Source organism: Podarcis erhardii (genome assembly GCF_964252035.2).
Source record: "Podarcis erhardii genome assembly, chromosome: 2".
NCBI lineage: Eukaryota > Metazoa > Chordata > Lepidosauria > Squamata > Lacertidae > Podarcis > Podarcis erhardii.
The window spans coordinates 19385452-19529630 of record NC_138498.1 but is presented as its reverse complement, the minus strand read 5'-3'; the positions used below and the strand labels follow the sequence as shown (position 1 = coordinate 19529630).

The window sequence follows — 144179 nt, the reverse complement described above, 5'->3', positions numbered from 1 at the left end:
GACCAGACCCTCGTTGCTCCTTGAATAGAAATGCACACACCATCTTCAGTTTAGCTGAAGGCATAGGAAAATTAATACGTGGACTCATTTGAGGATAGTCCCTGAACCAAGTGGTGCCCTAGGTGAGGAGCATTTTCAGCATCACCTTCTGAATGCCTTATTTTTACTCCATTTGTACCCTCTGTTATGACTTTGATGAACCATGTGTAGGCAGGACTTACGCTTGTCATATTGGATAAAACATTTGCATGGTAGAACCCATATCTCCTTATTTACCCATGCCATCTAGGGTTGCCATATTTTGAAGAGCAAAAAAAGAGGACACATTTGCCAACTTCTCCTTTTAACTGTGACGACTCTCATTTTAAGCACCCCTACAATATGTAGGAGGGACACGGGTGGCGCTGTGGGTTAAACCACAGAGCCTAGGACTTGCTGATCAGAAGGTCTGCGGTTCAAATCCCCGCGATGGGGTGAGCTCCTGTTGCTCAGTTCCTGCTTCTGCCAACCTAGCAGTTCGAAAGCACGTCAAAGTGCAAGTAAATAAATAGGTACCGCTCCGGCGGGAAGGTAAACGGTGTTTCCGTGTGCTGCTCTGGTTCGCCAGAAGCGGCTTAGTCATGCTGGCCACATGACCTGGAACCTGTACGCTGGCTCCTTCGGCCAGTAAAGCAAAATGAGCACCACAACCCCAGAGTCGGTCATGACTGGACCTAATGGTCAGGGGTTCCTTTACCTTTACAATATGGAAGCTATAGAAGCTGTGATATATATATAGTATTATGATACAAACAGGTACCTCGAAATCCAATAAGAGGGCATGAAAGAGAAACTTGGCTGATTCATGTCCCCTCCCCAACCCACACAGAAGAAATTCTTCTTTTTCTCTCCCCCCTCACCCCAATCATGTTGACAACGGAGAAGGAGAAGGAGCTTGGCAGGAAGGGAGAAACAAAACCCAGACATTTTGGCAAATTTAAAAAATTCACCTGGGTAGAAATTATACCGCTGAAAAAGAGGACATGTCCAGACAAAGAAGGCATATGGCAACTCTACATATGCACAGTTTGTACTCTGTTTCTGCAGCTGAGACTTAGGAAACCTGATTTTCCTACCCTTGGCCTCCTGCTTCAGAGCAATGGGTTTTTAAGGAGATGATGTCTATATGCTGTTGCAAAAGAATCAGAGAAGCAACACTTTCACAGGAGACCTTCACTGACCTTTCTTCTTTGGCAGCTTTGCCATGGGAACTGGAATTTTGCCACTTGAACATCCGAGGGACGGTGAAGAGCAGGGGAAATATCAAGACCAAATTAGGCTTGACTCTGGCATCTCTCTCAGTTGACTCGGCAAAAGCATGTCTCTGGAGACTCTGCCTACTTGCTTGAAGTGGCTTGTGTGCTCTTCCTCTCAGACAGCAGTGACTGGGGTGGCTGTGTGCCCTGTTTTATAGAAGGCAGTTCTCTATTTGAAGGCTGTCCAAGGACAATTCTCTTTTTGAAGATGTCCTCTGTTCAGACCCAATCTGGTTTATTTTATTTTTTTAAAAGAACACCCTAAAGAAGGGATAACAGGCTCTTGAAATTTCCCATCAAATATTTTTTCCCCAAGATGATCTTTATTAGTTTTACAAATTTCATACTATACATACATATTGTATTACATTTTACATTTATACTTGCTCCCAGGAGCTGACTTCCCTCCTTCCTTCTTCTGACTTTTTTATATTGCCTCTAAATTTTTCACATTGTCTTTCTCTATTTTATATATTGTTGTTCTGCTTCCGCATTTGTCCATAAAATGTCTGTTAACGACTAAATCCTTCTATATATACAATACTTATTGTCTATCTATATGTCATTTGCAACTACGATTGGTACATTAATGCCTTTATACATTTTATTTCTTATTGTTGTTATTTTTCCAGAAAACTTATTTGTAATGCACATTATGAGGTTTGTTTCAGTTCTACTGGTTTCTCTATTTCACACCTTCTTTTCTATGTACAACATAAATTTCTCCCATTCTTTCTGGAATGTTTCATCACCCTGTTGTCGGATTTCCCCCATTAATTTAGCTATTTCTGAGTATTCCATTACCTTCTGTTGCCAATCTTCCACTGTTGGCATTTGCTGCTGTTTCCAAACCTGAGCTAGCAATAGCCTCGCCGCTGTTGTTTGCATATAGGAACAATTTCTGATCATTCTTAGCGATATCTTCTCTTACCGTTCCCAACACGAATGCCTCCAGTTTTTTCAAGAACGTATACCTAAAGATCTTCTTTAGTACACTGTATATGTTTTCTCAATACATTTTCACCTTGTCGCATAACCACAACATGTGAAAGAAATTACCTTTCCCATCAAATATTAACACCTAGATAAAAAGCAGACTGAACACCTGATCACAGTCTTCCCTGGTATAGTGAGAAATATATTTTGATTTAAATTATACTAATTGTTTCTGCACTTACATCTATACAAATAAATGAGCATACACATCTTCCACCCCCATCTGTTTCATTTTCTTTCTTACTGCTTCATTCCCTCTCTCTCTCTCTCTCGTAATATTTAAGAGTCCACCCTAATAGGTGGCTCCAGTCCCTGAGTCTAAAGAGAGCTGTATCTCTCTTGCTCTGTACCAATCATATATATGAGCCGCAAGACACAGCCCCTCCTCTTCACCTGATTCCTTCCTTCCGGTTGGCTTCATATGTGAGTCAGGGATGCACCAGGAGGCACGACTTTCAGTCAAGAGGTGCTGAATAAATTTAAGGCAATCCAGGCAAGACAGACAAGAAGTGGTGGCAGATGCAGTAGACCAGCTGATTGGGGGCATGCCTGGGATTTCACTCCTTCCAGATTTGGAATTTCTCCCAAACCCAGGTTGGATTCCAAATAGCATCTGTGGGCATAGCCCACGGTGCCTTTTACCAGCTATGGCTGGCATGCCACCAAAATCTACTACTGGAAAAATACTTGGCCAGTATCACCCATGTCATGCTTGCTTTTACTCGCATTGACTAGCCAGCATTCCTGGTTCTCGTAAGTTGCATTTGTATTCTTGTCCTGCAAGCTCAGAACTCTTGCCCCAAGCTCCGAACTCTGTGAACCCCTAGGAGCCCTGACCTCCAGCCACTTAAAATGGCACTTCATCAACTGTAAGCAAATATAAGCAACAAGAATCAAATGTGGAAGTTGGAAGTAAATGTATGCAAAGGTGTACGATTTACATAATATAGTATAATATACGGTCCACTTCTCAGTAATTGTATGATGCCCCTCTTCATATCAATAATGTTATGAACGGAGTTACAGTGGTACCTCGGGTTACATACACTTCAGGTTACATACGCTTCAGGTTACAGACTCCGCTAACCCAGAAATAGTACCTCGGGTTAAGAACTTTGCTTCAGGATGAGAACAGAAATCGGGCTCCGGTGGTGTGACAGCAGCAGGAGGCCCCATTAGCTAAAGTGGTCTCCAGGTTAAGAACAGTTTCAGGTTAAGAACGGACCCCTGGAACGAATTAAGTACTTAACCCGAGGTACCACTGTACTCTGATAAGTGAGCTTGGATTTCAGAATTGCAAAACTTTGGGTGTTTATTTTTTCCCTTCTAGGGCATGCTGAAATGTAGAGCTCGTTATCCTATTTGATCTGTCATATATTAAAGGTACTGAAAATCCTTTCTCCCAGAGTTTGGGATAATACAGAGGTTTTGGACAATCTTTAATTGCAGATGGCAGTGAGGTGGCCATAAGTACAGGTTGTTTTATAAACTTTGTAACTTTGCTCCTTAGCAGAAAGAACATGTTCTCAAGACTCCCCCGTCTAAAGTTCCATTCATGTGCAACAAAAGACTCGACAATTAAATACAATTTGGCTTTCATTACAGGCTTTCTGTTCCTCCCTTTGTGCCAGAAATTCACTTGCCTTCCTTACTGTAAAAGCAGTGGAGCGTAAGTTCCATTTGTTTGCTATTCTTGCGAGTTTCCCTGTGCAAAATCGCCTTTATTTATTTTTACTTTAAAAGGTTCTGTGAGAAAACCACTCCTCTTACTATAAAGTGCTGCCCACTGAAACTTAACCCTTTGAAGAATACAAGATGGCAGCTATCATGCCAATTAGCAAGAAATCCACTCCCGACCTAAGGAGGGGGGGAGGTTGCGGGCTCACTCCCCCAGTTTAGCAAGGAAGCACTCTGCTGCGGGGATGGTGTGCATCTCTCCGATGCTGGTAACGATATTTGGCTGGCTGACATTTTTCAGGGGATCAGGGATTGGTTACAGGTCTGAGGGGAGGAACGCCATCACCTCCCCCAAATCTTGAAGGGTAGTTCGTTAAAGGACTCCGGGGGGCGTTGCCTCGTCCGAAACCTACGGAGGCTAGAGCCTAAAGCGCGCTCCCGAGCGGTAACCCCTTGGGGATCACCTAGGGATGTGCATCTCGGGGGCTCCCCCTGTTGATGCTTAACCCTTCCCGGTTAGACCGGATAGTCTGTTAGGGCCAATGCCTAAAGCCAATACCACTCTTACCTGTAATCAATAAAGTTGTGGCCATTTTTCGCCCATTAACCTAAATTCTGGTGTCCGGTGTCTTTATTTACTCCATCTGTGGGAGGGGGAGGGAATCGGCACGCAAAAAGCTAATGCGATTCTAGGCTGCATCAACAGTAGTGTAGTGTCCAAATCAAGGGAAGTCATAGTGCCACTCTATTCTGGCTTGGTCAGACGACACTTGGAATACTGTGTCCAATTCTGGGCACCACAATTTAAGAAGGATGTTGACAAGCTGGAACGTCTGCAGAGGAGGGCAACCCAGATGATCAAGGGTCTGGAAACCAAGCCTTTTAAGGAACAGTTGAAGGATCTGGGTATGTTCAGCCTGGAGGATATGATAGCAATCTTCAAATATCTTAACGGCTGTCACATGGAAGAGGGAACAAGCTTGTTTTCTGCAGCTCCAGAGAGTAGGACTCAAACCAACGGCTTCAAGTTACAGGAAAGGAGATTCTGACTAAACATCAGGGGAAACTTCCTGAGAGTAAGAGCTGTTCAACAGTGGAATGGACTCTCTTAGGAGGTTGTGGACTCTCCTTCCTTGGAGGTTTTTAAGCAGAGGTTGTCTGGCCATCTGTCATGGATGCTTTAGCTGAGATTCCTGCATAGTCCATTGGTTGGACTAGATGACCCTTGGGTCCCTTCCAACTCTACAGTTCTATGATTCTTGGCAGAGGGGCATTGAAGCTTTTGAGTAGCACAAAGCCCTTCATTAGACAAAGTGGGAGAATACTAATTCCTGGTTCCCTAACAGTTCATGTAATGCATGGATCAATGGTTAAAGGCTGTTGTTAATGGCCCAAAGGAATGGATCAGCTACAAATTTTTGGCTCAGTTTGTTTTGTATCTGAAATACCAAAGGTTTAGTAACCATCAGGTCACAGCTGAGTAAAGCACTGCAGCCAAATTGTCAGTTATGATGTATGAAAAAGTGAGATGAAGAGTCACCAAGACTGCAAATTTCTCTCTCTCTCTCATATTCCAGCTTCTTCCCTGAAACCTCTTGTCTTAGCTCTCATAAGAGGCTCTCAGCCCTGCCTTTCTGCCTCTTAGAAATATGGGTTCCTGGAACAAGTGTAGCCAGACTGCCCGGAATCACTCTGCTTTCCACTGTTATGACTCAAGTCACTGACCACAAGCCAACCAGGAATTCAGTGTGCTTAAGTCCTGTGCACCTGACTGTGGACAGCCAATATACAGTACATACACTCAGCTACTACTGTGCTTTAACACCAAGTTAGTTAATTCCTTGCCATCTTTCAACTTCCATTTCTAGTGAGGTTTACGAACTGGTATCATGTGATTTGAAGCCAACATCAATTTCAGTTTCTTCTTCCTTTTCCTAATCTGTTTTTGGGCATCATCCTGCTTCATTCACTTTGCTGGCAACAGCCTATGAAAGATCATCCTTGAGGAGCAAGAGACTTCAAGACTTGCTTCCTTGTACTTAGGTTTGCAGCAACCCATTTCCTCCCCTTTTTGAACATTTGTTACACATTTCTAGAATTCTAATTGTGTTCTAAAGTAAAAATGACAAACCACTTTCTGAGGTTATATTATGCCATCGCAAAGGTTTTTTTGTTTTTTTGGGTTGGGCAGTAGAGTTTCAAGAGCACTTTGACTTGAGGAAATGTGCAAAATCACTGACAATGGCTCTTTTCTTTTTTAAAGCAGAGGTAAGCTGGAGATTTAAGAGGATCAGTGAAATATACTCAGAGTCACAAAGTGATTTCATGCTCTTTATTCAGCTCATAGTGGTGAGGAGGAATGAATGAAAGTCCCCTCAAAGTATCTGCTTTATATACATTATTTACACAATGGGCTGCACATGATTGCCTAATTCTGGAATTCTACTGTAAGCCAATCAGATTGTGGATTCACTTACATCTGGAGCATGATTGGGTGGTTCCTGCCAACCAATCATACTGCTGCATTGTTCTAGGACCAATCAGACTGCTGCATTCTGAATCCTATTGTTCTAGGACCAATCAAACTGCTGCAGTTTGGATCCTATTCAACTCAGTACATAACAATCAGCATCCTTAAATAGCTCTGTCTTGGTGGCAAAGAGCAGCATGTGCTTTGCCTCCTCAGGATCAAATACACCTGAGGAAATTTCTTTCTGCTTTCAGAGCAGATGTGCTGGGGCCAAATTTGCCAACAGCATCATTTTGTGCTTCTAGGAAACTACCTAGATCACATCAGAATACAGTGGTACCTCAGGTTAAGTACTTAATTCGTTCCGGAGGTCCGTTCTTAACCTGAAACTGTTCTTAACCTGAAGCACCACTTTAGTTAATGGGGCCCCCTGCTGCCACCACGCCGCCGGAGCACGATTTCTGTTCTCATCCTGAAGCAAAGTTCTTAACCTGAAGCACTGTTTCTGGGTTAGCGGAGTCTGTAACCTGAAGCGTATGTAACCTGAAGCGTATGTAACCAGAGGTAGCACTGTAGAAGAAATGTTACATGTATACCAGCTTTGTACATAACTGGACTCAATACCTGGAAACCCATAAGCTTGGCCGCACAGGAGTTTCCTATGCCCCCTAGTACAATGAAAGAGTGCAGCCAGGAGGCAGTTTGGTCTAACTAACTTGAGTAGTGACTTGAGTCTAATAATAGTGTTTGACAAGAGGCTCAAGTAACTAGATGCCATGTGCAGGATCTGACCTGTGTTGCACCCTGGATCTGCAAGGGGCAATGGGATCATAAATCAGTGGCATTGACTCTGAAGGATTCAAACATGTTTAGAGAAAAAATAAGTTGCAGTAAGTTCGACGGACGTTACTTCCTTTTGTGTGTATACAAATATTTCTATAAAGCTTTTCCATGCCAAGTGTCTACAAATTATGGTGGTAAAGTAGTTAAAGGGACTGTTTACTCTGAATAATTTCTCCTGGAATCATAGCAGCACTAGAAATTGACCTAAAAGGATTGGCTGGTTAATTCAAATCTGCATGTGAAATGCAACGCATATTTCACATCTCCTTTGGTCAATGTATCCCCCTTTGGATTTTCAGCTGCAGTTCTTGCACATATATACAACCCCTTTTTGCAAATGCACAGCCCCACTTAGAAGCAAATGTGTGCTCTACCACTACAGTCCAAAAAGACAATTACAGTGGTACCTCGGGTTAAGTACTTAATTCGTTCCGGAGGTCCGTTCTTATCCTGAAACTGTTCTTAACCTGAAGCACCACTTTAGCTAATGGGGCCTCCTGCTGCCGCCACGCTGCCGCCGTGCGATTCCTGTTCTCATCCTGAAGCAAAGCTCTTAACCCAAAGTACTATTTCTAGGTTAGTGGAGTCTGTAACCTGAAGTGTATGTAACCTGAAGCGTATGTAACCCGAGGTACCACTGTAGTGTGGGATCTCTCCTCCCCCCCCCAACCTTGAATCCTTCCTACAAAAGCCAAGCAAAAATAATCTCTTAGGAAGAAATTGCCCTGGTAAACAAGATAACCAAATGGACAGCTGTGGAAAGCTGACGAGCAAGTGAGCTATGTCTAACAACGCTTTGTAACAGGCTCCTAAAATGGAAACAAAGTCAGATACATTATTGATGGGGGTTTGCATAAGGAAACAGATACAGTGACAAACACCAGGACCTTCTCAGCCATTCCTGATAAAGGGGCCCATCAGTTTAGAAGAGGGGGAAATATCATCGGAACAGAGCTTTTACATCTTAGAAGCCGAACAGCTTACGTTTGAGTCATTCTGAACATTCTTTTTTTTTAAGAAAGAAAGAAAGAAAGAAAGAAAGGAAGGAAGGAAGGAAGGAAATAAGTTGCATATCACAGAAGACATGACAGTGATGTTCTAAATGCACTTGCAGAGTCTCTCTTGTTTTTAAAGCCAGAGTGCTCTGACTGCTTACACCACAGGATTCCCAGTGCTTTGTAGACAGGCAGAGGATGTACACAGCTGCAATTCTAAGAACTGTTATGCTTTCCCCAGTTTCTTGAGCAGTGAGAGGTTCATAAAATCTTAGAATTGTAGGTCTCCAACTACTTTTGGACTACAGTTCCCTTCACCTCTGACCAATGGTCTTGCTAGCTAGGAATGATGGGAGTTGTAGTCCAAAAACAGCTGGAGACCCAACTTTGGGAAACACAGTTCTAGTCCAGTGCAGGAATATGGGATACTGCTGTAGGATTAAGTCCTGTTTAGATTATTATTATTATTTAATGACTTTATATGCTGCCCTAAACTAGGAGGTCTCTCAGGGCAGTTCACAGAATAAATTCTGAATATAAAACCACAAAATACATTATCAATTTTATAATATTTTATTTGTAAATACAGAAATTGGGGAACAAGGAAAGCAGCATACAAATAACTAGATAATTATTATAATTTATGAAGAGTTACAATACAATACATAATTCCCTAGCATTATCTACGGCCTGTTCTATACAAACAGGCAAGTGAAGGGGGTCATGTATGATGTAGTTGAATGGACCATTTCACCCTACAGGTAAGAGAATCACATTTATAAATGTCCCATACATTTATAACCCTCTGCAAGTAGAAAACCGTCACAGCAAGAAATGGTTTCTCCTGAAGAGGCGAATTCTGCATCATCATGAAGTTTTATTGACCCATGCACTGTATTAACTTATTCATTGCCTCAGTTATCCTTCATGTGTAGAACACAGAATCATAGAATCACAGAACTGTAGAGTTGGAAGGAGAGTTCACAACCTCCAGAGGGAGACCGTTCTACTGACGAACAGCTCTTACTGTGAGACGGTTTTTCCTGATGTTTACTCGGACTCTCTCTTCTTGGAGCTTGGAGCCACTGGTTCAAGTCCTACCTTCCAGAGCATGAGAAAACAAGGTCCTAAACATCTGAAGGAGAACAGGCTGGGGGTGGCTGACTTAAAAATTGCTTGGGGTTCCAACAGGTTAAGGCTTTCAGTCATCCCAGTGAGAATTCTCAACACTACGGTTTGCCACACAAGCCCCAAACACGTGTTTAAACTAGATCTATGTGCAGTAGCAGAAAATACTTTTTACATACGCGATGACAGCCACACAGATGCTATTAGCCCAGAGATGGAAAGAGGAGTCCACCATCACCCAAGGGAGACCATTCCACTATCAAACAGCTCTTACTGTCAGAAAGTTCTTCCTGATGTTTGGTCAGACTCTCCTTTCTTGTAACTTGAAGCCATTGGTTTGAGTCCTATCCTCCAGACCAGTACTACATAATAACACTGTAATAATGAAGCAGACAGAGTGGCTTACCTAATGTCATCTAGTATGTTTACAGCAGAGATTCAAAGACAAACTTCCTGGTTCCTAAGCGCTATAATGCATATATCAGTGTAGTGTGTACATGAAATCGGTGCTAGGACCAGTATTTTGTCAGTATGTACTTGGTAAAAATGTTGTTGCCTTCATCTGGCTTACAAAGGGTCAGGATGCTGGACATTTTTAAGAATATTGAGGAAGCTGAGTTTTTTGGTTTGATTAAGCATCTCAGGTGGCAATAGCAGTATCATTGCGCACAGAGCAGCTTGTGTTGATGTTGCTCAAGAGATAGGAGAGTACTTTAGGCAAGAGGCAGCCAGCAAGGGGTGAAGGACAATAATCTGGTGGCCCTGGAAGACTTGGTGTCCTGTCTCAGTGATATTGCCCAAACTGAGGAAAGGTAGTGGATCTTGGGAATCTTTATATCAGCTGGTGGAGTCTGGTTGTTCTTCAAGGGTTACCTGGTTTCCTAGGCCAGGATGATTGTGGGCTGTTATCTGAATGCCCCAACTGGAATTGCCTGCACTTACTACTCTAATCTGATCAGCCACCTGGTCACACCAGGAGCCACTGTCTCATTTGCAGGGCATGGTTAGAGATGGATTAGACCCATGTCAGAATCCCCTCTCAGCCATGAAGTTCACAGAGTGACCTTGGACCAACCACTACCACATGGGAGGTGGGGGTCAGAAATCCAAGTATACCATCCTGAGCCCTTGGAGGAAGTGGGGGTGGATATGAAATTTTTATTATTTATATCTCACTTTTCTCTTAAAAAACTGATGAAGTGGATTACAACTAAAATAAAAGGTAGACAGTTAAAAACAGCAGTCAGATTAAAAGCATATAACAGCAGAATCACAAACGTAAATTGAACACTAAAAGCACACTGAATTATTTATTATTATTATTATTATTATTATTATTATTATTATTATTATTAGCAGAAGCAGAAGCACTATCCTTATGGCCTTTTCATATTTCTTTTCACCCAAGGCTTTTAAATAACTTCCCCTCCCAGTTCTTAAATCTGTGTTTTAACTTTGGGGTTGCAATGAGTTTTGTTTTCTTATATTTATGTTGCTTTTGAGTTTATAGGTTTATGTTTTATTTTGAATTTAAATGATTTTATATCAAAGCTGCCTAGAAAACTTTATTATGAAGCAACATACAAATACTACTAATAAAGTAAAGTACATCATAATGAATTCTTCATTATGAGCCCAGCTTGGCAACTGAAATGACAGGAGTACATTCTAAAGAATCAAATGCTGGATTAATCATTTGTCACGCCCTTTCATAATGCTTTAAGCTGTTCGTTTGCCTCCCTTCATTTCTAAAAGATCTGAACTAACACGGATCCATTCTGTCATCACCTTTATTGGGTTAAAACAACAACAACACTCTGAACTTTTTTTAAAAGTGCAAAACCATACTAGAGTTTGAGATTTCCTGGGGACACACAAAGAGCAGCAGAACAATGCGGTGCTATGCCAGCAGCTGCATCAAACCTGCAAGAACTGCTTTTCTTCTTCTTCTTCAGAGGAAAAGGAAAACTGGGAGAGAGAATGGCAAGAGGAGATAAGACACAGGACCAGGAGGAGCCAAGGTGGGGTGGCCCACCTTACAATTTTTGTTGGCAGCAGTGATTGCAGCCCACTGAGGACATGAGAGAACCATGGTGGGCAAGGATTCCTTCTTGTATGGCCAGCTGACTCCATCACTGTCCTCAGCCAGTTGCAGGAGTCAATGAGATTTCCCACCAAAATCTAAATTTGAATTGGCCAATCAGGGTCTTTTTGAGAGGCGGGGCTCTGGGGTTGGACCAGGTGATGATAGTCTTTGCTCAGGTCTGGCTCCACAGCAAAGAGCGAAGTCAGCACGATTTAGTCATTTAGGCAGCACCAGATTTGGTTGTACCTGGGTAGAGTCAGTGGTTTCCTGCTCCTCTTTTCCTGCCCAAGAGAGATAATAATATTACTGTCCTTTGAAGTCTTCCACGACACAGAACTCAGGTTGCATTTGCACGTATCTTTAGGCAAGTGTATAACTCATGAAAGCACACTAAAGTCTTTCGAAAAGGAACTAGAAAAGTAAGCCAATGTGATTTAAGACAACTGCAGACATGAGCCAAAAGAATCAAGCATATGAAACATAAAGGAGCAAGAGAGACACATAAACCTTTAGGAAATGACTCACCTTGTCCTGATTTGTCATTGAACAGTGACTTTAATGTTAATACATTTTACAATCAACTGGCAAAATGTTCAACCAATGCTGGGAATGTGTTTGGAAATGTGGCCATAAAGAAGGGCTGCTAAGGGGTGAGCAAGTATCAACCAAACTCCATCTTTCCATTCCTTTGTTGCTGTTTCTTCCATCACTTCAGATTCTCACATCTGCCATTTCCTCATCTGCACTCGTTCCTCAACTATCTCCTCGCCCTCTTCCCTTTCAATTCTGTTCTGCTGCAGAGCATTCTTACGGTCCGATGAATGTAACGTCCAGCAACGTTTTTAAATCTTGGAGGACATGCTCCAGCTTCTCTGGATCTTAGGCCATTTACCCATTAGCAGCTTCAACCACAGTGAAGCCATCTCCCCCTGCTGTGCTTCAAGTTGCATTCGCATGATGTTGTGCACACCAAAGTTGGGGGGTGGGGTGTCTTCATCCAAAGCAGCTCCCACCACTCAACTCCTGTTCATGAAGCTTCCATAAGCACAGGGACAGTGGCTGCCTTAAATGTACACGTCTTGGCTTAACTGTGAGGGCAATGTGGATGGAAACTGGTTTGAGGGAAAATGTATTAAACAGCGAGGGACGCGGGTGGCGCTGTGGGTTAAACCACAGAGCCCAGGGCTTGCCGATCAGAAGGTCAGCAGTTCGAATCCCCACGACGGGGTGAGCTCCCGTTGCTCTGTCCCTGCTCCTGCCCACCTAGCAGTTCGAAAGCACCTCAAAGTGCAAGTAGATAAATAGGTACCGCTCCGGCGGGAAGCTAAACGGCATTTCCGTGCGCTGCTCTGGTTCGCCAGAAGCGGCTTAGTCATGCTGGCCACATGACCTGGAAGCTCCCTCAGCCAGTAAAGCGAGATGAGCGCTGCAACCCCAGAGTCAGCCACGACTGGACCTAATGGTCAGGGGTCCCTTTACCTTTACCTATATTAAACAGCAGTGTTTCTCAAGAAACTACAGGATCGATGTGGATTGTGTGCATGGCTGGGGAAACTCAGCCAGATGGGCAGGGTTGTTATTATTATTCAAATGGCAGCAGTGGGAGTGCACTGGAGCCAGAGTAAATGGACATGTGTACACAGCCCTAGGTGGTACCCATGGTGGTGGTTGTTCACATGTGTATGTTCAAATGTATTGTTGACTCTTTGCTTCTACTCCTGCTAAGCCTGGCAATCATTGCCCCTTGCCTTAGCACAAAGTGAATTGGTTGCTAGGCATGCAAATGGGATAGTGAGGATTAGAACACTAGTTTCTGATTTCACAAAGGCACTGACATACATTCCAGCTGTCTATAATTTACTGTGTCCAGATGCCACTCAATAGGGAATGGTTCTGTTCCTAATTAATCACTGTGCTTAAGGTGTCCTCATTTTACCTTTGGGGCAGATCTAGCGAGCGGGAGCTGCCTTTTCTTCTTTTAAAAAAAGGTATACATACAAATGCACTATTTTGTTATTTATTACATTTATAACCTCCCATGAGTTTAAGGTGATGTACTTGGTTCTCCTCGCCCACTATAGAATTCCCAGTATTGAGGCTTCTGCTTCAACTTGCAAGAGGTTAAATCTCTAGAAAATCTCAAGTTTCTAGATGAAGTTGGATATGGATGCCTCTCTAGATAGTAAGTTCCATGTAATTGAGTTGTGGGGGGTGGGGGTGGAGGTTGAAAATAAAACAGGATAAAATAAAAAGTTTGTGGTCAGTTTATTAACAGAACATAACCTGGCGAAACAAACAAACAGCCTTCAACAAGATGGAACAGGGTGGGTGTGAGAAGACTGGTGCCAGGCAGAGATCTTTGATGTGAGACAGGCTTCACCAACCTGGTGCCCTCCAGTTGTTTTGGATTGCTGATTGGGGCTGATGGAAGTTGCAGTCTAGATCATCTAGAAGGCACCAGGTTGGTGTAAGGCTGGTGTAAAACAACCATGTCCCTTTTTTCAGCTGTGAAATGATGGATGGTAGGCACTAATGTCTTCCAAGAGAAAGCTATGCTATCCCCATGTTCCCAGTACTGATGGGGAATGAGGGGGCTCTCTCCAAAGTATAAGACTGTTTTCCCCATCACTCTCAGCTTTCAGATTGTACCTCTCCCACCTGAACTGGCAAAGCAGGAAAGGAGGAATTGGTCATTATATAAGATTTGGCCCTATGATTAAAATTTGAGATACTGTGCATTGCACAAGACTACACAGTGAGCTTCAAGCCTGAGCAGGGATATAACAACAACAGCAACAACAACAACAATTTATTACTTACACCTCGCCCATCTGTCTGGGGTTCCCCAGCAACTCTGGGTGGCTTCCAACAAGAGATTAAAAATACATTAATACATCAGTCATTAAAAACTTCCCTAAACAGGGCTGCCTCTGCCTGGTTCCCTGTAACTTTGCTTCTCGCAGTGAGGGAACTGCCAGAAGGCCCTCGGCGCTGGACCTCAGTGTCCAGGCAGAATGATGGGGGTGGAGACGCTTCTTCGGGTATATTGGCCTGAGACCATTTAGGGCTTTAATGGTAAACACCAGCACTTTGAATTGTGCTCGGAAATGTACTGGGAGCCAATGTAGGTCTTTCAAGACCGTTCTTATGTGGTCTCAGCGGCCGCTCCCAGTCACCAGTCTAGCCGCCGCATTCTGGATTAGTTGTAGTTTCCAGGTCACCTTCAAAGGTAGCCCCATGTAGAGCACATTGCAGTAGTCCAAGCGGGATATAACTAGAGCATGCACCACTCTGGCGAGAGTCTGTGGGCAGGTAAGGTCTCAGCCTGCGTACCAGATGGAGCTGGTAGACAGCTGCCCTGGACACAGAATTGACCTGCACCTCCATGGACAGCTGTGAGTCCAAAATGACTCCCAGGCTGCACACCTACTCCTTTGAGTTGAGTTCCCAGATTCCTGGTCTCAGTTGAGCTAATGAAGGATGGCATACTGTCTCACCAAGGCCTCTGCCGCAGCCTGGTGGAATAGCTCCTAACAAAACGCAGTTTCAGAAGAGGTGGAGCCAAAATGGCAGATGGTCCCAGCTGAGTAGGTGAATTATTATATTTAGCTAAATAGATCAAATGAGTCCAGAATACCACCCTGCATGACATTCTGGACCTGAACCCCCAAGGAAAAACTGGCCAGGTGCCAGCACAGCATCTCAACTGGCTGGTACTGCAATAGTTGCCTCAGAAACAGGGATGGTAGAGGGTGTGAGCAGCTGAATAGCTGTTGACAAGAACCTTTGCTCCATTGCCAAGGCAACAAAACCAATGAAGACCCAGGGATCTTGCTGGTGTGGTTTAGGGGGTTGACAGGATGCAAGATTTGCAGCACTGCAAACAGACATTGAAAGTTGGGTTGTTGGAAGTTCGGCTTCCCACAGCTCCTTTGACTAGATGGGAGAGGATACATGGGGAACAGGAGCTGACCAGATTGCTTAAAACAAATCACTCCAAAGATTAATGAAAAGACAAGTATTTCAATTAGTTTTGGGTCAGGCCCCAGGATAGATTACTCAATGTCAGTGCCAAACCTTGGGAATTAATCATGAAATGTAAAGCATGTCCCGAAATTGTGACAAGCATTTAAGCAATAAATAAACCTGACACATTTTAAAGCTTGATCGTTGAAGACAAGCCAAATCTCTGATCCATCTTGTCTTTCCCAGAAACAAATTGGTAATATTACATTAGTCAATGAATTCTGCAATGTCATTGAAATTCAAGGCTGACAACAAGCAATACAACAGAAGGTGCCTGAAAAATTGCTTCCATAGCAAGTGGGCATCTGTGCCAAGCTGTTGTCCTCCCTTCAGTACATCTGTTAGTCTGGAAAAATCACCAGGAGTTGAGTTTATCAGAACTTGTGCAAGCCAATCATAAACCTCTGTAAATCTACTTTAATGCAACAACAGCAAAGAGTCATGTGGCACCTTAAAAGTTAACAGATTTAATGCAATGACCTTTCCTTACAAGTTGGCAGAGAGGGAAAGATTTCTTAAGATGCACAGCATAAACTATGCAATGGAAACTTTCTCCGATAATTTTGTTCTGCACAGAGTCTGGATGAAGTGTTAAATCATTCTTGATTACTTTGCAGTAGGAAAGGAAAAGCAGGATTTGTATGCATTGGCTTTCTACGGTCTTAGCTCTGTAAATTGCTGCCAGGGGTACCAACTCAAGCAGGGGTACCAACTCAAATAAAATATGGGGGGCAGGTAAGCCCCACCCTGCTTAATCGATCACATGATGTGGTGCATGCACACCATTTGAATGGCAATGCTCATCAGCTTTGGGGGGCCTGGCCCCCTCAAATATTTTATTGGGGCCCCCAAAGACCCCTTTGCCCCTAGGAGTTGGCTCCTATGTGTAAAAACATCTAAGGCTGTATAATAATAATAATAATAATAATAATAATAATAATAATAATAATAATAATTTATTATTTGTACCCCGCCCATCTGGGCGGCTTCCACAAAGACAAAAAATACACTACAGTGGTGCCCCGCAAGACGAATGCCTCGCAAGATGAAAAACTCACTAGACGAAAGAGTTTTCCGTTTTTTGAGTCGTTCCGCAAGACAAATTTCCCTATGGGCTTGCTTCGCAAGACGAAATGTCTTGCGAGTTCTTGCGAGTTTGTTTCCTTTTTCTTAAAGCTGCTAAACCGCTAAGCCGTTAATAGCCGCTAAGCCGCTAATAGCTGCTAAGCCGCTAAGCTGCTAATAGCCGTGCTTCGCAAGACGAAAAAACCGCAAGACGAAGAGACTCGCGGAACGGATTAATTTCGTCTTGCAAGGCACCACTGTAATATGTCATAGATTAAAAACTTCAGTGAACAGGGCTGCCTTAGGATGTCTTCTGAATGTCAGGTAGTTGTTTATCTCTTTGACATCTGATGGGAGGGCTTTCCACAGGGCGGCCGCCACTATTGAGAAGGCCCTCTGCCTGGTTCCCTGTAGCTTTGCTTCTCGCAATATGTGTACATACCATACATTTAAAGCACATTTAGAGTACATCTCTCCCCAAATCCTGGGAACTGTAGCTTGTTAAGGGTGCTGGGAATTGTAGCTCTGTGAGAGGCAAATGACAGTTTCCAAGATTCTTGGGGGCGGAGTGCTTTAATGTATGGCTTGTACATAGCCTAATACTTAAAGCAATTCCACTGGCTTCACCTGAAAGAAACAACACATTTGTGTGCTTCATTTTGGCAGGTATTTGGGCTTCGCACCATTTGGTTGGGGGGAAAGGCCAACCTTTGCTCTCTAGGTCATTCTCCATCATACTTTGTAAACAAAAGCTCTGTTCTGAAATTCTGCAAGACTACTACTTGCCAAAACAGTCGCATGAGTAAGACTTGCTAATCTCTTACTCCATACCCATGTGGTGGGCGGACTAGTTTTTAAGTATGCCAATCCCAACTTTTTTTTTTCATTCTCACTCTTCAAGAAGACTGAACAAACTAAATCAACATACACCAGGAGGGAGCCAGGATTCCTGCCTGATTACTCTTCTGTTACTTAGGAGGACTTTGGTGTTAAAAAATGTCCAACAGCTCATGGGGCAAAAAAGGGAAATCTTTGACCAACAAGGATTCATTTGAGACTACTAAAAATCCAGAAAAGTGAGTATTCTCTGGGGAACAAGTCAGAACTAGCAGGTAACATCTGCCTCTGAACTTAGAAGCAGCAGTTCCATGCTGCACTCACTCAAACTAGCACTCAACATCTGCTACATCAAAAGTTGACTGATCTTGCTTCCATTCTCCACCCCTATCCCAATGTTTGCTCCAAGACTTGTACGTTTCTCATGCATAATCTTATGTCTGACTGATTTCAGTTGAGCCGTGTTTCGGTTGAGCCATGGAATGTGTGTGGTCATTATGACAGCACCACTGGGGCTTCTGCATGAATTTACAGATCTATATTGTTACCAAATGTTTCTGTGCAGGGACTTACTCACTGCTAGTACTAACCTTTAGACTTACCATGTAGTGTTAGCTCGCAGCCCTGGAAGCTTTCGAGTATGTCCTTTTTCGTCTTGGTTGAGGTTCCTGTCATTTGGCTTGAGCGATCTGTGGTATGAAGGATTTGATTTGGTTATAAAATGAAGATCGAAAATGCAGCTGTTAGAAGAACTGCAAGCACCTCATTTCTGACCTGTCACTCTGCTAGGTTTCTGTCTCTCAAAATGAACAATATGCACATATAATTCAAAGTGACTGTGATACACATGAGGGTAGGGGGCTGCTGCAGAGGAAACCTTTGTATATCAGAGATTAAAATGACAACACTGGAGTCTTCTAAGAAAATAATCTGTGCTTGTTAAATTCACCCTGGTGAGTTGCTGCTGGAACAGATATTGGCAATGATGAGAAGTTGCATTTTGTAATTTGAGTCTCTACCAGGAATGATGCAAGTTTAGTTTTTAATGGCAGCTCCCTAAATTTACTAAATAGCCTTCAGAAGGCACCACCTATGATTATATATACACTATGTTACCATGCTATTCAGGAGGAAAATGGCAATCCAAAGGGTATATAGATCTGTTATTCAGATTGTGCTTTTTGATTTTTGGTGTAATCCAAATATTTAAATACCTAGAAAAGAAATAGTAAAGCCAGGAAGAGATAGCATGGGTTATATTCAACAGACAATTCAAACTGGCATTTCTTGCATTTAAAGCTTCCCATTTACAGCATCTACTATAACCTCCCCTTAGAAGGAAAAGCCTGGAACATAATAGCAGCAGCCGGAGATTAGAAGAGATTGCCATAAACACATTCATTTATATATTGTAATTTTTGAAGATATTTTGTTGTAAACCACTGATATAAATATAGGTTAGATATAATGAACAGCCCACTGATTTCTATGATACTACTTTGAGTATGACTTCATTGTTTGTTTGTTATGGGTTGACTCCAGAGTTTGACCCTTTATGTCCCTGAAGCAGAAAAGTAGTGAGGATGACATGCTAGTCCTTGACCCATACCAGTGACGAGGCTGTTCTGTGCTTTATTTGGCAGCAGGCCCACTGGATGGTAGGAAGAACCCAGGTTACAGCCAAAAGTGGCATATCTATACCCTGTCCCCCAAAGATCTGGTCCAACTTTCTGCACAATGTGACATCAATGTGACATCATGCTGTAAGTTTCCTTGGCCCTGCTAGTGGGAGCCAGTGAAATGGAATAGGGCAGGCTTCCTCAACCTCGGCCCTCCAGATGTTTTTGGCCTACAACTCCCATGATCCCTAGCTAGCAGGACCAGTGGTCAGGGATGATGGGAATTGTAGTCTCAAAACATCTGGAGGGCCAAGTTTGAGGAAGCCTGGAATAGGGTCTGGGTGAACCCCACAATTTAATGGGATCTCATTACACAGGGAATTTCTTTTCTTTTTTCGTTAGGTGAACAAGAACTAGGCGCAGGTATAGCTATCCCCCTGGTGTCTAATTCTACCCCGAGAAAGGGATCTGAAGCCAATCCTGCCTCACTTACACGTGGCCATGATTTGTGTTTCCCAAACACATTTGTCTCATTTGTACTATATTTTTAGATGCGCACTTAAAGCTTAGGCGTGTACCTAAAAATGTAATGTTTGAATCAGTGTTAGTTTCCACTGCTTCGGTGACTGGCACAGCATTACTCCTTCGCAAGTCTCACATCCATAGGATCAAGCTGTCACTCCGAGTCAAAATAATGGGACAATGTGAAAAGAAGCTTTGGGAATGTGGCGCAAGCTGGCTTGAATGTATCTAAGTGTTTTTTAAACTGCAGACTTAAAGGATGTTATTCTGATCTATACTTTTCGGGTGCTTGGCAACAATGCGGGTTGACAACAATCATTCATGATACTTTCCTCATCAATCATTTCCCTCTTTGCTATCATTTTGCTATTGCTAGCCTTTTTCAAAGCAATTCCTTTTTGTTCTTGCATTCTTCTTCCCCATAACACCTCTTTGATAACAAAACTTCCCCCCAGCTTTGTTACTTCTTTATGTCCAGCTGCAGTTGATGTGCTTTGAATACGGCCTTTGTTTTTAAGCCTCAGTTACACACAAAGGGCCAAGCGGGGGGGGGGGGGTGCTGTCTTTCCGCTGTCATTCGAAGGAAATTCAGTTTGCTTGCCAGCCTGGTAATTCTTTTTCTTTAAAAGGACACTTCTGCTTGGTTTCAACTGCAAGGCTATGTACTTCGTAGGACAAAGTGAACTGTATTTAGCTGTGCCTCACATGGAAAAGAAATTATGAGCTTTAAGAGGAAAAGAGAAATAAATGTGTTTCGAAACAATAGTAGTGACGCATAAAACATCATTAGAAGTTGCTACTTTGGCTAACAATCACAGAGCAGCTCCCTCACAACTGAATGTTTAAATGACTCAGCTAAGAGGGCAGTGTTTGATTCCATGAGTCTTTCAGACATAATGGAAACCGTGAAGGATGCCAGTTATATGATAAAAGTAAAGGTAAAGGGACCCCTGACAATTAAGTCCAGTCACGAAAGACTCTGGGGTTGTGGTGCTCATCTCGCTTTACAAGCCAAGGGAGCGGGCATTTATCCACTTCCGCAGACAATTTTTCCAGGTCATGTGGCCAGCATGACTAAGCCACTTCTGGCGAAAGCAGAGCACCACACTGAAACGCCATTTACCTTCCCGCCAGAGTGGTACCTATTTATCTACTTGCATTGCGTGCTTCTGAACTGCTAGGTTGGCAGGAGCTGGGACCGAACAACAGGAGCTCACCCGGATGTGGGGATTCGAACCACTGACCTTCTGATCGGCAAGCCCAAGAGGCTCAGTGTTTAGACCACAGCACCACCCACGTCCCAGTTATATGATAAAGATCCATGCAGCTGGGTTCCCATGCTGTTAGTTCTTTCAAACATTCTTCTGTTTGCAAATCAGTGACTCTCATGCAACTGGAAGAACATCTATTAGTATCTGGCTGGTGGTAGAGACCACAGCTTCTGCAGCACCTGACCTGCCAGTTGACCAGCATCCTAAACTCCTACCTCTTTCTCCTTCACCGCCTGCAATTCTAGGCTGTGATTCTGTGACCTCTTCTTCAGCAGAGGCTCGAAAGAATTTCTACGGTCAGTTTACCAACACACCTATTTCACAATTCGGGGCAGCTCAGCCATTGCAAATTGTTACAAATAGGCAGAGAAAGGTGTTCAGCAATGCATAATGCCGTGTTTCCCATGTTAGCAACAGCTGTGGGTGTCTAAGCGTGAATCCTGACCGAAAAGAGGTAAGCCCAGGCCAGCGACTCATGCAGAGACGCAATACTGAAGTCAGTTTATGGTCCTGCTTCATCTCCAACTCAAACAACCCAATAGCATGCCAAAACCACTGGCTCCCAGCAGAGCTTGAAGGTCCAGAACAGTGACTCATGAAGAGAAGCATAGGGCAGCCTCTTCTGTGGGGAAGCGCAAGTGTCTTGCATCACACTGTTCTCTTTTTCTTCAAGCACCCAATGTGAGAATTACAAGCGGAGCATCTCTCTTGAGGGAGATGTGCTGAACGGGGCGAGAAGAGGATTGGCACAGAAAGGCCCTCGAGAAACACCTCTTTTGGACTCAATAGTTCTTTCTTTTGGGGGCTCTTTAGAGGTGCTTCTTTGTGTTTGGGTCAACAAGACTTGAGGCGGCCTTCAAGAACCATCCCCATTTTCAACCATGGAAGCTCAGAAGAGAAAAAGCTCCTTCCAAGAAGACCCACTTTTCCAGGGCCAGTCCCTGATTTAGAGAAGCAGTCCCGGTTTCTGATTTTGATCCTGGAATGTCCTGCTTTTCCTTAGGACGTCCCTATTTTCGTTGGAGAAATGTTGGAGGGGATAGCAGTTATCTGGCCCCCGAACCAAGGAGATAATTAACTATACAGCCTTTAGAAGACACAGGAAAGCAGGCCTATACAGTGGTGCCTCGCAAGACGAAAATAATTCGTTCCGCGAGTCTCTTTGTCTTGCGGTTTTTTCGTCTTGCAAAGCACCCCTATTAGCGTCTTAGCGGATTAGCACTATTAGCGTCTTAGCGGATTAGCACTATTAGCGGCTTAGCGGCTATTAGCAGCTTAGCGGCTTAGAAAAAGGGGGGGAGGAAAAAAACTCGCAAGACGTTTTCGTCTTGCAAAGCAAGCCCATAGGGAAATTCGTCTTGCGAAGCGCCTTGAAAAACGGAAAACCCTTTCGTCTAGCGGGTTTTTCATCTTGCGAGGCATTCGTCTTGCGGGGCACCACTGTATAGGGAAATTGTTTAATGTTTATTATGTTGGAAGCCGCTCAGAGTGGCTGGGGCAACCCAGTCAGAGGGGCAGGTTAAGAAGAAGAAGAAGAAGAAGAAGAAGAAGAAGAAGAAGAAGAAGAAGAAGAAGAAGGAGGGTGCCAAACTGGGTCTTTGACTCAGGTGAAACAAAGCCTGTTTTCCATTATTATTATTATTATTATTATTGAATAAGATGTCCCTGTTTTCATGAGAAGGGAACGCAACAAGCCCCCTAGGGGGGTTCCTACACGTCCCAAATTTTCTGGACACGTCCAGGATTTAACTGGTGTCTGGGGAAACTTTTGGAAAATAGGCAACAATGTCTGGGATGTTGAGGTCCCTGTGGAGATGGCAATATTGAGTCAGTGGCTCGTGTCCTTCTGGCTTGCACTCTATTTATAAAGATTTGAGGAGTGAGGTTTTTACCCCTTTATTATTGTCCACGCTGGGGGTGCCCAACCATTGCTACTGTGTCCTTTCTTTTAGCAGATCAAGATGATTAGGTGACAGCAAAAACTGCAAGGTTTTTTAATGGGGGGCGAGGAGAATAAGATCTATATTTGATTATGGTTGTACACCCCCAAAATGTATTTTCTATTGTTATGTTTTAAACATCTATCTTCAGTACATTTTTATTTTATCCCTATGGCTAGTGGCTGATGCAAATAAAGATTCTTCTGATTATACCCTGGTACTGGTTTGAATTAACTAAATACTGCTTTTTGTTTGATAGTTTGTTTTGCTAATTTTTCGGTTTTATCATCATTTTTCTTTTTCTTCCCTTTTTTATTTCTTTTATATATTATTTTATATTTTTTATTTCTTTTATTATATTATTTTATATAATACACATTTATTCTAGATGCTTGACAACTGTAATAACTACGTAAGATTAGTTTGTGGGTTTTTTGTTTTCTTTGGGGGATGCAATGTTTGTTTAATAAAAGTTTTTTTAAAAAAAGATTCTGCTGATTCTGATGTTGAGGTCGATTGCCTAAAAAGAAGAAGCTTTTTAAGGAAACTTTAGAGTTTCCTTAAAAGAGAGAGTTACAGATAGGTAGCCGTGTTGGTCTGTGTCTTAAAAGAGCCGTGTCTTAAAAGAGAGAGAAAGAGCTCAACAAGTTTGGAGTCCTGAGTTTTATTTCTAGAAACATTTTATTTTATTTTATTTTTATTTCTAGAAAAATGGATGAAAATAAACTCAGGCAGCCAGAGGACTCCTCCTTCCCTTTCTGAGGAGGATTCCCCTTTGAGAGGAGAGGCAGCCGCTGCCCTGACTCATCCTCGCCCCCGCTTCTAAACCGCGTTCAAATCGAACCGCCCTCCTTTTTACCTCACCGCCCGCCGCCTCCCTTTTCCCGCCCACCGCGCGCGCGCTCCCCCGCCAACCGCCCATTGTTCTCCCGCCGCTTTCCCTCCCTCTCCCTCTCCCCCTCCCACCCCCTTCTTCCTTCCCAACCAATCGGCGTCTCCGGCGGTCGGGCGTAGGCGGGGCTTCCCGATACGGCCTCGGCACCCGACCCGAACTGACAACCGGCGCGCGCGCGGAGGGGGCGGGTCCGAGGCGAGGGCCGGAGCGCGCGGCGCGAGAGCCGACGGCGCCGCTTTAAAAAGCAGGAGCCCCGCCGCCGGCCGGCTGCCTCTCTCGACTTGGCGCGCGACCCCAAGGCAACGGCAGCGGCAGCAGCAGCAGCCCCGGGCCTGGCTTCGCCTCGCCTCGCCTCCTCCAGCTACCTCCGCTCGGGGCTGGCAAGCCAATGAGGGCCCGGACTCCGGCCCTCGCCGCCTCAGGAGCCGCCGGGAGCCCCCCGTGCCGACCCCCAGCTCGCCTGGCTCGACGTGAGGCGGCTGCGCTGGACCCCCATGCGGCGCCTCCAGGAGAAATTCAGGAGGTGAGGCGCGCGCGGGCGCCTGGGCGTATGTGTGCGAGCGGCAGATTTCATTTCTGGGGATATATTCAGGGTTTCTCTCCCGGGATGATATTTTTCTCCGCTTAGGGTCGAGGCGGATTCTTCTAGTGCATTTCCCTCCGAAGCCTTTGATCTCGCCCGGGGAAACTCCGCCCACTCTTGGGGATCCCCTCCCCCCCCCGCTGCGATCGTCTCCTCCCGATTGCATGGGCATCCAGATCTCTTAGTGCAGATAAGATAACCCCCCCACACACACACACTTCTAACATGGGGTGTTAAACCCACCTTCCTTGTCCCTAGTCGCAGCCTTTCTCAACCTGTGGGTCCCCAGATGTTGTTGAACTACAACTCCCATCGCCCCTAGCTAGCAAGGCCAGAGCTCAGGGATGATGGGAGTTGTAGTCCAACAACATCTGGGGACCCCACATCTGGGGACCCACAGGTTAAGAACCACTGTGTGCTAGGCATGACCAAACTTGGCCCTCCAGATGTTTCGGGACGACAACTCCCATGCCTAGCTAACAGGACCAGTGGTCAAGGATGATGGGAATTGTAGTCCCAAAACATCTGGAGGGCCAAGTTTGGCCATGCCTGCAAGTCTAGTCTATTGAACCCTCTTCTGCACCCACCCACCCACCCCACAGTTTCTCACCTTTTCCGTGCATGCATGTGGAGAGACTGCCCTGGTGCTTTTGCAGAACCCCAAAATGCCGTCGCCTAGCTTAGTTTATCCCTTACAAGGGTGCAAACTTGAATAAAATATTGGGGCTGGGGAGGGAGGGGCAGGTAAGCATCACATAATTGCATGATACACCATTTGAATGGCAATGCTCAATGGCAATAGCAACTTTTTGGGGGGCGGCCCCCCTCAAATATTTTATGGGGGGCAAAGGGACCTTGGCATCTAGAAGTTGGCTCCTATGTCCCTTAGCCTGTTGTGATACTATCACAGATCTTAATTCCACACAGGGTAGACCTTGCCTAAACAAAGCAAAGTGTGGTTGTGCTGGTCATGGAGAGATTGCAACAACAGAATTGAGTGGTGGTAAATATTATGAATGAGTTAAAACCGAGGAAGTGCTGTGAATGAAGTAATGTGTGTATGTGGCACCAGAGGAGGTGCTGGAAGTAGTTTCCTTTGGTTGATGTGAAGTAAAAGGGTATAGCATGCAATCCTTTGTTTCCTATTTCTTTGACTCGTTTGCTTGGACACCCATGAGGGCCTTGGCTTATTCTCAAGAAATCAGTAGGAAGTTCTGTAGTTGATACGGATTTGATATTTCTTGTCTTGGAAAGTGCTTTGGTCTCCATCTATATAACATTCTCCTAACAGTGTTTGTGCAAAAGAGCAGCTGAGTGGGGCTATCTGAGTACAAACTGGTTTAGGATTATGTGTGCTATGTGAAAATCAGTAGTGAGAGAGAGCAGTGGAATTGGATAATTCAAATACAACTTCTCCAAGATGGTGTGGAAAGGGTTGCATGTTTTGCAGGAACTGTAGAGCTGTTCTTTGGAAAATGAGCTGCTTTTCAGCTCATGAGAGATCTTATTGTAGTTTATAATGTAGTGAATTTTCTGCTTCATTTTGTGTCTCCTTCATGTTCCTGTTGTACCTTCATTGATGGGGTACAGATCCTTTTAACTCTCCCAGGGCTCTTCCCCATATTGCACTGTTCAGAAAGTCACACTTAAAATCACATTCTTAAAGTGGGGATGCTCTGACAAAATTCTTTTATTTTCTAGAGGGGGAAAAACATCACACATATTTACTTGCAAAAGCCAGTGGAATTTGATTGTGCATTCCTGCACTGTAGTAACATGCATTGTTCTTGTATGAGCAAAGCAGGAAGGTTGTTTTCATGCATCTGACCAGAAAGAAGTCACCTCCAAGATTAATCCCTTGAAGCAACAACACATTTACCCCAGAAATAGCACTTGACTTGACCTGTTGGGTCATATTCAACTACTGCCATTCTTCCTGAGAATGTTAGCAATGACCTTAGGGAGGCAAGTGTTCCTGGCCCAAGGCTGGGTATGAAAGGCATCTGAAATTCAACCCCCTGCACTAATTTCATGCTCTTGCTTCTCTCCAATTCTTCCTATGATTCTGTATTTTCCTGTTCATCTGTGGTTTTCATGACACCCCCTACCGCTTTACCATAAGGGTAAAGCAAACAGAGTTAAGATAAACTTTTTGAGAATAAGAGCTGGGGTTCTGGGATTTTCAGAGAATGTGGGTATCCAGTACTGCACATTGCTGTTGTTTACTGGACTCTTAAAACTTTATATGCAAGTGGAAGTCTTTGTTTGCACAATTTTCTCTCTTCGAAAGGTGGGTAGGCATCGGATGGCTGAGAGAAGAGGTGAGTACAGTATATTACTCTGCTTTTAGAAAGGAAATAGATCACAGTGAAAGATGAGGCTTTTCCATCTTCTGGAAGTGGGTGAAAGTTCATATATCCGGTGTTTGTCATACTCATGTTGGTTGAACTAAGCTTCTCCTTCACGTGTTAGAGAGGATTTTCAGCATTTTTCTCCTCTTTTGAATGATTGACTCTGCAGTGAGACAGGATTCATCTGTTTGTTTTGGCTATGTTACAGTCTAGAACTGGGAAAGAGGGGCAGCAAAGAATGTAAAAACAATTTGGAAATCATTAAAAAGGGGCAGAAATAGATTCTTGCTCAAACTAGGTCATTTCTGTCCAGCAATGTGTTGGTTCATAAATGGAATTAAGATGTCAGTAGGAATGTTTGTATTGCATAAAGAGGCTAATATCTGGAATTTAGATGTTTATGATATTTATCTTTTCCATTTGTACAGTATTGCTACTTCAGTGCTTGCAAAATACATCTATTTATTTTTTAAAAGGAAAGGAATAATAGAAGTATGGGGGAAGGAGGGAGGTGTAGTTTAATGATTGAGCCAGTTTTGTACAAGGTTCATCCCCGTATTGATGAACTTGCCTCCATCTGTTTTACACATGAGGCATACTGAAGCAATGGCTGCCTTTTTCCTCTTGGTTTCCCAGCTTTTCATTCTTACTTTGAACAGACCTTTCCTCTTTACTTGTATGACCCTGGAACTGTTGACTATGGTCAAGTAGGTATATTGTTAAAATTTGGGCTCTGGTAAAGAGGTATAGCAGTGTTATATTTTATCTATTTCATTTCACTTTGATACAGCCTCTGAGTTGTAGCCAACTAAATTCTACTCAAAAGTAGATTCATTGAAATAAATGGAGTTAAGTTAGTTATTCCCATTGAATTCAACGGGTCTACTCTCATGTATGGTTAACATTGAATTTGACTCTTTGTCAGAATGTTTTTGGCTAAAGCCAGAATCACCTTTCAGGTACAGGCAACAACCATTTTGCATGGGGGTTATTTTCCTGACCCCCACACATGTTGGTGGAGCATGCATAAGTCTGCTTTGCCACCGCCTCGCCCCTTTTCCAGACACTTCTGGGTTGCAGTGATGTGTGTGGTTGCACACATACTGGACAAGCATAAAATGGTCATTGCCTGTATATACGTTCCAGCACCCAAATTTTTGGGGCCAATATAAATTTTCTTTGTACCAGCCTTGGAGAAAACTAAGTGGTTCTTAAGTGTCGTTGGCTGTGGTACTTGCTAGAAGCTTTTACCAACACAACTAGCACACTCTAGCCATAATGTCTCAAAAAGCTCATAACACAACTTGGGCACCAAGTTATAACAATATGAGCTTTCCAATCTCTTTCAGTTATCCATACAGCTGGACACAAGGGCAACTGAGATTCGTACTTTGAATTGCAGGCAGAACAGCTATCAGAAATTAAATAATCTAACCTCTGAACATTGACCTAAAAAAATTAAAAATACTATATTTTTATCTAGTAATTGTTGCCCCTTTTATAGATAGGCAGGCACTAATCCATATGTGTTTATAGGTTTAAAGACATGTTTGAATCTGTAAGGAGAGAGATGCAAAGCTGTGCCTTCTAGCAGAGGGATGTTGCCAGGCTGCAATATTGAGTTATTCAGTCCGCAAGACGTCTTTGAGCAGCTGTACCTTTGTGGATTGTCAGGCAGCAAAAATCTTGGTGGTGGTGTGGCAATGGATAAAACACTGCAATTCTTCCAATGTTTTGACCCTCACAAAGAATATTAATCACAATGGAGGGAAATGGAAGATATTTACCTTAGAGTGGGGAATATTTTTCTACCTGAGGGCCACATTCGCCAGTGCTGGGTGTGGCCAGATGCACAAGTGAACAAAGTAGTGAATGCAAATTAACCATTGCACAGTCGGCTCGTTTTCTACACACACTTGCATAGCCTGTTGTATCCCCCATCCAAGCAATGAAGAGGCGTTGCCTGAGTTAGGCAAGAGCACTCAAGGAGAGGATGAACCATAGGGTGTGTGTCTGGGGCAGGGGTGTGGCCTGGGTGTGGTGTGGTCTTGAGAGGCACTTCAAAGTCGGGAGAAAGGCTGATCACTTGTCACACTTGCCATGGTAAGAGTGGCATTGATAGAACTGTAGAAGCCTGAGCATGTGTAATTTAATAACTGTATCTGGAGCCGTATTTGCAGAATGAAAACCCCTAAATCGGGATTTTCTCCAGATTGACAGTTGCCCAGATTTATCACTAAAGAGAAGGTTTTCCAGGGCAAAAACCTCTTAGACCTGTGCACGGGACAAGTGCAAGTCTGAATGAGCCCTCTATACCCTCAGATGAGGCTTTTGGCAGCTGGGTGTAGCCTGGAGAATAAATTCCTGATATATAAGATCCTGTGTATTTAGGCCATCAGATTCTTTTTTCCCCCTCATCAGCTTTCCAAATTAAGAAATAGCAGGCTAAGTGTATAGCACAGTTGATATTGCCCTCACAACCTGAGGCTGTTACAAAAAGCAATTTAGCAAAACCATATCTTCCCCTTGCTTCCAAGGCTATTTAAAAATTGACTCCTTTCTTTTTAGCATGCACACTGAGCAATGTGTTATATAAACTCCTGTATGTGACTTTACTGACGCAGCATAAAAGAACTTGTATGAATACCCATTTCCCCATCTCTTTTGTGTGTTACTTCTAGATTTTATTTTATTTTATTTTGTGTCTCTCTTAGATGGTGAGCCTGTGGGCAGAGACTGTCCTTCAAAAAATAAAGTGTGTATAGCTCTGCAAAACAAACTATTGTTATGAGTGGAAACAGGATATTGTCTGTCTCCACAAAGTTCAAAGAGTTTCTTTAAACAAATTATTTGTTAAGGCTGCAGTTCTAAACACATTAGCTAGGGAGCAGGCCCTACTGAATGCAGTAGGACTTAAAGCACAGTCCTATACATGTTTTTTGGAGATAAGGAGATAGGATGATAGGTTTTTAATAATTGTTGGTGTTTGCAGCCATATGAGTTTTGTTGCCAAACTGCTGGATTGATTCTGTGGTCCTCTGCTGATATAACTGCAGATTTCAGATGGACTAAAACAGTCTGGTGTGTATTATCTACATTGTGACAATATAATTTTTGAAAGCAAACAATTTTAGTGCAAGCAGCTATCCATTTACTACTTTAAAATCATCACTTCAGTAATGCGGTTTCTAGCAAGAAATTTACCAAGTGGCACTGGCACTATAGTTGTTTATAGAGATTAGCACAAAAATTTATGCATGTTTTGGGAGTAGATAAAAATATATAGACTTTGGCTCACTAGTATTTGCAACTAGTATGTATTATGAAGCTTGTAATTATTTGGTCACCCAGTAAGGTAGGAAAATAGTATTTTCATATGGTACAGGTGGGGCACTGAGAAACAGAAACAAGATAACCTAGAAACAATAGAGAGATCTGCATAAAATTTTATATTCAGATGCTAAGTTATTCCTGTTCATAGCAAATGGTATTTGCATAGCCACAGTAGGACAGGCAGCAGTACTGAAGACTATAGTTAGAAACATTCATACTATTTCAGTCTACAAACCTTCTAGATGCGCCTCAGTGTATTTATTTGAGATGAATCCCATTGGGTTAAGCTAGATGTACTTCCCAGTAGTCCAAGCAAAGTTAGGCTTTGGGGTTTAACTAGTCTGTTTGCTTATTTGCAATGGAATAACTCCATGGAATTTTGCAGGAGTGGAATGGAATGGGTTGCATACATCCGAAACACAGTTGGATATTTCAGTTTCAAATCTCAACCCTTGTACGAGTTTTGAAGGACACCATATTGAATGTTCAATGTGGCATCTCCCTTGAAGATTGAGACATCAGGGTGGAAGCTGGTGTGCATATCAGGACAGCTCTCTACATTTTGTGTACAAACCATAGTTTTATCCTATGTCTATTTTTGAAAGGGACCATGAATAACACAAAATAGATTATAAGATCATAACGTAATATATGCACTGGTGAGTGAGATATTAAAATTAAAGTTGGTGTGTATGTTCAGGCGATAGTTATAAATTACATGTTAATGTATGAACTTGCCCCCTACCCCCATTTTGAAAAAAGGGTCTAGGAGCAAGTGAGATCTCTTAAACACTGCACTTCACTACTGTTGCTGTGGTGTAATCTTGCCAGACTACTCCAGTTTGTAGTATTATTATTATTATTATTATTATTATTATTATTATTATTAAATTTATATCCTGCCCATCTGGTTGGGTTTTCCCAGCCATTCTGGGCGGCTTACAACATATATAAAAATGCAACAAAATCTCTAGCAGTAAAAAACCAAGTAGCCTATAAAAGCAACAAACAAACCAATAAATCAATAGAAACCAATAATAATAATAACAGTAACAACAACAATAATAAACAGTTTACAGTTATGCCCGAATTAAAATATCTGCCAACCCCAACTAATCATTTAACCAACCCAACAAAAACAAAACAGAGTTGTTCCAGCAATGCCCCTTCGGCCTCCCAGGAGCCCTTTAGCTATTCAGGGTAAGTCTGGACCCTACCCCCTAGGCCAGGTGGAAATGGGCCTTGCAACGGGAAGCAGTCTTTCTTCCAGCCCTCATGGTGGCAGCAGAGGTCATAAAACCAGACTGAGCAAAAGCAGTGTTTCAGCATTTGTTTGATAAATACTTCAGAGTTGTGCAATTTTTTAAAAAAGGAAAGTTACTGGTATGAGAGCTTCAATGTATCCTGATAATCGTGGTGTTGTAAGTGCCACACATAATTTCTTAATTTTATCATTTGGGGTGTTACTTGTTAAAGTATCCTTATTGGGTTCATAAAAACAGAATGGCCTGCTTAGTAGTTTCAAAAGTGTCTGTAAGCTTCCAGCATTTGCTGAAAGTCGGTTGACAATTGGACAATTGGTGTGTTTGGCCCAGTTGTATGCTGATAATAAACGTTATTGGTAACTGTAAAAGCTTGTGTTGGTGGTGTGATACCAAGACAACAGATGAAACCAGTTTCTCATATGCTTGTGACAAGAACACCTCTGTATGTGTCTCTCTCCTCCCCATTTGTGGAAACAAAGACAAAGTATCTGCAACTGCATTTAGTCATTGTTCTCTTTCATCCCTTCCATTTTTGTAAACCCAAATAAGTCCATGGTGGTATGTGAATAAATAAAAGGCTTGTGGCAGTCCATTGAAGTCCTAGGGCTTACAAAAACTTTAAAAAAAAATAAAAAATGCCTGTGGTTGGAGGATGTGATGTGTATGTTGAGATTTTTATTTTATTCATAATTCACGTAGGCAGCTAATTGAGAAGTAGGTCCCTTGACGATAAAATCTGACTTGCTTTTCTTGTCACGAGTAAAGAAAATACTGCTGCCTTTTGTACTGTAGGAAAAAGTGTGGAACACAGTGCTTCCAAATGATGCATTACATTTCTTCACCTCCCAATTAACCTTGGTCTAGGTCACAAACTGCTATTGCTGAGCGTTCTGAGCTTGTTCCTCTACATCCTTTTAAGTTAACGGTTTGCATCAGCGGTATGCTTTGCTTGTCTCAACAGATTCATGAACCACCCAGCTCCAGCAAATAGCCGTTACAAACCTACCTGCTATGAGCATGCTGCTAACTGTTACACTCATGCGGTAAGTAAACTGATCTATTGGCAGCACAATCAAAAGTAATTCTAATTCCCATCTGTGTAAGATTTTGTTTTATTCATAGTTTGAATACAGGCTGGTACTGCTGAATTGTCGTTAATACAGTTGCGACTGCTGCAATAAGTAAATGTTCTGGTACAACAGCCGAGTCCACACATTCCATTGATTACTCATTCATTCATTCATTCATTCACTCATACATAACACATACAATCTTTTCCCATTCTGCTCCATGTTTAGGAATCAACAGTTCGCAAAGCCTCATGAGGATCTACTTTCCCTAAACTAATAATTGCTTAAAGATTTTTCTCCCACTTTGGAGGATCTAGAGAGATTTATTTCAAAAACGTTTTGACACTCTTTTTTAAAAATAAGACAGCAGCAGTGTTTTAAACTGAAGCATATGTTCCATCTCAAAGTGGCTTCTAAGGCTGCCTAAAGTATTGTCCCACAAACAAAATATTTACTAGTCTTGCAGCCCATTACTGTTAGTAATCCGTGGCCTAAAAAAGAAAAAGCACAAATTCTTATAAAGCTTTCCTATCCAGAACCTAAAATGGAATTATTTATTTCTCTCCAGGCTTTCTGCTGAACAAAACTCTGATTAATCTTTCAAACTAGGCTGCCTTAACTGTTGCGCACAACATATTATACCAGAGATTTTTGCTTATGTTTTGCTTTTTAAAAATTCTAGTTCGTTCTGCTTTCGGGATAAAGGTACTGATAAATTATTGCCAGAAAGAACTTTGTCTTTTGATTGTTGTTTCTACTTTGTCTGAGTTTTATGTTTTGTTTTTTGTTTTATTTAGTAGCATTGATTCATTCTTTGCCAGCTCATGGTGAAATGTGTGGTTTATTCATAATACAGCCTTGGTGGTGTTTGTCAGTAGTTTCCAGTGGGCCACAGACATCAGTAAAATGCAGCTTAGTTTATGAACAACTTGGATTAAGAATGCTGCAAACCCGGAAGTAGGTGTTTTGGTTTGTGAACAGTGCCTTGGAAGCAGAACATGTTCCACTTCCTGTTGAGTGTAAATTGAGTCCCCCACTGCTATGGGAAAGCATGCCTTGGTTTAAGAACGGACTTCTGGAACGGATTAAGTTCGTAAACCAAGGTACCACTGTACATTTGTATGTTTAAATGTCAGGTTTCATAGAAGCACTACAGCGGAAGTCAGTCCATGTGGTATCATAATGTGCTCCCAGTGTTCACTCTCACAGGAAGTGGGGCTGCTCTGAACCAGCTGATTCTTTTAAACGAGTATCAAGCAGATAATATTTCAGTAGCATAATGCATAGCAGCTTTTCTTAAAATTTAAAGGCTTGGGACATTAAGAGATGAATTACTTTTACCTTGCTGTTGAATGGATTGCTTTCCTGCTATAAAGCTGATAGTTTACAACATCTGCAATGTTTGTATATTGGCATTAAGAAAGCATCTGAAATCACCTCCTGGCATCACAGTGCGCAGAAAGTTTTATCTTGGGTGTGTGCCATGGATCACTAGATACTGCAGCTCTTCCTCAGTTTTAGAGTATTTAATAAACTGTTACATTGGTGATTCAAAAAGCAAAATGATTCATTGGGCTGGAAAACCATCAAGCAGGTACATAGTGGGCAAGATGTTGAAATATTTTGGAAGTCTCACTTTGTAGTTTGAAATCAATGAAACAGTTGCAACAAATCATAACGATAGCAATAGTAATACCAATACTTTAGACTTTCAAGTAGTCACACTTCACCAACAATATCTAGTTGTGATCCTCACAACAACCTTTTAAGGTAAGCCAATATTATTGTGCTTAATGCAGGGTGTGAGGGGCTGGATGAGACTAAGAAAGAGAGGCTAGGCGGTCTCAACTAGTGAGTTCACAGTAGAGGAGAAATTCAGACGAGGACTTCCTGATTTGTAGCTCAGACTTTTAACACCGCATCCATCATTACTTTCCAAGCTCCCTCTTAAACTGAAAACTTGGTGGTATTTCTAAGGGTCATGCCTTGGTTCATAATTTTCCTTAAAAGAAATTCCTATCTGTAATTTTTAAAAAGTAGGAACAATTTACCGTTTTTTTCGCTTTATAAGATGCATCAGACCATAAGACACACCTAGTTTTTGGAGGAGGAAAACAAGAGGAAAAAAATTCTGAATCCCAGAAGCCAGAAAAGCAAGAGGGATTGCTGTGCAGTGAAAGCAACGATCCCTCTTGCTGTTGTGGCTTCTGGGATAGCTGTGCAGCCTGCATTCGCTCCATAAGACGCACACACATTTCCCCTTTCTTTTTAGGAGGGAAAAAGTGTGTCTTCTAGAGCGAAAAATACAGTAAGTACCTAAGAGTGAGTAGGTTTGTCTGGAGAACTTGTAAAAATTCCAGCCTTCAGTAATAAGGCTAGAAAATACTCTTCGATTATTGAAAAGGCTTCCAATTAAAATGAAGCACAAAGGGGTAGCAGAAGAGGAACCCTGATCTCATAATAAAAATATCTTCTGTAAAATCTGCAACTTGAAAGGCCTTCCTTATCCCAGTCATGCAGTTTCTCCATTTCCACTTCCTATTTTAGTAGCTTTCATTATTTTGAAATTCGAATTGCTGCAGCTGCTGTTGACCTTGGAAGTAGCATTGAGGTTGACTTGTATAACAAGTTGTTGTTTGAGTGTTTTAAAGGGCGGGGAGTAAATCAGGACGTTATTTATACATCAGTGTGTCTGCATTTGTGTTAGTCCTTCTCTAAGCACTTTGCAGTTTTTGCTTGCACAGTTAACTTTAACAAAGTGTTACTTCCAGCATATTTTAATCCTAGATACAATATACCTTCTGACATTTTGGCACAGCGTTGGGATGGGATGGGATGGGTGGGTGACACAGCAGTTCTGTGACCTTCAGCCTAAGCAAATTCTTAAAAGTCTTACTGATGTCTCTGATGTAGAGATGTCTCTCTCTTCCATGATAAAGACAGAAATAACAATGTCTTCTCAATTGTAACAAACCTGGGTACAGTGGTGCCTCGCAAGACGAAATTAATCCGTTCCGCGAGTCTCTTCGTCTTGCGTTTTTTTCGTCTTGCGAAGCACGGCTATTAGCGGATTAGCGCTATTAGTGGTTTAGTGGCTATTAGCGGCTTAGAAAAAGGGGGGGGAGGGAAAAAACTCGCAAGAACTCGTAAGACGTTTCGTCTTCCGAAGCAAGCCCATAGGGAAATTCGTCTTGCGAAGCACCTCAAAAGACGGAAAACTCTTTCGTCTAGCGAGTTTTTCGTCTTGTGAGGCATTTGTCTTGCGGGGCACCACTGTATAATGGACAACTTATAAAAACCACTGGTTCTTTTTACTCCTCTTTGAAGCAAAAGGTCGATAGTAGGTGACTGGGGCCTAGGCATAGCAAGTAGAATGTTAAATGAGGTTTGGTAGACTAGCAAATAAACATGTTCTGTTGTTTCCCTAGTTTCTCATTGTTCCAGCCATTGTGGGTAGTGCCCTGCTCCATAAGCTCTCTGATGATCGATGGGAAAAGATAACAGCATGGATGTATGGGATTGGTCTCTGTGCGCTGTTCATCGTTTCCACGGTGTTTCATATAATTTCCTGGAAAAAGAGTCATTTAAGGTATAAATCAAGTATCCATTTGGGGTTCATTCGTGCTGCCGTGCACACAACTTGCTGCTTGTAAATTAGGTTGTGATTTATCCGTGCTGCAGCCATTATTGCTGTTCTGCTCATGCAACAGACATCTGCTTGAGCAGCAGAACTTCCTCTCCCATCCCTTGCAGCCCTGCGTGCACCCTCAAAAACCACTCCAGAGAGTTGGAGCAGAGGTGAAGGCCACGCAGGGAGAAGAAAGGGAAGTCCTGTTACAGGAATAGAATGCCGCCTCTGTGCCATTGGACGCAAACATCCTTGCCCAAAGGAGGTTGGGATGATTTGCCGTAGTCACTCTGGGCAATAAGAGTTTTCCTGCTTGAGGATTCTACTGAATTTTGCGCATTATTGGTCTTAAAAATGTTACGTGTATAAAGTTTCAGAGTAGATTAGTGAAAGACAGAAGAAGGAAAAGATTTGTCGTTGTGCTGCTACTTTTACAGTATAGCCACAGACCACAAAACATTTATTTAAGGCATCTGTATCCAATCTGCTGCACAGGTACAGGAGAGGAAGGAAGAGATGCCCTACCTGTGCTGCTTCAGCACAGGTAATGCAGCAGCAGGTAGTGCATCCCTTCCTTCCTCTCCCACACACTGTTTCTGTACTTCTTCACAAGGTGTAGATGAACGCAAACTGTATTTGCACAGGATTCCCTGACTTTCTAAGTGTCTGTCTGTCTATCTGACATCTATCTACAGTGGTACCTCGCAAGACGAAATTAATTCGTTCTGCGAGTTTTTTCGTCTTGCGAGTTTTTCATCTTGCGAAGCACGGACTTTGGAAAAGCTTCAAAAAATCACCAAAGTCTTCAAAAACCTTAAAAAAGGCTACCACACCGCGTGCTATGAGTTTCTCCTCGAAGTCAAGTCGCAACTGCACCCCCTGAATGCACGGTTTTAAGAAAAAGGAAACAAACTTGCAAAACGTTTTCGTCTTGCAAAGCAAGCCCATAGGGAAATTCGTCTTGTGAAGCAACTCAAAAAACGAAAAACTCTTTCGTCTTGCGAGTTTTTCGTCTTACGAGGCATTCATCTTGCGATGTACCACTGTACATACATATCTATCATGTGATATGTTGGGATTGTGATTGGCTTCTTTAGCCTTAGGTGAACAGCAAAATACCTTCAGTAAAACTAAGATTTAGGGCTACCTGTTCCTGAGGAAAGGAACTCTATGGCATGCCTACCATCCTGCTTTTAGGTTTTTTAGAATAATGTTTCATATTGGGTAATGTTTCTAGTAACATGCCGATTTTTTTAAAGTGATCTGTTCCCTTGTTTGCCTTTCCATTTAGGACAATGGAGCACTGCTTTCATATGTGTGACAGAGTGATGATTTATATCTTCATTGCAGCATCATATGCACCATGGTAAGGGTTAAAAATGTGTACTTACTGATAGGATGAAATGGTGATGGCATATTATCAGTGACAGCTTCCACTTAATGGATTGGTTGACTAATTGCTCATGGCCTAATCTGCTGAGAGTTAGAAGCAGGGCAGTGAAATCCTTTTTCCATTTAATAAATAAGGGCTTTGCATTTTTGACAAAGCTGTTCTGATCCATCAAGGACAACATGCATACATAAGGAGGCTTCTCCTTAGTCATCAACTGCATTCTTGGTAACTGCATGGAAAACAGTGTGTTGCAGATGTACAGGGGCCAGGATGTTTCATATATGACTATAGTAACTGATATTGCTTTTCAGTTCTGCTCTCCCAAAACATCAGTGATCTTAATAGGATTTATAGCATGTAGGGAGTTACTCACTTGTATTGCTTACAGTAGGGGGCCCCGGCCTTTTGGGGCCTGGGGCGCATTTGAAAATCAAAGTAATTGTTGTGGGCACCACAAATTACCCGTTTCACACAAGGAAAACTGGCAATACTCAGGACCTAACCCTGCCACCATACAAACAAAAAGCCTATGACACTCCACAGCAAATAAAACTAAAAACAAAAAGCAGGCAGCACCCCCCCCCAAAAAAATAGCAACCCAGAAACAACCCCCAAAGGGACCAAAACACCTAGAACCCGGGGTGCAGGGGAGGCACCAGTGGGATATCTGAGGGCATCATGGTTGCAATAAATTCCTTAAAGTTGTTGTAAATTGTTTTATTAGTAAATTTGTTAAAGTTGTTGTAAGCCACCTCAAGAGTAAAAAATAAAAAAAAATGCTGTCAAGCTGATGGTTAAAACGAAATATTTGCTGTAAAATGTAAAAACTTCATAGGTAACATCTTTGCACACATCAATATTTTAAATTTACTGAACTAAAAATACTTCATGGAAAAAAAATACTTCATGAATTGAATGGTGTAGAAATGAATATCTCTGTCTGAGTAGTTTTAATCCTTTTGTTATATCTGCATGTGGAATACAAATCGTCTTTGATTTGATCTGCCATCAGTTCTGCATTTCATTTGATCACCTTAATATTTTTTTAGGTTAAATCTTCGTGAGCTTGGACCTCTGGCCTCCCATATGCGATGGTTTATCTGGTTGATGGCTGCTGGTGGAGCCATTTATGTGTTTCTCTACCATGAGAAGTAAGGCAACATTGTGATTCGTATTTGAATTAGCGTTTCGTAGACTTGGAATCTGTGCAGATGTAAATATTAGTCCAGGTTTTTGGAACTGGGACCAGTTCAAGTTAAGGCCAAGGTTGTGAGCTGGAAATCCAGCATTCCCATAAGTGGAGTTAGGACATGTTTAACTGAGTTTAACAATGATCAGGCATAATGTTGAAGCAGTATAGGAGGACTGGAGCCCTTATCCCCATTAGCCTGCTTCTGATTTCTGAACCATGGTTAAAATGTTGTCAACACAGAACTCTAATAGGTGTACTTAACTTACGATTTTGAAAATGGCAAAAATACATAAATGGAAGGGTATCGTGGCTTGTGAATGAACATTCTACATTTGGAGTGACACCTCTTCATTGTGTATTTATTTTATATGTGGTGTTTCCTTGTAAGAAAAAATGGAACAGATAGTCATCTTGCTTATTTTTATTTAATGAAAAACAAAACAATTTTAACATAAGTGTATTCTCTTATCTCTTTTGAGAAACACAGACTGAAAAGGCTGAATTAATAGCCAGGCAGTCTTATTACATGTTGGCACCAGGCACATCACCAGAGTGTAGAAAATTACTCACTTTCACTTGTGAGATTTCTTTTTGATAAATAATTCAATATGAGTGGGTGAAAAGAACCTGGATTTCTATCAAAGAAACAGAAACTCTGGGTGCAATCCATCTTCTATTCCACCGAGTGGAGACAGACTGTCTGCTTCTGATATTTGATATTTATCATTTTCTAGCAAGATTCATAGGTGTAAAAATTCTAGCCACATCAACAAGAGGAAGGCAGATTCTCTTAACGTATGTCCCTGCTCCTTTTCACGTCACTCAAATTCCCTCATCCCACCTCCCACCTTTTTTGCTTTCGGCTGCCCGAAAGATCTCTGTTTTCTCTGGAGGATATTTTCCAATGCAGGGACACACTGGGCCGTCATAGGATAAAGCCTTCCTTTTTGATATCTGCCGGACATTTGTTTTTCCAGATAATGGAATGCTGAACCAAAAAAAACTATTTCCATTCTGTGGAAGCCCAGTGCAGTAGAGGGTATAACAAAAAATGTGTCACTAAAATTGGCAATGTATTGCTGAGAGAGATCAATGTATGCAAGTGAAAACTGCTGTCTTTTTGAGGCGGGAATGCATGTTTCTTTTGCTTGATTGCAGGCTTACTTTACTTTATTTCTGTAGGTATAAAATTGTGGAGCTCTTCTTCTATCTAGCAATGGGCTTTTCTCCTGCTCTAGTTGTGACCTCCATGGTAAGTATGCTTGCTAAAGAATTTTAAAATCTAAATCTTGGGAGCTATTATTAATACTAATTATAGGTTTGCTTTTTTAAAAAAAGACTTCTGTATTCATTTAGATCTTTGCTGTGTTTCTGTTGCCTAACTTTTTCTTTTCCCCTCCAATTTTTAAAAACTCTAAAAACAACACTAGTAGCAGCATCCACTGTGGTGGAAGTGGAGCTGCCATCCCAACCCCAGTATCTCTGCAACTTACCTGGATGGGGCCAACTAGCAGCAGCGAGGTTGGGGTCGCATGGATACCCTGGCAGAACCAATCAGATGCGGGTGCATTCATGCAGCCCCAACCTTGCCCCAGACCCTCCTAGATAAGCTACAGCGACATTGGTGTAGGGAAGATAACACCATGGCTCCATCCCACCACTGCTGGCAAATGTATTCTCCAGTGAAGCACGCACCAACTTAAGGCATCCTGTTTAACGTAGCAGAATGATTATATATGGCACCATCCAAATGTCTATAGATTAACAGTGTTGGCCCATATATGCAGTACAGTGGTACCTCGGGTTAAGAACTTAATTCGTTCTGGAGGTCCGTTCTTAACCGGAAACTGTTCTTAACCTGAGGTACCACTTTAGCTAATGGGGCCACCACGCCACCGCTGCGCAATTTCTGTTCTCATCCTGGAGCAAAGTTCTTAACTCGAGGTACTATTTCTGGATTAGCGGAGTCTGTAACCTGAAGCGTCTGTAACCCGAGGTATCACTGTATTGTCAGTAAAGGCAATGGAATCTAGGATATACAGTCGTACCTTGGAAGTCGAATGGAATCCGTTCCGGAAGTCTCTTCGACTTCCAAAATGTCTGAAAACCAAATTGCGGCTTCTGATTGGCTGCAGTAAGCTCCGGCAGAAGCCGCAGAAGCCCCGTCAGACATTCGGGTTCCAAAAGACTGTTCGCAAACTGGAACAATCACTTCTGGGTTTGTGGTGTTCGGGAGCCAGAACGTACGAGTTCCAGGGCGTTTGACAACCAAGGTACGACTGTACTGCTAGAGCCTAGATAAACCAGCAAGGCCATTCTTGTGCTCTTAGCAGATTGAAACGGTTTCTTGTTTGATGGAGCAGCGTACAATGTTTTTTCATTGGCTTTTAAGCAGTATATTGATAAATTACTCTTAGTTTGTCAGATACGCAAAGCGGATGCAATTAATTTCACTTTTGCATATCCATTCAATTAAACTTCCATTACATTCACATACAGAATATTATTTGGACTAACGCAGCTACCCTTTTGGAAATGGTTTCAGTTTGGCTTGGCTTACAAGCCTTCGGGATAAGAAGGATGTGATTAAGAATAGATGTTGCTGGAACTGCAGCCAAGAGGGGAGCAAACTGGTGCAATATATATAAATTGCAGACATGAAAAAGAGTTGGAATATTCCATCACCACCCCCAGCGTGTGGCTTCACACCAAAGATGTTTGCATGTGAAGAGTTGGCACTTGGTCTCTTCAACCTGAGTGAATGGTCAACTAATTGGCAGATGAGATTTGATATAACTAAATATAAAAAGGTACACACTAGAGCAATATATCCCGAACTTAACATATGCACTGATACGATCTGAGTTGACTTGTCATTCTCCAGAAAAAGAATCTTAGTACAGTGGTAGATAGTTTAATGGTGAGAACAACTGAGTCTATGCTGACAGGGAAAAAGGCCAATTATGTGTCAAGTGGTATTCGTAAGAAAATGGAAAATGAAATTGCCAATGGTGCAATGCCTTTCTTTACAGTTATGATGTAGCCGCACTTTGAATGCTATCTACTGCTCTAGTTACCCTATATAAAAATGGATATCCAGGTTGGAAAAGATGCATAAAGGCAAGCAACACTGTCAAAATGTTGGTGCACCTTCTTTTAGAGAAAATGTTAAAGCAATAAATCTTATTATTTTGGCGTAGTGTGGGGGAAGGAAAAGAGAACAAAGACAGGGAACAACATAATAGTCTTTATAAGCCTCAATACAGTGGAGACTGGATAAAGTGGTGTTTCTATCTCCATTGCATTACGACTTTGAGTCACCCAGAAAATTTGCAATAGATTTAGGAGAGACAAACAAAATTACTTTACACAGTGCAGGATTCATTTGTGGAATTTTCTACTGCTAGGTGAGATGATGGTTCCTGGATTAGATGGGTTTTAAAAGTGGGTAAGACCAGTTCTTCTGGAATTTTTCTAAAGGCCATGATAGCTAAATGGAACCTGCATGTTCAGAGCCTGCATGCCAGCAAATACCAGTTTGCTGGTATATCAGGATAAGCTGTTGTGTTCAAGCCCTGCTTGTAGCCTTTCCAGAAGTCTTTTGCCGGCTGCCGTGGGAACAGGATGAAGGACTACATGGCAACTCCGCCTGAAGCTGCAGGAACAGCTCTGTGCTAACACTCCTTAATAGTTTGACAGCTAATGCTTGTCTGTGTATACAGTCTCACCAGGCATGATATTGCTGTACCACTCAGTAGGGGGAGTAGAATGTTATGACCAGCCTCATTCTCTCACAAAGAGTGCTTAAAAAATAAAATCTTTATTAATCCACAGAACAACACTGATGGACTTCAAGAACTTGCCTGGGGAGGCTTAATTTATTGTATGGGAGTGATCTTCTTCAAGAGCGATGGGATCATTCCATTTGCCCACGCCATCTGGCATCTGTTTGTCGCCACGGCTGCTGCAGTTCATTACTACGCTATCTGGAAGTACCTTTACAAAAGTCCTGCAGAAATCATCCGTCACTTATGATATTAAATACACAAGACACGCACACCTTCGAGCTGCACTATGCCTCCGACTCAGTATTACTTGGGTAAAAAAAGAAATTCTGGGGAAGTGGGGAAAATATTGCACAGGGCGGGGGGGGGGGCGTGTGGGTGGGAATGCACTGACTGATAGTTTTTCAAACACATTTACTGTGAACTAAAGTGACAAAAATGTGTCCTTGAATCGCTGTTCATATATCAAGTCCTGGGCACATAGTCCCCACAAGCATTTTTCCTTTGGAAGCCCCTAGTGGAATGAATGGGGAAAGCGCAAAATCACTGTACAATGCCCATTCTTTTCAGCTGGGGTTTCCACAGAAGCATTTCCCTTTCTTTTGCATCTGCTGTCCGTCCGCAGAAGCTGCACTTCATCACACAAAGTTTAGTGCACTTAAGCCAATTGGGTGTAAGCATGCCTAACTTTGGTTTGTGGTTTAAAACACCATGCTGCATTATTAATAGTCCATTCTACATTAACAGGGAAAACAGTGTAAAAATGGTTGGTGGCCTGATGTTTACAAATTCTTTTTTTTTTAAAAAAAGATGTACTTAATGGGTTTAATTTCTTCGGTTTTTAAACTGCATAAACTTTTTGAAATGACAGTTTTGAATTGAGGAAGTTGATGTAACAGCAAATACTTAATTCTTTTCTTTTTTAAAGTTGCTTTCTACCACTTTTTCACAAACAATTTAATAAAACGCAAATCATGGAGAGATAAGTTTAAGCTTCCTCCCCCCACCTCTTGTACTGATACAACTTTTTATATAAAAATGTTTTTTAAAAATAATTTTAAAAGTGTATGCAGCTTCTGTTGTGCAGTTGCAGCTGCAGTGAAACTTTGCAAGAAAACAACTACATTCCACATACTGTCCTGACCTTATATACCTCTTCCAAAGCTTTTTATTAAAAGTATGTGAATGATCATTATGAAGTTTCAAAATTGCAAGCTCTTACCTAACAACCTGCTACCCTCCACATTTAATTTAATTATCAGATTTGGATTTATTAAAAAACAAAACAAAAAAACATAGTGCTAACTAATACAAAAAACCCATCCCACAGTGCCATTTCCAGACATAGATGCATGTGTTTATGTGAAAGCACTCTGGAAATAATTTGCTCTTGTAATACAGGTGGTTAGCAATTAGCAGTAAAAAAAATGAAATTACTCGTAAAGCGTTGGCAATTTTGGGAGGTGCCTGAGAGACTGGTGCTTAAAGAATGAGGCTTACAGAGCATCCATTTGCATATTAACCTGGGAGTAAATCTCATTGTGTTCAGTGGGGCTTTCTCCCTAGCAAGTGTGTTCGGGATTGCAAGTTGAGGCAAATGACTCCCAGAGGAAGACTGTGGGAAGAAAATACCTTGCTCTTTCTCTCATTTTCTAAAACTTATCCTATTAACAGTTGTTTATAAACTTTTGAGTATTAATAGTGGTTCATCACACACCCAAATGGCCTTTTCAGGGAGGGAAGCTTGAAGAACTAGATAGGTCTCATTGGTCAGGGACTTGGTAGCGAAACTGGGCTTTAAATGTGCTGCTCTTTAGCATCTGGATCAATGCACTGTGGTAGCAATTTGATTGTAGAGCTTGTGTATTAAGTAACAAGATGTTAGAATCTCCGTTGTGATGATTGCTGTCCAGTTACTGTAGCATGTCCCACTGTATTATGAATGTCTTATATTAAGATTGAATTTATTCTTTTTCTAACTTGCTCTTTTTCATATCAGTGTTTTAAAAACTAAAACGGAACATGTTGCCTTTTTCAGATTTTATCTGGATATTTTGTCTGTTGGACCAGTAGATATGTACTTTGGGGATGGGAGCTTCTTCCCCAGGGTAATGTGTAATTCTCTTCTAGATCTGCTGGTGCGTTGTTACGTATATTAGAATTGGGTGCACTTGTATACAATTTGCAAGAAGGGGCAAATGCTCAGATTAAAGCGGGGCGTTGGAAGCTTGGCTTCCACACAGTATTAGTGGATGACTACAAAATTGTCCCACATCAGGGACACTTCCAAAATTCTTCAGGGCTCCAGGATTTGCACCTGGCTCTGGCAAAGTGGTTGTTGTGTGCCTCTCTGGTCAGTATTGTAAGGTTCCACATCATTGCAAGAGAATGGAGAAGTTGACACAAAGATCTCATGTGGATATTGGAATCCCTGAATTGGAGAAGACCACGCTTATCTTCTGCAAACGAAACAGCAAAACAGAAAATATTTTCTGTGACAGCCCTGGAACATCTGAATGCCTCAGTTGTCTTTGTTGTCGTCTTATTTTCTTGTTTCAACTGATGTGTCTGACTTTAATATGTCCACTTTTTGTGAGTTCTTGTATTCTGTCCAAGTGCAGTACTGTTGAGACCACTGAAATGTGTACAAGCTCTGGTTTTTTGTCAGAAACTATGAAACTAGCTCCAATTAATTCCGCTATCTTCATGATGATTTCTTGTGGTCTTTTTAATGTGTTTGTTTTTACGAGTGAAAAGTGTTTTGGTTAAAAAAAAGAAGAAGAAAAAGAACTGAACTCGCCAAAAAAAAACTTTGAATCCAGTCTAGCTCCTACAAGTTTAAATGTAACTAGATGAATGCAAATAAACATTTTGTGCAATTTGGAAATTTGTATTCTTGTTAAATTGGGTCACAAAAGGCTTCACTGCTGTTCTTTCCTCAGGGTGAATACATCCTGATCAAGATTTGTGGCCAGTGTAGACAGCCATGCAGCTTCATATACATAGCCTGACTTTAGTTTTGTGATGAAGATCACAACCACTAGACTAGCTCTAGAAAATTCAGAAATATCTACGCAGGTGCAAAGTCTAATTTTTTTGAATGTACAGATAACCCCTCTAAAGGGAGGCAACCTGTTTTCACCAGTACTTCGGTACAATATGGCAAATTGCTGCTTCCCCCTATTCTCCCCACTGAAAACATCTTGCAGCTGTTTCCCTAATTGCACCCCAAAAAAATTCAAAACAACCTTACCCTATGGTCATTAAGCTAGCCTACATCCCCTCTAAATCCCTTCACTAAAAAGATTTATCCACCATTGTTGTTTCTGGGCCACAGTCTTGCTATATTGTCTTCAGATCATGTCAGTTTCTTTTAAAAACCCATTTTCATAGATTTTTAAGATCCTGGGTTGTGTTGCCTCTGTTCTATACAGCATCAGGCATGATGGCGCTGTGTTTATGTTAACCAAAACAATTCTTTGTTTAACCTCAGGAAAGGATGCTTGCTGCCTTCATTCAATTTAAGTCTCAAGTGCTTATTAAAAGTATGTGTTTAATGTCCCTCTCATTATTAAACATTCAGTTGCTCCTGCCTTAAGACACCCATCCCCTTGTTCTTAACAAAGGCATTATAATTGATCAGTAATTGTATGCTTCACTTTTGTTCCCCTTTGCCTATATATCCTGTGTAAATAAAAGTGACGCGCAGGTTTGGGTGGTGGTATACAAAGCCCTTGACCCCCTGTGACATTACAACCGATAACAATCTTTTTGCAGTTTCTTTGATGTTAGCTGAGTTACCTGGATGCCAGTTGCCATCTCTTGAGTCCTACACAGCAGGAAGTTTCTACCAAATCTCAGGAGACGTCAATGGCGGCAGCAACTGACCGCTAAATCCGTTTTCTGCTGTGTTTAACGTAAGCCAGCAGGAGAGGCAACTCGGCTACATTTGGAAATCTGCTTTTGCACTTTACATAGCGTCATGATTTTTTCGAATGTGCCTTGCACAAGTGGCTGTATGATGTCGCTTGCTCACTTTAATCACTAAAACCTTTCTTTGGTGATGGAAGCAAATTATTTCTAAAATTGCATGCTTGGGCAAGCTGAGAACACTGAGGAAGTGCAATGCTACCACAAGACCGTTAAGAAGAAATGGTCTATTCTTAAATATAGCCTCCCTAATGAAGCTAGTCATTCCTGGTTACTATCATAGAATTTTAGAGTTTGAAGGGACCATGAGGGTCATTTAAGCCAACCCTGCAATGCAAGAATCTTTTGCCCAGTGTAGGACTCAAACCCTCAACTCTGAGATTAAGTATCTCGGGCTCTACCAACTGAGCTATCTGAATCATCACACTGCCCCATTTGTAAGGGGTCTTGCTTTTAATAGTGTGGAAATCAAAACATAAGATAATCATTTAAAACATGCCAGCGTCACTTATTTTTTTCCTGATACGCATATCGAGAGAATCACCTTGCCCATCTGTGCAATGGTGTTCTGAACATTGTCCAGTGCTGATTGCACAGTAAGGTAAAGGTAAAGGTACCCCTGCCCGTACGGGCCAGTCTTGACAGACTCTAGGGTTGTGCGCCCATCTCACTCTATAGGCCGGGAGCCGGCACCGTCCGCAGATACTTCTGGGTCACGTGGCCAGTGTGACATTGCTGCTCTGGCAAGCCTGCACAGCACACGGAACGCCGTTTACCTTCCCGCTATAAAGCGGTACCTATTTATCTACTTGCACTTTAAGGTTGCTTTCGAACTGATAGGTGGGCAGGAACTGGGACCGAAAGACGGGAGCTCACCCTGCCACGGGGATTCGAACCGCCGACCATACGATTGGCAAGTCCTAGGCACTGAGGTTTTATCCACAGCGCCACCCGTGTCCCGATTGCACAGTAGTTGACACAAAACAAGCATGCGGCTCACTTCCTCAAATACACTGCAAAGTTAGATGTTGCAAGAAGATTTCAGCAAGTTACTAAAATATATTTGCCCTTTGGAAATCAGCTTGCCTGGCTGTTATTTTGCTTTTCTTGCACTCTGGCTACATGGGTTAGAACAGTTTGGCACAACTTGGTTCTTGGTTTCCGAGCACGATTCAAAGTGTTGGTGCTGACCTTTAAAGCCCTAAACGGCCTCGGTCCTGTATACCCGAAGGAGCGTCTCCACCCCCATCGTTCAGCCCAGACACTGAGATCCAGCACCAAGGGCCTTCTGGCAGTTCCCTCATTGCAAGAGGTGAGACTGCAGGGAACCAGACAGAGGGCCTTTTCGGTGGTGGCGCCTGCCCTGTGGAACGCCCTCCCGTCAGATGTCAAAGTGATAAACAACTACCTGACATTCAGAAGACATCTTAAGGCAGCCCTGTTCAGGGAAGTTTTTAATATTTAACGCTGTACTGTTTTTAACACTTGATTGGGAGCCGCCCAGAGTGGCTGGGGAAACTCAGCCAGATGGGCGGGGTATAAATAATAAAATTATTATTATTATTATTATTATTATTATTATTATTATTATTATTATTATTTATGGCTAGGGCAGAATATGAACCAAACAAACTGCACCCTTGCACACACTGTAATGTGTAATCATTTGTTACATACACCAGAGGTTTTCAACCTTTTTGAGTCCACGGCTCCCTTGACCAACTACATTCTTTTTGCAGCACCCCTGTGGGGCTCAGGAGCCCAGTTATGTCACCCCTTGCCTGCAGAGCTGGCCGCGCCTCGCCCTTTTTCAAACACCCTTGTGGAGTGTTTCTTCAGCCTCCCCTCTTTCCTAGGGAGTCCCCTGGGCAGCTGCAGCTGCTGCCCCTGGTCCCTGAGCTGCCCCCCCTACCCCAAAGAGTGGTGCCTCTTCACACTGCCCCACAGGGCCCTGGGAAGCATCCCCTGAGGGACCATTCACCCAGGGAGCTTGTAGCCAGGGCTGCTGCAACAAGCCTTTGGGAGGAGAGCGCATCAAGAGGAAGAGAGGGAAGGGAAGAGGGACAGAGGCCAGGGTTGCCCCCAGCACCCCTGACCATCATTCAAGGCACCCCAGGGTGCCACGGCACACTGGTTGAAAACCACTGACATACACACTTCAACTGCTAACCAGAGCAAAGTTTGTTAGCTTTAATATTGAAGCCCAAGTTTATTGATTTCTCTGACAATAGGTCTCCCCCTCCTTTCAAATGTCAAGACATGGATGCATAATTCTCAGGTGACAAATCAGGCTACCTTTAAAAATCAAACTACAGTGGTACCTTGGTTTACAACCATAATCCATTCCGAAAGTCCGTTTCTAAACCAAAACAGGTTGTAACCCAAGGCGTGCTTTTGCCAATGGGCCCTCCAAATTTTTTTTGTTCGTAATCCAAAAAAATTGGGTTGTAATCCAAAAAAAGGTTGCGAACCGGGACACACACTTCTGAATGTGACGTGTTTGTAATCCAAAACATATGCAAACCAAGGTACTACTGTACTCCTAATAGGGTACAGAAGAAGGCTGAGAATTGTCATCACTTCCAAATGACCCATTTTGTGACCAGAGCACTCATCCTGATTTTGCTTGCATAAAGTTTGCAGGGAGGTTATATGGCATTGGCTGATTGAGCATCCTTTCTCTTCTTTTTAAAATTTTTTTAAATTTTATTTAACATAATTATTACAAAATACAAATACATACATATATATTTCAGATAAGTACACATATATAAAAAAGAAGAAAAGAAGAAGAAAAAGAAGAAAAATTGGAAGTATTTCTTCCAAATTTATTCTACAAATATCTCAATAATAAAATTTCATTGATTGACTTCCATCATTTACACTGCACTTCCTATATACATTTTAAGCAAAATTGTATCTGTTGTTCCATATTTTCCCCAAACAATCTCATACAAATATTCTAATCAATAAGTTTTCTAAATCTTTCATAAATCTATTCTAAACACAACCAATACCTTACACTTAATCATTGTCTTCATAAATAATCATTTAAACATTTCCAATGCTTCTGGATTATATTTTTTTGTTTTTGTCTTATCAAATCAGTCAGCTTTGCTAATTCCAAGTATTCACATAATTTATTCAGCCATTCTTCTTTGGTTGGAACGTAATTCCCTTTCCAATTATTGGCTATTAACATTCTCGCTGCTGTTGTCGCATACAAGAAAATATTAATTTTGTCATTCGGGATGTCACCATTCAAAATTCCTAATAAATATGGTTCTGCTCTTTTATTATGTGATTTTTTTTATTAGCTTTTTAATTTCCTCATGTATCATATTCCAATATTTCTTAATTTCCGGACATGACCACCACATATGGTATAATGTTCCAATCATTCTATTACACCTCCAACACCTGTTATCACCCAATTTTTTTCATTTTTGCCAACCTATCTGGCGACATATACCATCTATGATGAATCTTTTCTGATTTGTTTGCAGGGAGGTTATACCAAGTGATAGTATCCCGCACTTTCCAGAACACTTTCCTGTCGCTTTCCTTCCCACAAAATTGCTAGGTGGGGTGGAGAGAATCCACTTCAGTTGGGGAATCTGATGCAGTGATCTCTTATTTTGTGGGTGGGATTCTGTCTCGATGCAGCCTATGTATAGCTGTATTCTAATTACACAGAATTTTTTATTTTTTAAGATAAACTAGACTGGCTAAGTCAGTGGTACTGGGGGGGGGGGATGAGGCTCCATAGCAGTCTTTCTCAGCCTTGAGTCCCTAGATGTTGATGGACTACAACTCCCATCATCCCTAGTGAGAAGGGATGATGGGAGTTTTAGTTCCAACAACATCTGGGAACCCAAGGTTAAGAAAGGCTACTCTAATCTCTATTTAAAGCCACCAAAATAGTCCCATAAAAGGAGGGGTCAACCTCTAGTCTTCTAGATGTTGTTGAACTACAACTCCCATCATCCTTGACCAGCAGTCATGTGTGCTGGGGCCAATGGAAGCTGGAGTCCAGGAACATCTAGAGGACCAGAGGCTCTTCCACCTCTTCAACAGGTAGTTAGCTTGGGTGGAGGTTTTAGAATTGAATGTGCAATGATCTTAATGAAGGGTTCATTTTTAAATCATGCCACCCTCCCTCAAGGAATTCAGGAAATGGGAATTCACACATTCCTGCCCTTTTCACATCGGGGCTGAAATATACTCAGAGTTGAGAGTGGATTTCATGCTCTTTATTCAGCTCATAGTGGTGAAGAGGAATGGATGTTCCCCCAGAGTGTCTGCTTTATATACATTATTTTACGCAATAGGCCCCATATGATTGGCTAATTCCAGGATTCTCCTGTAGGCCAATTAGGTTGCGGATTCATTTCCACCTGGAGCCGGATTGGGTGGCTCCTGTGGACCAATCAGACTGCTGCATTCTGGATCCTATTGTTCTAGGACCAATCAGACTGCTGCATTTTGGATCCTATTCAACTCAGTACATAACAAGGGCTTTTTTCTCCATGTTCTTGCTGGAATATTTGCTTTCCTTCTCTTCCAACAGTGAAATGTGACCGAGACTGTGAATGAATTTGCCTGAGGGATTGAGATAGACGATGGTTGAAAATGTAGCTCTTGAATGACCCCTTGTGTAGAGAGAGAGGACTGCTTTCCTTGCTTAGACGAGGGGAAAGAGCTACAAAAAACATGCGCACAACACACATCAATGATATTCAGTGGTAATTTTTAAAAAGGGTATAATTATCAGATCAAACCATTTGCCACAAGAGGGCACCAGCCACTGTAGAAATCTTGAAAAGAAATGCTGTACTGAACATGGATGGAGTTTTCAGAAATTTGCCTTCCATACAACACTTTCTCCAGTCATTCTCTTCTTAAATTATCCTGATACATACTTTTTACAAGGTAAATGTGGAGGTGGGGAACAAGACTGCACAGCTCCATGGCCTCGTCTTGTTCCTGCATATAACACTAGGGTTGTAACTTTTTTTACAACTTCATGTTCCTGTAGCTAAGTTAGAAGAACTTGGAACGTACTGTCATTTCTAAATCTTGTGAAATAAGGCCACCCCGAAATCAGGAAATTGATTTTTGTATATGTATATGTAACTGTAAGGGACGCGGGTGGCGCTGTGGGTTAAACCACAGAGCCTAGGACTTGCCGATCGAAAGGTCGGTTGTTTGAATCCGCGACGGGGTGAGCTCCCGTTGCTCGGTCCCGGCTCCTGGCAACCTAGCAGTTCGAAAGCACATCAAAGTGCAAGTCGATAAATAGATACCGGTCCGGCGGGAAGGTAAACAGCGTTTCCATGTGCTGCTCTGGTTCGCCAGAAGCGGCTTAGTCATGCTGGCCACATGACCCGGAAGCTGTACACCAGCTCCCTCAGCCAATAAAGCGAGATGAGCACCGCAACCCCAGAGTCAGTCACGACTAGACCTAGTGGTCAGGGGTCCCTTTGCCTTTATATACGTAACTGTAATGTGCATAGTTATGTAATGTGCATAGCATGTATGCAGGAAAAAGAGAGCTTACAATTTCCCCAATACTTGTACAATGTTTTGTACATTGGACATCACTTCTTATTGCTTAGAATAAATTGAGATTGCAGCTTGTCTTTGTTTCTGCTGCAAGCACCATAAAGTTCCCACATTACTCTGATTGCGCGTTCTGCGCATTGATTACTTCCAGGTATCTGGAGTACGGATGGCTCCAGCTTCCAGTGATTCTCCAATACGGTTTTAGGAAATTCCAGACAGCTGTAAAATTTCCACAAAGTTTTTAAAAGTGCTAATTCTTATGAGTAGTAACGTTATGGGAGACCTTTTTTTCACAACTAAGATGAAAGGAAGGAAGGAGTACAAATGTCATCTCCTTCTGGGAACTTGGCGTATAGAATAACCAAATCACTGTTTGTATCCTTTGAATAATTTGGTGTACTTGAAATATTATATATATATATATATATATATATATATATATATATATATATATATATATATATTGTCAGAGCTGCCCCAAGGTCCCAGCTCACAGAGGACCAACGCCGGGTCGTCGTTATGTACAAAAGTCTTTATTAAAGTTCAGTTTCCATTTCAAAGCCGCAGCGCGCAGCTCTACGTCTTAAACCCTAGACCGTCGAAGTTCCGTCTGAATCTCCTCCCCCTTGACACCAGTTTAAGATTCTAGCCCTGCTCCACCTCTTCCTCTGCTCTCTCCTCCGCTGGGTCCTCCTGCCCGCTGAGGCATTCCCCTTTCTGGACTCTTCTGACGCTGAGTCGCCTGACTCCTCCCCCTGCCTCCGGCGGGCTTTAGGACCTGGTTCCCAATCCTCGTTCTCTGCTGTCCCGCGCGCCTGTACATTTGAACTTGGCTCTCGCGCCAACCCAGTGACCTTCCTCCTGACCGTTACACTGCTTCTATCACTGCTTCCCTCTTCCGGGATGCTGGCTGGACCTGACCTCCCCTCCGTTGCCTGACTCTCCGATGGAGGCGTGGTCAGCCCTGACTCATCTTCCCTCCCTGCTGGGGGAGACGCTGGCCCCGATATCTGGGACTCTTCCCCCCCACTACGCTCTGGTGGGGAAGCTGGTCCTGATCTCCAACTGCTGCTCTGGGAGTCCCCGCTGGCCCCTTGCTTCTGGAGTGTCCCCCTTGGGACCCCCCCTTGCCCTGGCCACCGGCGCCCCCTTCTGTGAATCTTCCGATTCGCTGGAGAGGCTCATGGAATCTCTCGGGCCACTGTCATCTTCTCCTACGCTGCCCTCCGATTCTTCCCCTTCGCTCTCCCTTTCCTCCCTTCCCTGTGCTTCTGCTCCTGAGCCCCTGACATACATATATATATATATATATATATATATATATATATATATACACACACATACTTTTTTCAATTATTTGTATTTGTATTTGTGTGTGTGTATTCTTTCTCTTAGTTTCGAAGATTTGGATGTAATGTTGAATACATGCTTTCTTTGTAATTTTAAAAATGCAATAAAGAAATTTTTAAAAAGAAAAAAAAGAAAAAGTCAAAAAGTTATAACCCAAGTGCACACACAAATGTATGCAGGTTCTTTCCCACATTTCCAAAGAGAAAGAAGCATGCAATAGCTACTAGCTGCAACAGCAATGTTCTTTCTCCACTGCCAGAGGCAGTATGATGGCGGCCAGGACAGCACATGCAATCAATTAGCTCCCATTCGTTCTTTCCCATCATCACATTCACAATAACACATCAATATGGCTTTCCTGGTGATCTCATCTATGATAGTCTAGTTGTAGCTACCTCCATGAGAGCTGCCAAAGGCAACATGGCCTTATTCTCATAGCCACCAAGAAACTGCAGCAGCTTTAGACAGGTCCATGATAAACCCCAAACAAGAGGAATATACATTTACAGTTTAGTTCAGCCAGGACTATACCACTCCAGCCTGCAAGCCTAAATGTTTCCACATGTAGAAAGCTTCCTGAGCTTTAAGAAGGAAGAAACTGGCACTTCAGAATGAAACATTAGCGTACTTCTCTCCCATATGCACCATTTCCTACATGGATGTAGAAAAAGGGATTCAAACATGCATTCTCCCACCTGCGGGATAAATTTATTTATTTATTTATTTATTTACTTATTTATTTATACATACATACCCTGCCCAGCCACTCTGAGTGGCTTCCAACAGAATATTAAAAACGATAAAACATCAAACATTAAAAACTTCCCTAAACAGGGCTGCCTTCAGGTGTCTCCTAAAAGTCAGATAGTTGTTTATTTCCTTGACATCTGATGGGAGGGCGTTCCACAGGGCGGGCACCACTACCGAGAAGGCCCTCTGCCTCGTTCCCTGTAACCTCACTTCTCGCAGTGAGGGAACCGCCAGAAGGCCCTCGGAACTGGACCTCAGCGTCCAGGCTGAACGATGGGGGTGGAGACGTTCCTTCAGGTATACAGGGCTGTGGCTATTTAGGGCTTTAAAGGTCAGCACCAACACTTTGAATTGTGCTCAGAAACGTACTGGGAGCCAATGTAGGTCTTTCAGGACTGGTGTTATGTGGTCTCGGCAGCTGCCCCAGTCACCAGTCTGGCTGCCGCATTCTGGATTAGTTGTAGTTTCCGGGTCACCTTCAAAGGTAGCCCCACGTGGAGCACATTGCAGTAGTCCAAGCAGGAGATAACTAGAGCATGCACCACTCTGGTGAGAGTCTGCAGGCAGGTAAGGTCTCAGCCTGCGTATCAGATAAAGTGGCAAAGCCTCAGCCGGGCTGCACCACATCATCTTTCTGGGCATGTATGTTCTCTCATCTCACAAGCAGTGGCATTTGGTTTTCACTCGCATTGACCCCGAATAATGTGGCAAACACCAAATAAAACACACCTCTCCTAGCTGAGAGGAATCCACAGAGTATTGTCATCGGAGTATGTAAATCAGGGAATCGGAAAGCTTTCCCAGCCCAAGGGCAACATTCTGGGCTACCTTCCAAGGGCTGCCAGCCAGTGCTGGGTGTAGCCAGAAGAAAATGGAGCAACCATTGTATCTTTGTAGAGCAGGCTAGCTTCTGCACACACTGAAACACTCCTCTCCTCTATCCAGACAAGCAAAAGGCGTTGCCACAATCCAAGGACACATCCCAGCTTGGCGTAAGCATGTACCCTCCAAGTGTCCCAATTTTCTAGGGACAGTCCTGAAATGACAAAAGCCATCCCAGCTTCTGATCTGATCCCGGAATGTCCCTATTTCCCCCACCAGTGCTCAGGGAGGAGCACGGCCAGATTTAGGTTTGATGAGGCCCTAAGCCCTTTATATGTCCAGCTGTCCTTTGTCAACAACAAATAGTCACTGTTTTTTGTATTGAATATATGTTATATGGTAATTTAATGACCTAGTTGCTCTGGTTATCTCCCGCTTGGACTACTGCAATACGCTCTACATGGGGCTACCTTTGAAGGTGACCCAGAAACTACAACTAATCCAGAATATGGCAGCTAGACTGGTGACTGGGAGCGGCCGCCGCGACCACATAACACCGGTTCTGAAAGACCTACATTAGCTCCCAGTACGTTTCCAAGCACAATGTAAAGTGTTGGTGCTGTCCTTTAAAGCCCTAAATGGCCTCGGCCCACTAAACCTGAAGGAGCATCTCCACCCCCATCGTTCTGCCCGGACACTGAGGTCCAGTGCCGAAGGCCTTCTAGCGGTTCCCTTGCTGCAAGAAGCCAAGTTACAGAGAACCAGGCAGAGGGCCTTCTCAGTAGTGGTACTCGCCCTGTGGAACGCCCTCCCACCAGATGTCAAAGAGAAAAACAACTCCCAGACTTTTAGAAGACATCTGAAGGCAGCCCTGTTTAGGGAAGCTTTTGATGTTTGACAGACTATTGTATTTTAATATTCTGTTGGAAGCCGCCAAGAGTGGCTGGGGAAACCCAGCCAGATGGGCAGGGTATAAATAAATTCTTCTTCTTCTTCTTCTTCTTCTTCTTCTTCTTCTTCTTCTTCTTCTTCTTCTTCTTCTTCTTCTTCTTTATTATCTAAAGCCATTTGCACATAACAAAATATGTATTTTATCAAAGTAATTGTTGAACTGAAATACAATTAAGAAGAAGTATATTCATAGTGAAATACAATGTTTTTGGGGTTGTTTTTAAAAGTCTGGAACAGATTAATCTGTTTTGCATTACTTTCTACGGGAAAGCGCACCTTGGTTTTGGAAAGGGTTGGTTTCGGAACGAACTTCTGGAACGGATTAAGTTTGAGAACCAAGGTACCACTGTATATAGAAATGAGCAAACCAGTGATATTTTAGGGAGCAGGCTAGCAGGCGGGGCCCATGACCTACATCACAGGAGCCTACACAACACAAAACACTGTTGCTGTATGTAGGTTTTATTTTATTTGTTTTTTATCTTATATTTTGGAAAGGTACATCCGGGTTTTTTTCCCTTTAAATCTTTTTGGGGCCCCCAAGAGAGTGGGACCCTAAGGTGTAGTTTGTTTAGCTTATACATAAAACCGGCACTGGGGAGCAAGATGAGCCAGGGCTTGCCCTGAGCAGCAGTGGTGGTGGTGGAAGTGGCCACAAGGGAGCATCTTGTTCCCTTCCCTGGTCCCTTGGGTGGCTTGTAGTAGCTGCTGGAGAGCAGTCAAGGAGGGAGAGAGGGCACCACCACCGCCAAGGCCCAGACTCTCATAACGCGCCAGCTCGGAAAGGCAGGCAAAGCTCTGGGCCACTCTGGGCATGAAGAAAGGGGGAAGCAGAGCGCGAGGAGTGGAGTCTTGATTTTTTTATTTTAAAAAAATGCTTGGTGCGTCCATGCCTAATCTTGCCCTTTCTAAAATTCATTTATTGGTGTGTAATAAACCTACCAGGGATGCGGGTGGCGCTGTGGGTTAAACCACAGAGCCTAGGACTTGCTGATCAGAAGGTCGCCGGTTCAAATCCCCACGACGGGGTGAGCTCCCGTTGTTCGGTCCCTGCTCCTGCCAACCTAGCAGTTTGAAAGCACGTCAAAGTGCAAGTAGATAAATAGGTACCTCTCTGGCGGGAAGTTAAATGGCGTTTCCGTGCACTGCTGTGGTTCGCCAGAAGCGGCTTAGTCATGCTGGCCACATGACCCGGAAGCTGTACGCCAGCTCCCTCGGCCAATAAAGCGAGATGAGCGCCGCAACCCCAGAGTAGGTTACGACTGGACCTAATGGTCAGGGGTCCCATTACCTTTAGTAAACCTATCAAAGAATCAAATCAAATCAAAGAGAACTACCTGAAAATGATTTACAGGTGGTATTTAACTCTGAGTAGACCTGCTAAAATGTTTAAGACTGAATCAGTTAAGGGCTGGAAACGCAATGAGACTGAGGGTACCTTCTTTCATATGTGGTGGACTTGTAAAAGGGTAAAAGAGTACTGGGAAATAATTTATAATTAATTGAAAAAATATTTAAAAGTACTTTCCCCCCAAAAACAGAGTCCTTTTTGTTGGGGATAATTCAGACTGAAATCCCCAGATATCAGAAAAGGTTATTTATGTATTCCACAACTGCAGCCCATGTTTCGTTAGCCTCAAAATGGAAAACGAGTGAGGTCCCAACTACATATAAAATAAAGGCAACTCAAACTGATGGAATATGCATGGCTGGAAGACTTAGAGAACAAGAAGAATATTCCTTTAAAGAAGATTGGATTTTTTTTAAAATTAATATATGGGTGAAAATTGTGTACATTTGAAAACTTGGGCAGCATTAAGATAAATTCAACAGTGTGAATAAGTTTTGATGGATCTAAAAATGGAATACTAAATGGCTTAGTTTATGTAAAATATGCAGGGATCTATGGCATGCAAATTGAACCACGGAAGGAGGTTTTGAATTGAGTATTCTAAAATGCAAAATAGAAAAACCTAATAAAAATTATACCAAAAAATTCTAATAAAATCAGGATTAAGAGGTTTTCTCAGGACGGTGGAGGGCTTGTGTGTTGTGTCCCGTTGGTAAAGTGGTGCAGATACTCTCCCTTCTTCTGATAGAAAATGCTCTCCAGGGGCAGGAGGACACACAAAAATGGCGGGTCGAGGAGGGTCAGTTGGGGGCATGGCCTGGGGGAAGCCCCGAGGGCCAGATAGAGAAGCCCCGAGGGCCACATTGCCGCTCGCCCCCGGGTCTGAAGTTACAACCCCCCGTGTAAATTCTCTGCTTCTCTCTTTTTGCATTTCAAAATCAGTTACGATTTATGAAACCATTTTACGATGCCAAAGGGAGGCAAACTTCACAAGCCTGGTAATAATCCAGTAGCTAGCTCATATAAAATATTTTTAGGGGACATTCCCACATCAAAGAAAGAACTTTTTTTGTCGTTACAATTAGGCTGAACAGTGTTCTAGTAATTAAAACAACAACAAAACCCAAGACTAATAAAAATGCCTGAAGGTTATTCATCTCCTCACATGCTCCTAAAACAAGGTATGTTCAAGGTAATGACAAACCTAACGTTGTTCAACAGGCTGATGTTACCCAAGTTCTTTTCCATTTGCTTATTAATTTCATGTGCTTTCCTTTCTTTCCCCAAAGTCTTGGGGCAGGGAAGGATACAAGCATCCTTTGGGTCACAACATACGTATCACGAGTCAAATTTTGCGGGGTTCACAGGTTTCCTTCGTTCTGTTCCACCAGCACAGAAAGGCAGGAAAAATCCATTTGCTATGCTATTCCTGTTCTTGCTATTCCAATGCCTTCTAAGAAATTATGGGCTATGGGAGCTGGAGGGGGTGAGCAGAAGATCATGTTTTACACCCATCTTGCAATTTGACCGCCAAAGTCCTGGAAGTGTTTTTCGGTGTGCTCCAAATGGCAGGAGACCAAAGTTCCCATCTTCCAAGCAGGTATTTCCAAAGAGCTTGTCTCCATGGTGATGTGGCCTTGATATAGTCATTCTATACGCTGAACATTTCTCCCACGATTCCTCTCTGGCATCTGCTGCCTGAGGTAGCCACTTCACACTGCCTAATGGTAGGGCCGAGCCTACGCTCAGCTTCTTTCTTCTAAACAGGGACTGGACGGACAAGTGAGGCAGATTTATTTGTAATTGTATCTTAGGAGTGAGCTCAAAGCAGCAGGCAAGGATAATCAGAATGACTCTACTGCAGAGGTTTCCAAAGCACTGTGGCAAAACGTGACCTCAAGCTGAGAAGGAAGATTTCATCCTTCTTGAAAGGAATGCAGTTGTCTTCCTTCCTGGGGCCAGATAGTTCTAGCTGACCTCCAGGAACCTGAATTTGGGTACAGCTGTCCTTGGCTCCAGCTTGGCCCTGACACCCCGTATATAGAACTAAAGGGATATCTGAGAATAAGATTCCATTTTAATTAACGGTTCTTCGTTTCCCAATCGAGGCCTGAAACCTCTGTGTCCCTCTTTGAATAAATAACAGTCAAATGCGTGTCTCTGTGTCCTCCTTTAAATCAATAGCAATAAAATTCAGGATCAGCTGATGTTAATTGAAAACAGGAAGCGATGCGGGGCTTTTAAATATGAGATAAATGGTGTCCTGATTTGAATGACTGGAATCTGGAGAGAGATGGGTAGCGGTGGAGAGAATAGAGAGAGTTTAAGGAGATTATTGACCACATATTGAAGATTATGCGGGAACTGAGGCTTGCTCAGTGAGGGATGGGATGAGATAAAATAAAAAAATAAAAAGCCACCCAAGCAACCCCATGGCTTGTTAACAAGTGTGATGCCTCTTGCTTACTTCCAGGAAAGCAGCCAGCCAGGTTAATTTCCTCTCCTTTAGAAGATTATGTTCCCTCTTTCCACATTACAGCCAGACAAGAGTAAGCAATTACACAAGGGGCTTCTGCATCAGGTGGATTGCCTGGTGTTTATACAGAAAATAAATTTCCAGCTAATAGCAAACGATGAGCAAATGGCAGGAACATTTGGTGTTTGCGATAGGCAGAACTCACCCAGGCTGCTGATCTGAGGTGTTATTCACACAACGGGGACAGATGTGTGTGTGTGTCTCTCTCTCTCTCAGTAAACATCTTTGGGGAAGGCTTCCTTCCACTTCTAAACTACAAATGCCCTCGATCAGGGTCAGCCCAAGACATTTTGGCACCTGAGGCGAACCACAAAAGGAAGGAGGAGTGAGAGTGCGTTGGGAACAAGGAGGGGGAATAAAGATCTACATCAAAATCTGCTACCCCTGTGAATTCTGCTGCCTGAGGTGGTCGCCTCACCTTGCCTCATGGCGTCAGGCTGAAGAATAACCAACCCCCATGGCCGGTAGTTCAGAAGGCTGATCGCCGAAGAATTGATGCTTTTGAATTATGGTACTGGAGGAGACTCTTGAGAGTCCCATGGACCGCAAGAAGATCAAACCTATCCATTCTGAAGGAAATCAGCCCTGAGTGCTCACTAGAAGGACAGATCCTGAAGCCGAGGCTCCAATACTTTGGCCACCTCATGAGAAGAGAAGACGTCCTGGAAAAGACCCTGATGTTAGGAAATATTGAGGGCACAAGGAAAAGGGAAAGACAGAGGACAAGATGGTTGGACAGTGTTCTCGAAGCTACCAACATGAGTTTGACCAAACTGCGAGAGGCAGTGGAAGACAGGAGTGCCTGGCGAGCTCTGGTCCATGGGGTCACGAAGAGTTGGACACAACTAAACAACAACAAGGCCCACTATCCACAGAACCTAGGAGATGCTTCCTAAATCCCTTATTTGTCCAGGAAAGCTGTCCTTCCCCAGTGGAGAGGATTCTATGGCTGCTCAGTGATGTTAATGCCCTAGTGACCCACAATGTGGCCCTCTTTGGAGTGGTGTCAAGAAAGATTAGGACGAAGAATCTGGATGAAATTACAGTAAACTGTAAGGGAGATTCAGAGGTTGAAACAGGAAAATACTGTGTGCTGTGTGGAGACCCCCAATTTATACGTGCCCCTGCATTTTATGATTCTGATAGTTTACGCAGAGGTTCTGTTTGGATCTATAGATTTATAGATATTTCGTTCTTTGATAGTGTCTCTGTGGTTTTGTCATGGCCTCTGGCTAGTACAGTAAAGCTTATTTACATGCTATGTCCTGGTTATTGTGATCAAGTGCAAGAAAGTGCACATTTCTTCTTTAGAGAAGAAGAAGAAGAAGAAGATGTTGGATGCAACATCTTCTTCTTTGAACCACATACCAGCTGGGGCTCAGTCTGTTCTTAAAGGCATGCCATGATAAAGATGATCCTTCTGTGGCAATGTCACTCAGGTCAAGAGGACAAAGATCCAGAGATCACGTTAAAGGTGGCCAAATTCTGTGTCACTGCCATAAAACTTAGGGAACAAGCTGTGATATCATCATGATTAAGGTTTTTAAATGGTTATATTTTGATGAATAAGATCTGACTTATAAATTTTAATTGCTGCTATATCTGTACTGTCCCTGTTATACCAAACTGCAAAATTAAATGTATCCCTATGACTTCCATGATTTTGTATGTGAGCTGGAACTGGTCTGTGACCGAAATAATAAATTCATTCATTCACATACCAGCTGGGGCTCAGACTGTTCTTAAAGGCATGCCATGATAGAGATGATCCTTCTGGGGTAACATCACTCAGGTCATGACTATTTTTATGTGCCATCTAGATGTTTAGTGGAATTGAGATGGCCGCTTTAATCAATGGGAGGCGATTCTTGTTCCTCCTTTTCAAGGTGACATGGCCATCCCTAATGGGGTGAGCATCAGGATAAGCATTGAGGCAAGAGCAACAAGGACAGAAGTTCAGGTCACAAACTGTGGTTAGAAGTAGTCATCCAGTCTGAATGTCAAATGGACTGTCAAATTAACCAGTTGACTTCAATCAGTATGCACCAAGTTCCTAATCCTGCTTAATGGCACTGCATGAGCTAATTAGAACAGGCATAGGCAAACTTGGCCCTCCAGATGTTTTGGGACTACAATTCTCATAAAGCCACTTCCGCCCTGCAGAGGAGGTGGGGTTGCGGGCTGCATGCCCCCCACCATGCGCGCAGCAGCTGGAGCCTCGTGCGATTGGGGGAATCCCCGGCCACGTCACCCCCTGGCCAGCCAATCGGCTGACTCTGGGGGCGTGGCCTGCCCTATTTAACACAGGCATGGCCGGGGATCTCCCTCTTTCGCTGCCTCAGCTGCTCCTGTTTCCCACCCTCCCGCCCTTTAAGGTTTTCATTCCTTGACCTTGCTATGGACCTTGGCTGGTCGCCATTGAGGGGCCTGGTAGGAATTTTTCCACTTGGCAAATTGGCACCAGCCACTTGGTTTTCGCCTACCTCGTAGCAAATCGTCACAACTTTCTTGGTATTGGCAGTTAGGCATTGGTATTGGTATTATTTTGTAGATGGAAGAGGGGAGGAAGCGCCATCACCTGCCCCGCATTTTGAAGGGTAGTCCGATAAAGGATTCCGGGCAGGCGTGGCCCTGTCCAAAGCCTATGGAGGTGAGGGCCCAAGGCATGCCCCTGAGCGTGCTCTGGTCCATGGAGTCACAAAGAGTCGGACACGACTAAACGACTAAACAACAACAACATAAAATGGTGATTTTCTTGAATCAAAATGAGAGTACCCCTAAACATTTTTTTTAAAGAAACAAAAGCACTGGGTGAAGATAAGATTTATGTTATTGGGGGCCGGGCAGGACACCCACCTGTCATCGTCCTCTGTCTGGCTCTATCAGATTCGGAATGAAACGTCTCAACAACAGTTGTTTTACTTTCTTTCCCTCCCCACGTGCTCAGAAAAATTGGTCAATATCTTCAGTCATTTGAAAACCAGGAAGTTAAATAAAAAAATAACACCAGAGAGTACCTTACATGCAGTATATTTTGCAAAATTACAGAGGAAACACCTTTTTCATATTTTTTTTTAAAAATCCAAACTAAAACAAGTTTTCTTGGATTTGCCGAAAACCTTTTCAGCGCTTCTTTCTCAAGTTCCTCCTTTTTTCCAATGCAGTTTTTCTGTGCACACAGAAGGCATAGCCCATTTCTGCTTTTAGTTGAGTATTTTTATTTATTGATTTGTTGTGGGGGGGGGGCAGCTGTTCCCCTGCCTCCTCTGACTATTCCCATGAGTGCAATATTTTGCAGTGTGAGCATATCTTACGAAGAACACTGAATGCACAGCGAAACATATGTGTCAATGTCAAGGGCAAAACTGCTATTTCAGGTGCGCCGTTCGAAAAAGCACAAGACGGTTGATACTTGAATATGGAAGTGTTGGAGGGAGAGGGGAGGAATTACAGGCGTGACGGCAAAAGTTAAGGCAAAGAGCTATTTTGGATCTCTGCACAAAATCACCTTCGAAGGCAAAGATGGAGAAAAAAGGTTTGATCAGCTGGGCTTTGTCTCAGTGTTATCACCGGACTTGAGAGCACTTTGTGGAGGCACTTTCCATAAACAGCATTTCTCAGGATGCACCTGGAAAAAGTCTTGGGCAAGCAAACGGAGAATGTCAACAAGTCGAGAAGGAGGAAAAAATTGATCACCAAGAAAGATAAAGAAATTAAATAGCTGGCAGGTTTTATCTGATCCCCAGTGATGACAGGTGAAGGTCAAACAAGGTCAGGATGACTTAGAACTTGTGATTGCTCCCTACCTTGATCCTCTTGTTTGTCATGACTGCACAGCTCCCATTTCCTCTCCCTTAATTACCGTATTTTTCTGTGTATAAGACGGTATTTTTTCCTTAGAATCAATAGGCAAAAATTGTGAGTGGTCTGATACATGGATAGCAGAGGGGGGGGGCGGGCGATTGGTGGCAGCAGCCAGCAGGATATTGACAGCCGTGATTGGGCATGTGATTGGTTGCTGTGGCAATGCCTGCTGACGATTGGCTGCGGCTGTGGCAATTGGGCGGTCGATTTACGGCTGCGACATGGCGTACATGCAATCAGCTGTTGTTCCGTCTAGTTTGCAGGTGGGCTTTTGTGGCGAGTGTGCAGATGACTGGTGGAGGCGGCGATTTGTGCAATTTGCAGTGGCAAGCAGTCAGTAGAGTGATTGGTCAGTAGAGTGATTGGTTTCCCCAAAAGCAGAACAACTCTGGGCAATCTCCCCCCTCCTCAAAAAAACTCCACAACTTTGGGCACCCCCCCCCCCAATTTTTTGTTGCAGTGCCAAAAAACAGGGGTCATCTTATATATGGGGACGTGTTATACATGGAAAAATACAGTATTTGTTGTTTAGTCGTTTAGTCATGTCCGACTCTTCGTGACCCCATGGACCAGAGCACGCCAGGCACTCCTGTCTTCCACTGCCTCCCGCAGTTTGGTCAGGCTCATGTTTGTAGCTTCGAGAAAATACAGTATACTCCCTCTTATTTCCCTGCTTGTCTCATTCCATGTTGCCCCATAGATAAGCCGTTTTAATTATTGGATCCACCTCCTATCTCAGTTGCCATTTTGCTGGTACCACTGTTCTCCTGCCTTGCCTAATGAGTGAGCTTTACCTAAATAAATACTTCCTCAATGATTCATTTCTTGTAGTGAGGTTAAAGCTCACTGGGAAATGATATACAGCGGTATCTTGGTAGTCAAACGGCTTGGCTCCCGAACAAATCGACTCCTGAACGCCGCAAACCCAGAAGTGAGTGTTCTGGTTTGTGAACATTTTTTTCGGAAGCCGAATGTCCGGCGTGGCTTCCACGGCTTCTGATTGGCTGCAGGAAGCTCCTGCAGCCAATCAGAACCCGCGCCCTGGTTTTCGAACAGTTTCGGGAGTCGAACGGACTCCCAGAACGAATTAAATTCGAGAACCATGGTACCACTGTATAATGAATTGAAAAAGATGTTTAAAATAATCTTTGTAAAAAACACACACACCCAAATGCTTTCCTTTTGGGAATTATAGGGACAGAACTACTCAAACTGTATAGAAATTTATTCATGTATGCAACTATGACAGCAAGAATGTTACTTGCAGGAATGTTACTGCAGGAAACTCCTGCAGCCAATCAGAAGCCATGGAAGCCCTGTGAGACCTTCAGGTTCCAAAAGAACGTTCGAAAATTGGAACATTCACTTTTGGTTTTCGATCATTCGGGAGCGTTTGAGAACCAAGGTACGAGTGTAGATGAATAAACGAGTAAATTAAGTTAATTTGGAATATGCTTACAAATTTAAGGAACCGCAGAAAAGGGGGGAAGGAAGTCGAGTTTTGAAATGTTAAGATGATTGTAAAATTATTGAAATGTATAAAATTGAAAATCATAAATAAAATAAAAAGGATTCATTTCTCAGTGGGGCCTGTTCTCCAGACTGAATGTTGGAAGATTTAGCCCAGATAAAAGAAAGTACATTGTCACACAATGCTTTATTAAACTATGAAACAGCCTCTGTTAGCCACCCGTTGATGGGTAAGTGGGGAGCTGGGCCTGAGAGGGTTTGGCAATCCTCATTCTTTGCTTCCCCTATGAATGTCTAGCGATGCAGAATCCCAGAGTGCCAACACTTCTTTTACTTCAGCCATGTAGAAATTTGCCTCAAGCTACATTACAGTGTCAAAACCCCGCTGAGGCCAACATTTACACATGACCCAAATAGGAACAGAAAGTCGAGTGATTTCTCTCTCCTGGTTGCATAGTAGGAACGCATGAGAAAGGTCACACTTTCGTGGTTGTTTTTTTAAAATAAAAATAGATAAAACTTGCAGGTCGTGCGCCTCTGTTTTGTCACTGGGACAATCTGGGTGGTGACAAGTCACCCACTTTTGTTGTACCACGGAGTCTCTAGTGGAATAAATGAGGCAAATATCTAAATCCCCCAAATGCAAAATTCTTACCAAAGTTCAAAACTCATTACACAGTACCCAAAAAGAGTTTGGGTTTGATATCCCGCTTTATCACTACCTGAAGGAGTCTCAAAGTGGCTATCATTCTCCTTTCCCTTCCTCCCCCACAACAAACACTCTGTGAGGTGAGTGGGGCTGAGAGACTTCAGAGAAGTGTGACTGGCCCAAGGTCACCCAGCAGCTGCATGTGGAGGAGCGGAGACGCAAACCTGGTTCCCCAGATTATGAATCTGTCGCTCTTAACCACTACACCACACTGGCACTACACCACACTGACCAAGGTTTCAAGATCTAGTTCCCAAGTGCAATTGAAGCGATTCATGTGATCAGTTTGGGCTAGATTTATTAGGTGAAGGGAATTAAAATGCAGCTCGCCAGCTTTGCTGCCAACTCATCTATGATTAAATAGTTACAGCTCCTATCTCCTGTTGCGTACAGAAGTTGTACCAATAGGTATTAAATAGTTGGTGAGATGCCAGAATCAATCCCAGCTGACCTTCCCACATGACGAACTTTTGGGGTGGCAATTAAACTTGCTGCTGTCATCTTGAGGGCACCTAACCTTGCCAGTACTTACCTGTTCTAGAGTAGCAGGGCTTACTTGAGAGGTGTTTATATTTATCATATTTTGTATCATAGGAACATCGCCTTGTACCAAGCCAGATCAATGGTCCATTTACATGGTCTACACCAGGCATGTCCAACCAGTTGATAGTAATCTAATGGCTGATCACTGGGCATCCCTGGTCGATTGCGGGATCCTGATTGATCGCCCCCAAAGGGAAAAAAACCTCAGCAACTCTGGTCTGTCGCCCCCCAGAAAAGCTCCACAACTTTGGTCAATCCAATGGGTAAATCACTGCCAGTTTTTTAATAGTGGGATGAGATCACAATCTCTTGGGAGTTGGACGTGCCTGGTCTACACTGATAAGCAGCTAAAGTTAGAGCTCAACTGCTCTATGGGATTTCAATCTGGATGTCAGGGTTTACCTAGTCAGTGGAACGAGTGCAGGCAGCCCTTCTATTTAAGATTTTCCCTGTCCCACGCTGCATACCTTACACAGCCCTGTGTTTAGAGGGAGGCCAACATAAGCTAGATACAGTTGCCAGGACTTCTTTTATGCTGGCTAAACATTTGTTTTTCAGCAGACAAAGATACTTTACTTAGCAAAGTTCTGCCAGACTCCTTCCCCTCCCCAGGGCTACAACTGTTTTGCACAAAGATACGGCAACTCGGGCTTTCAGAGGATCTCCTGGGTGCTGTGGCTTTCCCAATCGCCAAGGCCATGTTAAAAACTAGGCTATGGGACATAGATCGCCAGGAACCAATCTCAACTGTGGAAAAAACATGTTCCCCTCTTTATTTTCGACTCTCTTGGGCGCAGGAATTTAACCTTAATTATTTACAATTTTTGCTTAACCCGCAAGAAAGGGCTTTTTCGCTGGCTAGGTTCAATTCTAATCCTTCTAACCTCCTTTGGGGTAAGTCTGTGGGTTTGGCAGAAAGAGATAGGATCTGCCCATGCGATGCCCACCTGGTGGAAACTGTAGCTCACATGGCCCTTAAATGTAAAATGTATGATGATCTCCGCCAACAATTTCTAGACGATCTATGTATTCCGACATGGAAACCAGAGACAGAGGTTATACGCTTCTTATTACAGAGGAGAGACCAGAAGCTCACCAAGACAGTAGCTAAGTTCCTCTATTTGATTTTTTGTCGCCGAAGTACGCTACAGGATCCTGCCCTTGCTGGAGATCCACAGAGATGAAACAGATTGCTTGCCTCTTCTTCCCTTTGGCAAATGATTGTACTGTTGAAATGGCGATGAGATCGCACTGGCCTATTTATTCTGAATGTTTGTATGTGATGCCAATAAAGGTTTGATGGTGATGATAAGCAGCTCTTCAGGGTTTCAGACAGGTTATTTCCTGGCCCAACCTGGTGATGCCAGAGATTGAACCTGGAACATTTTATATACAATATCAATGCTCTAGATCTTGGGATATTGCACATGAAATCACCCTATTTTAGGAATCTGCAAGCTTGCCAAGGAGTTGCTGAGCTTCATTACTGAGTTATTTGTAGTTCGACAGATCACTCTCCTTCCCAGGCTAGGAGGGAAAATGACAAAGACAGATTATTTATTGGGACAGAGTGATTTTTGCAGCTGTTGTTAAAGCTGCAAAACAACGAAGCACAATGGAGAATTTCTGAAACAACAATGGGATATTAGCTCCGCCCAAGGCATGATGGAGAACTGCAACAACCGGGAAAAGATAGGCATAATATTTTACAATGACAGGAAGAAACATCACCAACAGAAAGATGGTCACACACAGTAAGAACAAGGATACAGTTTGAGTGCATCACTTGTAGAGTTATATATTATTTAATGTGTCAATATGAATGGACGTTGTCAATATTGCAGTTGTTGTATAGGGGGATTGTTAATTTGACTGGAGTGTAACTGAAATTAAAAAGATTCTGGAACGGAGAAATAAAGTAAACCATCAAACCATCAATTCTAGCACTCAGGGGGCCACCTAAATTATATAATTAGGTGTTTGAATGATTGGTATTAGTAATTGTATGATAATTTGGGATTGTTATAATGAGGCTATTATTAGAATGTAACTGAAAACTAATAAAAATTATTATATATATAAAAAACTGCTCTGGAAGGTGGAATAAGTGGAGATAGAGGATGCTCCAAGGACAGCCATTGGGCTTCATGGATGGGTGTGGATTTTGATATTGGTCTCTTTGCTCCAAATTGATCACTTTCCAGAAAATTACACAGGCTCTTTATAAAGAAACACTGTCGCTAATGACCGTGCCAAAATTCAGAATCCCACCCAAACTTTGGGTGCAAGCTCACCTCCCCATGCTGATGCATGAAAAGAAATTGACACTCAAGAGAAGAAAAAATTTAAATGATTTTATTAAACATTAAAGAATAACAGACAGAAAGATTTGGGCTGAAAAGCATACAGAACGCAATCCATTTCATGACGTACATTAAATTGGATCTTATTTGTTAAAATCCTGTTAACAGAGGTGGTCTTGTGGTGTTGCCAGAAATACAGTGGTCGATCATGGGAGAGAGCAAGAGAAAAAAAGATTGGTACCGGACTAAGTTCACTTATTTTGGACACAAAGAAATCAGTGGGACACAAGGCCTGTCACGGCTCAGCTTCTCGCACTGATTTCAATGGGACTGATTTCAAGGAATAGTCCGGATCCAGTATTTTGTTTTATATCCTTTTCCAAGTTAAAAGAATAATATGCAGACTCACTATTCCTTTTTTCAAAGTACGTGCATGCACTAATGCCATCTCACAATCTCTCTCACACACATACACACACTCCCGAGTAAAAACAAAGGCTGGTATCGCAGGAAGAAGAAACATCAGCTCAAAAGATAAGGCTAGGTTTTGCTACTTTACATACACCTGACTCTCACGGAATGATGTGTGATCTCAAATCCTATACAGCAGGGGCAGACAGTTCATGGTACCGGGCCAGACTTGGTTTATTGACAACCGTCAGGTAGAGAGAGCCTTTTAGCCATAGCCAGGCTTCCGGTTACTGGTTTCCTGTAACCTCCCTCCCAGCAGATGTGCCAGTCTGGAGATTTTAGAAGGGATATCTCTTCGTATCCCCACATGGCCATCTGTCTTGGATTGGCCCTCCAGCCTGTCAAATTGCTGACCAGAGTTACAGAGTCACCAATCAGAACAAAACCCAGTTCTGCCATGGGATCGGGTCAGGTAACTTTTGCCGGCAGGTTCTGTGCCACGATGCAGTCCAATAGCAGCCACCCGTCCCTTGAAATCGTGCCTGTTATTTTCCTGACACCTGGCTTGTTGCTTTCACTCGCTTCATCCTTCCAAATTAGTTGGCCACCAGTGTGCTTTGGTGGGCCAGCTGTGAGAAATCCTCTCAGAAGCAGCAGGAAATTCGCCTTGAGGGTTTGCAGACCAAGCAACGGGTACAGAGTTAAGAGGTGAAGCGATTGCTTCACCGCATGCTCAATGCCGTGAAATATAGGCGGCTGTTACAAGTTACCACCGCTGTTTGTAGAAACCTTTGTATAATTTGTGTGGTATAACCAAACTTAATCGAACGTACCCCTAACTGCTCTGCCTGGAAAATTCAAAGTTTACCTGGAACCATAAGATAAAGTCATTGCTTCTGAGAATAAGCTTTTAAAAGAGCAGTGCATACAAGACCACGAAGTCTGCAGCAGAACTTTATGTCTTGCAGATATATATATGTCTTGCATATATATATGCCATATGTATTTCTTCAATGCCTCTAAAGGTTCCGCTGAAGTCTAGTAACTAAAGATGCGAAAAGGACTGATTCACCCAACCCAAAAATTTAGGCTGAGTTTGGTAAAGCAGTCATATTATTGGCTTATCACTTGGGTCTCCAACTACAATTCCCATCATCCCTGACCACTGGTCCTGCTAGCTAGGAATGATGGGAGTTGTAGTCCAAAAAAACAGGAGACCCAAGTTTGGGAAACCCTGGTTTACCGCAAGCCAAAGTTATTTTTTTCTTCTAAGGTTGCAGTCCTATACCTACTTACCCAGTGGGATTTATGTCTGATTAGACTTGTGAAGAATTGTGGTATCATATTTTTTTAAAAAAAATCACTGACACTTTTCCAGGGTATGTAGGTTCTACGCCAGGGACAGGGGATGTGTGACCCTCCCAACTCCCATATATACCGGTAACTACCAATGTCTCTACTGGCCATTCTAGATGGGGATGATGGGACTCTGACAACATCCACCAGGTTCCCTACATTATTGCTTATGGACACTGTAACCTCAAGTCCTTTCCTCCCAACCTCATTGCACATTGGAGAATCAAAACACCCATGGCAGACATCAGATCAGCGCCTGCAGTCATATTCAAACATCATGTCGCAATCACCACATGAAACAGTCGTGTGCATTCTGCCATAGAAATGTGAGAATTATAATTTTTAAAAGGCCTTCCCCCCCCTTTTTTTTTTTGCTCCCTGAAATGTGCCCACAGCCTGGCATTGTCTTTTTTAAGGCCATTTTTTAAAAAACAAAAACCTGAGCATGAATCAGCCAGAGTTAAGCACTATTAACTCTCATTGATTTCAATAGGAGGGAGTTTGAATATGTGCTCTCCTCCCACACTGGACTCAATGGGACTCCATGGAACTTTTATCTTTGTTTGGGTTGCATCTATGACTTTCGTTTTTACAGACAGTGGGATTTTTTAATTTATTATTAAATAACTTTTTCCTTTTTCTTTTTTACTGGCCAGTAAAGAATAGCTTACGTCCTAAATAGCTGCAACGTATTCCCTCCACTGGAGTAATGGTCCATAGAAATACAGATGTGGTCAAACAAGTGGTGCATTTTTCAGAGGGGCAAAACCCTCTCCAGGAAATCTGCATAATAATGGGAAATCAAAATTGCCTATGCCACAATAAGGTGTATTTTTGACTAAATCACCTTCAGAATAAGGTGCGTTTTATTGGAATAAAAAGTGTTTGCTTTGAGAAGAAAGGAATTCTCGAGAAACCCATAGCACCATAACTTCCTGATGTACAAATAATGTGCACCTGTTTTTGTTTTTGCTTTGTTAGAGCAAGCCTCATCGTGACAAGGAAATAACTGTTCTGGCCTGTTTGAGTGTAACAATGGCAAACCATAATACAGATAATTCACCTGGCTGGGCCTGACCTAGTCCTCAACCAGAGGCAGAATGAGGTGGGCAAGGAAATGGCAGAATCAGTGTTTCACGAGTCGGAAAGTCGTAACCCACAGGCAATAAGAGGCATAGGGATGACCCTGGCCCCAAGAATCCACACAAAAGGTGCAATTCAGGTCAGCTAGGTTTTACACAGAGTAGACCCACTGAAATGAATGAGCATGACTATGAGTAAAAGTTCAATACCACCCAGTGTACCTTATAATTTCAACAGGAATTAAAAGCACCCAAGACCCGTCGCATACATTGCAATTTTCAGCTTAACTTCTGACAGTTTTCTTTTAGCTGGAACTCACTAGAACTCAGTTGCAGCACCTCTCAGGTGGGAGCCATTAACTCACTGGCTGACAGGGCCAAAAAGGATGTTTTTATTATGATTTATCACTGATTTTCTGTAATGTGTTTTTAATGTTGTACACCACCCTGAGATCTTTTAATAAAGGGCAGTATATAAATTGTAGTAGTACAGTGGTACCTCGGGTTACATACGCTTCAGGTTACAGACTCCGCTAACCCAGAAATAGTACCTCGGGTTAAGAACTTTGCTTCAGGATGAGAACAGAAATCATGCTCCAGCAGCGCGGCGGCAGCAGAAGGCCCCATTAGCTAAAGTGGTGCCTCAGGTTAAGAACAGTTTCAGGTTAAGAACGAACCTCCGGAATGAATTAAGTACTTAACCCAAGATACCACTGTAGTAGCAGTAGTAGTAGTAATAGAATAAGGGAGGCGTTCATGGTGAGTTCCAGCACCTCTTTTTCTAGAAAAATAGCACCGACATCTGAAAATGTCAGGCATACAGATGACAAATGTGGTGTTGCTCCTCAAGAAGCTATGAATGGCTAAACCTCCTTGTTGTGGAAAGAAACACTGGGCAGCAAAGCATGGTTTGCCTCTGTGTAATATGTGAATTGTTCCCCAAGGATGGTGCATGAAGCTTACAGTCTCCTTCTTCAATAGAGATGTTCATCAGGAAGTCATCCAGGAAACTCCACAGCTTGACCTTCCTTACAACTAATCCAGAAAGCGGCAGGAGACTGGGAGTGGCCGCCCTGACCATATAACACCGGTCCCTGAAAGACCTACATTGGCTCCCAGTACATTTCCGCAGCACAGTTCAAAGTGTTGGTGCTGACCTTTAAAGCCCTAAACGGCCTCGGCCCAGTATACCTGAAGGAGCGTCTCCACCTCCATCGTACTGCCCGGACACGGAGGTCCAGCTCCAAGTGCCTTCTGGCGATTCCCTCCCTGCAAGAAGTGAGGTTACAGGGAACTAGGCAGAGGGCCTTCTCGGTAGTGGCACCCGCCCTGTGGAACGCCCTCCCATCAGATGTCAAGGAAATAAACAACTATCTGACTTTTAGGAGACATCTGAAGGCAGCCCTGTTTAGGGAAGTTTTATTCTGTTTTTGTCCTCTGTTGGGAGCCACCCAGAATGGCTGGGGCAACCCAATTAGATGGTGTGTGTGTGTGTGTTTACAAATTTAAGAAATTACCGTATTTTTCCGTGTATAAGACGCCCCCAAGTATAATACGACCCCTATTTTTTAATAACCCAAAATTAAGAAAATGCACTAAGCACGATCTATGTATAAGACGATCCCTTATTTTAAACTTCAAAAATTTAGGAAAAAATACAGTCTTATACACAGAAAAATATGGTATTATTATTTGGGAAGCCTGCCTCACTCTAAAGAACCATTGGGTTTGTGAAGTGTATAAATGAACAAAAGTCACACAAACAGGATGCTCCTCAGGGTAGAGACAACACCTCACCTCAGCAGTAAATGTGAAATGTGAAAGAAGACAGGGAATGTGCAAGCTTTGTTACTGTTTCGGCCAAGATGCTGTTTAACTTAAGCCCTGTGATGAGCATCACAGAGTATTTTGTGCTTTTTTCCCTTGGCAAATGGGACTCACTGCATTGTTGTTGGAAAAAAACCATCCTCATTACATGAATGGGAAAACAGTTATTTATTTATTAGAAATACAAAGGACCCTGGAGAACCGTGGTTTGTTTGTTTTTTTAACTTTCATAAAATGTTTAGGGCACAATCCATCTGAATGTGGGCAAGGCCAGCTATGCACGGAGGAATTCCGCAAAGACCCAGTGAGGTATGTTCCCTTTAGCGGCTTTCATACACTGCAGCGCCCTGAACCAAGAAATGGATATATTGCACGACTCCCTGTCTCAATCCGGCCCATGGTTGCCCACGTGCGCAGTGTTCATCCTCTGAGCATGCGCCAAGGTGGCACGTGCTGAGGAGCGCAAGGAACAGCAGTGCCCGATTCAACCCAATGCGATCTCTTCGCATGCAAGCAGCTGCACCCACATGGCGATGGATCGTGCCCCAACGTAAAGCACAAAACCCTTCCAAAGTCTCAGTGGTAAGCAAAAAATAAGAAAGATCTCAAGGGGGAAGGGGGAACAACAATCTAGAAGCGTCTCCTCTCTGTACAATGCTAACAAATATATAAAGAGATATATATCTTTGCTCTGCCTTTAAACGTGGAATAATTTCTTTTTATTTCTCCTCGCTGTGATATATGCGCTCTCTCTCTCTCTCTCAAAATACACAATCAGCATTCGTCCTTGAAAAATACTGTACAAAAAAGCACACTCTACTGATTCTGTAGAAACTTTATACATATCGTAATAATCGTGTTCTTTTGGTCTTCAGGAAACATTTGTATGGATTGGATTCGCCCACAGTATGACAACATCATCACCTTTCAATACAGACCTGCATCTCCTACATTCACTGTTTTTTAAAAAAAATCCTGCAGAAAGTCCACTATAATATAACACAAGTTTCGAAAGCAAAATGAGAACAAAAAGCAGAAAACAACAGGAGAAAGCTTGAGAGCCATCGGTTTTATGATACAATCGGAAACAAAACATCTCAAGGAAAAGCAGGATTTGCAAAAAGTGACTTCTCGCCGATTAAAAAGAATCTGGAGAAACAGCAAGGGAGAAGTCCACAGAAAGTATTTTACAGAAAAGTTGAATATAGAGCTGAATTTAAAGTCTTTAATCACATAAACAGGACTTGAAGAAATGCAAATGGCAAAGGAAATAACAATCGTAACAGCAATAATAACAATAAACCCTCCAAACTCCAAAAGTGGTGAATATTTGAAAGTTTTCCTTTTTGTTCTCTTGCCAACGAATTGCCACGTGTCTTTTGCACCCCAATCCAGCAAGGGCAATCACTGCCCCCCTATCCCCTATTAACACCAGTGGGCTGTTTGAGGAATGGGGCAGGTGTGGGGCTGAGTCCAAACACAACCTCATCCTCTCCCCATTAATAGGGTATCAACATTGCCATAGGTGTCTGGACCAGTTACTTATACTTTCAGTTGGGGGCAAGGGGTGGACATCTGCAAGCACAGCAGTATATGTGCACCAGGCTGGCCCAACTGTAGAGGTAAAACCACACAACCTCTTGTGGTGCCACAATCCGAGAGCTGCCTGTTTCGGCTGTCACCGCCTGCAATTTCGTAGGAGGTCCATAGGGGCAGCAGAGCAGCTTGACAGCTGGGTTTAATATCCCACGCAGCAGCAACCGGAAAGTTGTAGCCCTCCAGTTGCTCCCGGACTCCAACTCCCATGAGCCACATCAAGTGTGGCCAATGGCCAAGGATGATGGGAGTTGTAGTCCGGTAACATCCAGCGAGCCAAAGGCCTCTCCCCGTTCCTGCAGTCAACAGCCTTTTGATTTCTGCACAGAAACACCCCTCACTAGAGGGCAGACATAGCTGTATGGAAGTGTAAAAGAAGCTAACGGGCAATTTTTAACAGAACAGTATCCTACGTCAGCACTTGATAACGTTAACGTTGTGCTCAGCATATGGCACCAGCAGGGGGAGCAAGACTTTGATTTGGTGGCAAAATGCCTAGACTGGCCCTCTAAGTGCACCTTCTGCCTACACCATTGCTTGACTGCTTTAGAAAACTTATCCCCCACTTTTCTGTTTGAGCATTTGAATTGCTCAGTGGGGACGGCTTCCAGCAATTAAAAACCAAACCATGTTTGACAGGTTCTTGTAGCAGCCTATCAATAAGTTTTTTACAAATTACAAAGGAAAACCCAGTGGGAAATTATCTTATCAGGTAGGGCAGGTGATCCTATGTCCACCTGGAACATTGCAAGTAACATACCAGAGTGCACAAGAGGATTATTGCTTAGGTTCAGGCTGTGCAAAACAAAACAAAAAATAACACTCCCTGTGATTTATTTGCAGTTTTTGGGTTTTAGAGCCATGAAAGGAAACTATCAGCTGTTTCTTACGAGATCTACCGAGAAAACTATCAGCAGCAGTGCGAGCCTGAAAATATCTTCTTTTTTTTAATCACCAAAGCTTAAGAACACAACAAAACAAAAGGAGAAAAATCTATAAATTAAATATTTCTGCAGTGTAGCATTAAAATATCATTTGTGCATTTGCAGTAGCAAGTTAAAAATGTCTGATTAGGCATATTTAAACAATAGATTCAGGGAGGGTAAGCTTTGTTTTCTTCCTCCTCCATTTATAGTGCGATTCATTCTTTCCGTTCTCGTTTTCGAAATTAAATCAAGAGAATGGCAAAAGGGTAAAATAATAACAATAGTAATAATAATAATAATAATAATAAAACCTAGTTCAAAGCAGCACTGGAAAATATTTAATTATTTAATGAAAAGCTTAACTATGGCAGGTTTCAGCAGTCCCAGTGAAAACGAGTCACCCTTCCATTTCCATAAAAATGGGGAGTGCTGAGGTGAACATGCACACACGCCCACACATACACAGACCCGCGCATGCGTGTACGCACATAGGAAAAAAAAGTTGTCGCTGTTTTTTTCGTTTTGTTTCTGTTTTCCTGGTAAAGTGCTGATGGTGAAAGGTTGGGGGCGTTTGGGTGTGGTGCTATCAAGGAATAAACACACTGTCCATCGATTCAAATGCCAACCCACCGAAAAGAAAAAAGAAATAAAAGAAAAGAAAGAAGAAGGAGGGGCAGAAAGGGAGGGCAGAAAGGGGTGGGTGGGAATGCCATTTACAGAGGACCATGCCGGGCTTCATACTTGGCGAGGACATTCTTGCATTTGCCCAGCTCTTTCCGTAGATCGGCCACTTCCTGGCGCAGAGCGGAGTTCTCCTTCTCCAGGAACGAGGCGCGAATGGCAATCTGGTTCTCCTTCAGCCTCCGAGCGTCTCTGGACCGCTTGGCAGCCATGTTGTTCTTTCTGCGTCTTGCCCAGTATTTGTCATCCTGCTCATTAATCACAGAGAGGGAGAAAGGCAGCGTTAGACTTCAGCAGATTAATGGAGCTTCTGCTACAAGGCACCAGGGCAGGGTTGGCACAGCGCACTTCTACTGGCAGGGCTACATATATTCTAATCGGCCTTCGCTGCATACATGTCATACTGGGGACTGGGAGCAGCCGCCGGTACCATGTAACACCAGCCCCGAAAGACCTACGCTGGCTCCCAGTACATTTCGGAACACAATTCAAAGTGTCGGTGCTGACCTTTAAAGCCCTAAACAGCCTCGGCCCTGTATACCTGAAGGAGCATCTCCACCCCCATCGTTCAGCCCGGACACTGAGGTCCAGCTCCGAGGACCTTCTGGAGGTTCCCTCACTGTGAGAAGTGAGGTTACAGGGAACCAGGCAGCAGAGGGCCTTCTCGGTGGTGGCACCCTCTCATCAGATGTCAAGGAAGTAAGCAACTATCTGACTTTTAGAAGACGTTTGAAGGCAGCCCTGCTTAGGGAAGTTTTTGATGTTTGATATTTTATTGAATTTTTAATATTCTGTTGGGAGCTGTCCAGAGCGGGGTATAAATAATAAGTAGTAGTAGTAGTAGTTGTTGTTATCACACAAAGAATTCTCAGCCTATTGTTAAAGGTGCTGTGGGGGTAAAACTACAGTTTCCAGGATTTCTGGTAGGATTTCTTTAAAGGTATGGTCTGTATGCAGACCAGATCTGAACATCCCAAGTAGTACGGGTTTCTGTTGTTAGAATAGACAACTTATATCAAATAAAAAAATCTCTAATAATCTGTTCGAATGTATTAAATATTAAATAACAGCAAATAATAATTAAACAGTTTGTACTTATCAATTGCAACGAAGAATTACTAAACTGTAATCCGTAAGAATAACAGCAAGTCACATAAAGCATACAAAACCATGTAAAAGGATCAAATTGAGAAGCAAGAACATAATTTATAATATTACTTTTTTTAAAAAATATCCCTCAACTCCTTGTTGCCCAGAGAGGAAGAGTGGAATAAAATGCAAGCACTTTAAGCTACCCAAAAGCAACCTTTGCATGCTGTGAAACCATCCTTACAATGCAACCCTATACAAAGCTACTCAGAAGTAAGTTCCACTGAATTCAGTGGAGCTTGCTTCCAGGTAAGTGGGTACCAGACTGCAGTATATCTCAGCAGCCTGGCTCCAGAGATATGCCAAAACCCTCTTTCCCCTCCCATTCTTCCTACACCCCGTAGGCTACATCTTGGCTTTATAATTTCCCATCTCCGTCATCATCTCTGCAAAAGAACACAAAAACCAGCTTCAACTTCAGTTCATTCCTGGGCTTATCCAGGCCACGTACAACTTTATTTTAACAAATTGCAAAGGCAAATCCTTTAATCCGGTCCTGAAAGAAGCAGGGCTGGCATCTAGAATCACATGCAGCTGAGAGACGATTGGCCGGCCTAATCTGTTTACCCCTTTCCAGAACTACTCTTCTGCACCATGGGAAACGGGAGAAAGCTGTGACCAAACATTCTGGGAAGAGCCGAGGGCAACTCTCGCTGCTATCTTAGAAGAAACTAGAACGACGGCCATGAATTCCTCTGAGCAAGCAAGGGGCTTGACAGCACTTCCCTGCTCTTAGTTTTCCCCAAGTTCTAACTGTTCCAATGTATTCAAAGGTTTATGTTTCTTGAGGCAAGCCAGTAAATGAACACGGTGAATATGCACACACTGGTTGCACTAGGATGTTATCTGGACTTAATAAGCTGAGATATGAATTAGCCTTGTTCCCCTGCACACAGCTACTTCATTCCTCCCTTTGTGCAACTGGGGAAAGCAGGTCAGGAAGCCATAGTTGGCTACAGTTTCTAATTTATGCCCAAACTGAGAAACTATGGTTAAGGGCTTCTGAGCAAACTACAGTACAGTCGTACCTTGGAAGTCGAACAGAATCCATTCCGGAAGTCCGTTTGACTTCCAAAATGTTCGAAAACCAAACTGTGGCTTCTGATTGGCTGCAGGAAGCTCCTACAGCCAATCAGAAGCTGTGGAAGCCCTGTTGTACATTCGGGTTCCAAAAGAACGTATGCAAACCAGAACAATCGCTTCCGGGTTTGGGGTGTTCGGGAGCCAAAATGTCTGAGTTCCAGGGCGTTCGGGAGCCAAGGTACTTAACTTTAAGTTGCACTTAAAGGGTAAAGGGACCACTGACTGTTAGGTCCAGTCGTGGACGACTCTGGGGTTGCAGCGCTCATCTCGCTTTATTGGTCGAGGGAAGCAAACAACTTCCGGGTCATGTGGCCAGCATGAGTAAGCCGCTTCTGGCAAACCACAGCAGCGCACGGAAACACCATTTACCTTCCCGCCAGAGTGGTACCTATTTATCTACTTGCACTTTGCTGTGCTTTGGAACTGCTAGGTTGGCAGGAGCAGGGACTGAGCAACAGGAGCTCACCCCGCCGCGGGGATTCGAACCGCCGATCTTCCAGTCGGCAAGCCCTAGACTCTGTGGTTTTAGAGCACAGTGCCACCCGCGTCCCATAAGCTGCAGCTCAACACACCAATATTAAGAATATGTATGATTTGTTAGACATACCCCTCTATCCCTGTTTTACAAACAACAAATCCCATACATAAGAATTTTAGGCAATTTCCCAAGGACACAATGGTGCAGCTGGGAACTAAATTATCCTGACTATTTATTATTAGTATTAGTGTTATATCTTTTACTGTTCATTTTATTTATTTTTAAATGTGTTCCTTGATAATTTCAATATTCCTTGCAACTCAAAAGTTTTACAGTTGTACCCTGGAAGTCGAACGGAATCTATTCCAGAAGTCCATTCAAACTCCGAAATGTTCAAAAACCAAAGCACAGCTTCTGATTGGCTGCAGGAAGCTCCTGCAGCCAATCAGAAGCCACGGAAGCCCCGTCGGACGTTCGGCTTCCTAAAGAACATTCGAAAACCAGAACACTCACTTCCAGGTTTCGATCATTCGGGAGCCGATTTGTTCTGGAGCCAAGGTATTCGAGATCCAAGGTACGACTGTACTACAATTGAGCAATTTATATAGTTTTCTTTGAATAAAAACAAGAAATAAATTTATATTTATAATTACTGTGTATTTATGTCCTGTCCTCCTTCCCAAGGGAACTCAAACCTTTATCTCACATGGGAACTCAAGGATACCTACTTGATTTTATTATAGATATTTTTATACCGCCGCCAGGACCCTTCCCATATTCATGGTTGCCCACCCTAAACCTGCTTAGCTTCAGCAAAGTTGCTATATCCTGCGCCTTCAGATCATGCCATGTTACGGGCAACCATTAAGATGTTTCAACCGGAGACCCATTCCACCCCTTGCTCTGTGAGTTTCACCATTCATTAACTTTTAATCCACTTGGCTCTCAAAGTCTTATGTGCCAACATTATTTTTGGATGATTAAATAGCAGCTTCTTTCATTCCAGAGAATGAGGGAGCCAAGGAAGCACTTGTCTAGGGATAAAAACCTGCCACACAGAAAAATTGAAGCAGATTAGACTGGTCAAATGAAAGCAACACAGCTCAGATTTTTTTAAAAAGAAGGAAAGAAAGAAAGAAAAAAGGAAAGAAGGAAGGACGGACGGACGGACGGACGGACGGAAGGAAGGAAGGAATATAATAATCAGAAATCCAAGGTGTATTTTTATTTTAATAATATTTTAATGTTTCACTTTTAATTGCATTTGACCTATTAGATAGAATGCAGGAAGGGAAAGTTTTGATTTGTAAGGTTCCTGTGCGCTTCAATTTGACAACCTTATTGCTCTCTGGGCCATAAACAAGAAACCCTGTCTAACCCTGAAAGTGGTACAAGTGGCCCTCCAGGATGTTATTCTATGTCCTAATCCCGGAACATTTTAGTCCATCTAGAAATCAGCAGAATGGCTCTAGGACCATGCTTTACTCTCTGGACCTCCAGAGCAGTTTCCAGGAGGTTGGACACCGGTCCCAATTTACCTTCAGATCCTCTGGGATGAAGACTTTGCGGGCTTTCTTAATCATCGGCTGCGGCTTCAGTTCCTCCTCGGAGAACTTGCGCTTCCGGGGGTCAAACATCTCCTGGCCAGGAATGCTGGAGAGAGCGAGATCAGCCGGGTCGGGTTCATACCCCACCGGAACCTGAATGGTCTCTGGATCGATGGGGCTTGGCGTGTTGCGATTTGCAGGCACGATTTGACCTGCAGAAAGAAGAGACACCATGGTAAGGAAACCAAAAGGGAGAGAACGTTGCAAATTTGTGGTATAACACACACACACACACAAAACACACTCCATGACCCACGAAAATGGGGAGACCGAGGACCTCAAAAACTTTACTGAACCTTGCAAAGATGGCAACGCACATCTCAAATATGAAAACACTTTTACAAGCAACCACCCCCTAGGCCAACCCCAACCTCTCTCACCACCACAAGTGAACAGCAGAGAACCTGCACAAGCAACGCTGACCCCAAACCCTACATATATTAAGTAAAATAGAAACATCGCCGCCTGACCCCACCCTCACCCATCTTTCCCCCCCCTCCACCCCTTTCCCCCTTTTCTTTCTAATGTCTCAACAAATGAAACCGATTTGTAAAAATGTTACATGGAAAAAATACGAGAGAGAATTACACATACTTCTGTAAATCAAGAAAATCTTTAATAAAAATACATTAAAACAAAACAAAAACAAAACAAAAATATGAAAATGCTTTTTTAAAAACCAGAGCGTATATGAGTTATAAAGTACAAATAATCCTGGAAAATATATGAGATCGATTACAGAGGAATAGTCAATCCTAGAACGATGAGACTTAACTATAATTTTCTTTCCCTGTTCATAAAACCCACAAGTGGATAAATGAGTCAAGTAGAGGCCACTCATGTTCCTCTATGTTTGTAAAAACAATGAAATCATTCCATATTGTATCCAAACAAATCTACATTGGTCCTCCAGACTGGACTCCAACTCCCATCGTGCTTTACCACCGGTCCGCATGGCTGGGAATGATGGGAGTTGGAGTCCAATACATTTCCCAAGCCCTCTGCTCTATGGTCTCATGCTCCTTGTTCCATGGAACTGCCAATGTTTGCGCCCAAACTGGGAAAAAAACCACACACACCCAAATGTCATTTCTCTCATCTGAAATTGGTTCTCAGCCTTCCATGTCCAACTTTCCAGAATAACAGGACATTATAAAGAGGTGTAGGGGGGAAATAGGGTGAAGTTAGAAGTGCCACAAAGGACACGAGCCAAGCTGATTGTGCAACACGTTCTACAGACGGTACCAATAACATTTGCTTCCAGGAAGGGCTGGGAAACACTTGGGAGATGAGAGAGGCAGATCAAAGGGATATTTCTTCCCCAGAATACACAAAAAAATGGAAAGGGGCAGCAAGGAATTCAATTGTTATCCCTCGTACCCACAGAAGAGTTTCCTTCTCACACTGTGCGCCATGTCACTCAATGCCAAGATCTGAAGTGCTGAAAACTGGGCATATCCTGCCTGGTTTCATAAACACCGTCCCATTGATTAAACAGTCTTGTCGCAGAGAATCAAAAGTTGATGTTGGAGGATAAATCAGGACGTTTTAATATAATTCCATTTGTAGGAAGGGTGGCTAAGGAGCATTCTCAGAAAATCAGCTGTGAGCCAGAAAGTGCCTGGTGGTCGCCGGCTTGTCTCACTCGTTTTCCTGTTTTCAGAGCACTTTTGAACATGTTCAGAATGCGCTCTCTAGATACGGGCCTGGATTTGAGACACTGGAGCCCCTTGGTTCACTTTGCCAACTCTGGGCTGGATTTGGGTCATTTTCACCACCCACCAAGCAATGTGTACATTTCCATTCTATTTAAGCAATCCTATCTTGTGCTGCTGGGACGCGGGTGGCGCTGTGGGTTAAACCACAGAGCCTAGGACTTGCCGATCAGAAGGTCAGCGGTTCGAATCCCCGCGACAGGGTGAGCTCCCGTTGCTCAGTCCCTGCTCCTGCCAACCTAGTAGTTCGAAAGCACGTCAAAGTGCAAGTAGATAACTAGGTACTGCTCTGGCGGGAAGGTAAACGGCGTTTCTGTGTGCTGCTCTGGTTTGCCAGAAGCGGCTTAGTCATGCTGGCCACATGACCCGGAAGTTGTTTGCTTCCCTCGACCAATAAAGCAAGATGAGCGCTGCAACCCCAGAGTCGGCCACGACTGGACCTAATGGTCAAGGGTCCCTTTACCTTTACCTTATCTTGTGCTGCTATGTGTGACTGACAGTTGGTCATATCTTGCTGTTTACTTCGAACCAGTGTTTCTCAAACTTGGGTTTCCAGCTGTTTTTGGACTACAATTCCCATCATGCCTAGCTAGCAAGACCAGTGGTCAGGGATGATGGAAACTGTAGTCCAAAAACAGCTGGAGAGCCAAGTTTGGGAAACACTGCTTCAAACCTACTGCTATCAAAGGGGATCATTCGATGCTCTGCAAACTCGCCTTATGATGATGCTTCACTGAGCTGAGTGGGACTTATTTCAGAGTAGTAAATGCTGATCCACACTAGGATGCCTGTCGAATCTCCGGCCAGCCTCACCAAGATTCGCTTTTACTGAGCTGTGTTTTCAAGATATGTCCTCCGCCATCCTAGATGGCTGATATAACAGGGTACCGTACGAAGACAGACTCTGAATATGTGGGCAATCGCAGGTGGAAGACATATTGCACTATTTACTATATTGCCTGCTATACATTGGACCTGGGGGGGGGGGCGATTTGTCACCATCCGTACAGAAAAGATGTCTCTTCCCAGCAGCGAAGGTCCTATGGCTTCTAAGTGATGTAAATGCTTCAGTGACTCATAAAGTTGCCCTTTTCGCTTTGGTGGCAAAAAAAATCAGAAAGAAGATCCTGGACCATTTAACAATGAGCTGTAAGGGAGACACAGAGATCTAAATAGAAACCACTATTTGTGCCTCAACACCCCTTTGGCTTGTATTTATTTTTGATTCAGATCTATCATGGCCATGGCTAGTACAATAAGTTTTTTTGTATTCACACACATACTAGAACAATGCTAACATGGCAACCCATGTACCATATTGTTCCTGCACACAAGGGGACAAACTATTCGTCTACCTGCTTCTGGCTCTTAAAAGCCAAAATAGGATCATGGGAAGATTTCAAACTGACTACCACTTCCCTTGCTTAATTGGTGAAAAAAACCGCAACACAATTCTAGGTGTGTTTACTCAAAAGAAAATCCTCTGGAATCTCTATGGCGCTCTGAGGTCAGTTTGGGTAGGATGACAGCATTGCTACAGGATTTGAAGATGCCAGCCCCCACTTTCACAGCTTTATGCCAGAGAAGGGGAACCTGCGACCCACCACAGACCTTGTTGAACTCCAAGTCCCATCAACCCCAGTCAACACAGCCAATGGATGATGGGAGTTGCCACACGTTGCCCATTCTTGCTTTTATAATTTGCAGCACAAAGCTCTGCCTCTCTTCAGGAACTTGTACTACAGTGGTACCTCGGGTTACATACGCTTCAGGTTACATACGCTTCAGGTTACACACTCTGCTAACCCAGAAATAGTGCTTCAGGTTAAGAACTTTGCTTCAGGATAAGAACAAAAATCGGGCTCTGGCGGCGCAGCGGCAGCGGGAGGCCCCATTAGCTAAAGTGGTCTTCAGGTTAAGAACAGTTTCAGGCTAAGAACAGACCTCCGGAACGAATTAAGTACTTAACCCGAGGTACCACTGTATTATGCAGCCTAACTCACATTTCACAAAATCGCATCACGTGATCTACAAAAATTACACCAAAGAAGAAGCTAAAAATAGTTTTGATATCTCTACAAGAGCAACTGAAGACAGATTTCCAAACATTACAAAAATGAACAGATAAGACACTTTATCCATCTGGAGAAGCTTCCAGTAACAGAAATATCACCCATTGTTTCCAGGAAGTACAGATAGCAGGGGCCTGTAAAAAAAAAAAAAAGGTAAAGGACCCCTGGATGGTTAAATCAAGTCAAAGGCGACTATGGGGTTGTGGTGCTCATCTTGCTTTCAGGCCGAGGGAGCCGGTGTTTGTCCACAGACAGCTTTCTGGGTCGTGTGGCCAGCATGACTAAACCACTTCTGGCACAATGGGACACAGTGACAGAAACCAGAGCACAAGGAAACGCCGTTTACCTTCCCGCTGCAGCGGTACCTATTTATCTACTTGCACTGGCCTGCTTTCGAACTGCTAGGTTGGCAAGACCTCAGAACGGATGCTTCCCCACAGAACAGGGCAGCCATACTAAAAGCCCTGCTCTGAGTTACTCTAGAGTGGGTTTCTGATATTTGGGGGGGGGGGCTTTAAGAAAAAAAAACTATGATGCAAAATGCAGTGACCTGCTGAGTCTATATAAGAAAAGGCAGTCTCTTCCTATTTTGCTAAATAGGAAGAAATAATCCACATGTGAATGAGAGAGATCAATGAGAGAGAGAGAGAGAAATCAATTCCTCTTTGAAACAAAAGCATTCCAGAGCTTTGTGCCAATTCACTCAAACGCTATCAGGGATACCAACCCGGAACATTATCTTTGAGGGACATTCGCTGTCTGCGAGCAATCCTGCCAGGAGACCCACACAACCTAACACAATTCTTATATGTGCACAGGTACTCCTTTTTCACGAGCAGACAATAGTTGGCTGCATTTTCCGTCCCGTTCCACAGGTATTTCTGTTGAACTGCCCACCAAATCCCTACTGGGCCTGGTGTGCTATTTTTAGAAAGCATGGGTTCATCCCAATCCAAGGTGGGTCAAATGAGGACAGTGTACAAAAGGTCACATGTCTAGCAGAGAGCGCAGGGGACTAATCCTGCCTCAGCAAACTCTGCAGCTGTGACAACATCCAGTAGGAGAGGTGGTCAGCAAACCGCAGTCAGCTGAAAGGGAAACCTGCAAGCAAAGGGGAACACTTGGTTCCCTCTTCACATTTCTTGCAGTGTTTGCGCTCATCCTTCATCCTAAATACAGTAAGAAAGAATTCAGTTCCACTGACAAAGGAACACAGGATACCAAGCCAGACCACGGGTTCATCTACAGTAGCTTTCGTTTCGAAAGAAAACACAAGCAGTTCCTGCTGAGGCTGAACACCTTCGCGCAGACGAAGAATTCTGTGACGCTCAAAAGCTTGCTTCCAGTTGGTTTATTTATTTTATTTTCTACAAAAAAATAACAAAAGAGCTCTGCTCATTCCGTGGCACCAGCCTGATTTGGGCAGGGACCTTTAGGAAGTCCTGTGAAAAACAATATTGGGGTGTGTATGAGTCAGTGCCCGGGTGCCTTTTCTGTTCCCTACAGAACAACCTTCGCAATGTATCTTCTGCGTTTTGTGCACCACGCCCATGTGGCATAACTCTGCAGGAATCACCGGGCTGCTTGCTGACCTTCCCACTTAACTATTAAGCAATAGTGGTGGTTGCGATACTTAAACTCTGTACACAACCCCATGCTCAGGTGCATGCCTTCAGTGTAAGCGATGAATACCCTCAACTGAAACCAAGAGGATTAAGTAAAACATATCGTGTAATGGGAAACAATGTTATGTTTTTGGCATGTACAGTGGTGCCCTGCAAGACAAATGCCTCGCAAGACGAAAAACCCGCTAGACGAAAGGGTTTTCCGTTTTGGAGGTGCTTCGCAAGACAAATTTCCCTATGGGCTTGCTTCGCAAGACGAAACGTCTTGCGAGTTTTTCTGACTTTTCCCCCCTTTCCCCCCCTTTTTCTAAGCAGCTAAGCCGCTAATAGCGCTAAGCCGCTAAGCCGCTAATGGGCTTGCTTCGCAAGATGAAAAAACCGCTAGACGAAGAGACTCGCGGAATGGGTTCCTTTCGTCTTGCGAGGCACCACTGTACAGTGGTACCTTGGGTTAAGTACTTAATTCATTCCGGAGGTCCGGGTCGGCTTAATTCATTCCGTACTTAATTCATTCCGGGTCGGCGCCATCGCCGAATGGCGGACTCCCTCCTAGCTCCGGAGGGAGCCTGCACGGCAGGGGCTGGGTCCTACCGCACCGGCGATGCGGGGACCCTTAAAAACCACGGCCACGGGGGCCGTGGACATGGAGACTCGGCTGACACCATTAGCGCCCTCCCGACTCGTGAAGGAGCCTTTTTAAAGGCTACGGATCGGGTGCCGGGGAGAAGCGTGGTGTTTTGAGTCCTCTGCTATCCCTGCCGTGCGAAGCCGCATGCCATTCGGCGGAGAGCGCTGGCTTCTTCCTTTGAAAATTCGGACCTAAAAGAACAACCTGTAAGTAATTGGAACTTGGATTAAAAAGAGGGACAAAAATTTTAAAAATTTCGGAGCGAGCGGGGGAGGCGCAAAAAAGGAAGTCAGCCACCCCCTCCATTGTAGAAGGGTCAAAGCAAAGGATCTGATAACTAAGATCGGAGTAACATCATTTTGGCAAGTTTTTAACCTCACGAGTGAAGAATATGAGATTGAGCTGGAGGAGGAAAGTAGAATTCGGACTTAAAAACAACCCCCCCTGGAACCCCGGGAGCGATCGATGACGGAGTTTGGAGAGGAGAAAGGCAAGTTTTGACAGCTGTCAAAGAGCTGTCAAAGCGGAAAATATGATAGAGACTATGTTACAAGGACTTTGCTGGTTATATTTGTTATAAATTGAATACAAATTGTTTTAAATAAGGATTACAAAGTTACTAGGGCTAATGGATGTGATCTGGAAGAGAACTCAGCTTTTGCAATCCACCTAGAGGAGCCGAGGGACATTACAAGTTTTAGCTGGAAATTGGAGCTGAACTGTTTATCTCCTGGGAAACTGCAGACATGGAACATTATTATGACTACAGAGGCTACTACACCGAAGAAGACAATGGAATCATCTGTTGTGGAATGAAAGGAACTTGACGTAATGTTTTGTTTCTGAATAACAAGCCTCTGCAAAGGAACTAACTTTTGGAATTAGGACATTTGTGCAGGAAAACAGGGACAGAAAGAAATAGAAAGAGGAGTGTGATCAATAAGAACAGCAAAATAACAAGAATTGGACCAAGTTAAAAGTGGGGACATTTGGGACATCCAGATTTGACAAGCTTAAGGATTATAATTTGGAGTTTTTTACTCCTGGATATAAAAATCTGGATGGAAAAAATGGGCCTCTCTTTGAGACAGAATCCTTCCATGATTGGACATTCGAAACTAAAGAGGACTGGCAAAGGACTATGATTTAGAGAGACGTGGAAATATCGGACATTGAGGAACATTGGGAACGCAACCGGGAAAAGGGGGGGTGGGAAATGTGGAATCCTTAAAGGCGTAAACTACGTTTTATTTAGGCTATATACATCTACATGGTATTCTAAAGGGGGGAACTCGTGGTGGGAATAAGCCGATTTTAGGGGAATGGAAAATAATGTTTTTTTAAAAAAAAAAATTTGGGTTAAGGATAACAAGTTTGAATTGAGGAGAAGAACTTGTTGAGATTATTTGAGAGATTGGGAATACAAGGGGGGAGGGAAGGGGAAGTCCTGAAGGGATGTAATTGGAAAAAGATTTGAAATTGGATGTTTTATTAATTTGTAATTAATTGGAAAACTTTAATAAATATTATTAAAAAAAAAAAAGGAAGTCCTGTGAAAAACAATATTGGGGTGTGTATGAGTCAGTGCCCGGGTGCCTTTTCTGTTCCCTACAGAACAACCTTCGCAATGTATCTTCTGCGTTTTGTGCACCACGCCCATGTGGCATAACTCTGCAGGAATCACCGGGCTGCTTGCTGACCTTCCCACTTAACTATTAAGCAATAGTGGTGGTTGCGATACTTAAACTCTGTACACAACCCCATGCTCAGGTGCATGCCTTCAGTGTAAGCGATGAATACCCTCAACTGAAACCAAGAGGATTAAGTAAAACATATCGTGTAATGGGAAACAATGTTATGTTTTTGGCATGTACAGTGGTGCCCTGCAAGACAAATGCCTCGCAAGACGAAAAACCCGCTAGACGAAAGGGTTTTCCGTTTTGGAGGTGCTTCGCAAGACAAATTTCCCTATGGGCTTGCTTCGCAAGACGAAACGTCTTGCGAGTTTTTCTGACTTTTCCCCCCTTTCCCCCCCTTTTTCTAAGCAGCTAAGCCGCTAATAGCGCTAAGCCGCTAAGCCGCTAATGGGCTTGCTTCGCAAGATGAAAAAACCGCTAGACGAAGAGACTCGCGGAATGGGTTCCTTTCGTCTTGCGAGGCACCACTGTACAGTGGTACCTTGGGTTAAGTACTTAATTCATTCCGGAGGTCCGTACTTAACCTGAAACTGTTCTTAACCTGAAGCACCACTTTAGCTAATGGGGCCTCCTGCTGCTGCCGCGCCGCCAGAGCACAATTTCTGTTCATATCCTGAAGCAAAGTTCTTAACCTGAAGCACTATTTCTGGGTTAGCGGAGTGTGTAACCTGAAGCGTATGTAACCTGAAACATATGTAACCCGAGGTACCACTGTACTAGCTTTTCACCTGATGTTAATAGCGTCCGGGCAGATTTTTCTATTTAAAATGTCCAGTAAAATCCAGCCCATACTGGAAGTGGAGTTTTTTTTGGGGGGGAGGGCAAATTTCCTTTTAAAATTGCTCAAAAACTTTCTCTCTTTTTGAGATTTTGCAAAAAAAAGGAAGAAAATCAAAACTTTGGGCAAAACAAAAGAAGAGCTCAACAACTTAGCAAAAAAACAAAAACAAAAAACCCCCCCAAAAACCAACAACCCCAACCTTTATGCCCGGATCACTTTTTGAAATATGGCAACCCTAATTTTAGTGTAAAGAGTGAACTGGATTTTATCCTGCTTTTTTGTGTTGTCAGCACTGCTCTCCTTTTATTTTCTTGCACAGCTGAGATTTGTGGATATTAAACTTTTGGGATATGAACCAATATCCATTATGGATGCTTTAGTTGAGATCCCTGCATCACATAGGGTCAGACCAGAAAACCTTTGGGTCTCTTCCGACTCTACAAATGGACAATTCTAGGAGATAGATGATAAATAGGTAGATAAAGAAATAAAGAAATAAGCAGGGGAGATCAGTTCAAAACACTGCTCAGGCATGAAGCTGAGTAGATGTGCCGAGGCAAGGCGGTCTTTATCAGCCAACCTGCCTTGTAGGGTTTTTGTGAAGATTAACCAATGAGGAAGGGTGGAATTTAAACGTGATAAAATCATATGCAAAGCCTTCTTCCCACAAATGAGTAACAGCAGAATAATTAAGTGCAGAAGTGATTTTTTTAAAGCGTCTATTTGTTTTCCCAGTAGTGATGTATGGAAGTGAGAGCTGGACCATCAAGAAGGCTGATCGCCAAAGAATTGATGCTTTTGAATTATGGTGCTGGAGGAAACTCTTGAGAGTCCCATGGACTGCAAGAAGATCAAACCTATCCATTTTTGAGGAAATCAGCCCTGAGTGCTCACTGGAAGGACAGGTCCTGAAGCTGAGGCTCCAGTACTTTGGCCACCTCATGAGAAGAGAAGACTCCCTGGAAAAGACCCTGATGTCGGGAAAGATGGAGGGCACAAGGAGAAGGGGATGGCAGAGGACGAGATGGTTGGATAGTGTTCTCGAAGCTACCAGCATGAGTTTGACCAAACTGCGGGAGGCAGTGGAAGCCAGGAGTGCCTGGCATGCTCTGGTCCATGGGGTCATGAAGAGTCAGACACGACTAAACAACAACAATTTGTTTCATAGTCCTACAGGGCGTTTTGTTTTGCTGCCCCTGTTTCTCAGTGTGCAGACTCACATAGAGAAACACAAGCAACAGCACCTCACCATTTGTGAGTTATTGAGAAATTTGAGAATCGGGTATTCTCCAGCAGGGGGAACACTTTCCATGCCACATTTTCCCTCCACATCTGAGATATTTAATGAAATGAAAAGGATGTTTAAAATAACCTTTGTAAAAAACAACAACCAGAAGCTTTTCTTTTGGGAATTATAAAAAATTGTATAGAAGCTTATTCATGTATGTTACTACAGCACACTTGCCAAAAATGGAAAGAAGAAGAAGAAGAAGAAGAGGAGGAGGAGGAGGAGGAGGAGGAAGAGGAGGAAGAGGAAGAAAAAGTAGTAGTAGTAGTAGTAGTTCCAGCAAAGGAAGAATGGATACAAAAACTTATGGAATATGCAGAAATGGCAAAAACTCACCGGACGAATAAGAAATCAACTTTTAAAAAAAGAATGGAAATGGTTTACTGAATATTTACAGATAAATTGTAAACAGATAAGAACATTGGCATTGTAATAAACTGCAGTTTCATAAGAGCATATATTTAAAGAAGATGAATAAATGAACAAATTGGGTTCATTTGGATATGCAGAAGATATTAAAAATAAATTTAAGGAATTGCAGAAGGGGGGGAAGGAAGTCAAGTTTTGAAATGTCAAAATGATTGTGAAATTAATGCAATGTATAAAGTTAGTGAAATGTGTAAACTTGAAAAGTATAAATGAAAATTCAATGGAGGCTCTTTACAGCAGAGAAAACCATCCCGGGGCCTTTCATGTGGCGCTGTGCTATAACTCCCACTGCCTCTTACCAGCAGCTATGCTAGCTGGGGCTAATGTCTGCTGTCCTTCATTGGAGGCACCAGGAAGGCCTCACAATTGCTTTGGCAGCAAGGCCAACCCGAATTCATCGGCTGGGAAATTCTGTGTGATCTACTGCCGTGAAGTCCCATCTCTGTCCTATTTTTATAGAGTCGGCGGTGTTGCCGCGGCAACTGTCATGTCATCTCACTCCTGCTGTATTTGACATACAGATCCATCACCATCATGGGAGGAGGGGGGGGACAAGTGGTGTTTTTTATTATTACTTCACAACCCCCACCCAGGAATATAATAAGACCAATTTCAGAAAAGCCAAATATAAATGGAAGGGGTTTTTTTAAAATAAAAAAACCAGCCCTAAAGTACATGCCACACGTCTCATCATCTGAAGGTTCCTGTCCCGTCCCACCCCCCGCCTGCCGTTGCTGAGGGAACAGTGAAGTCAGCACTTCTAAGAAGATGCTGATTTATATATTCCCCATAATAATGTCATTTCCATGCACTGGTGGGAATTCTAAGAGGAACTGCTGGTTCAAGTTGTGGAAGAATAAAAAAGAAAAGCAAAGAAAGATCTAGAGAGACATCAAGAGAAATGTGCTTGGTCTCTCTTCATATGCATTCATTCCACATTCGCCACACCCTATCAATACAATATTTACACACCCCCACGCAAAAGCAACAAGATCAATTCTGCCCAGGTCAATTTTGCATCCAGGGCAGCTGTCTACCAGCTCCATCTGGTATGCAGGCTGAGACCCTATCTGCCCGCAGACTGTCTGGCCAGAGTGGTGCATGCTCTGGTTATCTCCCGCTTGGACTACTGCAACGCGCTCTGCATGGGGCTACCTTTGAAGGTGACCCGGAAACTACAATTAATCAAGAACGTGGCAGCTAGACCGGTGACTGAGAGTGGCCGCCGAGACCATACAACACTGGTCCTGAAAGACCTACACTGGGTCCCAGTACAGTTCCGAGCACAATTCAAAGTGTTGGTGCTGACCTTTAAAGCCCCATCGTTCAGCCCAGACACTGGGATCTAGCTCCGAGGGCGTTCTTGTGGTTCCCTCCCTGCGAGAAGCAAGATTACAGGGAACCAGGCAGAGGGCCTTCTGGGTAGTGGTGCTCACCCTGTGAAACGCCCTCCCATCAGATGTCAAGGAGCGGAAGGTTGCGGTTCGAATCACCACGACGGGGTGAGCTCCCATTCCTCGGTCCCAGCTCCTGCCAACCTAGCAGTCCGAAAGGATGCCAGTGCGAGTAGATAAATAGGTACCGCTCCAGCAGGAAGATAACCAGTGTTTCCGTGCACTGCTCTGGTTTTGCCAGAAGAGGCTTAGTCATACTGGCCACATGACTCGGAAAAACCGTCTGTGGACAAATGTCGGCTCCCTCAGCCAGTAAAGAGAGATGAGCGCCGCAACCCCAGAGTAGCTTGCGATTGGACTTAACTGTCAGGGGTCCCTTTACCTTTACCTATATATGCTGTAAGCTGCCCAGAGTAATTGGGGAAACCCAGCCTAATGGGCGGTGTATTAATAATAATAATAATAATAATAATAATAATAATAATAATAACAACTTACGATACACAGGACACAGTGGTAGATTTGTAATCTGAGCGGTAGATTTGTAATCTGGTGAACCGGGTTCGCTTCTCCGCTCCTCCACATGCAGCAGCTGGCTGCCCTTGGGCCAGTCACAATTCTCTGAAGAAAAAAAAGAAGAAGAGTTTGGATTTGATATCCCGCCTTTCACTCCCTTTAAGGAGTCTCAAAGCGGCTAACATTCTCCTTTCCCTTCCTCCCCCACAACAAACACTCTGTGAGGTGAGTGGGGCTGAGAGACTTCAAAGAAGTGTGACTGGCCCAAGGTCTCCCAGCAGCTGCATGTGGAGGAGCAGAGACGCGAACCCGGTTCACCAGATTACAAGACTACCGCTCTTAACCACTACACCACACTGGCTCTCAGCCCCACTCACCTCGCAGAGTGTTTGTTGTGGGGGAGGAAGGGAAAGGAGAATGTTAGCCGCTTTGAGACTCCTTCGGGTAGTGATAAAGCGGGATATCAAATCCAAACTCTTCTTCTTTAGCTGAGTTTCCAGAATTGCATGGGGTTGGACTAGATGACTCTTGGGGTCCACAATTCTATGAGCTCTCCCAACGGGACTGTTATCCACACGTCTACACTGGTCACAAATGAAGCACTGAAGGGGGTGGGTGGGAGGTTTCGGGTGTTGAGACTATGTGTTGTTTCTTTCAGGGGAATGATTTGGGAGCGACACAGGGAGAGGTCCCACCGAACGGTACACAAATGTTGTGTTTGCCTTTCACCCTTTTCTTCACTGTTTGTAAAAAGTGGAGTTTAGCTTGTTGTCAGAAAAGCCTTGTCCATTAGTAAAAGAGCTGATCTGGTAAAATGGAACTAATAGAGAATCAATACATTAGAAGTGAACTTTGACCCCTCTGATCAACCACCCTTCTTTTTTTCTTTTTCTTTTTTGCAAAGGAGCAAAAACAGGTTCATTTCAACAGTGAGGAAAAGTGGGCTTCTACAAGTTTAAAGATATTTTTTCTTTACTAATAGAAAACTACTTACGAGTCCAGAATTAAACTTCAGACTAAGAGACATTGCCTGTAGCTGGTTAGAAATTCATCAACTCACACATTTTCTCAACCAGCCAAAAAAAAAAAAAAAAAAAAAAAAATGCTTAAGCTACATGACACCAGAAGCCCCAAAAGGAAAAGGAAAAATTTCCCAAACTCCTGTTGTTGTTGTTGTTGTTGTTGTTGTTGTTGTTGTTGTTGTTGCTACACACACCTCTTTGCCATTTTTCAAATGGTAACTCATTTATTCACATTATTATTGGGTAGCTCAAGTATTGAATGCAACCAGATGACTCTTTGAGACTCATCTGATTCAGAGAGCGCTTATGAAGGCCCCCACAAAAACCGAATTGCAGCACCAGAACGTAAAGTACCGAGTAAATGAACCTGTCCTATAATTACTTTGCCCGGGGAAGTAAATTGGACTCTGGAACGCCCATCTCCTCGTATTTGCTATTTAGCTTTGAACCACAACAAGTTGAAACTGATTCACACATACATGCACACACACCTACATCCCTTGGTATGTCGATGACTAATCGCGGGATTACTTGCGGCTCAAACCCGCAAACTGACTTCCTTAAAGGCTGGTCTACACATGCAAGAGAATGAATTGATGGACCATTCAGTTGGAAGAATGGACGGCATCACTTCAGCCTGTATGTGGCGATGGGGGGGGGGGCCCTCCAGTTTGGAGTGCCTGTCAACATGAAAAACAACTTGCAAATGAAAAGATGATATATTTATTATTATTATTATTATTATTATTATTATTATTATTATTATTATTATTTTGTCCCACACCTTTGACCCAAGTATTCTAGTTTTCTACCTCCAGTGAGCTTTTAGCACATCCATCTTTCTTTCTTTCTTTCTTTCTTTCTTTCTTTCTTTCTTTCTTTCTAAAAAAGGGTTCATCCATCACCCGTCATTGCGCAGCCAATAAGGAAACTCCACCTGCCGCATTCTGATCTGGGATGCCTGTAAGGCTGGGCGATATCTGCTTCTCAACACTGCAGTCTATCGCCAGCTAAACATCACAATATACCAACACATCACAATGTCTGAAATAAGGAAGGAGCTGGTTTTTTCAACTTTGTTATTCATCACCAGCTAAACATTGTGCTATGCTGATATAACTTCTTCTTCTTTGTCGATCACTCGTAGCCAAGTAAGATTGTCTTCCATAAACACGGTTTTAACAGTGAGTCCGTAAGTGACTGTGGAGGCCAATTCTGGATCCACACGTCCTTCCACAGTGGGGACACAGGTTTCTGGGCGGGAGGTGATCACGGTGAGAGTTTGCCAAGTGTGCCTTCCTCTTAGCACATTTCTCCCTTTCGTCCTGAGTTCAAGCATCTTCAAAGCCCATGACATCTTTGCAAAAGGCTGTTCTCCAAATGGAGCACTCGCAGGCCAGTGTTTCCCAGTTGTCGGTGTATATACTACATTTTTTTAACACTTGTCTTGAGAGAGTCTTTAAACTTCTTTTGTCGACCACCAGCATTACGCTCTCCATTTTTAAGTTTGGAATAGAGTAGTTGCTTTGGAAGACAATAATCAGGCATCCGCACAACATGACCAGTCCAAGAAAGCTGATGTTGAAGAATCCTTGTTTCGACACTGGTGATCTTTACTTCTTCCAGTACACTGGCATTAGTTTGCCTGTCTTCCCAAGTGATGCGTAAAAAATTTCAGAGACACCGTTGATGGAATCTTCCGAGGAGTTGGAGATGGCATTTATAAGTGTTACATGTTTCACAAGCATACAGTGATATATCACGATATCTGAAAAAAGGATGGAGCTGGTTTTCAACTCTGTGATTCATCACCAGCTAAACATACTGAGAAAGATAGATAGATAGATAGATAGATAGATAGATAGATAGATAGAGCTATGTAGAAGCCATTGGCTAGCTTCACGGTTTTTCCCACATTGTGCATTTTGCATCACACACACAGCCTAATACATCGCGATTTGCAGTAGGTCAGAAATTTTTAAACCAATATCTTGATATGGACTTCAAACCGGTTTTGGATGATATATCACCCAGCCCTAACAAACATCATGATTTGCAATATATTGCCTGGTTAAAAACTATGAAATCACAATATGAAGTTCAATATGGAGGCCCCTCGACTGTCCTCGGGTCCAGTATTGGACCACTTTGACCGGATATCCCCAGCCGATGTGGACAGACTCCTCCGAGCTGGAAAGCCCACCACTTGTCCTCTCGACCCGTGCCCGTCTTGGCTGATTAGAGCGTGTCCAGACGAGGTGCGGGCCCCCCTGGGGGATATCATAAATTTGTCCCTTGGCACCGGGATATTCCCAGGGGAACTGAAGGAGGCAGTGGTGCGCCCGCTCTTAAAGAAAACATCATTAGATCCCTTAGATCTATCCAATTACCGCCCGGGTTTGAATCTTCCATTCCTGGGTAAGGTGATTGAGAGAGTGGTTGCTGAACAGCTTGGCAGGTTTCTGGATGAAACATCGGCTCTGGATCCATTCCAGTCCGGCTTCCACGCTGGTCATGGGACCGAGATGGCTCTGGTCACCCTAACAGATTATCTCTGCAGGCAGCTGGATCGAGGCGGGTCGGGGCTGCTGATTCTTCTAGACCTGTCAGCAGCCTTCGACATGGTTGATCACAGACTCCTGGACCACCGCCTTGCCGACGTGGGGATCCAGGGCACAGTCCTTCAATGGCTGCGCTCGTTTCTCTCTGGTCGGGGACAGAGGGCGGCGCTTGGGGGGGAATTGTCATCGCGCCACTCCTTGGTGTGTGGAGTACCTCAGGGTGCGATACTCTCCCCGATGCTTTTTAACATCTTTTTGCGCCCCCTCGCCCAGCTTGTCCAGAGTTTTGGGCTGGGTTGCCATCAGTATGCCGATGACACCCAACTCTATCTGTTGATGGATGGCCATCCTGACTCAGCCCCAGACAGACTGACCAGATGTCTGGAAGCTGTGGCTGGATGGTTACGTGGGAGCAGGTTGAAGTTAAATCCTTCGAAGACAGAGGTCCTCTGGCTGGGACAGGATGATATGGGATTGAGGGGGCAACTCCCATCTCTTGCGGGGGTGCAATTAGTGCCAGCACCGTCCGTTAAGAGTTTGGGTGTAATCTTCGATGCCTCCCTCTCTATGGAGGTGCAGATTACAGCTATAACAAAGGCAGCATTTTTTCATCTCCGCCAAGCTAAGCAGTTGGCCCCTTATCTCTCTCGCCCTGACCTAGCCACTGTGATCCACGCGACGGTCACCTCCAGACTGGATTATTGTAACTCGCTCTACGTGGGGCTGCCCTTGAGACTGACCCAGAAACTCCAGCGGGTGCAGAATGCCGCGGCGAGACTCCTTACGGGGTCTTCGCTGCGAGATCACATTCATCCGGTACTATACCAGCTGCACTGGCTCCCGGTGGAGTACAGGATCAGGTTTAAGGTGCTGGTTTTAACCTTTAAAGCCCTATACGGCCTAGGACCCTCGTACCTACGGGACCGCCTCTCCTGGTATGCCCCACAGAGGAACCTACGGTCTGCAAATAAAAACATCCTGAAGGTTCCAGGCCACAGAGAGGTTAGGCTGGCCTCAACTAGAGCCAGGGCTTTCTCGGCTGCGGCTCCAATCTGGTGGAACGCTCTGTCACAAGAGACTGGGGCCTTGTAGGACTTGACATCTTTCCGCAGGGCCTGCAAGACAGAGTTGTTCCACCAGGCCTTTGGTCAGGGCGCAGCCTGACTCCCTCCTCTGGCAACCTGCACAGAATTTTGCTTAACGGTTGCCATCAATTTGATTTTAATTAATTTCTATAATGAAATGTTTTTAGAATGTTGGATTATTTGATTGTTTGATTATTTGATTGTTGTTAGCCGCCCTAAGCCCAGCTTCGACTGGGGAGGGCGGGATATAAATAAAATTTATTATTATTATTATTATTATTATTATTAAACCTGTTTTTGGAAGATATATTGATGCATCACCTAGCCCTAGATGACTGTTTCTCACAAGTATACCATGATGCTGCGTTGGTCATCAAAAATTGAATAAGCATGTGTGTGTGTGTGTGTGTGTGTGTGTGTGTGAACTCTTCCTCAGTTCAGCTCTGAATAAACACAAGCAGTGCCATTTGTTGATTCATATAAAGCAGGGTGGGGGGAGAGTGTTTATTGTTATTGCTACGTTTACAGTCCCCACACCCACATATTATTTTTCTTCCCAAAACTATGATTAATACCTAGAAACCCAAGGTTTCTTCAGGGATTTCAAGGCAATACGCTGCTTTGGCTAATGGGGATCTCAGAGTCAAGCTTATCTCAAGGCATGGTTCAAGTTTGCAACAAGTTTAGCACGTCCACCGCCTGTGACAAAATATATTTATATCTCTTTCCTTTGAACTGCTTCCAGCCCCAATCCTAAAAGGAGGGGACCCTGACATCTGAGACCCTCCAATCCCACTTTCAAGTGAATGGGCCTCTGGTGAAGGCCGGACGCCGCAGTTTCACATCTCAAAGAAGACACTGTGTCACAGACATGCGCTCTGTTCAATTTATTCAAGCATGAACCGGGCTTCCAAAAGTTCTGATTATTACAAATCACGATAGCCTTGGCAGGAAGAGAAGGAGGCAGAAACAGTGATCCCCAATCCCTTGCAACCATCTTCGCACCAACGCTTCTAAATTCTCTGAACAGTTCTTCCGCTGAACAAAACAACAAAACAAAATGTGGGACCCATCCTTTTCTGCAGCCAAAGTCAAGCTGTCGTTCTGGAGCCAAGCAGAACGTCCCCTACGGGCCGATTCCAAGGACCGCGAAACAATCATTTTCAGACGCAGGTGCAAATCTTATGTGAACTCTGCTGAACTTGAAACAGACACACAGCCTGTGGCTGTTAGCCTTAAAAGAAAAAGAAAAGGGGTTTGCACAGGAATGGCTTTGAAAAAGATGAGGCTATCACAAGGAGGGATGTGAGCTCGACTAGATACAGTCCTAGGGTGAGCTCCAGCTTAAAGAATTAGAAGTTTCAAATGCTCACCTGGCGCATTTTGCATTCCTACTTGGGGCTGAGCCTGATCTGTGCGCATGAGACCAAGCATGACACTTTACTGCTCAGCGTCAGGAAAAATCTCTTGGTTTTGCTCCGCATTGTTCCTGCCTCCTTGGTTCCTGAGAATCACAGGATTTAACAACAACAACAACAATTTATTTATACCCCACCCATCTGGCTGGGTTTCCCCAGCCACTCTGGGCAGCTCCCAACAGAATATTAAAAACACAATAAAACATCAAACATTAAAAACTTCCCTAAACAGGGCTGCTTTCAGATGTTCTCTAAAAGTAAGACAGTTGTTTATTTCCTTGACATCTGATGGGAGGGTGTTCCACAGGGCGGGTGCCACCACCGAGAAGGCCTTCTGCCTGGTTCCCTCACTTCTTGCAGGGAGGGAATCGCCAGAAGGCCCTCGGAGCTGGACCTCAGTGTCCGGGTTGAACGATGGGGGTGGAGACGCTCCTTCAGGTATACAGGACCGAGGCCATTTAGGGAAGGCAAATGACAACAGCCCTGTTCTGGAGCAGGACCTCACATCATGCTGTCGTGACTCAAAGTGCCAACTCTTGCCCAATGCTTTCCATGCTGGCCTGCCTTTCGAGTGAGGGAGTTCCTCCCAAACACTGCATAGATTCATAGGTAACCACAGTAGGAGAAGGTCAACTAGTCCAGCCCTCGTTCAATGCAAGAACTGTTTGGCCTCTGAACTCTCTCTGCTTCTCACTCAAACACATGGAAGCTGGGTGGTGGAAAAGTCCCTGTCTCTAGCGTTCACACATTCAATGGGGATGCCCAGCTGCATTTGGTTGCTTTTAAAAAAAAAGATCAGACAAATTCACAAAGGAGTTGAGGTTACGTCAGTGGCTGTTAGCCATGATAGCTAAAGCAGGGTTTTTCAAATTTGGGTCTCGGGCTGTTTTTGGACTACAAATCCCATCACCCATGACCACTGGTCCTGCTAGTTTGGGATGATGGGAGTTGTAGTCCAACAACAGCCAGAGACCCAAGTTTGGGAAACCCTGAGCTAAAGGGTTGCTAAATGGGACATTTTCAGCAGGATGTCTGCAAAGGGGCACAGGCTCAATGCCACAGTTTCCCCTCCTGATATATTTTCCTTTAATTAAAAACTAGCAAACAATTCCCCCTTAAAACCGTATCTAAGCAGAACACATGTACGGTAGTGAGAGCTGGACCATCAAGAAGGCTGATCACCAAAGAATTGATGCTTTTGAATTATGGTGCTGGAGGAGACTCTTGACAGTCCCATGGACTGCAAGAAGATCAAACCTCTCCATTCTTAAGGAAATCAGCCCTGAGTGCTCACTGGAAGGACAGATGGTGAAGCTGAGGCTCCAATACTTTGGCCACCTCATGAGAAGAGAAGACTCCCTGGAAAAGACCCTGATGTTGGGAAAGATGGAGGGCACAAGGAGAAGGGGACGACAGAGGACGAGATGGTTGGACAGTGTTGTCGAAGCTACCAGCATGAGTTTGACCAAACTGCGGGAGGCAGTGGAAGACAGGAGTGCCTGGCGTGCTCTGGTCCATGGGGCATGAAAAGTCGGACATGACTAAACGACTAAACAACAACAAGCAGAACACAGCCAGAGTCTTCCAGAGAATTCAGGGCCTTTTATCATCATCATCATCATCATCATCATCATCATCATCTTTGTGGATAGCTCTCTTCTTGCCTCTCTCCAAATGAAATAAAACAGGAGGAGAAGGAAGAAGGAAGGGGTTAAACTTTTGTGTGTGTGTGTTTGAAGAGAGAATTAATCTTTGGGAGAAGCACCATTCCTCTTTCTGCTCAGCTGGTTAATTGCTTAACAGGAACCTGTCTGATTAGTTTTAGCGCTAAAAAGAATCATCTGAGGACATCGAGGAGGAAGGGCTGTGGTTGCGAGATGAACTCTCTTGAACCATGAGGACCAGAGGCTTGCTTTAAAAAACAAACAAAAGGAAGCTGAAACTAACAGGTACACAGCAGAGAGCATTTCTTGCAAGATTTTCAAAGGCAGGCAAAGTAGTAAAAATAGAGAGTCATTTAATAGGATGAGTTAGGCAGCACACGGTGTGTGGTAAGTCTCCTCTGTAATATCTATATTTCTGGCCAACTCCCTGGCTCAAACAGCTGGGTGACAATGCTATTAAACAACTAAATGAAGTCATGTCAAGGAAATAAACAACTATCTGACTTTTAGAAGACATCTGAAGGCAGCCCTGTATGGGGAAGTTTTTAATGTTTGATGTTTTATCGTGTTTTTAACATTCTGTTGGGAGCCGCCCAGAGTGGCTGGGGAAACCCAGCCAGATGGGCGGGGTATAAATAACAAATTATCATTATAACAAATTATCATTATTATGTGTTATGCGCGCACACTCAAGGAACATGTCCATTTTGCCGAAAAGAGTGAAGCTGGGTTGACAATGCTGCTATACTATTAGATGCAGAACAAAAACAGTATAACGTCAACAAAGTCTCTTTAAATATATAGCTTTTCTCTATTTAAAATTTGCTGAGAGCCCCGAATTCTTAAAAAGTGTCCCTGCTGTCACCTCAATTGTAGCAGCAAGCAAACGTATTCAATATGCTGGCTATTTTCACAGACGCTGTCGAGTGGTGTGTTTGATCTACCAAGAAGGGAGGTCTTATATGGGACAACAAAATGGGTGTGTACACACACACACACACACATGCACACTCATTTGTGTGGGTGGTTATCAAGCACCTAGCAGGTTACATTACATGGTGGGCACAGTGTTCAGCACAAAGGGCTGCAATTTGTGTAGACCTGAGTGAACAAGCCCCAGTAAACGTGGCGAAACTTACTTCCAAGGAAACCTGCATAGGGTTGCGTTGCATGGGCATTTTTGTACAGTGGTACCTCGGTTCTCAAACTTAATCCATTCCAGAAGTCCGTTCCAAAACCAAAGTGTTCCAAAACCAAGGCGCGCTTTCCCATAGAAAGTAATGCAAAATGGATTCATCCGTTCCAGACTTTTAAAAATAACCCCTAAAGCAGCAATTTAACATCAATTTTACTATTGATCCATGAAATGAAAGCAGTAAACAATGTACTGCAGTCACACAATCAATCAGTAGCTGAACTGGGTTCCACACAGTCACAAAAACAAAACAAAAAAAGCTGCAAAAACACAAGATAAATAGCAAAAACAGACAGACCTTAGAGTAACACTCAAAACGGGAATATGGCACTCAAAACGGAAGCGTAACACTCAAAACAGAGCATGCTCGGCTTCCGAGAAATGTTCACAAACCGGAACACTTACTTCCGGGTTTGCAGTGTTTGGGTTCCAAGTTCTTTGAGTACCAAGGCGTTTGAGAACCAAGGTACCACTGTATATGGATTTTTGGCTGACAGATCATTATCTTCCTGGTTTAAAGTGTGTTTTTTTCTTAACTAGCAAAAATTGAGGGGGGGGACATAATTAACATGTTCTGTTCAGCTCTCTCTCTCTCCCCCCCCCCCCGATTTGTGGAGATCCTTCTGCATGCTTGCGACTCGCAGATCTCAGCCACGGTGAAAATTCTGCAGGTGATAGTTGCTGCAGATCCTGCATTGTGCTACCCAGGCAAATGGAACAACCTTCATGGGTTAAAACAAGGGTGGAGGGAAACAAGCAAACAACTTGAAAGGATCATGTGAGCCACTCTAACACTTCTGGCATTGAAATATGCTATTTCTGAATAATCAAGACACATAAGGTGACATTAAGCCTAGGTGAGATAAACAGAAAGGTATGTAGAAGGAGGAGAAAATAGAAAGCCCAATTTTAAAACTTCGAAGTCCCAATGATACCAGCTGGAGAGATTTAGCCTTAACCCATTTGGGGGGGACGGGGGACGAAGGACTTTGGATAGGCCACATTCAAGGTTTTGAAAGAAATTTAAACCTACATTTGAGAGAGAAAGAGAAAGAGAGAAAGAGAGAGAGAGAGAGAGAGAGATGGAGAGAGCGTGCTCATTCCATATACCGGTAATTCAGGGCAAATAGAGGGAACAATTATATTAGGGTTTCCCAACCTTAGTTCTCCAGCTCTTTTCGGACTACTATTCCCATCGTCCCTGACCACTGGTCCTGCTAGCTAGGGATGATGGGAGTTGTAGTCGAAAAACAGCTGGAGACCCATGTTTGGGAAACCCTGATAAAATTTTCCTCTATTTGCCATGTACAGAAGTGTGTGCCATCAATTATGCAGCTAAAACAGCACCCCACACATACTAGATGAACCCTAAGGTTTGCAGAAGTGCAAAACAATTTAAAAATATCATTTGGGGGTGAAAAACACACCCCTTAGCCCAATGAAAATATTCACCGTAAAACATTAGTGAGAGTTTGCATTGCAAAAGCTTCCTCTTCCACCTCCCATCTCAAAGTTTAGGTCTTCCAGGGTGCTAAAATCAAATCTGTTACTTGGTTTAAGTTATGGGCACAAGCAATCTGATTGAGCGCAAGCAACTAGACGGAGCAAAGTAGGTGCTCAAAAGCCAACCGGAAAGGAGTTTGCAGAAGATAAAATACTTTCTCTAACCACATACTGCTATTTTCCCTACGCAGTGACTGGTCTGCCTATGAGCAATTTCATTCCACTTAGCCTCAGGGCAAAAACAACCATTTCAAAAACCAGGAACATTAAAACACGCAGGAAGGGGAAGAGAGATGTGCTTGATTTGCTATTTTGGATGCCCAACCAAAGCTGCTTCCTTTCCTATTTAAACTTTGATTTTAGGTTTTTGATCTGAGAGAGGGTAACAACAATATCATCAGAAGCTGAGCCAGAAAAACACATTAAACTAACAAACAAATCTTAGAATAACCTTCCCCAAGCTGGTGCTCTCCAGATGTTTGTAGTGAATTCACACCATCACACCAGGGGTGTTGTGAATTATCATAGAATTGTAGAGTTGGAAGGGACCCAAGGGTCATCTAGTCCAACCCCCTGCAATGCAGGAATCTCAGCTAAAGCATCCATGACAGATGGCCAGCCAACCTCTGCTTAAAAATCTCCAAGGAAGGAGAGCCCACAACCTCCAGAGGGAGAGCGTTCCACCGACGAACAGCTCTTAGGATCAGAAAGTTTTCCCTGATATTTAGTCGGATTCTCCCTTCTTGGAGCTTGAAGCCACTGGTTCGAGTCCTACCTTCCAGAGCAGGAGAAAACAAGGTCCTAAACATCTGAAGGGACGCGGGTGGCGCTGTGGGTAAAAGCCTCAGTGCCTAGGACTTGCCGATCGAAAGGTCAGCGGTTCGAATCCCCGCAGCAGGGTGCGCTCCCGTTGCTCGGTCCCAGCGCCTGCCAACCTAGCAGTTCGAAAGCACCCCCGGGTGCAAGTAGATAAATAGGGACCGCTTACTGGCTGGAAGGTAAACGGCGTTTCCATGTGCTGCGCTGGCTCACCAGATGCAGCTTCGTCACGCTGGCCACGTGACCCGGAAGTGTCTCCGGACAGCGCTGACCCCCGGCCTCTTAAGTGAGATGGGCGCACAACCCTAGAGTCGGACACGACTGGCCCGTACGGGCAGGGGTACCTTTACCTTTACCTTGAAACATCTGAAGGAGAACAGGTGACTGACTTAGCAATTGCTTGGGGTTCCAACAGTTTAAGGCTTTCAGTCATCCCAGTGAGAAATCTCAACGCTACGGTTTGCCACGCAAGCCCCAAACACATGTGCTTAAACTAGATCTATGTGAAGCAGAAAATACTTTTCACGTACACAACGACAGCCACACAGATGCTATTAGCCCAGAGATGGAAAGAAGATAAAGTCCCTACCAGAGAAGAACGGCAAATTAAACTGTTGGACTATGCCAAAATGGCAAAACTGACCGGAAAGCTCAGGAACCAAGAAGACCAAAACTTGAAGAGAGAATGGGGGAGATTTATAATTTATCTTGGCGACCACTGTAAGCAGATGAACACTAGCAAGACTGCAGTGACACTCGTAATGTAGCAAGTACCATGGAGATAATAGATTTATATAAGATATGGACTATTGGGGAAGATGCAGTAGAAAAGGTTTCATAACAGGTCTCACGGAAAGGAAGGTGGGAAGTCCAGAGGAATCTTCAAATGTGGATGTATATGGTTGTATTGTTAAAATCAAATAAAATTTATTTTTTAAAAATAAATAAACTAGATCTATGTACAAATGGACTCTGGAAATATTCTACCCTGTTTGTGGGCAGAGAAATTGGAAGTGTGTGGGGAGGTGATATTTGCCAAGGGAAGAAAAGTATCTCCATCAGGGATGAGGCTCACCATTAGCAACACAGCTTCTTCTTTGTGGTCTCAAACCAAAAGTGTAGAAAAGTGCATATATTCAGTGCTTTTTCCCCTAGCTGGAGCACGGCGGAGCGCAGTTCTGGCACCTCTCTGGTGGGCGCCATTGAGGGCCGGCGCTCCCCCTGCCCACTTCTTGCTTTTATGCGTGGGTGGCGCTGTGGTATAAACCACCAAGCCTCTTGGGCTGGCTGATCGGAATGTCGGCGGTTCAAATCCCTGTGATGGAGTGAGCTCCCATTGGTCTGTCCCAGCTCCTGCCAACCTAGCAGTTCGAAAGCACGCCAGTACAAGTAGATAAATAGGTACTGCTGTGGTGGGAAGGTAAAAGGCATTTCCGTGCGCTCTGGTTTCCGTCACGGTGCTCCATTGCGCCAGAAGTGGTTTAGTCATGCTGGCCACATGACCCGGAAAGCTGTCTGTGGACAAACGCTGGCTCCCTTGGCCTGAAAGCGAGATGAGCGCCGCAACCCTATCGTTTAACCTTTAACTGGACTTGACCATCCAGGGATCCTTTACCTTTACTCCTTCAAAATGAACCTTTCAAGTCAAAATGAAAGCTGGCGAGTTTGTGTGAATCCACACATTTTCTAGATCTATGTTGCCTCCTAGTTCCGAGCCGCTCCTAGCCATGACTGGTCAAGCTACAGGGCAAGGCCAATTCATATTTCCTTTTCTTTGATCCATCTCTGAGGTAGCAGTGGCAGGCCTTAAGCTTTCTAGCCAGGCTTCTAATGTTGCACACACGTGTGTTTGTGCAAGGCCCTAGCTACCTGCCTGAATCCACTAGAATGCGGGAGGTGGGGATGCATTTATTGGACCTGCACCAGAACCAGGGGGCGACCCCCAAACCAGCTAGGGAGACAGCTTGCAATTGTTTTTAGCACCTCCACAGGAGTTGGACGCTGCTGATGTCAAACTGGCATCTGTTCACAGCTGCCTCGAGTCGCCAGGCGACTCTCTGTAATGACTTCATGGTGAGTTCCAGCGCCTGTTTTTCTTGGAAAAAAAGGACTGCATATACAAACCATGGGTAGGCAAACTAAGGCCCGGGGGGCCAGATCTGGCCCAATCACCTTCTCAATCCGGCCCGTGGATGGTCCGGGAATCAGTGTGTTTTTACATGAGTAGAATGTGGCCTTTTATTTAAAACGCATCTCTGGGTTATTTGTGGGGCATAGGAATTCATTCATCCCCCCCCCCATATAGTCCGGCCCTCCACAAGGTCTGAGGACAGTGGACCGGCTGCTGAAAAAGTTTGCTGACCCCTGTACTAAATGAAAGTGCTCATCAATGCACCTCCAATATTAAAAACTCCCTGCAAATTAAAAACACCAACAGCATAGCCGATAAAATGCTGAGCTAGAACCTCTTGCCCTGATGTGCTAGGCTTCTAGATGCAGGGAGTGGGTGGTTTGTTTTGCTTATAAGGGAGCTACCACCAATGGAAACCTTCACCTATCATTCAAAATAGTACAGCCCATCCATTCTGCTGCACCTCCGGCCTCTAGGCGGTGGGGGGCCGCCAGGACACTCCAAAGTTGGGGGCGGGCTAATTGATCGTTGGCCACTGATGCAATTGGGGCTTCCCTTGTTGTTGGAAAGAAGTTACCGGTAATGTTGCCATTTGTTGATTGACAGCCAGAAATGCTAAAACTTCTTGCACAAGGCTAGGGCTTCCTCTTTTCGCCCATGCATTGGATTGCCTGTCCCTCCCTCCCTAGAATAGGGTTGTTTGCTTTGACCTTGCTATGCCTGTCATGGAGTCGTCTGCTTTGGAGCGGGGGCCCGGTAGGAATTTTGTCCATCTGGCTGATTGGCTGGGGCCATTTGGTTTTTGCCTACTGCGTAGCAAATCGTCACAACTTGTAAGGTTCGCGGTTAGGCATTGGTTTATGGTTTGGTTGGTTGAGGGGCATGGATTGGCTGTGCCTGCCCCTCTAATGCTGCTGCTGCAAGGGATTCCGTTAAAGGAATCGGGGGCTAACTATTGCTTGTCCACTCTGTCAAGGGGGCTTGGGCCATAGCAATGAGCTCCTGGTTGCATTTGGGGAGGGCTGAGGGCAGGTTCCCTGCTCCGTCGCTGCCCCCAAGTGTATTCCCTTGTTCTGACTTTCACACCGTGCGGAATGTCAGTCTGTCCCCCATGGTGGGAGCAGACAGTCGCAACCAATGCCTAAGCAACCACTCACAAATTTGTACAGTGGTGCCCCGCAAGACGAAAGCCTCGCAAGAAGAAAAACTCGCTAGACGAAAGAGTTTTCCATTTTTGAGGTGCTTCGCAAGACGAATTTCCCTATGGGCTTGCTTCGCAAGACGAAAACGTCTTGCGAGTCCTTGCGAGTTTTTTCCCCTTCCCCGCCTTTTTCTAAGCCGCTAAGGTGCTAATAGCCGCTAAGCCGCTAAGCCGCTAATAGCGCTAAGCCGCTAATGGCCGTGCTTCGCAAGACGAAAAAACCGCAAGACGAAGAGACTCGTGGAACTAATTAATTTCGTCTTGCGTTGCACCACTGTATTTTAATAAAGTTGTGGCCAAAATTATGCCAAAAATCTTAAACAAAAATTCTGTGTGATGTGTGAGTTTTTGAGGTGACCCTGGGGACCTCGAGACGCAACAACGGGGGTTATCCCGTTTCCCCCGTCACAACAACCCTGCCGAGTCGGTTAGGGAGAGAGAGAAACAGAAGCCAGCCCAGAGGTCTCTCTGTGTTCCCCGCAACCCATGGTCTCCCTGTTTAGGTGCATGTCAGCTTTCCCTGCATGTGCTTTCCCGAAAGGGGTCCCGAGAAAGAAAGAAAGCGAAGGAGAAGGAAGATGAACTGTACTAGATTACTATCCAAACAAACCCTGGCATGGATGTCCTGCCAAATAGCAAATGTGTGACTGCGTGCTCCAAGCTGGAAGGAAAGCTTGGCTGGCAGCCTAGGGCCTCACTGTATTTTGCTCAGCCAGCCCCAGTCTGGCAGAACACAGTGAGCACACTCTGGGACACGTGACGGAAGGGTAGCTCAGGCCAAGCTGATTTCCTTGTGGCGGTTAAATGTAATCTTCGCACTGCAAAGACACCGGCAGCTCCGGGGAAATGTGAGAAAGCAAGAGGAGGAGAGGAGGAGGAGATGGAGGAGGAGGAGGAGAACACAAGACACAGACAAGTACTCTGAGAAAGTGCCTGTACCTTGAAAGAGGTGTAATAACAACAACAACAACAACAACAACAACAACAACAATTAATAATAATAATAATATCATCTTGACAACCGACTTACAATATTCAGCCGTCAACAACAACAACAACAACAACAATAATTAATAATAATAATATCATCTTGACAACCCACTTACAATATTCAGCCGTCATCTGGAAAGACCTAAAGCCTGCTGAAATCTAGCTGGCTTTAAATGGATCTAGACAGCCAGAGTGCAGGATTTTCCCCAACGCCTGTCATCCCCCCCCCCCATTTTCAAGTTACTTTTCCAGGTTTAGCTTGTACAGTGGTACCTCGGGTTAAGAACTTAATTCGTTCTGGAGGTCTGTTCTTCACCTGAAACTGTTCTTAACCTGAAGCACCACTTTAGCTAATGGGGGCCTTCCGCTGCCGCTGCGCCACCAAAGCACGATTTCTGTTCTCATCCTGAAGCAAAGTTCTTAACCTGAAGTACTATTTCTGGAGTCTGTATCCTGAAGCATATGTAACCTGAAGTGTCTGTAACCCAAGGTACCACTGTAAGGGTAAAGGGACCCCTGACAATTAGGTCCAGTTGTGGCTGACTCTGGGGTTGCGGCACTCATCTCGCTTTATTGGCCAAGGGAGCCAGCGTACAGCTTTTGGGTCATGTGGCCAGCATGACTAAGCCGTTTCTGGAGAACCAGAGCAGCGCACAGAAACACCATTTACCTTCCTGCCCGAGCGATACCTATTTATCTACTTGCACTTTGACGTGCTTTCAAACTGCTAGGTTGGCAGGAGCAGGGACCAAGCAACGGGAGCTCACCCTGTCGCGGGGATTCGAACCGCCGACCTTCTGATCGGCAAGTCCCAGGCTCTGTGGTTTAACCCACAGCGCCACCCGTGTACCTGAAGATAACTCAGAAGTGGAGGTGCAGCGCCAACAAGCCCTTCTAGAAGGAAATATCCTGCTAGGACTTCGCTCTGTGTGTGTGTGTGTGTGTGTGTGTGTGTGTGTGTGTTTTCCTTTTCAAACAGCGGCAAAGTAATAGAAATAACGACGGCTGCCAACCTAAAAAACATGTTATTTATCTTATCACCGTTTCATATTGACAATTTGCGTTTGTGCAAACGACTGAAGTGCTTGTAGAAGCAAGCTGGGGCCCATTCCTTAGGAAAGAGAAGGAAAGCAAGGTCTGTGGTTGATGCAATGTTTTTTTTCAGCCCCGGGATGGACGCCATGAATGACATCTCGGGCGTGGGAGGCTCAGGTGCGAGAGACTATTTAGCCGCATCGCTCTGGGTGAGTCAATTCTTCTTAGCCCTGCCCCCACCTCACAGGGGTGTTGTGAGACTAAATGCAGTAATAATATTTGCGCAGCAGCTTATGCATCGACTCACACTGCGTTAGAATAACATTCACTGGGTGGCCTTACTGAACTTGAACCCAAGTCAAGTGGCAGCAAATCAGATAAAGTTTACAGCCACAGTGATCCATGCAGTGGTCACCTCCAGGCTTGATTATTGTAACTCGCTCTATGCGGGGCTGACCCAGGAACTCCAGCGGGTGCAGAATGCCACTGCGAGGTTCCTTACGGGATCCTTGACATGGGATCACATTCATCCAGCTTTATCAGCTGCACTGGCTCCCGGTGGAGTACAGGGTCAGGTTTAAGGGGCTGGTTTTGACCTTTAAAGCCCTATGCAGCCTAGGACCCTCGTACTTAAGGGACCGCCTCTCCTGGTATGCCCCGCAGAGGATCTTAAGATCCACAAATAACAACACTTTGGAGGTCCCGAGCCTCAAGGAGGTTAGATTGGTCTCAACTAGGGCCAGGGCCTTTTCAGCACTGGCCCCGACCTGGTGGAATACTCTGTCACAAGAGACCAGTGCCCTGTGGGATTTGACATCTTTCCGCACGGCCTGCAAGATGGAGCCTTCGGCTTAGACTCACTCTGACCCCTTATATGGGATTTGGTATATAAATTTTCCCTTGGCTTTTTTGCTGGCCCATGTGGGACCAGCATGGATAGCTGGCTCGGGTGAATATCTGATGTTTCCTCCCTTTATGGTCTTGATTTATGGGCTACAACTAAAATGAGGCTGCATTTTAAGCTGTATTTTGAGCCGTATTTTAATTAACTGCTTGTTTGTTGTTGGTTTTTTCCCCCTATTACGTTTTATTGTACAGTGGTACCTTGGGTTACATACGGTTCAAGTTACAGATGCTTCAAGTTACAGACTCCACTAACCCAGAAATATTACCTTGGGTCAAGAACTTTGCTTCAGGATGAGAACAGATGGGTGAGGCCCTATTAGCTAAAGTGGTGCTTCAGGTTAAGAATGGTTTCAGGTTAAGAACAGACCTTCAGAATGATTTAAGTACTCAACCCGAGGTGCCACTGTAATTTATATTTGGTGTTAGCCTCCCTGAGTGTTGTTGTTGTTGTTGTTGTTGTTGTTGTTGTTGTTGTTGTTACTCAAGATGCTGGCTGTTTCCTAACTTAAGTGTGTTGCTATAATGTCCATGTGGGTGATCCATCGCAAACTAAGCAACCGTGTTTTGAGCCGCTTTCCGTTTTCTTTTCTTTTCTTTTCTTTTCTTAAAAAACAGTATTGAAAAGAAAATCATCATCACCAGAGCCTTTTCCCTGCTAGGAAATGGGGTGGCGGAATGGCCCCACGAATCCACTGCAGTTTGCCAGAATTGCCAAGACAACAATCTTCACCATCAAGCACAAAGTTTCCTGGACTTCAGCATGGATACAATCAAAAAAATCACATGATGGCATCTCAGAAACATTCACCTATAAAAGTGGCTCGGTCTTCCCTACATAATTAAGCCTCAGGGTGGGGGTGTTTTCATTTCGCTCCGTGTCAAAACCTTGCCTTGAGATCCTACAGGGACAAAAATCCCAAGGCGGTATTCCATTACAGTTCTGCAGTAAAATAAAAATTGCCAGCATGGTGTACTCAGCGCTGCGTCGCTTTTGGTAAGTTTTTGGGAAAGCATAGCTGCCGCTGTAAGCAAAAAGGTTTTTGAGATCATTTCTTTCCCTATGTTACCATAAAAGCAAATTCTTCGGGCCCAACGTTCAGCTGTGTGTGGAAATGTTTAATGTGTGCAGTTCCCTGGGGCAAACTTGCTGCTCCTGACAACTGTCCCTGAAATCATCGATGTCTCACTAGGGAATTTTGAAGCAGGTGTTCGGAACTGGGAGCCTCAAACTGGGAAACTGGTACCAACCAGCTCCTTGCTCTCTGGACACCCCATGGGTGAGGGGACCCACAGGCTCACTAAGCCAACCAGTAAAATCCTCTGGGCAGCATCTTTCCAGCCAGGAAATCACGTGGTAAAGAGGAACCATTCGCATACTGAAGCCACAGGATCTCCTCTTGCACCTCAGCCTGAGCAACAAGATGAGATCAAGGCCCGCCCCCTTGATACCCCAGCACTGGACACCAAAGTCGGAAGCTGAATGGCTGATCCCACCGCCAGTCTGGGATCAGATATTAATGGCAGGAAGCTGGAGCCTTGAAAGAGCTGGCCAGCCCTGCAGGTTGCTTTGCAGTGTGCACTGGCAAGCGACCCAATAACAATAACAATAACAATAACAATAACAATAACAATAACTACTATTATCATCATCATCATCATTATTATTATTATTATTATTATTATTATTATTATTATTATTATTTCTGCCCTGCCCATCTGGCTGGGTTTCCCCAACCACTCTGGGCAGCTTCCAACAGAACATTAAAAACAGAACAAAACTTCAAGCATTAAAAACGTCCCTAAACAGGGCTGCCTTCAGATGTCTTCTAAAAGTCAGATAGTGTTTTTTCCCCTTGACATCTGGCGGGAGGGCGTTCCACAGGGCGGGTGCCACTACCGAGAAGGCCCTCTGCCTGGTTCCCTGTAACCTCACTTCTCGCAATGAGGGAACCGCCAGAAGGCCCTCAGAGCTGGACGGGCTGAACAATGGGGGTGGAGATGCTCCTTCAGGTATACTGGGCTGAGGCCATTAAGGGCTTTAAAGGTCAGCGCCAACACTTTAAATTGTGCTCGGAAACGTAACTTGCCCTCTCTGTGCCACACAGCCTACAAGCACGAGGGAAGAACAGTGGCAATGTACTGTCACGGACAACAAAAGGTTAAATAAACAAGGCCGGGGGGGGGCAGGTTGAGGGGGGGAGAGATTGGAGCAGCCAGAGCAGGGTGAGTAAGGGCTGGAGGGGGGGGGCAGCTCAAAGCTGGCAGGAGCTCTGGGTGCAATGCCCTGAGTTTGCAGCCTTGCTGCCAAGAAAGCACGTTTAGTTTGCTGTGGGGAGAAACTGGGTGGGTGGGGAATCCCCAGTAAATCACAACTGGGAAAGATTCCCATGCAAATGCCACCCCTGTCCCAAGTTTGCATGTCAGATTGCTCTTTTTATATATAAAAAAACAAGCGTCTTGGGTGGATTCAAGTGCTGCCAGGGGAGAACATAAAACTCACCACAGCGCACCCAAACAACGCATTTAACTACCTTGGCAAAAGCTGAAGGAAGTCTCGCCTGCGCGGCACAGCTGTGCGATTATTCTCCTCCCGCAATACTTCTCTGGCATGAAAACTCGAGGTCGACACACCCATATTTACAGCACACTGTGTACTGTACCCGTGTGCCCCTTGCCAAGAAACTCAACCTATCTAACTGGCGGAAAAACAGAGTCATACCAGGTTAATCCGATTCTTAAAATTGCACAACTTCTATAAAACTGAAGGGGGGGGGACTCTTTCTCTCCCTTCCCCTCCTATTTTCATTTCCCTCCCTCCTTCTTTTTGATCCTTTCCCTCCTCTCCTAGCATGCTGGAATCCATCCCTCTCTCCCTCCCTGCCCCCTTCACAGTCAAGTTTGTATCTCACTTCCAAAATAGTAATAATAGTACAGTGGTACCTCAGGTTACATACGCTTCAGGTTACAGACTCCACTAACCCAGAAATAGTGCTTGAGGTTAAGAACTTGGCTTCAGGATAAGAACAGAAATTGGGCTCCGGCAGCGTGGCAGCAGGAGGCCCCATTAGCTAAAGTGGTGCTTCAGGTTAAGAACAGTTTCCGGTTAAGAACGGACCTCTGGAACGAATTAAGTACATAACCTGAGGTACCACTGTAATAAAAAGGCTCTTCTATTCCTTCTCTTTTAGTAATCCATGGGGGGTGGGGAGGCAGGGGAGAGACAGCAGCTGCGGGCAGCGGGGGGGGGGGGGAGGTCGATGCATAGGAATGACACCCAAGGTCATTTGGACGCATTTCTGCACTTGTGATACGGGAACCGCTTTGATAAGATGAAAGGCTCACGATAATAAATCCCCAAATTTAAACTCCGGAGAGCCGAGCGCATAATTGTTTCCAGGAGGCACCATCTACTAGCGGGAGGTTCCCAAAACTCTCTTTTTCTTTTTTGTGTGTGCCAGCCTCTCATATAGACCTCTCCATCCCCAGTTGTGATCCTTTCAAAACTGTCCATTTGTCTCTTCCCCTCCGTACCCTGTCACCCTTTGCCTACAATGGCATCTGCTCGCTCATCTCTCCCCCCCCCAGGACTCAAGGGGTTTAATGCCATCCCTCCACTGCCAACAGCGTGAGCTCGCCTCAAGCCAGGGATTACTTGGTCGCAAACTGGGAATGAGCGTTTGCTTAAACAGCTGCAAGCAGCCTGCACCCTTTCCAGCAAGCCATAGATGCTCCCTCCTGTAATTAACTTTGCATGGGGCACGGCTAACTTCTGACCAGCTTATCTGGGGTCATTGTCTGCTACTAGCAACATGCTTTCCAAGCCCCCCACCCCAAAGCAAATTATTATTATTATTATTATTATTATTATTATTATTATTATTATTTATACCCCACCCATCTGGCTAGGTTTCCCCAGCTGCTCTGGGCGGCTTCCAACAGAATATTAAAATACAATTATCTATTAAACATTAAAAGCTTCCCCAAATAGGGCTGCCTTCAGATGTCTTCTAAAAGTATTACTAAGTACCGTAACCCACCAAGACGTTAACGAAAAGCATCACCACCATCAAAATCTTGCATTGCTTCTGAAAGATGCTCGGGTCTGGGTTTGGGCAGACTTTGAAGAGCCTATTCTACAACCACTGGAGAGGGGTGGCAATTACTATGAAGACACTTCCGGTTAGACCGTGGTGCTGATAATGCCCAGGTTGCAGGTTCAATTCCTGTAAGGGACGGCTGCATATTCCTGCATTGCAGCTGATCCGCAGGGTCCGTTCCAATTCCGATTCTATGATTTCTCGTCTGCCGTGCTGTTTCCACTAGCTGAAAATGCCACTTTTAGTAGCAAGAAGCCACCAATGGCTGATTTCAGAGCTTACAGGAAAACAGTAAGACAGCACTGAGGTGCCTTTGCTGTGTTTTGCTGGCTGCTGGGCGCAGTGATGGTGGGCTTTAATGGTTCAGAGTCAACAGAGGCTGCCTCCTTCCCCGTGCCCTCCAACATTTCTCCGATGAAAATAGGGACGTCCCATTCCACAATGATAATTCTACTATTGATACCCCACACACATCTTACTGGGTTGCCCCAGCCACTCTGGGCAGCTTCCAACATATATAAAAATGTAATAGAACATTAAACAATAAAAATACAGGATTGCCTTCAAGCTCTTGGGGGGTCAGATAACTCCATACTCTCCCACATTTCTCCAATGAAAATAGGGACATCCTGCGGGAAAGCGGGACATTCTGGGATCAAATCAGAAACCAGGATGGCTTCTCTAAATCAGGGACATCCCTGGAAAATAGGGACACTTGGAGGGTCTGCGTCCCTTTTCCTGAACTTTGCAATCCACCATTTATGGAGGTAAGAAAGAAAAGAAGGAGTCAGGCTCTGTTAAGCATCATCACAGTGCTCAACAACCAGAAACAAATAAAATACTCCCTCCCTCCTTCCTCCTCCTCCTCCTCCTTCCTCAAGCTCTCCTATAGTAAGGTAAAGGGTAAAGGGACCCCTGACCATTAGGTCCAGTCACACACAACTCGGGTTGCGGCGCTCATCTCGCTTTACTGGCCAAGGGAGCCGGCATACAGCTTCCGGGTCATGTGGCCAGCATGACTAAGCCGCTTCTGGCGAACCAGAGCACGGAAACGCCATTTACCTTCCCGCTGGAGCGGTACCTATTTATCTACTTGCACTTTGATGTGCTTTTGAACTGCTAGGTTGGCAGGAGCCAGGACAGAGCAACGGGAGCTCACCCCGCCGCGGGGATTCGAACCGCCGACCTTCTGATCAGCAAGTCCTAGGCTCTGTGGTTTAACCCATAGCGCCATCCGCGTCCCTCTCCTATTGTAGGCCATGCACATTTCTTAGGTATTGATTCTAATTTTGGGACATGCCTCTTTCACCAAAGATAGTGATATCAAACTAACACCCCCCAATGCTCGGCTTTGTAGAACCAGCCGGACCAAAGGTAAGACCTATTGGGGACACACACACTCACACACACACACACACACCGACCTTCTGAAAGCAGCTCCTATTTTTCACAGAGATTGTGTGAACACGGCCACGAGGAGTCCCTGATTGACCCAGCACAGGTGGGGCTCACTGCCTTGTGTCAAGCCCTACCCATTGGTCCACGATGCTTTTGCAGACATCCTGCCCCTTGAGAGAGGCATGCAGCTGAGTGCCAGTGGAACAGAAGTGTAATGTCTTCCCTCACCCCTCTAGCTTGGGCCACAAAAATATCCAGGAACGAAAAGTGTAAGTTCGCATCTACTTCCCCCACCGGTGGTTATTTGCAGAGCTTGAGCTTCTCAACATTTCCCTCTTAATTCTGCAACGTGTCGAGTTAATAGGCTACCTGAAACACAGCCATTGTCACTTCCAGGTTCTGAAGGCCACAGAGAAGGCTTTAAGTGGTTTGTCAGGCATGACGCCCAATCTATGCCATACAAGAAAATGGATTTCTCTCCCCTCTTATTTTCTCTCCTTCTGCGCACTACAGATCAGCAGCTGTATTCAACAGTTTGTTTATCAAATTAAGTGGCACTGGGCAGGGTTGTGTGTGTGTATGTGTGTTTCCCTCTCTCTCTCTCTCGCAGTGCTTAATCTCTGACCTATTGTCCCCAGCCATGTTCCAGGCAAGAAGAACACATTTCGGGCTGTGCTCCCGAAGGATAATTGGGCAAGAAGTTTGTTATGGCCGCCCCTCCCTCCTCGCTACCCCCCCCTCAGCTTGACATCGTCAATGAGAGATCCCCTGCCAAAAACAACGCATGCAGGCCTCCTATTTATGCGGCTGCACATTAGCGAAGGACATTTTGTCACGACTGATTTATCGCCAGAGCTAGTTTCTGACATCTGCCAGTGACAAGTGTGCGCTAATCGAAGGGACACATTGATTCGGAGGCACCTGGCAAGGTCTACTTCCCTAATTATCGGCCTGTTCTCTCGCCAGCTACTAAGCCCTGCGGGGTTATCCGAGGCACTGTTCCCCTCTCGAGCCCTCCCCGCCGACACAAACAAAGCCCCTTCACCAGTTCGCATAGTATCTTCTGCATACTTGTGAAGAGCAAGCTGAATTATACCCAGGCAGAAAATATCAACAAGCTGCAGCAGGGGCTCATGTGCCACATGATGACGTGTGCATGGGCGTGCATCAGCCTGGACACCGAGGTCCAGCTCCGAGGGCCTTCTGGCAGTTCCCTCACTGCGAGAGATGAGGTTGCAGGAAGACAGGCAGAGGGCCTTCTCAGTAGTGGCACCCTCCCATCAGATGTCACAAAGATAAAGAACTACACAACTTTTAGAAGCCACCTGAAGGCGGTGTTGGGAAGTTTCAAAACGTTTCATGTTTAATTGTTTTTGTATAGGCTGGAAGGTGCCCAGAGTGGCTTGGGCAACCCAGTCAGATGGTCAGGGTACAGTGGTACCTCAGGTTAAGTACTTAATTCATTCCGGAGGTCCGTTCTTAACCTGAAACTGTTCTTAACCTGAAGCACCACTTTAGCTAATGGGGCTTCCTGCTGCCGCCGCGCCGCCAGAGCACGATTTCTGTTCTCACCCTGAAGCAAAGTTCTTAACCCGAGGTAATATTTCTGGGTTAGCGGAGTCTGTAACCTGAAGCGTCTGTAACCTGAAGCGTATGTAACCCAAGGTACCACTGTACTACTACTACTACTACTATTATTATTATCATCCTTCCACTGCCCTTTCCTGGAGTCTAGGGCAGGAAGGAGACAAGGATAAATGCACGCCTGTGTTCTGCGGGCCAAACCAAGGAAAACTGAGAGAGTTCTGTGATCTGGGTTCTATGGAGTGGGGGAAGGATTGACTTCAGAACAGTGGCTGGGTTAGAGGTCAGAATCCAATGGTATTGGGGGGGGGGCAGTATTTAACCTTTGCCACCTGCATCATTTTCCTGATCTAAATTGCCCCTGCCTTACTGCTTTTTCTGTCTCACAGTAGAAGGCACACCGCGTTTCTTTTTCCAGACACATTTTATTATTACTATTAAAACACATTTCTTCCAAAGTTACAATATAGCTTTGTCCACTGCCATAACATCACAGAACGATCACGCCAATCCTCAATCACTGTCATGTTGGCTCGCCTAATAGCCCCAATAGGAACCCAACTACTGATGTGGTTTACTAGACATTGCAAGGTAACCACACTAATTAACCCTAGAGATTGAGGGATGGATCATCGGAGTAAGAAAAGCTGCCTTATACTGAACCATCCCCATATATCGCCCAAAACCGCTTCGAAGTGCGTATTGTGACATCGGTTTTTTTATATTTTGACCTGGCAATATATTGCGCATCATGACGTGTGCCAAGACTGGGCAATATATTGTCCAAAACCAGTTTCAACTACATATAATGATATTGCTTTCATTTCTGACTTGGCAATCTATTGTAAATCATGACATATATGTGTGTGCTATGCAAAAAAAAAAACACAATGTGGGGGAAACCGTGAAGCCAGCCAGCGCATCTATGTAGCTCCATCCTCATTTCAAACATTGTGATACAGTGGTACCTCAGGTTAAGAACTTAATTCATTCTAGAGGTCCGTTCTTAACCTGAAACTGTTCTTAACCTGAGGTACCACTTTAGCTAATGGGGCCTCCCACTGCCGCCGCACGATATCTGTTCTCATCCTGAAGCAAAGTTCTTAATCCGAGATACTATTTCTGGGTTAGCGGAGTCTGTAACCTGAAGCGTCTGTAACCCGAGGTACCACTGTATATCACTATACTGAGATATTTAGCTGGTGATAGATCACAATGTTGAAAACCAGGTACCTCAGAAGTCGAACGCCTTGCGCCTCAAATGTTTTGGCTCCCGAACGCCGCAAATCCGGAAGTGAGTGTTCTGGTTTGCGAATGTTCTTTGGAACCCAAACGTCCAACATGGCTTCCATGGCTTCTGATTGGTTTCTATCTAATGTTTTGGAAGTCAAACAGACTTCCGGAATGGATTCTATTTGACTTCCGAGGCACAACTCTATTGCCCAGCCCTATTCTCAGGACTCCTGACAAACTGTAGTTTCCATGATTCTCTGGGGGAAAGCCATGGTGGTTTAAAGTGGTGTCATACTGTTTTCAATGTATGTCACGAATGTGGCCATTATTAATTCAGCACAATCACCCTATATGCTAATAGCAGGTATCACATCTCTAAGTGCTGATCCTCACAAAGCCAAAATACCTCACAAGAGAAGAGGTACCAGAAGACTTGGGGGAACCTCGGAGATAGAAGAAGTATTAAAAAAAGCTGGGGGGATGCACAGGGAGCAGAACCCCCCAAATAAAACAGTCCATGGGGGATTGATGCATGCTCAGTTGCCATTGCAAGCTGACACCTACATATGCCTCTTTGAAATGAACAGTTCTTGCATATTTCCTATTCATTTCTCTCTCTGTGTTGTTGTTTTTTTGCCAGGGGTGTTGTTGTTCTGCGCCAGTCAATTCCTGCGACTTGTGCCAAAAAGGTGCCTCAAACGGGTCTACTCTGGAGCAAGCAGATGGAGGGAGCATGCACATGTTTATAACTGAACAAACAAACAAACACAGTGACCGTTGCCATTTCCCCTCCTCCCCCCAAAAACATTTGAGGGCAAATATGATTAATTGCAATTTTACGGCAAACATTACGCCTCAACCTTCTAAGTCAAAAAAGAATGTGTTTCTCTCCCTTCCTCCCTCTCTCCTCCAGTCTTTCTGAGCTTGTGCATTCAGCAATTTTCCTTCCTTTGCCCCAGGAGAATCTATTTTTAAATTTGCCTAAATGTATTCTACATCTCCTTTTGATCTAAACTGCAGCTTCTCGCAACCCAGAGAGGGAGGAAGGGAAGCGAGGAGCAAGGAAATCTTTATTCTTTTCTCCCCCCCCCCCCAATCTCAATCGGCACGGCATATACCACCCGGACTGTGGCTGAACTTTCCCATTCTGCTCTGCGTTTCACTCCAAGGCCTGTCACGGCAGGGACACGGGCTAAGGGATATGCCTTGCTCTGCGCTGTTCCAGATAAAGTCATGCTCTGCACAGCATTCTGCCATGTGCCTCGAGCACATGGTGGTTCCGGCTACAAACCAACGTTGCTGTGGTTTTTCTCCTCCTTCCTCTGATGTGAAAAGGCAGAGCTTTAGAAAAGACCTGCTTGACGGATTAGCCGCCTCTCCTCCTGCACGACCCATGTGCCGAGGCCAAGGATAAGGGAGTTTGCAGCAAAACGACACTCTCCAACCTGCACACTCGTGAAAGCAGCACACAAGGGTTGTCTACACGTCGTGGAGCTCCGGAGCAGTGTTAGAAACTCAGATATATAACCTAGGTGCCCAACAGCTCCTTAAACCATGGTTACAGTCGCCAAAAAGGAATGTCTAGTTGCCATTTTTTGACAAGACGGCTCTCAAGTCTTATTTTTCAAAGGACGAACTGGCTGTGACGTCTGGCTAGTTCACATGACAACCTTGAGCTAGGTTAAGAACTTTGAGAACTTAAGGAAGAAAAGTCACTTAATCCAGGGACAGTCCAGATAGATAATGGCCACTTCCGATGGTGACTGCTCCTGCTCAGGCTCCACAAAAAAAAAAAAAAAAAAGGAATTTGGTTCAGAAATGCAGCATTCCCAGTTCAGATAGTGCAGCACATGTGATGCTGTGGTCTAAACCACTGAGCCTCTTGGGCTTGCCAATTGGAAGGTTGGCGGTTCGAATCCCCGTGACAGAGTGAGCTCCTGTTGCTCTGTCCCAGCTCCTGCCAACCTAGCAGTTTGAAAGCACACCAGTGCAAGCAGATAAATAGGTACCACTGTCGCGGGAAAGTAAATGGCGTTTCCTTGTGCTCTGGTACTTTTCACAGTGTTCCAGAAACAGTTTAGTCATGCAGCCCACATGACCCGAAAGCTGTCTGTGGACAAACGCCAGCTCCCTCGGCCTGAAAGCAAGATGAGCGCCACAACCCCATAGTTGCTTTTTACTGGACTTAACTGTCCAGGGGTCCTTTACTTTTACCTTTTTTAAAAAAAACCATGTTGTACCTTTACAGCTCCTACCAACCTAGCAGTTCTAAAGCACGTCAAAGTGCAAGTAGATAAATAGGCGGGAAGGTAAAAGGCATTTCCGTGCGCTGCTCTGGTTTCGCCAGAAGCGGCTTAGTCATGCTGGCCACATGACACGGAAAAACTGTCTGCGGACAAACGCAGGCTCCCTCAACCAGTAAAGCGAGATGAGCACTGCAACCCCAGAGTCGTTTGTGACTGGACTTAACTGTCAGGGGTCCTTTACCTTTTTACCTTTAGATGATAAGCCTGCCATTGGACACAGGGCACTAAAGGATTCTGAAGAAGGCAGAGTGATCATAGAGGACTCTGTGGGTCTATGTGATCATCCCTGAATGGGATGAGTAAGGCCAGACTGATCCCTTGGAGAACAGCTGTGGGAAACCTACTCTGTCAGAGTAGACAGTACTGGCCTACATGGAGTCTGACCTGGTGACCACTGGCCACAATGCTCATGGGAGTTGAGTACAGCAACATCTCTGGAGGGCCCCACAAGTCCCCCAGCCCTGCTGTATGGTTAACAAGTTTTAAGCTGGGTTTCAGAATAACTCTTCAGAATAACTCTTCTATCTTTTCAGTGAAGTCACATAGGACAGTAGATGGGAAGCTACCCTAATACCAGGTCAATCTGTTTCTCCATGTTCTGCCTACTCTGACTGGAAGCTGCACTCCAAGGTGTTTTCACCTGCCAGGGATAGAACCTGGAATCCTTTGGCATTCAAGGAACTGCTCTACCAGGGAATTATTGTCCTTCCTTACCCAGAGGAAGGTATTCAATGTAGCGCTAAGCAGGTCTCTCCACCAGCAAAAGCATTTCTGCTTGCCGGATGAAACCATCAGTACGAGCAAGAGTAACAAACCATTATCCTTTTAAAATGTATACTCTGCTTTTTGAGGAACTTCCTCCACAAAAGCTGCTTACAATCCTTGGCTTAGCGTTGCACCTGAAAGCGGACAGTGGCTTGTTTCACTCAAACAGACCACAGACTAAACTTTTGTTTCACATTGCAAATTGGTTTTTTGTTTTTGTTTTTAAGGAAGAAACTGCAAAGCCCAGTGCACATGCAACACTAAGATAGTGTTCATGATTTGCTGCTACTTCTCACATTAGGTTGCTACTTCTCATCCATAGGAAGGAGCAAAACAGGAGTCATTTGTTCATTCACAACAAACCACTTACCACAGTAAACTGTTTACTGTGGTAAGTGAGCATAGTCAATGATCTTTTAAAAAGTATTTAGCTAGCTAGAAGCTAATTACATCGTTCAAACTATGATCAACTTCAACAGCTGCTCTTGGACAATGTATCCATAGAGCTTCAATTAAAGCCATCATCCAGCAGAAAATTAAAACAATACCCCCCCTTTTAAAGTAAGTTTCTTCTGTGTAAGACAGGGGTAGGCAACCTAAGGTCCAGGGGCCGGATGCGGCCCAATTGCCTTCTCAATCCGGCCCGAGGACGGTCCAGGAATCAGCGTGTTCTTTACATGAGTAGAATGTGTCCTTTTATTTAAAACGCATCTCTGGGTTATTTGTGGGGCATAGGAATTCATTCATTATTATTTTTTCAAAATATAGTCCAGCCACCACATGGTCTGAGGGACGGTGGACCGGCCAACAGCTGAAAAAGGTTGCTGTTGTAAGCCATTCCCTGGCTGCTTACCCATCTGGGAAGGAATGCGAAAATTACTTTTTCTGCAAGGTTCCCATTGCAGCTATTACATGTTATTTTTGCTGCTATTTTGGGGTGTGTGCTTTTTAAGGAATTGCACATGTTTTTCTGCCGTTACATTCTCTTTGATTTTTTCCCTTAAATTATAATGTAGTTTTACTTATGCTCTTAAGTATGCTACTTGTCAGTGTATGGAATTCACCGGGCACGTTTTGCACCTGGCGATCTGCCACTTGCGACCAAGTGAAGATGCCCGGGCGCCAGGATAGCACCTGACGTCTCCACCATCTGGAGGTGCATGCCTGGGGATCCTTGGATCCTGACTGTTTTCCCACACTAGCAACCCATCCTGTAGAATTCTGTTATATTTTATCTGCATAATCAGAATGAATTTCAGGAACCAAAAAGTCACATTGAAAAATACGAATTTCGAGCCATCTGCCCCCAAAATGGCAACGAGGCATTCCATTTTGGGGACCGTAACCCTGGTTTAAGGGACGTGGGTGGTGCTGTGGGTTAAACTACAGAGCCTAGGACTTGCCGATCAGAAGGTCAGCGGTTCGAATCCCCGCGACGGGGTGAGCTCCCGTTGCTCGGTCCCTGCTCCTGCCAACCTAGCAGTTCGAAAGCACGTCAAAGTGCAAGTAGATAAATAGGTACCTCTCTGGAGGGAAGGTAAACGGCGTTTCCGTGTGCTGCTCTGGTTAGCCAGAAGCAGCTTAGTCATGCTGGCCACATGATCTGGAAGCTTTACACTGGCTCCCTCGGCCAATAAAGCAAGATGAGCGCTGCAACCCCAGAGTCGGTCACGACTGGACCTAATGGTCAGGGGTCCCTTTACCTTTACCTTTAACCCTAGTTTAAAGAGCCATTTGGTACCTAGCGTATATAACTGAGTTTCTAACACTTGGAGCTTTAACAAGGGATTAACAAGTTCAGTTGATAATGGCACTAAGGATACAGGCTGAAGATCTTCAGAGATGGCTCTGTTGTTGAACCTCCTGCCATAGGAAGCATCTTCCATAGGGGTGAAGGTCTTCTCTGCCATAGCCCTACACACCAAGGAACAACATCACCAAGGAAGCCCATGTATGGTAGCTAACTTTTCAAACCTTCTGTTTTCAGAAAAGCTTTTCCTTGTAGCCACTGAGGTGGTAGAGTGGACTGCACCACTTCAGAAGGTAGGCGAGAGGAACACTGTTTTGAAGTCTCTCCTGTTCTTTTTGCTCTGTACCAATTCACATGACTGGTGAGGATTTATGGTGTGACAACCGTGATTCCCTCACTCCATTCTACCACATGCCCTGCCTGGTCTGGTCTGGACTCCATATTTATCATCATCTGTGGTAGTTCTACTGTGGCCTTATACTGAAAGCTCAAATACATCGTTCCAAAAGCAGAGAGCCCCACATGCCCTGAGTGGTCATGTGAACTGGTCCTCAGGAGATTTAGTGGGGCAGAATACGTCACAAATTTAAACTTGCTTCTGTGGGGCTTGTCACTTCTCATGACTCACTAGCATGACTCGCCATCATGTCTTCAAAACATATTTCTTGAGGACTAGAAGCTTTTTTTTAAAGGAAACACACTACACAAAAAGTGCCTCATAGGCACTATATTTTCTAGCCCCAGAGTACAGTATTTGGCATGTTTCTATCCAAAAACCATTAAAGTTGCCTGAGGGCTTATAGAATTTCTTCTGAGAGCAATGTGAACTACACTTCACAATATTCTGAAAGAATCAGTGTTGGTTTGCTTGCTTGCTTGCTTGCTTGCTTGCTTGCTTGATTGTATGACTGTGCACAAAGCTTGATTTCCAGAATTAATGTGCTGGAGTTCAGTTCCTTCAGGAAAACAAAGCACCCCTGAATTTGGAAGCTCCCCCTGTGTTCCCTCAAGTTGAAGGACTCTCCCTCCCTCTCTAGTTAACTTCGTGATAGAAGAAATGAATTCTGCGCCTGCTCTGGGACACTTCAATTTCGTTTTACTTCATTTGTTCCAGGGTGGAGGCCTCATATTAAAAACAGATGCCAGGGCCCAGAGGTACAGTAAGCCTTGGCTGTATATCTATGCCATCCATGCTACATACATTTCAAGGGAAGTTTTGAGTCGGCAATCCTTGCCTTTAACCCACATGCACAATGTGCTAATTCCGCCCCAGTGTTTTGTGCATGACTGGCCTAATTCTGCCAAGAAAACTCCTCCAAAGCTCAGTGAACTCGGCAGAGGCATTCTGTTCAAATTTGTCGAGCTTTGATCACACAGGCCCCGGGTTTTAAGGTGCTACAGGCATAGCAGGTTTCATCGCCTGCACCTTAAAGTTCAAGGGACGCAACACACAAGCCAGGTTCCCAAAGCAACCCTCTAAGACGACATGACAGAATGCATGTGCTTCAGGGTACATCAAGGGTATAATTATCAAAGTGACATCACAGCTTTGCCAACAACACAGGCTGGGGAACGGCACGTTCCCGAGCCCAATAATAACTTCAGAGTTTTGCAGTAAAATAATGCAAAATATATTAGAAAGCCAGCCACAGGGCAAATTTAAAAAGCACAGCCAAATCTTGAGTTAGATCTCCTTGCAGACTCCAAACTGATTTCTATACTCCCCTCTAAAGGAAGTGCTCACATCCGAAGGCTTCTTTTTATCATTTTTTTTCTCCAAATCCGGATTTTCAGAACCTTGTGTTCCCTTTCAGGAGCCAGATTTAGGAAGCAACCCTATACAAACGTAACCTGGGATTAAGTCCTATTGACTTTCTTCTTATTATTCTTCTTTATACTTTATTTACAACATAGTCCACAACAACTCATACATACAAACAAACCCACCACCATTGACAATTCAATTATCGAAATTGAACTCCTATCCCCTTACACAAGGAAAACATAACATAAAAATAAAAGACTTCCTTTATCCTGGAAATGGCCTCCTTGTTTACTTCTTGTATACTGTTTCTTTTATATGTGATTATTACAATTTTTCCTAATTATGACTTTAAAAACCCGCAAAGTCTCCTGTAGAAATTAATCGAAACAAGTCCAGGTGTCTATTTTGGGGCACTGTTTGGTAAAGTGTTCTCTGCATTTCCCCCATTCTTTTTGAAATCCTTGTCTAGGTTGTCCCCTAATTGTCTCTGTTAATCTGGCCAATTCAGTATAATCTAATAATTTATCCTGCCATTCCTTTTATGTTGGCACAAATTCTTTTTTCCAATTTCTGGCAATTAAGGTCCTCGCCACGCCTGTGGCATAAAGGAATATTTTCCGATCTTCTTTTGCCATACCTGTGTCTGTTATTCCTAATAGGAAAGCTTGTGTATTTTCCACAAAGTTATATTTAAACATTTTTTAAAGTTCATCACATACTATATCCCAGAAGCTTTTGATTTTTTCACAGCTCCACCAGATATGTATAAGCTATTTTGGCAGGTGTTAAGTACCATCTATAAAACTATTGACTTACTTCTGTTCCTAACTGCAAGGTAACCCTATGTCTGCCTAAACATCTCGTTTCTTTTGCACACCTTAAATACATTTTATGGGGTCTATTAGGACACTGTTCTGGAGAGCAGATGAACAGCAAACAACTTCCCAGTTGGAATTTCTGGCCTTCCTTCAAAAGGGGAAAGAGAGGTTGCAAAACGTCCATTTTGTTTATTTAGATACACTCAAATTGTTTTATTTAGGAAGAGGGGTGGAGTGGGGAGTCAAGAAGCACACTCTTAATTTTATTTCACTGCTCAGCACAATTCCCTGTGACGGATGAGCAGCTCTGGGGATGCTGAATTTGAGCAGGGACACGGGTGGTGCTGTGGTCTAAACCACAGAGCCTAGGGCTTGCCAATCGGAAGGTCGGTGGTTTGAATCCCCACAACGGGGTGAGCTCCTGTTGTTCGGTCCCTGCTCCTGCCCACCTAGCAGTTCGAAATCATACCAGTGCGAGTAGATAAATAGGTACTGCTCCAGTGGGAAGGTAAACGGCGTTTCCATGCGCTGCTCTGGTTCGCCAGAAGCGGCTTAGTCATGCCGGCCACATGACCTGCGGACAAACGCCAGCTCCCTTGGCCTATAGAGAGAGATGAGCGCCAAAACCCCAGAGTCGTCCGAGACTGGACCTAACGGTCAGGGGTACCTTTACCTTTACCTTTACCTAGCTCTCCAGAACCCTCAGCACAAGTCTTTCCCATTACCTGCTACTGCAGGGAGCTGGAAACTCGTCGCTCTCTGGATGTTTATGTATTGCAAGTTCCATCATCCTTGCGCATTGGCCATGCCGGCTGCATTTCGTGGGGCCCGACAACACCTGTAGGGCCACCAGTTCCCCATCCCTTTACTACTAGGTCCTTTTAACTGAAAGCTGCACCCACTGCCTTGCCCCCAGTAAGCAGTAGTCACACTGAGGTCAACAGGGTGCCTCAATGGCACTTCCCCAACTGGCCGCTGTTGTCCTGGGGTAGCTCAGTTGGTAGAACTTGAGACTCTTAAGCTCAGAGTCGTGGGTTCAAGTCCCACATTGGGCAAAAGATTCCCACATTTCAGGGGGTTGGACTAGATAATCCTTGTGGTCCCTTCCACCTCTACAATTCTTTTATAACATATTTTATTAAATTTCCCTAAATTTCCCACAAGGTTCCAATTCATAATATATTTTTTTCTTTTGTTCTATCGACTTCCTGTCCCATTTTCCATGGTGTTATTTTTTTATTCTACCCCTTTGCCGTACCCTAGCGTCACTGTTTTATTTTTATTTTTTTATGAAATCATTTTTATTTGATTTTACAAATATAAAATTGTAACAATCCCAATGCTCATCCATATACAGAGATAACTCTGAATCTCAAGACTTGCCCCCACCACCTTCATGGATCCTATTGTCAGCATTTACAACTGCATATTACGGTATTCTATAATCTATATTTTATATCAATCCATATTGTGCATAATATTTATTACATTACAAGTGAGATTAAAATCCTACTAATGTTTTCACCTGCTTGCAATGGTCTCTTAAATAGATTGTATTTTTTTCCATTTCTTTTTAAAAGTTTTTTTTGTCATTTTATCCAAGAGGACTAGCTTCACTGTTTTCTATCATAACCACAAGACAATAATCTCTCATTCTTGATGTTGCTCGTAGTTCAAATCCTGCTTGTGAATTGATCATATCATAATATTTCTTTAAATGGTCTGGAAAAGGCTTCCATTCTTCCATAAAACCAAGTCTATGACTCTATGACCTCCCACTAGCTCCAGACCAGGGCTGGATTTAGGTTTGACGAGGCCCTAAGCTACTGAAGGTAATGGGGCCCTTTATATGTCCAGCTGTCCTTTGTCAACAACCAATTGTCGCTGTTTTTTGTGCTGAATATATGCTATATGGTAATTTATGGACCTGGAATTAGGTATCTAAATCCATTTGCACATAACAAAATATGTATTTTATCAAAGTAATTGTTGAACTGATCTTATATTTTGGAAATGTACACCCAGTTTTTTCCCCTTTAATTTTTTGGGGGGCCGCAAGAGAGTGGGGCCCTAAGCTATAGCTTGTTTAGCTTATACATAAATCCGGCACTGCCCCAGAGGTCAGAGATGATGGAAACTGCTATCCAACAATGTCCAAAGGACACCACACACTGGCTACCCCTGCGTGTGACTGAACCTTAGGTCCTCTCAACAGGAATTCAGCGCTCTGCCACTGAGCTAGTTTCTACAGTGAGCAGAGCTGAGATTTCCTGAAAGTCAACATCCAGAATCCCAAAGTTCATAAGCGCTACTTGGGTCACTGAGCGGTGAAGAAAATGCACTCTCCATATGCCCCAAAGCCCCTTTCCTTGTTATTAGTCTTGCATGTTGCCGAGCTAAACTGAAAACAACTTTCCTGGACTTAAGCCCTGGTGAGTCAACGTCAGCCTTGGGCCTTGTTCTTTCAGTATGAGAGGAATCCATGAATATTAAAAAAGAAAACCTGCAACCAGAACAACTTTGCTGAAGGAAAAGTTTATCAGCATGCTTTGAGATTTCCAACGGTGCTGCATGCAGACTTCGGGGGGTGGGGGTGGATAACTGGGACCGGGGGGGGGGGGAGGCTTTGAATGACCAATCAAAAGCACAAATCACACGAATGACTGACCCGTAACAGAGGTTGCAAATTAACTCTGACAGGTGATCATTAAAAAGTTGGCAGTCTCCCGAAACAGCAGAAGATTGTCGTTCTAATCATTTGCCCTCCCCTGCGACACGTCTTGATGCTTGTGGCTTGTGTTAGAGAGCTGATTCAAATGTCCGGCAAGGCAACTGGTACAGTACTCCCAACTTGTTGAGCGGTGTGGAAGTTGCTTATCTGAATGTTTCTCCCTGTATCTTGAAAGAACAGACATGCCAAAGGGGCCCAGCCGGGCCTTTTAGCAAACACCTTCTCGCCCCTTATGTTCGAGGCTCAATTTTACCTAGACAGCCTTATGCTGCTGAGGACCCCAATACAGTGGTACCTTGGTTCTCAAACTTAATTCGTTCCAGAAGTCAGTTCCAAAACCAAAGCATTCCAAAACCAAGGCGCGCTTTCCCATAGAAAGTAATGCAAAACGGATTAATCCATTCCAGACTTTTAAAAACAACCCCTAATAAAGCAATTTAACATGGATTTTACTACCTAATGAGACCACTGATCCATAAAATGAAAGCAATAAACCATGTACTGCAGTCACGCAATCAATCAATCAATCAATCAATCAGTAGCTGAACTGGATTCCACACAGTCACAGTCACAAAACAAAAAGAGCCACAAAAACACAAAATAAATAGCAAAAACTGACAGACCTCAGCGTAACACTCAAAACAGAAGTGTGGCACTCAAAATGGAAGTGTTTCACTCAAATCGGAAGCGTAACACTCAAAACAGAAGTGTAGCACTCAAATCAGAAGCACAACACTCAAAACGGAGCACATTTGGCTTCTTTCCAGGTTTGCTGTGTTTGGGTTCCAAGTTGTTTGAGTAACAAGGCGTTTGAGAACCAAGGTACCACTGTACCTCAAGGATGACTTTTCCCCACATAAACCAAACAACACCTTGCAATAATAATCTGAAGCCCTTCTGTGTGTTCCCCCTACGATGAGATACAGAGTGTGGGCCTTCTCAGTGGTGGCTCCCTGCTTAGGGACCGCTCTCCCCAGGAAGGCTTGTCTGGCACCATCATTATGTATCTTTCAGTACCAGGCAAAAACGTTCCTTTTCAGCCAGGCCTGAGGTTTTTATCTGTGGCTTCCTTCAGTGTGTATGATATTTTAGTTCTCATATATATATATATATATATATATATATATATATATATATATATATATGAAAGTTCTTTTTTAGCTTTTGCTCTCCTTTAGTTCTATATGAGCTTTGATGCACATTCTGTTATTTGTAAGTTGCTCTGGGTTACCTTTTGCACGCGTGCGTGCACACACACACACACACACACACACACAAATAGCTGAGGGCTAAACCACGTGCCTTTCTAAACATTTTAATCGGCTCTCGGAAACAAACTATCGAATTTTTGTGGCCTTTTCACGCAGTTTGAACACACCTTTGAAACAAAGAAGCTATGAGACTTTTCTCCTTCTCTCAGGGCTGACCTACATAGAACAAGAGATGATCTTCTGCTGGGGGTTGTGGTAGGCGTTTACAGGGAACAATCAACAGGTTGCTCAGCCGTTCCTATGCCACTTAATGATCCATTGGAAAAGGTCCTTTTGGTCCAAGGACTGTAGCAGAATCATAGAATCTTCGAGTTGGAAGGAACTCCAAGGGTGATCTCGTCCAACCCTCTGCAATACAGCGATCTCAGCTAAAGCATCCATGACAGATGGCCAGCCAACCTCTGCTTAGGGACCTCCAAGGAAGGAGAGTCCACCACCTCTCGTGGGAGTCTGTTCCACTGTCGAACAGCTCTTACTGCCAGAAAGTTTCTCCTGGTGTTAGTAGGACTTTCCTTTCTTGTAACTTGCAAGCCATTGATTTGGATCCCACCCTCCAGAGCAGTTTGCTCCATCCTCCATGTGACAGCCCTTGAGATATCTGAAGATGGCTATCATATCTCCTCTCAGTCTTCTCTTTTCCAAGCTGAACATATCCAGATCCTTCAACCACTTCTCATAAGGCTTGGTTTCCAGACCCCTGGTCATCTCTGTTGCCCTCCTCTGCGCACGTTCTAGCTTGTCAACATCCTTCTTAAATTATGGTGCCCAGAACTGAATACAGTATTCCAGGTGTCGTCTGACCAAGCCAGAATAGAGTGGCCCTATGACTTCCCCTGATCTAGACCAGCCTTTCTCAACCTGTGGGTCCCCAGATGTTGTTGAACTACAACTCCCATCACCCCTAGCTAGCAAGGCCAGAGCTCAGGGATGATGGGAGTTGTAGTGCAACAACATTTGGGGACCCACAGGTTGAGAACCCCTGATCTAGACACTACACTACTGTTGATGTAACCTAGACTAATGTTAGCTCTTTTTTTGCTACTGCATCACACTGTTGACTCATGTTAAGCGTGTGGTCCACGAAGACCCCTAGATCCTTTTCACATGTGCTGCTAGTAAGCCCAGCTGGAGGAAACCTGGCAATGAAGGTTGAGAATCAGCAAGACCCAGGAACACTTAAGCACATCTGTCCCATTGAGCGATTTCTTCCCAAGCAAATTTGAATTTGGGAGCATGTAGCTCAGGAAGTCTTAATAACGTTTTCTATCAACACTCCTTCACACACACAAGCTTTTTATTTATAAATCTAAAAAAGCAACAATGTGACCCATTCACACTTGTGGTGCATGTAACCATGTCAGTAAGCCCAGATTGGCCGTGGTCCTCTGTCATGCGCACGTGTGGTACAAAACACATATTTTTATTCCAGCCATGGGGTTGCCACTGAATGACACCGCAAGCAGCCCTTGGAAGCCAAGCAAAACTACATAAACCGCAAAGAGCAGCCTTTTCAACTCAAGGTAGCCACTTGGGAGCCATTTCACACATGCGTTCAGATCACTGGTTTACTCAACACTTGACGACACTTAAGGGAAAGTCCTCCATCAGAGTCAACTTCATTCAAAACACAACTTTTATCTGTGATGGTACACAAGTCATCAAGCAATGCTGTGACATTAGGCCCTGTTTTCAGAAGAACAAAACTAATCACAGGATAAAAACAACGCCAAGTTAGTGGCAGAAGAACCAAGTGCAGTTCTGGCTTTTCACAGACAAGAAACATGTTTTTATAGGTTCCTCAGGAGGAGATTTCCACCATGTTCCACTCCCAACGCTGGTGGTTCTGTTTATTTATCTGGACTTCTTATCTCATGCTTTTGAAAACAGTCTCGGATTGAAGCCTGTCCCAGGATAGGGGAGAGAGGAGCAGTTCCTGCTCCAGGAAACTGCGTCTGGCTCCAAATAAACACATTTGCGTGCGCAATTTTGCCCAACGCACACATTTTTGCAACGCGATTTCCCCGAAGATAATGCTTCAGGAACGCGTTTATCTGCACACTTTAACCCATGCTTGTACACATTACTTACCTGGAGAAACAAAATTCAGAAAAGTGCGCATTTCGAAGGATGGTTAAATTTCAGTTAGCGTATCGTTTCAGAAAGTGAATCCTTACTTCCGAGTAAGGATTCCTAGGGTCGTGCTAGAAGGCCCACTATATTCAGTGAAGCTTATTCCCTATGAAGCAAATTTTGAACTCCCCCCTTAATTTGAAACCACTTCCAGATTGCTTCTCTATTATAAATGCTCCGAGCCGTTTTGCAATTTTCTTTCAGAACTCAGCAGCCCCGGGGCCGTTTGCAACACGATGTCCTGAGCTCGCTAAGAGGCTTTTCGAAGTTGTCATGTGAGCACTTCCAGAAGGAAACGTTAGGTGGGGAGGACAACCTTTCCAGGATGAGCCCATTGACAGGCCTCTGCCAGGGGAAATCCTGCTCACAGATGCCACTCAACACAGGCCCTATAGATAACTAATCCTTTTACAACAGTTCAATGCAAATGATCTCATAATGCTGCCTGTGCAAATGAGCCCTTGCCAAGAGAACATAAATGCAAGGCTGCTTTTCCAAGGGAGAATCAGCAGGTGGGAGGCAGGCCGGTGCAACCCTCTCCTGCTAATACCCACCAATTCCCCATTGCACATCCTTCCCCTAGTACTTTTAACTCACAGCAGGGCTTGCTTCCAGTTTCGCAGCCCAGCTGCAGGGCAGGGACCTGCAGAAGGAAAGAATCAGGAATCGGCCAAGCTATTCCCCACTCCCATTAGCTGTATCAGGAAAACGCCAGTTAGGAAAGCTTGCTTTTCTCACAACATCAGCCCCCAATGAGGCCCCACAGTCCCTTGTTTTGGAAATCCAGACTCGTGGCTCTCTCCTCGCAAGCCAGGTCCTTGGCATAATCACAGCAAAAAACAACAACACCTCACTAATATAAGCCCTTGCTGGCACATGTTGCTGCTGGAGCAGCCAGATGCTGCTTTTTGCAGGTTGCAAAAGAAAAGGGGGGTAAAATCCAAGCCAGAAATTTCATACCCTTATCAAGATCCATTAAATCTCAAACCGTTTTTATTTTCTAGGCTAATGTGCAATAGGAAACTGAATAGCTAGATGACTTTCTCCTACGGAAAGCAAATGAGGACTTGGTTGCTAAAAATACAGCGAGTTCCGCTTGCCTGCAAAAGCCTTACATGGAAGATGCAGGTTTCTTGATGTTTTCTGTGTTTGACAGTAGCTACTTTTAGGAGTTCTTTCCCACTGATGGAGAACCCATCGTTCAAAAGCCCTGGGGCGGGAATCTAGAATTTCATCCATTTTAAGTCGTGACCGACAGGCCAGTCTCGACGCAAAAGAACAAATGGATACAAACCTGGTGCCGGAAATGGCAAAATGAATAAGTAAATAATAGTGGGGAGTGGGGGAGCATTTCAGCCTCCCTGGTCACTCCAGAACTGACTTTAGCAGCCATCTTTCAACAAAGAAACTTCAAGAGGGAAAACGCAGCTTGAAACCACAGAATTGCAACTCATCAAGAGATTTGGTGCCATCCACTTGTAGATTGAATCAAAGGATTTTTATCACACTGTATGTGTCAATTGGCTTACCAATGCTGGGATTTCTGTGTTATAAACAACAACTGGGTCTGGGTTTTGTTTTTTGTTTTGAAGAAACGCAATTCTCACAGCCTGTACTTTTCTGCATTCCATTTCCTGCTCACTTCAGCTACATTTCTCTCCTTCCACCCCACCCTAGAAACAACCAAGAATGCACATGTATGTATTTGCAACTCAGGATAACACTTCATAACATTTGGTGAAGGGGACTGCGGTCCACAAAAGCTCGCGCCGTAATAAAACTGCAAACTGTCTGTTGCAGCAAAAACAGCAGTTTTTCAATCTGGAGGGCCATGTCTGAATGGGAATTGGAACCCCTTGTGTTCTTCCTGTACTAAAGCACAGTACATTTCCGAGCACAGTTCGAAGTGTTGGTGCTGACCTTTAAAGCCCTAAACGGCCTCGGCCCAGTATACCTGAAGGAGCGTCTCCACCCCCATCGTTCAGCCCAGACACTGAGGTCCAGCTCCGAGAGCCTTTTGGTGGTTCCCTCACTGCGAGACGTGAAGCCACAGGGAACCAGGCAGAGGGCCTTCTCAGTAGTGGCACCCACCCTGTGGAATGCCCTCCCATCAGATGTCAAGGAAATAAACAGCTACCTGGCTTTTAGAAGACATCTGAAGGCAGCCCTGTACAGGGAAACTTTTTAATGTGTGATTTCAGCGCTGGAACTCACTTGGACTCCATTCCGGCACCTCTCAGGTGGGTGCCACTGCTATCATAGAAGAATAAGGGGTGAGTTATTCATGGTGAGTTCTGACAACTCTTTTTCTAGAAAATAGCACTGTGTGATGTTTTACAGTAAAACCTTGGTTGTCGAACGTAATCTGTTGTGGCAAACCGTTCAACTTCCGAAATGTTCGACAACTGAGTCGTGGCCTCTGATTGGCTGCAAGAGCTTCTTGCACTCAAGAGGAAGCCGTGTTGGACGTTCGGGTTCCAAAAAATGTTCAAAAACCGGAGCATTTACTTCTGGGTTTTCGGCGTTCCGGAGCCGAAACGTACGATAATGGAAGCGTTTGGGAACTGCTGTATTATGTTTTTATATATGTTGGAAGCCCCCCAGTGTGGCTGGGGCAACTCAGTCAAATGGGCAGGATATTGCTATCCTTCTTATTGTTATTTTATAAAGGTTACTGGGATGGCACGGGAAGGAGCTGCTGGAAAAGCAATCCTTGTTGCTAGCAACATACAAACTGGCCACAGAAATAAATCTCCTTGAATAAGCTGGAACTTTATTCCAAATTAAGTAAGTTTATGATCAGGGTATGTTGTGTGCAAGGCTTTTTTTTCCCCCTGCTGGAACTCTTTTTCTAGAAAAATAGCACTGGTTGTGTTGAATTCACGATCAATGGGTGGGGTGTGGGGATGTAAGACATGGGGTGGGAAGAAGAAGCTCTGGGAGGGGGTTGCGCTGCCTCTTATGTAATGAAGCAAGAGAATGATTTTAAGCACCTATAATGACAAGGTCCCCTGGCTAGAACCCCTCTGACATGATTTTATATCTCCTCGCAGACATAGATAAGCATGTGACCTGGCGTGTAGCACTCTTTGCAACTGCCGCTAGGAAAATTGGAGCAAATTATATAGCCAAGATAGCCACCAACTGTAAAGGAGATGAATTTATTTGACCCTATCTACATCAAGCTATATTCTATCTTTATCACCAGGCTCCGAATATAATTGCACATTGTATTAATTAACATTATTTTGTAATATGTTAGTGGCCATGTGGTGATTTTAGCCGATACATTTTATTGTTTAATGTCTTAACCTGTATATTAAGGTACTTTTATAGCTCTGTTTAAGGGATGCGGGTGGCAATGTGGGTTAAACCACAGAGCCTAGGACTTGCCGATCAGAAGGTCGGCGGTTCAAATCCCCGCGACGGGGTGAGCTCCCGTTACTCGGTCCCTGCTCCTGCCCACCTAGCAGTTCGAAAGCACGTCAAAGTGCAAGTAGATAAATAGGTACCGCTCCGGCGGGAAGGTAAACGGCGTTTCTGTGCGCTGCTCTGGTTCACCAGAAGCAGCTTAGTCATGCTGGTCACATGACCCGGAAGCTGTACGCTGGCTCCCTCGGCCAATAAAGTGAGATGAGCGCCGCAACCCAGGAGTCGGCCACGAGTGGACCTAATGGTCAGGGGTCCCTTTACCTTTATAGCTCTGTTTAGAGTAGGTAATGTCTTGATAATATAATGTTCTGAATTTTTCTATTAATCCAGCATATTTTCTTTTAATTGTTGAATGATTCTTGTGTACATTGTGGCAGCCTTTGGCTATGTGCAATAAAACTGACTGACTGACTAGGGGAGGGGTTGGTTGTTGAGGCACAACAGCCCCTAGTGTGTATGTATGCGCGCACACACACTCACACAAAAACACACACAACCATTCTGTTTGTTTGCACTCGAGTCTCCCCAACAAATCTCCTACGGCTGATTTACCTGGCCTGACTGGACTCTGCATGCAGTTCTGAGAAACCATGGTAGGGTGGGCCGACGTGGATGCTCTGCTGCTGAGGTCCATGACGGAAGGTGATGCTGAGGTAGATTGCTGAAGAGCTGGTTGATGAGGACTGTGGTCGTGCTGGGCCGGGCTGGGCGGAATGCCGTTCTCTGAGAGAAACTCTTCCAGGTCCATGTATTCCAACTGGAAAGTGTCGCCATCGTAGGGAAGGGTCTTGTCCCATAATGTAGGACCCAGGAAAGCGGACTGTGGGACCATAGCATTGGTATTGTCCTCATCCAGCTTTTTCTCTTTGTCTTTTTCTTTATAAAATGCTGAAAGGGAAAGAAAGAGAAAGAGAGAGGGGGCAGAGAGGGGGCAAAAAGTCAGTACGTCCACAGAGGAGTTTGTTTGTTGGTTTCCTTGCTTTATAGGAAAACGACAACAGCAACCCTAAGAGTCGGTTCTCCTCCTGCAATTACGGCTCTCTCCGTACGGAAAGCTCTACGTTGCGGTATAGGGTTTTGAAGGGCCTGGGATAAATTATTTTCGACTCATTAAATATATGCAGGGTTTCCGCCTCTGTTTCTAATTAGCAATTCATCTGTACACTTGGCTACAAGCAAACGTCAAGATCCAAACAACACTGCAGGGTTTCATCAGAGCGTTCGCAGCAGAAGACGGAATTGGAGGCGGGGAAAGGGAGAAGAGGGAGAGAGAGATGATAGAAACGTAGAATCGGAAGGGACAACAAGGATCATCTAGTCCAACCCCTTGCAATGCAGTGAGGGAGAGAGGGAGGGAGAAATTAGAACAAATATTGTCTAAAAGGACATGCCCCACAAGTTGAGAGCGTCATTTTAGAGGATGAAACTTAATTTTTGCCAATTTATTCAATGAGGGGCGGTCTTAAAATTGTGTGTGTGTGAGAGAGAGAGAGAAAGTCAAACCTGCTATTATTTTTGTGATTGGGCAACACTTCGCTTTGCAACTCTACGTCTAATTAAAAAGCACATAAACTGCTCTCGGGAAAACCAAAGAGATTAAATTTTACCTTCTGAAAATGCCAGGTAACGCTTAATGATGTAATAATAATGATAATAATAATAACAATAATAATAATAAAAACTGCAAGTGCATGACAATCCTTTTTAGTGATTTCCGTGCAATTTTACACACATTTTCCTTCCCAAGCAAAACTAGACTGTCTTCATTTCAGCAAAACATCTTCTGAATTCCCAAGTCATGTTACAACTTTTTAACACCCCTCTTTTGGGGAATCTGAAAGTTGAAAAATCCAACAGGCCCTTACTCTGCCAGCAAGTTCTCTTGCACAAAGAACACTGAGATGGATCAGAGTCTCGCAGGGTTCCAGTTTATCCCAATAGGGTTTTAACGGGAGAACTTCCGAAGAGCTGAACTTTTAAAGGAGAATTTTGATCCCCACCCCACTCCTCTCAAAAAACCTAATTGTCTGGCTCTGAAGAATGACCTGAATTGTTTTCTGTTTTACAAAGTTGCGGAGCCTATAGCTCACAAGACATACCATGGTCCCATTGATCGAGACAAATAAATATAATAGCCTCTATCGTCCACAAGAAAGCAGAGTTTACAATATACTAGAATGTCCTGGTGATTAAAAGCACGCAGCACACAGGCAGAAGTGGTCTTTGATTGCAAAGATGTAAACGAGCAAACAAAAGGTTATTTAATGTGGAAGGAAATCGTGTGATTTAAATGAATCTTTCCCAACAAAAAACGGTGGTCGCTGTACTGCATAGGATGTTCCCACAAACTACACATTGATCTCTCTTGGTTTTTAACTAAACTGCTTTAGCAGCAAGAACAGAGAGCTGGAAAGGCAAGGCTGAAGTCCCCCACTTCTGTATCTACCATTGTCCTGATCTATTCTGCCCCATACACCTAAAACATTTGGGTGTTGGTTTGGGGGGGGGCAGTTGTTGTTGCGTTTTGTTCTTCGCAGCTCACATTTGCTTGAAGCCACAATTGCATATGAACTGTTTGCCCCTTAGGACTGAGGAATACAGGCACTTTAGGACTAACAGCTGCCATAATTTAGGTTTTCACTGGGGAAGTGGCCGTGGGGAAAGGGAGACGGTCAACACACCCATTCTTTCCACTACTCAGAGTAAAGCCACTGGAGTCAGTGTAGCATAGTGGTTAGAGTATCAGACTAGGACCTGGGAGACCAGGGTTCAAGGCCCCGCTTGGCCATCAAGTTTACTGGGTGAGCTTGGGCCAGTAACTGCCTCTCAGCCTAATTTACCTCACAGGATTGTTGTGGGGAATAAATTGGGGGGGGGCATTAACACCACCTTGAGCTTTCCCAGAGGAAAAGGTGGGATATAAATGGTATATACACACACAAACAAATATGTTCACTGCATCCCACAGCCGTGTTTCAGTACAGAAAGAAGAGAGACCTAATCAAGGGTTTCCAACGTATCTTGTAGCTCAGTCTTGACTTCCACATAAACTGGGTTTAAGAGTGAGATGCATAAAAAGAGATTTCCTGTCATTATGCTGGATAAAAAAGGCACTATAACAGCCCAAAGATTCAAATAAGCAGAGTTACACATCTACTCAGACATAAGCTCTGTTCAATGGGGCTTACTCCCTGGTGGGTAGAGGATCCTATAGACAGGCTAGAGTGCAGCCTAAATTTCTAAGATAGTTAAGAGCCTCAAAGGACACAGTGGTCAACATATTGATCAATATAAAGTGGTACCTCAGGTTACATACACTTCAGGTTACATACGTTTCAGGTTACAGACTCCGCTAACCCAGAAATAGTGCTTCAGGTTAAGAACTTTGCTTCAGGATAAGAACAAAAATTGGGCTCTGGCAGTGCAGTGGCAGCTGGAGGCCCCTTTAGCTGAAGTGGAGCTTCAGGTTAAGAATGAACCTCCAGAACGAATTAAGTACTTAACCTGAGGTACCACTGTATCTTTTTTAAAACAAGGTTTACAGACCCATATATGTTTCCAGGATTTAGGGAAAGAGGTCAGCTGTCCACAATTGACCGTTTATGATTTCCCATGATCTTGGATTAATTCTGAACTTTCCTTCCAGATATGCTCCCTCTGGAAAAATCATTATAATCTCTGTATTCTTTTCTTATTTATGGATTCCGTGGATTGCTGTGTGTCACTCACAAGACCGAATGCTACAGGTCCATGCGCACTTACTTGGGAGTAAGTCCCACTGAACGAAATGTGACTTGCTCTAAAGGAAGCATGCCTTGGATCAGCCTGCACAGGCAATACTCAAATATCACATGCGGTATATGAAGCTGTCTAGCAAACTACAGGGAAATACTGAGCGCTGCGCAGTCTGCAACAGCTAACAAGCCCCATTGCTGCGGATTCCAATGGAGTGTGCATTGCACCCTCTATGTCAAAAACACCACAAACACTCACACTCTTAGAACCTACAAAAGATGTAGAATAAGTCTTTGCTAACATATTTACAGTGCCAGTACCACACCAGTGCCTGGCGTGCTCTGATCCATGGGGTCACGAAGAGTCGGACATGACTAAACGACTAAACAACAACAACATATTTACAAAAACCTATTGCAGCTTTTTAGTGTAAAGAGGTATTTGGTAAGGGTTCTGTTTTGCTTACGTGCAAATCCAGAAGCATAGCTGAAAGACATTTTGCATGCCTTCTTCTCTTTAAACTTTAAAAATAATAATAATCTAACACATAAATCCATTCTCCCACGTGAGAGAAAGACTGAATTTTTTAATAGCTGTAATTCTAGGCATGCACTTCCTTGGAACTCGGGTCCATGGAAATAAAAGATTAAGACTTCCAAGAAAACCGATGGCAGGAGCAGATTGATATCTAAAAGCACTAAGACGCCAGCGCCTTAACTTCCCATTTAAATCACCTTCAGAAGCAGTGTTCCAAGTGTGCTTTACAAACAAGGAGAATAATAAAAAAGCAATAAAAATAATAACCAGCTGGCTTACTCTTTAACTACACATGCCATAGTAAACAAATTAAAGTCCAACCCTATGAATGTTTCTATTACAGTAAACCCACGGTTACAGCACAAGCCTAACGCAGACTCCGGCTGCGCAGTTCTAAATACACTTCCTTGGGAGTAAGCGCCCCTAGACCCCAGCTGAGGTTCCAGCTGAGCAAAACTCAGCAGTATTTTCCTGAGAGAAAGCACGGCGCCTCTCAACAAGCAACGGAGTTGGAGGATCCGCAACCTAAAGGAAAGCGCTCCGGCTCCTGCCCGGGGCGCACGGCGGACGCACCGCGCTCTGCACTGATGCGCAAACTTAAATGTGGGCTTTTGCGCGCTTGCACGAAATGCGCTTTTGTGCGCTGCTGCTGCTGCTTAGCCAGAAAGCAGTCTTTTAAATATCTTTGCGCGCTGTACCGTGTGTGTGTGTGTGTGTGTGTGTGTGTGTGTATTGGTCCAGAGGAGAGGAAGAAGCAAGCGGGACAAAGCGGGAGGGGGGACCCCAAAACCACTACCCCAGCCTTTATTTCCCTTGCCCCCGCTCCCCTTTTCTCTCACCGTCTTCATGCTGCAGCGGTAGCTTGAGCGGGTTTTCCAGCAGAGATTTCAGCACCCCGTAGGTTGGAGGTAGGAAAGTTGGATTCAGAGGCAGAGGTCGAGCCATGGTCCTGATCTCTCTTTCTCGCTGCCCCAAAATTATTCTTTTTCAAACCAAGAATAAGAAAAAGGAGGGAGGACAGGAGGGCGGGCGTGGGTGGGAAACCCAAATTAGGAGGTAAAAGGAAGAGAATGGGAGGGAGGGGGGAAGGAAAAAAACACCCCACTGCTAATAATTTTTCTGAAAAATAAAAATAAAAATCATCAAGGGCTCCTCCTTTTGGCGAAGTTCTAGCCGGCTCCAGACGCTCCGAGGAAATGGGGACGTCCTTTTGCTCGCTTGATCCCCTTTCGCATCAACAACAACAGAGGCAGCAGGAGGAGGGGAGTAAAGGAGGGTGGGGGAGAAAAAGAGGAAAGAAAAGAAAGAAAAGGAGAGAGGCAACCCTGACAGCCAGGCAGCCAGGCAGCCAACCAAGCCCGCTCGCTCCGCCCAGACCGAGGAGCTGCCGGGGGCCGCCTGCGCCGCGCTCAGAGCAGTTGGCTGTCCATGTGCGGACGCCGACGAGCGTGACGCCCAAGGGCGGCCCTGCGCCCAGGGAGGCGGGGTAAGGGAGGGGCCGGCCAGATCGCCGCCCCCGGCCCGCGATCGGATCCCGCTTATCCGCCGCCGTCGCCACCCTGGTTGCTCTTCTCGGGCGCTTTACTCCTCTTCTGCGCCGGAGAAAGGATGGGCGAGAAAGGACTTTTAAAGGCGATTTGGGGTGGGGGGAGGGGGGCACCGGAGAAAAGCTGCAGAGGAAGGGAAAGGATGGGGAAGGGAAAGGTTAAATTCGTTCCGGAGCGCCTGTTTTGCAAGATGCACTTCTGGAAACAGAGAACTGTAGAGTTGGAAGGAAAGCCTGAGCAGTGCTTCCCAAACGCGGGTCTCCAGCGGTTTTTTTTTGAACTACAATTCCCATCAACCCTGACCACTGGTCCTGCTAGCTAGGGATGGTGGGAGTTGCAGTCTAAAAACAGCTGGAGACCCAAATTTGGGAAAGGCTTAATTCTAATCCAACTCCCTGCAATGTAGGAATATGCAGGCATGGGACCTGGAGCCTTGGTGTTATCAGCACCATGCTCTAACCAACTGAGCTATGCAAGCTTTCTTCTTGGTTGCCCTGTGATAGCTCCATTAAAAAAAATAAAAATCGTGTGAGAACAAAACAATTTGCCACATGAGCATGAATGAATGCTGCAGATACAACTGCAGTTTAAAAGAGGCAGCGTCAAGAAGGCCGTTCAAAAGTTGGCTTCCTCAGGGCAAGTTCTTGCCCGAGGGGAAAGAATGGTTAGCCATCCTTGTATTTGTTTGCTTGCTTCTTTGGTGGGTCTCAGGGCGATTCACAGAAAGAGTCTTGGGAGACTGCAGTGGGCATGCCCCCCCCCCAACTCGCTGGCAAATTGCTGGTTCCCTTGGCCGTACAGTGATACCAATCCCACCAACATTTCTCCAATGAAAATTTTGTTCCGACTCTCCATGACCCCATGGACCAGAGCATGCCTTGGAAACTCTCACTTCCTTCTCATAGTGTCTCCTTTTTTACATCCATTGAGTTTTCTTGGCAAAATACTGGAGTGGTTTTGTCAGTTCCTTCTCCAGGTGGATCACGTTTAGTCTAAACTCTCGGCTATGACCTATCCATCTTGGGTGGCCCTGCAAGGCATAGCTCAGTTTCTTGGAGTTATTCAAGTCCCTTCGCCACGACAAGGCAGTGATCCATGAAGGGGCTGATGAAAATAGGGATGTCCTATTCAACAACAACAGTTTTACTATTTATATCTCTCCCTTCTGACTGGGTAGCCCCAGCTACTCTGGACAGCTTCCAATATATATGAAAACATAACGAAACATTAAACTTAAAAAACCCCAACAACGTCCCTATACAAGACTGCCTTCAGAGGTCTCCTAAAGGTTGTACTTATCTCCTTGACTTGGGGTACGCATAACTCCATACCCTCCTACATTTTTCCCAATGAAAATAGGGATGTCCTAAGGAAAAGCGGGACATTCTGGGATCAAATCAGAAACCGGGACAGCTTCTGTAAATCCGAGTCTGTCCCTGAAAAATAGGGACACTTGGAGGGTCTGTGATACAAAAACATTGTGGGTTATGCAGATGGAGGTGTCATGATCTTTTTCTAGCTGCCAGGTTGTGCCAGAAAGTGTCCCAGGTTCAGTCACATCATAAGTTGTTCTGCCATTGCCGCATCTTGATTGACGCCTTCCACTCATGTGCAACAAAGGGCCAATGTGCAGGGACGCTGTGGGAACATTTGTTGGTATTACCACATTAGCTTTGATTTCTGCAGCTGCTACTGAGCTGTGGGTTCTGCCGTTGGGTGTGCATCGATGGAATCGCACCGGTGTTGTACCAGTGCTAGCAGGGGCATAATATCACCCATCAGCTTGACAGGACCACAGGATCAGTCTTAAGGATCATCTCTTAAAGATTTAGGGGGCCTTCTTCAGCTGCAAACTTAACACAGCTACTGTGCTACAGTTTTCTCCTGTGCATATCAAAAATCTCAAGATTTAAAAGTATGCAGCAGGTATTTTAGAGACAGATGATTATTGCCGGTGCTAATGATACTCAGAGTAGAACTGCTGAATTAAATGGACTCGGCCTGGATAGCTCAGTTGGTTAGCGCGTGGTGCTTCTAACACCAAGGTTGCAGGTTGAATTCCCCTATGGGACAGCTGCATAGATTAGACTAGATAATTCTCAATGTCCCTTCCAACTCTACGATTCTAATTTTATTGAGCTCAACCGGTCTGTTCTGACTATGACTTGATTGTATATCACCTGGAGAAAATGCCTCTGAATAATGCTGAAAATAATTACAGAGAGGCTATTAAAGAGGCTTGATCATGGATTCATCATGGATTTCTATGGAGAGTTATAGAGCATAACATGGGCACAGTGCGTTAAAAGCCATCCCACTCAGGAAGGACCACTAGATTAAAGATTTGGACACATCCATGCTATGCAAAAATTACTAGTTACTGGACACTTGAGTACATAAATATAGGGCGATTGACACCAGCAAGGGAGAATGGCTGGCACTGCTGCATGGGGAGATATGGTACATAATGAATGCCTATTTGATATGCACATAAATAAAGGTGGAAAGAAGCCTTTGAGAGGTTTAGGGTTAAGGGGGAAAGAAGGTAAACAGAAATATAAGCTCCAGGAGGAAAGGAGAATCTGAGAAGTGCTGATAAACAATATTAATCTGAGATTAGTCTTAGAAAAAGGATCCCTTGAGAAGGGAGCGCAGGACAATTCGAACTTTTAAACGTATATTTTCAGCCCAAAGCAACAAACACACAGCGCAATGTTATTAGATGAAATGTGATATTCTGCTGGACAGGAAAACCAAACGGACCTGTCTCCTTGTTAGACTGTGATACAAACTGTTGGTT

General features: G+C 44.2%; 2 protein-coding genes across 4 annotated transcripts; one reads left to right on the top strand and one right to left on the bottom strand.

The window, feature by feature from the left end:
* The first annotated feature begins 17459 nt into the window (after positions 1-17459).
* MMD (monocyte to macrophage differentiation associated) lies at positions 17460-45152 on the top strand. 2 transcript variants are annotated; one of them, XM_081849960.1, is made up of 7 exons: positions 17460-17657; positions 32159-32240; positions 35696-35856; positions 37187-37261; positions 38338-38439; positions 39663-39732; positions 42315-45152. In XM_081849960.1, exons 1-7 carry the CDS (start codon positions 17578-17580, stop codon positions 42513-42515), a joined length of 771 nt encoding a protein of 256 aa, XP_081706086.1. In that variant the 5' UTR covers positions 17460-17577; the 3' UTR covers positions 42516-45152. The 2 variants fall into 2 exon arrangements, with proteins under 2 accessions (XP_081706086.1, XP_081706087.1); XM_081849961.1 differs by lacking the exon at positions 17460-17657 and adding an exon at positions 23839-24188.
* Positions 45153-73234: 28082 nt separating this feature from the next.
* Positions 73235-141237, bottom strand: HLF (HLF transcription factor, PAR bZIP family member). Of its 2 annotated transcripts, none has more exons than XM_081849940.1 (4): positions 140672-141237; positions 136113-136448; positions 80537-80757; positions 73235-76539 (listed from the first exon to the last, which is right to left on the bottom strand). In XM_081849940.1, exons 1-4 carry the CDS (start codon positions 140775-140777, stop codon positions 76321-76323), a joined length of 882 nt encoding a protein of 293 aa, XP_081706066.1. In that variant the 5' UTR covers positions 140778-141237; the 3' UTR covers positions 73235-76320. The 2 variants fall into 2 exon arrangements, with proteins under 2 accessions (XP_081706066.1, XP_081706067.1); XM_081849941.1 differs by having other exon boundaries at positions 73235-76536; positions 140672-141234.
* Between the last annotated feature and the right edge of the window lie 2942 nt (positions 141238-144179).

Bases quoted from the DNA above. Each gene is read 5' to 3' on its own strand.
- MMD (XM_081849960.1), top strand. From the start codon at position 17,578: ATGTCCAACAGCTCATGGGGCAAAAAAGGGAAATCTTTGACCAACAAG. The intron at 17,658-32,158 runs GTGAGTATTCTC...TTGTCTCAACAG, and splicing joins ACTACTAAAAATCCAGAAAA to ATTCATGAACCACCCAGCTC. The intron at 39,733-42,314 runs GTAAGTATGCTT...ATTAATCCACAG, and splicing joins CTCTAGTTGTGACCTCCATG to AACAACACTGATGGACTTCA.
- HLF (XM_081849940.1), bottom strand. From the start codon at position 140,777: ATGGCTCGACCTCTGCCTCTGAATCCAACTTTCCTACCTCCAACCTAC. The intron at 136,449-140,671 runs GTGAGAGAAAAG...TTTCCCTTTCAG, and splicing joins ACCGCTGCAGCATGAAGACG to CATTTTATAAAGAAAAAGAC. The intron at 80,758-136,112 runs GTAAATCAGCCG...TTCTTTCTGCAG, and splicing joins GCAGAGTCCAGTCAGGCCAG to GTCAAATCGTGCCTGCAAAT.